General features: G+C 42.2%; 3 protein-coding genes across 5 annotated transcripts in view; 2 read left to right on the top strand and 1 right to left on the bottom strand.

Annotated features, from left to right (window-relative positions):
* The window catches only part of kremen1 (kringle containing transmembrane protein 1), a 93,837-nt gene extending 67,818 nt beyond the window's left edge, over positions 1–26,019 (top strand). Inside the window, exons 4-9 of one of the 2 annotated variants that reach the window (XM_050051866.1) lie at positions 2,989–3,113; positions 6,553–6,706; positions 9,666–9,998; positions 17,976–18,173; positions 18,811–18,895; positions 20,898–26,019. In XM_050051866.1, the coding sequence (XP_049907823.1) occupies positions 2,989–3,113; positions 6,553–6,706; positions 9,666–9,998; positions 17,976–18,173; positions 18,811–18,895; positions 20,898–21,057 (1,055 nt within the window). In that variant the 3' untranslated portion in view covers positions 21,058–26,019. Of the gene's footprint in view, positions 1–2,988; positions 3,114–6,552; positions 6,707–9,665; positions 9,999–17,975; positions 18,216–18,810; positions 18,896–20,897 lie in introns of both variants that reach the window. The other variant, XM_050051863.1, reaches the window with a different exon arrangement.
* A 7,897-nt stretch (positions 26,020–33,916) lies between these two features.
* On the top strand, positions 33,917–49,842 carry coq5 (coenzyme Q5, methyltransferase). Its single transcript, XM_050051878.1, has 7 exons — positions 33,917–34,142; positions 36,170–36,319; positions 36,405–36,629; positions 38,905–39,011; positions 40,169–40,257; positions 41,095–41,206; positions 49,380–49,842. The coding sequence occupies exons 1-7, from the start codon at positions 33,941–33,943 to the stop codon at positions 49,479–49,481; spliced, it is 987 nt and encodes a 328-aa protein (XP_049907835.1). The 5' UTR covers positions 33,917–33,940; the 3' UTR covers positions 49,482–49,842.
* Positions 49,843–50,021: 179 nt separating this feature from the next.
* On the bottom strand, positions 50,022–139,954 carry znrf3 (zinc and ring finger 3). 2 transcript variants are annotated; one of them, XM_050051819.1, is made up of 8 exons: positions 139,515–139,954; positions 94,809–94,931; positions 66,077–66,151; positions 62,133–62,264; positions 59,975–60,085; positions 55,747–55,914; positions 53,716–53,818; positions 50,022–53,587 (listed from the first exon to the last, which is right to left on the bottom strand). In XM_050051819.1, the coding sequence occupies exons 1-8, from the start codon at positions 139,743–139,745 to the stop codon at positions 51,837–51,839; spliced, it is 2,694 nt and encodes an 897-aa protein (XP_049907776.1). In that variant the 5' UTR covers positions 139,746–139,954; the 3' UTR covers positions 50,022–51,836. The 2 variants fall into 2 exon arrangements, with proteins under 2 accessions (XP_049907776.1, XP_049907777.1); XM_050051820.1 differs by having other exon boundaries at positions 59,975–60,082.
* Between the last annotated feature and the right edge of the window lie 4,225 nt (positions 139,955–144,179).

The following is a 144,179-nucleotide window of genomic DNA, read 5'->3' as shown; positions in this document are numbered from 1 at the left end:
CCATTGGGTCCTGATTCAAGAAATGTTAGTAAATCTGTGAGTAGAATTGCACATAAAAACCTTGGCAGCTTGCTCCCACTCCTCAGCAATTAGCATGCATTCTCATCCATGAAAAGCCTGTGACCGCCATATATGGAGGTGACAATTACTATGGATTGGTGCATCCTGTAAACCTGCGAACATGGAGTAAGCAAAGAAAGTGAAAGAGAGACAGAAGAACTTTTCTGGCTCCAAGATTTAAGTTATTTTGGATGAAGTGGGGTTTAGAAAAACATTTTATTTTCTTCTGTTATTAGTGATGTGACAGGGACAGGTAAACCAAATGCCTGGAAGGAGGTAACGTGGCTGTTAACTGCATGTCATCTGTTGTAAAAACCATCCAAAAAGTTAAATGAAAATGGTTCGACATGAACCTTGAAATGCAAAAAATACACGAGCACACACAGTCACTTCTCTCCGCTGCAGACGAGCTTACTTGTTGTTAAGTTTAACAACTAGTGAGATAGTGTTGCATAAAACCACACCCTCTCCCTCCTACTCTCTGCCAGATTTGGGTTCAACAGCTGCCCAGTGTGAGCAGAGACAGATGCCGAATTGCTTTGCACGTCCACAAGTCTTATTAAACCAAAAGTAAATTTCAAATAATGTTTACATCTCCTACATCATGTCTCTGATAATTAAATTAAACAAAAACGACATGCAGTTTGGGGCTGCGGTGCATAAAGATTGCAGAGGAGGAGCGCGTTGGTTTGTCATTTTATTAATTCAGAGAACAGCATTTTCTGATTTTGGAATCACGTTTCTAATAACCCTCATCTGAAGCTTAAATCTGCCAAATGCCGACAAGCTAAATGTGTTATATTTTTAAGCTCTTGTCATGTTTAACTCACATGTTTCAAAAGCATCTGCATATTGTGAACATAACAGAGCACAATACGAAATAAAACTGTACCTTCTAATTGTGACAAGCAACATTAATGTGCAATATCTTATTTACTCAAGCACCATGAGCCGTCAGAAGCAGGTGTAGATTTTGATAGTACCTACGAAAAGATCGGAGCTACTAACATACTGATGAATACCGAAATGCATAGAAATTTTACACAAATTCGTCCTGCTTATGTTTTATGAATGAGACCCATTGTGTCACCTGCAGAAATTAAAACTCACCTGGAGAAAAACACGAATGCTTTTAGTCCTAGTGGTATGGTATCACAATAACAAACACAATTTATCCACACAACTTACAAATAAACCTGCCAAAACGTCATTCCACCTGTTGTCACGGATAAAAAGTGACTGATTATGAAAAAAAAAAACCCTGGCAATTCTTTCCTCATCTGTTTCACAGATGGAAGAAAAATAAAATAACAAACTTAACTTTTACCTGTTTTTAAACCCCAGACAGAAAACAGGGAAGAAAATAACGTAGATCAGATTTTAAAGAATAGATCACCACAGTTTGTTTCTCGCTTGCCCTGCAGGGCTTCCGTATTTTTGTGCTCTCGACGGGTTAAACTTGAAACAGTGTTTAATGTAGACCTAAGGTGTTGGACTTGGCCTCCTTCCAGACATTGCAGTTTGTCAAATACCTTCTGAAAAGGCGCAACATAAGAATTTCTTTTTCAGCTCTTGGCACATCAAACTCTCACCACACGCACACAGTCACACATGTAGAAAACGTTATACCCCTAATCTGATGCAACTTGTGCTCACATCTGACAAAGTACATTTTCTAGATTCCAGCTCTCTCTCTCTCTCTCTCTCTCTCTCTCTCTCTCTCGCAATGACTCAAACATCCAATTCCCCTTCACCCCTCTTCCCTCTCACCAACTCCTCCTCCTCCTTTCCTCTTTTCTTCAGAGGCCAAATTGTTGGCTTGGCTGTTGGCAGTTCACACCAAAACATTCAAACATTCTAGAGGCCTGAAGACTTTTTGAGTATTTCATCACAGATTGTTCTTTGGGGGCGGGTCTTTGAGGCTAAGTGTTAATCACAAACATGATTTTAAAGGAATAGTGCACCCAAAAATGAAAATTCAGCCATATCTACTCACCCATTGCCGATGGAGGCTCTGGTGAAGTTTTAGAGTCCTCACAACACTTATGGAGATCCGAGGGGATAGTGGGTAGCAGCACAACTGCACACCTAATGGCTGACAGCGACCCAGACTAAAACGTCCAGGAACACAGAATTGAAACCATAAAATATCTCCTTACTGCTCTCTGTAGTGATCCAAATGTCCTGAAGCCCCGACATAAAAAGTTTGTTTGGAAAGACTTTTTTAGCCTCATTGTAGCCTGTAGCTCTAACTGCCTCTCTGTGGACCGTGCTCACGTGTGCGCGCTTGCATGTGAGACCAGCGAAAGCACGTGAACACACATGAAGGTGGTGCCCATGTCTCACGGTCTCGCGCAAGCGCACACACATCAGCGCAGTGCACAGAGAGGCAGTTAGAGCTACAGGCGTTCAAATGACGTTTTTCCAAACAACTTTTTATGTCGGGGCTTCAGGACACTTGGATCACTACGGACGAGCAGTATGGAGATATTTTGTGGTTTCAATTCTGTGTTCTTGGACATTTTAATCTGGGGCGCTGTCAGCCATTAGGTGTGCAGTTGTGCTGCTACCCACTTCCCCCTCGGATCTCCATAAGTGTTGTGAGGACTCTAAAACTTCACCTGAGCCTCTCTCGGCATATGGGTGAGTAGATAATGGCTGAATTTTCATTTTTGGGTGCGCTTTCCCTTTAAGACTTTGACAAAGCTATAATAGCGGTTCAAGCAGCATATAATGTGTTTCATAAAATAGAAACTAGGAAGTGATCCCTGCAAAGGAACTAAGAGAAAACCTGGATGTGAAAATCTAAATGACAAAAAACACCTTTATATTTGCACAGGAAATGCTCATAATCAGCATATGATACCGATTCCAATCAAGTTGTGTGTAACTGATTGTTTTTTTCACCCTCATCTTGTCTCTCTACAGTGCCTGGGAACTTGGGCTGCTTCAAAGACAGCGGAGACCCGCCCACTCTGTCCGGCAGCAGCGAGACCTCCAACAAACTCACCATCCAGAACTGCATTAGCTTCTGTAGGAAGCAGAGATACAAGGTGAGTTTTGACAACCTGGTGTTATTCCCAACTTGTCAAATATCAGTGCTTGGTCAGTGGCCTGTGGGTGTCAGACACTGATGCACAGAGGCACCCTTTAGCAGCGGTTTGAGACGCCCTGGTTGGCAGCATTTGTTGACCCTTCAGGCATGTACCGTAGTATAAAAAGTGAGAAAGTCTGAGAGGTTAGGCGAGAGGTGAGGTGAATGGGTCTGACAAACTTTGGACTTTTATCAACCAGCCGGCTGTACGTGTCCCATGTGAAACCAAAAGTCGATGAGTTTTTAATAACAATGTAGTGTGCTAGAAAGTGTAAGCACACTATGTTAATCACGTAGGTCACATGACATTATATCATATCATTACAAACAGTTATTTTAAACCAAACCATGATGTTTTGACTGTATGAATTTAGTGAATGGAAACTGTATATTACCTGTGGAAACTGAAGGTTAGTTTGAAAAGAGACGATGCATATAATGAGCATAAGCTGACACGCCATTTAGTCCAAAACTGACGTAGGAAGGGTGCCTAAGGCGTCATGTTTTGACATGACAGGCCACTGATCAAATGTCCATATTTGAGGAGGTGTGAGTGAGAATGTGTTGGATTTGAAGCTAAAGTTGAAGTGTATAAAATGAAAAGAAAACCTGTACCTTAAGAGCACTGTACAGTGTTTTAACTCAGATTAAAGCTGGCAGCTTAGGTCGGAGAATTCATTCGAAACTAAAAGAGAAAAAAGACTGACTGCTTTATCTGAGCACTTGTACTGGAAAGTTAAAATGTGTTCCCCCATTAGTTTAAAAAAAAGTGTCTAGTCAGTTGCCCGTGTCAAGTCTAAAATGGACATGAGCTGGCTCTCGCAACAGTCAAGCTTTTATGCAAATCATCTGCATTTACGGGCAATTTCCTGACAGTCATCACCATGATGTCCAGTGCAGTCTATGCCCTCTTTATTCAGCCATCAAACGTCCTGTTTCAAACCAACCAGCGGATGACAAATCATCACGGCAATCAAGGCTGACAGCTGGAAATGAACGGTTATTAGCCCAGTGGGCACCTCCTCTTCAATGCCTTTTCCTCATCTCCGTGTCTGGCATGCCATTGTCCCAGCTATAAACAGTGCCAGGTGTTCATTTTCTGTCTCGGCAGATCCGGTTCAGCTCCGTCTGCACTGACAGATACTGACAGCTCCCCCCTCCCCTCTCAATTCAGCAGATGTTACAGGATGTGGCGGCAGATTGGCATCCTCTGCCTACCCTTGGTCTGTCACTGTCCTTAATGCGCGTGTGAATCGTCGGTGCTCGGAAATATGGATCCCGTGTGACTTTTTGACAAAGAGCATGCCTGATGAGTGAGACAGCGATCCATCGCTTGTTTGCGTCTGCCAGAAGTATTCACGTTGGTGTTACTTCATCAGATAGAATAATGCAACAAGGACGGAGCTTGATACGTCTTGGCGAGAGCACGGGCTCCATAAATTCCTATTCCATGAGAGAACACGCAGAGTGGGAAATGATGCAGTACCTTCAGTTGTGTGAATTCATTTAGGGCCCGAATATTGGACAATGGTGTCCTTTTGAATGAAGGACAATAACTCTTTTGAGAACAAGCAGCCAGCGGTGGCGAGGTCAAGATGTGTGAAGGTTTCTGACGTTTTGCATTCCTGCTCCGACGCCTTCAGGAACAGTTTACTAACAGTTTTGATTTGGAAGACAGATAGGTGCTATTTCTGTGAGGTTTACTCTCTACACCCTGTGTGCAGCTGTGTGTTTGAAAGGAGGCTTCTAATCAGCTGAGAGGTTGTGGTTATCCAGACTCAGGCTGCAGCATCTTGTAATCATGAGAGAGAGAGCAATTAGGGCGTTTTAGACTCAAGTCAATACAATTTCAAAGAGAGAAGGAGCTCCATGCAGTGAACTGTTTGCTAAATGTTAACACAATGTCACATAGTGCTGAGACAAACAACCTATAGAAGTAGCTTTATTTGAATGTGTTATGTATTTGCAAACTTATTTTATTAATGCAAACTTTATGTGCAACAAGCAGGTAATTACTGTGACATAAATCTGGACGGGGTGATTGCTTCAGTTGTTCTGTCACCCTGAAGCAAGGCTGGGCGATATGGAGATCCTGCTTATTACACAGCTTCTCACGACATTAATTAATAATTTGACACAATATTGGTTTAAAAATGATAAGCTTCCTTCCACTAATACCCTTTTTCCACGCGAGCCAAGCCATGCCTCGACGATTTGTGTTTCAATTGCCAGTTTAGACGCATCATGCAGCGCCAAGCCTCGCCTGAGATGGACCTTCTTAGGAGTAGATCCAAAAGCCTGCCCTCAAGCGGGTAGCACTGACATCTCGCCGACCGTAGCTAACCCCCAAAAACCTCCCTTCTCCCCCCAAAACAAGCATGTGTTATGAGACTCAGAGAGAAAGTTGCTTTAAAAGTCTCTGTGTTCAGCTCTCAGTAGTTTAGTAGCTTCCATCTCAATCTCAGTTTAGTTTCTCTCCTGCGTCCTGTTTTTACTTCAGATATCTGCTTTATTTTACTGTTTCATGTTCACTTTTCGCCGTATTAGTTGTGCAAAGTTGCTGCTCGAAAACTCAACAATTCCTTATTTTAGTGCGTCACAATAAAGGTTTATACATAACAAGTGGGGGACTTTTATTATGAAGAATCTATGAAATGTGTTATTACTGAATCAACAGAAATTTGTTAGCAGCCTCTCTTCAATAATGGCAGGTCTAGTAGTACGGTAGGAAGAATGAAAGCATAAACAGCCACAGTGAGATGTTGATGAAGAGCTGCAGACAACAGGCTCTTACCGCACCTCTGCAAACAGCTCACCTCCAACAGGTAAACTTCTTTTATTTAGATTCAGATTCAGATTCAGAATACTTTATTAATCCCGGGGGGGAAATTGTTTTTGCCCTGCTTTACTTTTAGCCATGGATCATCACTCTGATTTTAAATGTAATCACCCAAGACAAGCTGTCAACAGTTTAAGACGCACCTTCAAGTAGGTAGCCCTGTTGTGATGGAGATGCAAATCCCTGCTGTGCTGAGCTGACGGCCCAAACCAAGCCAAGCCAGCCCATGACTGTTAAAAAGTGGTATAAGCATCTATAATCAGAACTGCGTCCATAGCAACGCTTTTTATCCATCCAGCAATCTGCTGCTCAGAAATAACAGACCATAAAATGCCATAATTGACCAATTACAATCGAGTATTCAACAAAGCCGTGTAATAATCGTCTATAATTTATGGGGGAAATTGCCATTGTGAATTGAGAATTTCCCAAATCTTCATGTTTCCTCCACAGAGTTTGTTCTCTCAGTCGTTGGACTTTGGCATTAATGAATAGCATTATGGGAAGTGTTTTGAATTGCTGATGCGATGATTTGCATAACTCCTTTTGTGTTTTGCAGCTTGCCGGCATGGAGTCAGGATATGCCTGTTTCTGTGGCAACGAAGTTGACCAGCCTGACCACGGCGAGTCGCCTAGCATGGAGTGTAACCATGTTTGCTTCGGCGACCACACCCAGCCCTGCGGTGGAGACGGCTGGGTCATCATCTTCGACAGTGAGTGTTAACTAGTGGCGCTCTGGGTCCGACATCTGTGATCTTTGCACACCTGTGCTGGGATTTGGTTTGAACTTTAATGAATTCTGCGGGGAAAATACCGTGAACTTGAACTTTCAGATTTCCAAAGTAATATAAGGTAAATCACTTGAACAAATAGATCTGTATCTGTAGTGCTCTGTGGGTTAGTGCCTGCAGTTATAAACCTGAGGTGAGGGCAGGTCTGTCACTGGTGTTAACGGCCTTCATCAAAGATGTTTTGTTGAGTCAGGCTCGAGTTCATCTCCAGAAGGCACACAAATAAATTTGCCTGTCAGTAACATCCATGGCTGCCAACACCCGGACATCACCGGATCAGTTGTCTCGGGCCCTGGGGGCAAAGAACCTTTAAAGAAGCTGCTGGAATAATATGTCGAAAATACATATTTGTGATGGCCAGCTGTCAAAAGTCAGGTGCTTAGAAAAAAGAGAGAAACAAAAAGGAGAAAATGAAAGCAGAGGTGTGAGGGACTTTATAAGTTGTGTAGGATCGGGTACGCTTATTAGAAAATATCACGGATTCAGGCAGGCATGCCAGGGACTAAGCAGTGTTCCAACAGTTATTAATGACCTACATACATAAACATTGTGTGCAATAGTCCACCTTCTACCTCCCCTCTCACTTTCACTCAAAGAGACACACACACACATGGAGAGTGCTGCAGCTCTCAGTCCTTGTCTCTATCCTTTTCAGTCCTCCGTCCTGACAGCTCTAGCTACTATAATGCATAAAGTTGGCAGTTTGTTTCGGGTAGTTGATTAATGCCTATCTTTTGGATATCATCTTGTTCACACGAGCCAGATACAGGCGCGCCTGCCAACACCCCTCCTTTCCTCACCCACCACTGTGATCAGACCTCAAGCTTTCCACACTGCTGTTCATTAACACTAGTTTTGATACAGTATTTTACATATTTTAACATCTAATGTGTAGGATTGTGTGGCTTCTAGTGGTGATGCTGTAGATTGCAGCCAACTGAAACTTCTCCCATGTGCCAAGCATGTACATAAACTACACAGGCCGATGTAGATCTTGAACCAGTGATTAGTTTGTCCATTCTTGGCTACTGTAGAAACAATATGGCGAACTTCCTGGGCATGCTCCCTGTGTAGATATAAACAGTTCATTCAAAGGTAACGAAAACACAACAATTCTTAGTGTTAGGTGATTATAAACTAATGAAAACATTGTTCAGTCAGGAACATGTCAGCCAAAGAAAACTTTATTTCCATTTGCAGTATTATATTTGGTGGTATGGCTCTGTTCTGGGGCCCCTTCTGCCCTTCCTCGGGCCTACACAGAAAGCCTCTTCCACGAGCCTACATGGAAAGCCTGAGGCACAGAGAGCACACCTCCCTGCCCTTCCACATGCAAATGAGGAAAGCCTGAGGCACAGAGAGCACACCTCTCTGCCCTTCCATGTGCAAAAGAGGAAAGCCTGAGGCACAGAGAGCAAACCTCCCTACCCTTCCATGCGCCTACATTGAAAGCCTAAGGCAGGGAGAGCAGCAGCAAAGACCCCCGGGAACAGAATGACAGAAATGAGTCAGACACAGCATGAAAAGGAGGAGCTGGGGTTGAGGCGGGTTGCAATTGGGCTTGCAGAGGAAGCAGCAACAGTAGGCAGGCCTGAATGAGATTTGCCAATCGGCTGCATAGAAAGGAATCGTCTGATCTATCAGCTGACTCCCTTCCATCAATCAGCTGCTCCATCAGTTGATTTGACTGTTTGAGATCAGCTGATGTAGCTGGGATGTGAGCTGAGCTTGACATCGTGTCCTGACTGAACTAACGCTATGCTCAATTTTTGAATATTATATTACATTTCTGCCAACATATCCCCCTAAATCCCACACACTGGACTTTTAATATATGTACGCCTTAGAACCGTACTAAACAGCTTTTTAGTCTAAAGAGCATCTTCACAAGCTGTCCAGCCTTTTCTCTTTTGATACCAACTCTGATTCCTTAAAGGGAAATTTTTTCTCTTTTGATACCAACTCTGATTCCTTAAAGGGAAATTTCGGTTTATTTCAACCTGTCTCCTATCGTCCTAAATTTATTTCAAGTGACTAGTGACATAAAAATAATAGTTAGCATGTTAGCCGTTAGCCTAGATACAGCTGGGGCACATAGTAGCGTCAGACCTGTTAAAACGTAAGTGAACGGGCAACCTTCAAGTGCAAAGTTAGTCCACTAAACAAGCTTTTTTTCCACAAAGACCGCCTCATATCGTTAGGATAAATGTCAGCGAACCGGACAGTAGCCTGAAAAGTTCATTCATTTATTTTATGAAAGATTTATAGAATAATGGCTGACTTTTTGCCAGACTTCGACTTTGTGGAGGAGGAATTTGATTTTGCTGTATCTAGGCTAACGGCTAATATGCTAACTATTATTTTTATGTCACTAGTCACTTGAAACAAATTTAGGACGATAGGAGACAGGTTGAAATAAACCAAAATTTCCCTTTAACTCAAGGTATTTGCAGATACTGAAGAACTGATCTCATACTTCTCTTCTTCCCAAATTATGATCTGTGTACCTCACTGGATGGAACGCATCACAGTCATTTTTAACTCGAGCTCAGCCACTACTGTGGTGCTAAAATGAGAGTCAGCGGGTCGCTGTGACCTGAGGGAAAGTAACTGATAGCAAAAACACTGAATTTTTATGACAACATTGACAAAGAAACTGTACTCAGTGTGGATCAGTCACGTCATGGCTCATACCACATCCACTTAATAAAGTCAACCGATACCAATCTGGTGTATCGGATTGATGCATCCCCATTCAATACCATGAAATCTTGGGACAAAAATAACCCAGTAATCAGTTGTACACTGAACAATCGTAAAAAGCTTTTATAGTAAATATTACTGACTATCTTTTTCTCTTTTTTTGTGCTCTGTCTTCCAGCCCGAGTCGGAGCCTGCGGAGGAAACTACTCCGCTCCATCAGGAGTAATCTACTCACCTGACTTTCCTGACAAGTACGGAGCTGGCCGTGTTTGCTACTGGACTGTTCAGGTTCCTGGAGCCTACGCCATCCTCTTCAACTTCACCTTCTTTGAGATCTCCGACCAGACCGACATGGTGGAGCTACTGGACGGCTACAGCAACCAGGTGGTGGCACGCTTCGACTGGCGCAGCCCTCCGAGGGAGCTGGTGAATGTCACCGGGGACTTTGTCATACTGTACTTCTACTCAGACCGCACCAACCAGGCCCAGGGATTTGCTCTGCTTTACCAAGGTAGGATTTCACTGTATTTTTATGCCTTTGTGCCAGAGATAGTAGAGGCCAAAGGCTTTTTATGTGTTCAGGTTTCTTCAAATTTGGCACAAACTTCCACTTGGACTCAAGAGTGAACTGATTCAAATTGATTAAATGATTAAAATTGGTGATTTGATTAATAATGTTGGTGGTCAGAAGTCAAAGGTCAAGTTAGCTGTGACCTCATTTGTCTCATTCTCATGGACATGATACCTCAAGAACACCTTGAAAATTCTTTAAGTTGGCACAAACGTCCATTTGGACTCAACTAAAAACTGATTAGAATATGGTGGTCAAAGGTCACCGTGACCTTGCATCCATCCCACTCTCTTGAACACAATATCACATGAAGGCCATATTTGGCAAAAACGTCCACTTGGACTCAACGATGAATTGAGTAGTATTCGTCATCAAAGGTCAAGGTCAAAGCGCCCTTGTATCTGTCTCATTGTCATGAACACAATATTTCAATAACGCCTCGATGGAATTTCTTCAAATTTGGCACGAACATCCACTTGACTCAACAATGAACTGATTAGATTTTGGTGGTCAAAGCTCAAAGGTTAAGTCAGCTGTGAGCTCATCTGTCTCATTCTCGCGAACATGATATCTCAAGAATGCGTCTATGGAATTTCTTCATTTCAGTTTAATTCAGTTTTATTTATAAATCCCAATATCACAAATCACAGTTTGCCTCAGAGGGCTTTACAGCATACGACATCACTCTGTCCCTTGAACCCTCACAGCGGATAAGGAAAAACTCCCCCAAAAACCTCTTTAACAGGGTTAGAAACCTCAGGAAAAGCAACTGAGGAGGGACATACATGCAATAGATGTCAGGTATACAGAATTTTAGTAATATAATAATAATAGTATTTTGGTAGTATATATGTTATTAGTATTTACTAATATTTAATAGTATACGTATGTGACAGTTATAATCATAGCCGCAATTGGTGGGAACCTGCGAGACAGTGAAGCACAAAGGCTCCGATAAGGAAGCTGAGTTACTGACATGCAGTCACAGGACATGAATGTTAGCAGAAGAAGAACCGGCTTCTCAGAATCTGAGAGCGTGAGAACAATTAATTGATTAGAATTTGGTGGTCTAAAGTCAAAGGTCAAGGTCACTGTGACCTCACAAAACATGTTTTCGGCCATAACTCAAGAATTTATATACTAATTATGTAAAAAAAGAATTCCACAACTGCCTATTGGAATAAAGTGATGAACTGATGTCATTTCATGTCCAAAAGATCAGAGGTCAGCTTCACTGTGACATCATAATATTCTGCAAAAACACATTTTTGGCCATTATTCAGCATCATAACTGGGAACAGATGGCGAGGCATTTGGTTGAATACTAAATTGTTGACACTAATCTTGGGTGCCCATCTTGAATCTGTGATGACTGTACAGATCTTCTGTGCTGCGAGGGGGAGAGAGGATGTGTGTGAAGCATCCATGTTTTTAATTTTGTAGCTTCTTTGCAGCAGCATCTGTATTTGCAGCATCATTAACTGTCATGGTTACATATGGTTTTGGACAAACATGATTGTAAACTGTGACTGAAACTTGACTGTTTCAAGAAGGCATTCGACTGTTATGCGATAATTGTAGTTGGTGTTTATGGTGAGGAAGGTTGTGTCGAATGAAGATTGGTTTTGTGAATTTGCTTTAAAGCCTATGACAGAGTATCACGTCTAGCAGACATCCTGAACCAAACCCAACAAGAGCCATGTTTGCATGATCATGTGCGTGCTGGCTCGCTGGCATTTTGCATGGCAGCCCTTGTTTCGTAGACTAACGCCTGTTAGCTGTGGTGAGGCTGTTGTCACGCCACTGGCAGGCCCTTTTCTCTTTTCATTTGCTAGTCAATGTCTCACAGCCCCGGGTGATTCTGCATATTTAAATAATGTGTTGTTTTTTCTAGGAACTCACTCTCTTATCAAGCTGCGGCAGGCTGCTTTGCTTCTCCAGAGCGTTCCTTGGTGAATTCCACAGCGAGTTTTTATGCCACCTACATTAAAAATACTACGATGCATCGCACACTCTGATAGCATGATTTGACTGGAGCAGACATACTGCTCACAGAAAGTTGAAGACCTCACGGCAAATTATTTTTTATCTCTTCAGACTAATGTGGAAAATGTAGAAAGACTAATGTGGAAAAAGAAAAGCTGTCCTCTGTTGTTTGGCTGTGCGTTATCTCAGGAGTCTCTGCATGAATGCACCAAAAATGATTTAATAGATTAATTTGTGGATGCATGAGAGAAGCACACCCGTATATAATTCAGTGTAGGTGACATTCAAGCTCACAGCTCGATACACTGGGAGGCAATATGTCCCCGCTCCTCCCTCTCTGCCTCCATTTGTAATCCTCCGTCACTTTTTTTTTCTCGCCAGTGGCATTACAGTAAAAACAATATATTGGAAGGTCAGAATCCTCTGACCTCTGGACAGGCACACTCCTCTCTGTTCATGCCTTGTTTTGTGTAAGGCATCATGTAGCCAAGAAATGAAATCTGAGATATTATATGAGAAAAGGTCACCTCCTGAAGTAATAGCTTTTTTTTTTCATAGAAAAGTGGTGAGAAAAATACATAGTGACGGAGATACAGAGACAAACAACAGAAACAGAAAAGACAACCGCGTATCAGCACTAAATACATCTAATATGTGCTCTGTGGCACACTGAGCGGTCGAAGCGGTGATTTCAGAATAAACGCTCTCAGATGACGATGGCGGAGCGTCTCAGCTGAGCCCGGGTTTGAAGCGTGGTATTTTGTTTGCAAATGGGGAACATGTGGGAAGTTTCTGGGAACATCACAGTCAGATTGAACTGTTATGTGAAAAGAGAAAAAAAAATCCCACGCTGCTTTAACATCTAACCACCATTCATGGAAGAGTGGAACAAGCCTGGATCAAACAGTACTTAGAATTCGTTCTGGGTGTTTGATTTAAACTACGTGGGATACAAGATGGGTGGGGTTAAGCATTTAGTTTGGGGTGCAGCTTGTCGGTCATTCTTAGTATCTTGCATTACTACGAGGCCTCCTACATGGGGCTAAAGTTTAAAGCTATGAGTTCCCTCATAGGATCTTTTCAGAAAGCCCATTCTTTCAACAAGTGTGTTTATTGGATTCAAAAACTACAACAAAAAACAAGTACAAAATAGAACATTCACTTAAGGTATCATCTTCATAAAAACTGCTACGATAGGGCAATACAATGAGTACTTTTCCAAGGTTCAAAATAAATAATCAATGTTGACAGTCTAAAGGAAAGAAAGAGGAAAAAAAGTACATTAATATGTTGCATTCAAGAGACGAGTAAACTTCTGAAGCCTTTCCCCCTCTGAAAATGTCATAAAACATCCCCGTATCCTATCAAAAGTAGAATAATTACTCTTAATCATAAAAGTAGGGCAACAGAGTGTGACAGTCCGGTAAGCCAGGCTTGTAAACTTGATCTAATAGTGGATTTCCAGAATCTGGTTATGGTGTGTTTTGCTTGTAACAAGCAGTAGAGTTTCATTTTCTTACATTTTCATTTTCTTTTGATTACACATGCTGTGTCTCAAATCGCATGCTTCTGTACTTACACTTAATATTTTGAGTGCATAAATGTAGAAGTATCATAAAAGTATGGAAAAATGCAGTGCACTATGAGTACCCGGATGGTGCACTCGAAACGGTCAAGAAGTTGAGTGTGGAACTATGGACACTTCTCGCCCTTAATGGTCGCCATCTTGGCTTCATAGCGGAAGGGGAGGGACCACTTCTCAAACTGGAAATAGCGGCCGAGGACTGTGCGACCGTGAACATCGCTGCATTGTACAAATATACATATGTTTTTGCACTAAGCACCACTATACTGTTTTCAGATATAAGCCAGCAGTATGTTTATTGGGTTAATTTAGCAGTCTGTAATGATTTGGTACCGGGAACAATAACGTGAATGCTAATGCTAGTTTGCTAACTAGCTAATTTGCGGTCGTCATTTCCGGTGAGTTCAAAACGGCTGTGTTTGGTTTGAGACAACATGTCCAAATTTGCGCACTACGCCAATGAGTATGTAGTGCACACAGTATACTACATAGAAGTGTACTAACGGAAGTATGTGATTTGAGACACACCAACAGTATCTTGCGACATCAGCTGATGTCATATGAGCACACCTGAAGGTTTGCAGTGGAGCATCCTGGCTTCTTTCTTCCCTTAGTACTTTTATGACCATTTGTAATTTGATTCAACTGTTATTGTAGAAATATGTGCCTGTTTGTGGTGCAAAGGTGGTTACATCACCTGTTAATGTATGCTATTTAAGGGTTAATGTAGTAATGTACTTTTAGACTTAATGGCTAGTTTTAGCTCTCAAAGGCTTTCAGACAAAATTTAAAGTTAGGACTGACATGTCTCTCCTAACTCGGCTGATTAGGAGCTACTTTTAGCCTCAGGATGTTTTGTGAACACAGTCCCAAGCTCACACTTATAATTAAATTCATTTGAAATTACTAATATCTTAATTATTTCTGCTTCCTACCAACTCGGCAGCAATTGAAAGAGACGCAAACATCTCAGCTCTTTGTGAGATGTGTTTGAGGCAAATTAGAAAACCACATCTTACTGCTAATAGACTTCCGAGATGCTTCTCTTCACCAAACCTCACTTGCAAATTCACATGTCAGAAAAGTAAGAGATTAAGAAGTTGAGTGAGACAAGAATTTCAGTGTGCGACATGCCACAGTTTGTTTCTCAGAAGCAAGACGGTAAATTCTCCAAATCAAACAGTGATTTTAAATAAATCATGTCAGTGTTTACGAGAAGTAAATGAAAGGCAGAGGAGATCTTATTTAGGATATTGTTTTCCTCTGGGAACACATAAATGAGACAAATCCGTCCGGGCTCTTTGGCTCTGTTGTTTTATGAAGCAAACTCCGCCACATCTGGTGCTGTGAGCAGGTTAAAACAAACAATTTATCGCAAACACTTTCTGAATGATGTCTGGAGTGGACAGAAATGCTACGACGCCACATGTTTACAGCACGCATGAGTATTTCTGCAAAGTCAATCTGTTTCTTAACAAACACAGTTAGTATTAAATATTCACTCATGACCGTATATACAGCACTTTCAACAACATGATCAACGGGATGTATCCTGTTACTGCGTTCTTGCTGCAACAGCCCTGTTTACCCACGGGAATAATTAAAGGGGCGTTAAGTGATATGTGTCCTCAACTTGTAGAAATTACAACAACATGGCAGAGCTTTTTCCTCCTCTGTGTCTCTGGCACGACACACAGCGCTCACCACTCCTCTCCCTGGGAGCTGTGAACATCTATAATACACAGAAATAGTCCAACTTTTAAGAGGTGATATGTCACACTGCAGAGAACTCTAACAGTAGTCCAATTAGGGCTGGGCAATATGTCTGAAATAAAGTATATCAACAAAATTAATAAGAAGATAGAAAGACGAACTTTGCTACTGAGAGATGATTCATACATTTCAAGATGTACAAAATGAATAATAGATTTGTTTGAATAATGAAGCTGGCAGTTGGTTTGCCTCTTCCATCTTCTCTGAACTTATTTCCACCCTTTTTCTTTTTGTTGTGTGTTTTGCCGTTCATGGATAATTATATGCAAATTACATAGAGCTAAATAAAGACTTGCTGTTCACTATTGTCAGTGATTGTAGTATAAGTAAATGTGATGGTGTTTAGCAACAGTGTTGTGGTTTGTTTTGTTGTTATTGACAAATATAAAAGTATATTAGTGGATTTTAAAGCAGCCATAGGCAATATGTGTAAATTAACAATAGATAGCTTGACTACTTGTATGTTAAAGAGGTCGCTTGTAGTGATGAACCATAGACTGTTAAATAATGGATGTAGCCACCCGTCGGTTTGTGGACTCCTGTTTTGAAGCCTTGACCTTGGCATTTTGGCCGTCGCCATGTTGGATTTTTGGAGCCAGATGTGGTGACCATCTGTGCGTTCCAATACCCATACTACCATACTATATAGTGTGCCAGAAAAAGATTAAGTATGTCCCAATACATGCTATGTCAAAGTAGTATGCCAAAAATACCAGGATGTTCTTCTACATGTGGCCGGATTTTGCAGTCACAAGCCAGCATGCATTCCTGGCTATTCTGACCCACAATCCTCTGCAGCAAAAGATAGGGCACATCAACTGTGAGAAGTCACAGTGATAGATGACAGCGCATTCAGGTGACTGTTGACCAGTTGATTGGTAATAATAGGAATATTGATGGTATTAATGGAGCTTGATGAAGGACATTTTGTTTTCTCTCCATGGTAACGGATATATGAGTAAGAGGGTCAAAGTTTACGGCCTATTGTTATGAGGAAGCAGTATGTCCCGATTGTGTGCATACTACATGTAACAGTACATTCTTTTTAAGGGCAGCTGCAGTATCTACTAAAAGTAAAAAGAAAAAGTATGGCATTCAGAATGCACCCCATATTTGGTCACCACATCTGCCTGTAGCCAACCCCAACACTAGCTGCTAGCATGGTTAGCACAGTGCATGTACAGCTATGGTTAACTGTGATCATGCTAATTCTATTTTTTGCTATCAAAAACAGGCTTAAAATCAGTAAAACAAAATGTACCTGCTGGAAAAACTGAACACCTGACACCCCAGAGGATCTTTTAGTTCATCCAAACGCTGAACTTTTTAGGCATCCGGAATAATACAGTTAACTTTCATAAACTGAAAACACAGAAGAAGCGACGGCTACACTTACACTCTGAGAATCTGGGATTATACTATGGTTACATTATTCTAACCAATACTGCTGTTGTGATAGTGACTTGTCAACAGACAGAGCCCACCTTTCACTTAAAGTGTCCACGCCCCTAATCATGCATTACATTAAGCCTTAATGACACCTAAATGGGTGAGTTATATAAAAATTCACGCTCCGTACAGTAATGGACGGGGAAATTAGCTACAGAGACCAAAATTATTTTGTTTTTTTGTGTGTGTACCAGACTGTAAACATGTTTATTTCTGCTGTAAAGTCGGCATTTTAGCATGGGGTCTACTATATGGGGACTGACTCGCCCTTGGAGCCAGCCTCGAGTGGCCATTTGAGGAACTGCAGTTTGTGGTAGCTTCATTTGTGATGAAGCCACAAAGAAAAAGTCACTCAACTCTGAGTTTCCGCTCAGCTTTATAAAGCATTTTAGCATCTTGTAGCTCATTGTTTTGGTTTTTCGACCCACTTCTTTACTGTTTTGATTTATTGCTCTGCATTGTTTTTGGCCACAGTATGCAGCTGTTCTAGGCAAAAATGTGACTGTATGCCACCTGCCTTGCACCAAGCGGTAGACAGACAAAGTTAGCAACTAGCTGGTAAACGTAGTGGACAGCACGGTCTCACTCCAAAGTCGTCATAATCCGGCGCTTGGGCAGTGACTTGCAGCATCGGATACTGACGAATAAAGCTGTCCTTTAACATCGGCAGAAATAAAATGTCAATTTGCGTTGATGTGCTGTACGTAAACGGTAAATTGCCTGTGAAAAAGGAAATGTATGTAACAGGCAGAACTTGAAATGGTGTCCCAGAACGTCAACAACCAACATACCCAAGGTACCTTTCAGATCGTATCTGAAAGTAGAAGGTCCATGACCAAACGTCAATATGTGATGAGGTCAGAGTGAGAATGTGTTGTAGTAGAACAATTAGCTACTAAAGATTCAGATATTTCCCGCAGCGGCAGGTGGAGACCAAAAGCAAACAAGCAATGAGTGAATATTGGACTTGCATTTGCTAGGTGGCCAGAAACACAACACCAAATATGTGATAATGTTGCTCCATATGTCCTTGCTGTATCAAAAAGTAGCCTTGACAGTGTAAGGAACAACATCCAACTGTTCATAAACAATTTCTAAATCAGGTCTTATTCTTGCTTCCTCAGCACTGAGAAGCCAAGACACCAGAACAATGGAGGCTGAAGGAGATGAGGAGGATGAAGGAGAGGGCGTCTCCAGCACGGCGGGGCCCCAGGTAGCTGGTGGCGTCACCGAGAGATCCAACAGCACTTCTAACGGACGCTCCACCCAAATCCTCTACGTGATCACGTCCAGCCCCGGTAAACCGGAGCACAACATGCCAGGTCAGTGGGCTGGACGCGGCGAGACCACCGGCCACAGCGCTAGTATGTTAACACCCATGATACACTGCACCTACTGCACCTTTCTCTACCTCTGCAGGGATGTTGTGGGAGCTTTCTGGGAGCTCGAGCTCCCATTTTTGCATGACCTGGTTTCTCTGAAAGTATTAAAATCATCTTAGTTTGATGAGAGGCTTCTGGAAGCTTCGTCCCAGAGTGACTTCCTGTGATCACATTTAGAAGTAATGCTGCTTGACGCTTGTTTTTTCCTGTCAGTGACTCACAACTGAAGTTACTTTGGGTCTCCCTGCTGATCACAATCAGGCCTCTTGTCAAAGCTACGCAGGGTGGACTGATGTGTTCTGTGCTTTTCTACTTCTTTCAAATATTACTCCTTCCAAACTCTGAGCACTCCGTCTCAAAGGGCTATCTGATGTGTTTCTCAACCAGAAGAGAACAGATGTGCATTGAGAATGCATCACCATTTCTTGACAATTTGCTGGCTGAACACTGCTAACAGGTGTGCCAGCAGTGCTTGAATAATCTTTCACTTGCTAATCCTTTCAGTCTGCTTCAGTTCGTTTTCATTACCGTGATTCGATATCTGATGTCTTGTTACCGCGCTGCTCCCTTTCTACAGTGTGGACCATTTACGCTCTGGCTGCTCTCCTCATCCTGACAGTCATAGCCATGGTGGCGAAGCTGCTGCTGCATATCACGGTCAAGTAAGTATGAGGATGTTTGAGGTGTGCGTGATCGACCAAGCATCAAATGTCGAAGCATTCATCTGTGGTATTATGTTTCATTCATGTCATACTGGAAAAAGATAGAAGAACAGGATGACATTCACACATTTAAAGTCGCAGTGTGTTGGGTTTTTATGTATCATAGTGTCTTACAAATGTACAAAATGAGATTTAGTGCTTTCTCCCAGTTGCGTTCAGCCAAGCTTCAGCCCAGAGTGACTTCTTATGATCACACATAGAAGTAATGCTACATGACGCTTGTTTTTTTCCCTGTCAGTGACTCATAACTTAAGTTACAGCTACACAGGGGAATTTCAGAGATTCCCCTCGTTGTAGTAACACAGGAAATACAAAAGAATAAAATTAGGAGAGAAAACTTCTCTATCGACAAAAGACATAATATGTAACTTTTATGCACATTAAAATGTCTAAAAAGGTTAAAATGGGAAATAATTTGTTGTTTTGTGTCATTAAAAATAATCCCAAATGTTTCCATCAATTTTTAAACCCAGAGGAATCTTCAAATTTAATCAAGGACACGTGTCATTTGATCGCCACCGCCTGTAAGTGGCGTCATATCCCCTTTGCTTATGCGTCAGGATTGTGGTTGTCTGCCAGACGCTGCCATAAATTGTTGTATTATACAGTTTTAAGCCACATTTTAAGAGTACACTTTGTACATCTTGGTTGTTTTTAACTCTATGTGTTAACCGGAAGAAAGATTTTTAGTCATTAGTTGTCTGAATCTTAAGTCATATGAGAAACAAGCAGAGCAAACGTAAGCTGCAGCTCAGCTCCAACCCCTGCTGTCCGAACAGTGTTGGAGAAACACTGATTTTTAACATGGAACTACTTTATTTAGTATTTTAACTAGTTTTAATTACCAGGTCCGTTTGTTTTTGAGAGGAGGAGACCTCTGCGGATAATTCTGCTCCTGGTAAAAACCTCCTGAATGATAAACACTGAAGGAATTCTAACTAAGAGAAGCAGACTGCAATGACAGCGTTGCTCAATGTTTTGTTAGTGTCATGATTACGAGACCCCAAGCAGCAGAAAATTACAGTCTGTTTTGAATTCTTGGTAATTCTTTAATCCTTTTCTTCAAGTAGAAAATCTCCTTTTTTGTAAATAAAAATAAATAAAATAAATGTAATAAAAAGATTTAACAAATGAATAAAATAAAAAATAAATAATTGAATAAATAATAATAAATAAAAATGGATTTTTGTCTCTCAATTTCTTATTCCCCCTCAAAATGACTCAATAAATACAATACAATGCTTTATTTTTGATTCCTAAAATACACTAGGGACTTAAACCTTTTCACCAAAAGACACAATATTCAGTCCTTATTCATAATTAAACTGAAATCATCTAAAAACAAAGCACAATCTATGTTGCCAGCTGAGGTGTAGCTGCTGTTTTTTGGTGAATAAAACTAAGTATTTTACATTTTGACCATCAATAGTCTTAGATGCAGTGCGATAGACATGTTATCAGGGCAGCACGGTGATGCAGAGGTTAGCGCTGTCGGCCTCAGCCAGTTCTCCAGCTTCCTCCCACAGTCCAAACACATGCAGGTTAACTGGTGACTCTAAATTGTCCGTAGGTGTGAATGTGAGTGTGAATGGTTGTCTGTCTCTATGTGTCAGCCCTGTGATAGTCTGGCGACCTGTCCAGGGTGTACCCTGCCTCTCGCCCAATGTCAGCTGGGATAGGCTCCAGCCTCCTGCGACCCTAATGAGGATAAGCAGTTATGGAAATTGAATGAATGAATGGAAGTAAATGAAGCCTATAAAACATCCACCACTGTAATTGCCATTACTTTGTGTTTATAATAAACAGGCATGAAGTGAATGCATCATTAGGATTTAGAAGGTAGTTTGACACCCTTTGTAAATCTTTCTATTACTCTCTTTCCTGATTCATGTTTCCCTCCCTCATGTTCCTCTCATCTCTGTCTCTTTTCCTCTTTTCTCAGGTCCCCAAACATCCCAACAGTCAGTGGTTCAGACAGCTGCAGCCAGAGCACGGCATCCTCTGAGCCTTGGATCATCCTCTACCGACCCTCCACCATCTCCCTCTTCAAGAAGAAGCTAAAGAACCACCACGGCGACCTCAGCCCCCTGGTGGGCAACTAGCGCCACTGTCGCGCTCCACCGTTAACCAAATGCTACCACCACCCACCACCACTCTGTACAAGGGCCGTCAGATGCCAGGCCCTCAGACAATGAAACTATACGAGGCGCTACGCCAACAAGCCAACAACTGAGTGGCTAATGACAACTGACTGAGTGACTGCTACTAAACGGCCCGTGGGCCAAAGTGGCCGGGCCCTCCCATCCTGCCCAGCACCAAAGAAGAGGTGGACAGGCAGGGCTGTCAGTGACCTCAATGTGGGAAAGGAGGGCAAAGGAGTACAGTAGATGGAGGACAATCTGCAGCTCTGACAAAGATACAAGGACGCTTTTAACATGCGGGAAGCTTCTCTGCTTCAGCGAGGCTCTTTTTCCATCACCCACGGTCGTCCCTAACAATCAACATACCTCCAAAAACCCTCCAGACTGCAGGCTCACCAGTGAAAACACAACCTAGCCCGGTGCAGATTAATGGCTAACTTCACTGTCTGTGTTCAGTTTAGGAAACAGGGAGGCTTACCTCTTCCTGGTGCTTCAGAATCACAGCGGCAGCCAAATCTTCATCAGTACCAAGGAGAGGATGAGGAAATGGATACACACACACATATGGTGTAACACTTAACAGCTTAACAGTTTTGTAGAACTCTTCTAACTGCCTCACGTGGACGACAAACACTTGCAGCCAAAAACCAGAATCCTCCCATCCAAAGAGTTATATATTTATTTGTCTTTTTGATTCCATATGCAAAGTGCTAATGTTTCTTTTGATGTGTTTTACGTGATAACGAGCTTTCTGAGGAGCGGGAACCGGGACGCGGAGCCGTCACACACAAGGTAGATATCAGAGCACTTTGGGGATGAATCACTCTCCGTAACACGAAAAGATCAGAGAGACAGAGAGACAGAGAGAGCGTGCGCTCGCCCACGCGTTCACTTGGTGTTCATGTGGATTTGGGTGGAGAGATAAGTAGCGTCATTCACTTGGGAGGTTGGGTGGTGCAGTTTGCAGACAAACTGCCATTTAGGGAGGCTTGGGAAGATCTGAGGGCTTTTTCTGCTCGGGTGTGGGTGGGAGTCTTTCCGGTTTGATGGTGTTCAAGTGCCTTAAGGATCTCCTCTTCGTTTGTCTCAGATGCATCACATCTGTTTCTTTCACGGGGTCCCTCACAAGAGTCTGCATTTCTTTAAAATTAGCGTGGATGTGAGTTTCATTCCAAAATAGGATTTCCACCACTTAGATGTAATGTAAAAAAATGATGCCACATCTTGTACAGTGATTGAAAGCATTTCATATTCGTCTTTTTAGTACACGCAACTGAACACCTCTCCAGACTGGATCTTTTACATTTTTATTACATGATGGACATTAGATGATTTTTTTGTTTTGTTCTCCAAAATGAACACATAGCCTTTTGGGACAGAGTAACGGACAAGGCTTTAAAAGACATTTTTGTTTCTAATTTCTGTGTGTGCTCTTATGTGTCGTCTTGGACATTTACTGAACATATTGTTCACATTAAGTTGTCTTTTGATTACAGGGGGGATGAATATTGTTGTATATTATGTAATTCAGTGTGGGAATGATGATATTTATGTCCACTCTTTCATTTTGTGTTTCAGCAAAGCATTTGAGAAACCTGTTAAAGCACTTCCTTGTCAACTTAAAGGGTAATTTTGGTAACTTTCAACCTGGACCTTATTTTCCCATGTTTCTGAGTCTACGTGACTAATGGAGATGAGTAATTTTAGAACAGGTCCAGTATGGAAAGGGAGTGCTGTCGATGGCAGAAGCAAAACAGGCTGCAATGTAAGCATTCAGGGCAACTGTGCACCAATCAATTATGTCCACTAAAAGAGTTTGTTTTTTGCTGCAGGCTCAGATTGTAATTATACGTGTGATAACAGAGAAACATTTTCGCTTGAACCATTCTGTTTGTTATTGTGTTTAACCAAGTCTCCCTGGAGGAGAAGTCTCGTTCTGTAATCTCCTGAGAGATGACTCGTTACAGGAAAAACAATGGTTAAAACTTTAAAGTCTGTGTCCGTCCAGGCAGCGCTCGAACTTACCAAATTAGTCGGCAACAAGTTTTAGAGAGACTTAAGTAAGAGATATAAAAAAAGAGAAGTAACGACCGTAACATTTTCACTGGCCTCCCTGTTGCTTTCTACTGTTTGCTAACCTGTTTTCCAGCCCGTCTGTGTAGTCTGTCACACATTAGAAGGAAATAAAAAGCAAAAACACACAGAAAGACACTGGCATGGGAAAAGAGTCTATTGCCCATATTTAGCAGGTTTTCCCGTGTTTAAAAAACTCGCATACACACGCTATATTTGGTTGATGAAAGGGTATTAGTGTTATCTCAATGATTTTCTAAATATTCATGGCTGAGTTTTTAGCTTATTTCGACAATCTGAAAATGTCAGCGAGATTTCAGGAAGTGGCTTCTCCTTGAGCGAGACTCTTAGGATGCATTCACACTGGCTCTATTTAGTCCGCTTTAAACAAACCCTGGTCCACTTCCAAGGATAGTTCGGTTCGTTTGGAGTGGTGTGAACGCTCATTCAAACTCTGGTGAAATGCAAACAGACTATCCAGCGAACCAAAGAGAGAGCGTAGAGTGCAGTGCATTTAAAAAACAAAGCCAACAGCGCAAACCAGGAGAAGCAGAGGTAAAAAAAACACATTCATTCATTCATCTTCTAACGGCTTCATCCTCTTGAGGGTCGAGGGGGGGCTGGAGCCTATCCCAGCTGACATTGGGCGAGAGGCAGGGTACACCCTGGACAGGTCACCAGACTATCACAGGGCTGACACATAGAGACAGACAACCATTCACACTCACATTCACACCTACGGACAATTTAGAGTCACCAGTTAACCTGCATGTCTCTGGACTGTGGGAGGAAGCTGGAGTGCCTGGAGAGAACCCACGTTGACACAGGGAGAACATGCAAACTCTGCACAGAGGGGCTGCCACACCCGGGATCGAACCGGCAACCCTCTTGCTGTGAGGCGACAGTGCTAACCACCAAAAACAATTAAGTAAAAAAAACCAGAAACCCCAAGACTGCATAAAATTGGTGTTGCTCCATTGTTTCTGTGGCGACCAAGCCGGCTGAAGGGATGGATTTCCGTTTTTAGTCCTGACTAATCGATAAGCCGGGTTTTCTTCTTCCTCATGTTTTTTTTCTTCCTGGTCAGTGGTCGTTTCGGGTAATACCACCCCAAACGAGCGTTGTCCAGGAGGTTTGGTCCGCTTTAAAAAGTGCAGTGTGAAAGTGAACCCAACCAAATGAAGGTGTCAAATGTTTCAGCATTCCCCGCCCAATCGAATCGAGTCCCCCGAGTATCCTGGTGTGAATGCGCCCTTACACACAATAACAAACAGACTGGATCATGCAAAAGGAAAACAAGTAAAGAAAAATGTTGAATTCCTCTGAAAGATCATCCAATAATGTTGTCGGACACTTTGAATAACAATCTGAGCCTGTCAGTGGCAAAAAAGCTCTTTGATGGATGTAAATTGACGATGCTAAATGCCCTGAGTGGCTGTTTTGCCGCTGTCAGCTGCAGCGCTCTCTCTTATTTAAAAAATAGTTGAACACTCAGACACCAAAACATTGTAAAACAGGGTCCAGGTTGGCAATACCAGACTTTCCCTTTAAGGTGGAATGCATTTTTTCCTTGGACAGCAGTAAATTGCCTAAATTCTATAAGACGCTGCAGACCTGGGAGCTTTTACTTGTCACTTTGATTTCGGGCCAAAAGGTCGAGCGCAAACAATATACCCAGACAGAAATATAACCAGAAGCACTCAATGGCACTATGCACAACCTGACAGCAGGTTTGCAGCTGTGACGGTTTTCTGTGCATTGCTGTGACATTTAAACTACTTGTAAAAGGTCAAAATCTACTCGTTCGCCATTGGCATAGTAATTGGGCTTTCCTGTCTTGGGACGAGATGTTTCTTCAGATGGTCAACCCCAAAAAATTCGTCTAATCGCTGTCAGGATTAATAAAGGAGAGGTTCAAAACGTCAGTGCACTTGATGAAATAGTACTTATTCACTTTTGCATTCAGTTTCAGTGAAAAAAAAAAAAACATACTTTGTGCAGCAACCTGAGCACTTGAGACAAAAGGTTATATTTTACACATGACGCAGCATCATAGTGACATTCAAGTTAAAGGGTTTAGAGTTTTCCAAGAATCAGACTGAATTTAAGGCTTTTAAAAAAAGATAGAGAGCCTTTCTTTCCCACTCAGAAGTTTGTAAAAAAAAAAGTGACTCTTTGCTATATTCTGCCTGTCTGCTCAACTGTAACTCATGTTAATTATTGCAAGACAAGAGCACATGCCCCTGGGTCTGTGATGTTCAGAGGAGACCATGCGTAGAGGGAGGGAGGGAGGGGAATAAAGAGCAGAGATGTGAGAGCGATGGGAAATTAATGTGCGTTCAAATCAAACACAAGCTAACAAAATCTGACAGTTAAAATCTAACAAGGGCATATTTGTTTGGATAGCCTGGTGAATTATGCAAACTCCCATTTTCTGTCCCGTCCTCCAGTCAATCGGAAAATTCCACGCTATCTTCTGAGCGGTGGAAACTGTCTTTCCCCAAACTGTCGTTGATGTGAATGTCCTGTAGTGCTCCATGACGTGAAAACACCAGGAGCCCTGTGGGAAATGATCTGGAGGGGCCCAAACACATTGTTTTCACGAAATTGTAAATAGCAAAAAAAAGAAAAAAAAATAGTGAAATGTTTAATTTATACAGTAAATTATTGTTATTTTGTATGTGAATGGGATATAATCTATCTTTTGTATAAGTGAAGTATCTTTGTAGTTTTATTTAATGTGTCCTGGTTGCAAAATAAACACTGTATGCATGTTTCTTAAGCTCGTGTTGTGCTTGTTCTTTTGTTTTGTTCCATCCTCTTAATAAAACGCCATTAATTCCATAATCGCACACAATATTACGTACCCAAGTGGCTGAGAAACATATGAGCCACAAAAACCGGATCAAGCTAATCCCATTCACTTTTCCATTTGAAACCATTCCATTACAAAAAAAAAGAAAGATTCAGGCTGCAGTGTTTGCATGGTGGGACATCTGCAATCCCCTCTCCCCTTTTTTTTTTTCTCTGTGCAGCTAAATACTTATCAGATATGCGAAATGACTCCCAGACTGTTTGGAGATGCACACACACGGAGGGAGGATTTGGAGTGCCATGTGTAACCCATTGGTTCCCCTCTGGGATGAGGTCAAGCATGCAACCTGCACATTTTAGAGGGTAACAGCAGGAGTTCAGCTTTACAACTGGAACACTGTGAAAAAAGCAAACATGGAAGGACGTGTAATAAGCTGGAACACTCGGTATGTTTGCAGCGATGATTCCTTAATTCATGAAAGGTGTTTCTGTGTTTCTTTCATCAAGCGCACACTCTGAAACCGTTTAAGGGCTGCTTTTGTGTCTAAAGAACTGGGCAGAGCAGCAGTGCTCGCTGTTTGTTGGCTTCATGACTGCAACTCCACGGAGAAGCAAAATGATGTTTGCAAGTGCCTCCGAACAGGCTCCTATGGAAGTGCATGTGCAATAACAAGGGCTCACAACTTGTCAAAAGACGCCAAGGTGAAGCTGTCAAGGTGTCCTGAGAAATGTCTTTGCTGTTCCAAAAATCCCAAATTGCGTTACCTGTGAACCTCAGACGCTTCTGACTGAGCCTCATGTTACAGCAAAAACCCTGTGCAGAACTTGTTTGATGATATAATAATGCCACAGACGCTCTCAAACATTCAAAAGTCATTTAGAAGTCAGCACAAACACAGAGCTTCAGGCAGAGAGGGACAGGCTTATTCTTCCTCAGTCACTGAATAATATAATCATTAATATTATTCAAAAACATTGCAGAAAGTATGCCAGCTGAATCGCATTAGAATCGTAGCACTTGCTAACACTTCACAAGTGCAGAATATTCATAAAACACCACACCCAGCCCGGTGTCACTGTCACTGGCCTTTACTACCACTCCACCAACTATCCCTGTGGAGAACATTCTGCTGGAGCTAATTCAAAAGCGGACGCAGTCAAATGTATTCTGCAAATCATATTACTAACTTCATTATTTCAAACTAAATGAATTATACAATGGTAAATATATTACACAGTCCATCAAGACAGTGACGTAAAACAAAGGTCAGGGGGTCTCTTTAAGGGGGACCTGACGGACAACACTGTGGGAGCATGACGATGCAACTAGACTTGTGAGGTGAAGGAAAACAGCAGACGCGTTGCTTAATGTATGATATGAAATATGATTTAAAAATATATTTTCTGCCTCACAGAATACACTACTGTTTTAAAATAGTAAAAAATAATTTGGAAAGTAGGGTGAGCTTTTATGGGCTCCTTAATTGAGCCCCTCGGTGAGTGTGGGCCCTGGGTCGACTGCAGGAAACTGGGGAAAGCAAATTGTAAATGCTCCTCTTACTCCCTCTACTGGTGATGCTTGAGCACGTCTGCAAAAATAACCCAGTGATGACACTGGGTGCCAATAGTATCCATTTTTCACTTGCTATGGCAATAAAGTAAGTTTTATTAGCCTCAAACAGACAGAAATGTTTCCAAAAAAGCTGAGTGAAGGGTTCAATTCAAAATAAAGCTGAGGTTACAAATGTTCTATCACCCATACAACCAAAGATATCAAATCTTCATGACCTTCTACGCACCCTCCCATTGACCTCAAAATGTTTTTCTCAATAGCAATTGTGAAGCTGTGACATTAATCCTTTGCAAGACTCGGAGCTTTATCTCCACTCCTCTGGGTCCCTGTGAAAAAGGCTTGGCCTGCAGACCCCCCCTTCGGTCAGCCTTCCCATAGCCGGGGAACAGAGAGCGATGTAAGCTGAGTCTGCTGAACCCAAGTCGACCAGTAATTAAGGCAACAATGGGACAATGCGTGGCAGTGTCTGGTTACTGTCAGAATGAGAAAGTGAGAAGAATGGAAGACAATACCTGCCACTTTCTGCACTCAGGGTACTGAAGTCAGGTAGACGAGGAGGGAGAGACTGTGAGGGGAGGAAAAAAGAGCAAGTCTCTTTTGATGGATGTGAAAAAGACTGTGTGAGAGAGGTTTACTGGCTGTGCAGGAACTTGTCTGTTTTGATCCGCCTGACTCTGCAATATCGTCTATGACCCTGCTGCAATTAAGGCGCTCTCATGCCCTTCAGTGGTTTACAGTACATGCATTGGCCTGTTTAATGCTTGAGATTTCCCTTCTATTATTGTAGCTTTATGCCGCTGAAAGCTGTTTATGTACACTACCTTTTCACCTCTGCCTTCAGGACAGTTGATTATAACTGGAAAAACAATCAGGAGCCATTAAGATACTGCGGCTCCAGCTTCTTAAATGTGAAGATTTGCAGCTTCTTCCTGTTTTGTGTCACGGTTAAGTAGATAAGCTGCAGCTCAGATGGTAGAGCTGGTCGGCCAGTAACTGTACAGTTGGTGATTTGATCCCGTGCTCCTCCTGTTCACGTGCCAAAGTACCCTTGACTAAGACATTGAACCCCAAACTGCTCCCCATGTGTAACTATCTGAATAGAAAGTGTCTGCAAATGAGAATATTTGGCATTTTACACACATAGTGTATCATTTAATATAAAAAGATGATAGATGAGGTGATAATGAAAATAATCACAGTTGCATAGTGATCCTACCTCCATGAAGATTTAATGTTTAATCTGGTGGACAAATCACCTCTTAGGATAATGCAATAACATTCAGCAGCATCTCAAACTTTAACCTCCAAAGTGACCATAAAGTTAATTTTATGTCTCTTAAACAGTATCAATAAAAACTGATTAACCTCTAGGAAGAAAGGACTCACCAAAGTACTCCTGTGTCAGACAACATTAGCTCACTGAAGTTGCTCTTATAAGCTGCCAGTTTACAGTAGTGTGTGTATAACCTCTGTGACCAATGAGCCTTGAATAGAGCAAAGACAAGCACATGAAAGTCCCATAGGAATATAACAAAATAATAAGTTGTGGGGAAGAATCTACAGGTCTTTAATATTAGCAATACCACAGTGTCGGATACTCTGCCCTGCATTTAAAGTGTGATCATCAAAATATGCTTGAAGTAACAAAAATAAAAGTACTCATTATACAGATTGGCCCATTTCAGAATGATATGTGTTGTTGTATTTTAATTACTCATGCAGTCATGTGTTCATCACTTTAATGTTGGAACTATGGGTGAAGCTAATTTAGATCAATAAAGTCTTAAGCTATCATATCTTTACCTAAAGTAACACATCATAATATACTTGTTAATTATGTTACATATGAATAATCTCAATTCTTAAATAACTAAAGTTATCAAATAAATGTAGTGGAGTAAAAACGAACAAAATTTGTCTCTGACTTTTAGTAGAGTAGGAGGAGAAAATTAAGAATAACAAATGCCTTGAAATTGTAAGTAAATACAGTAAAAACTCAAATATCCTACAAGTTTTTTTTTATATAAAGATTTTTTTTATTAACATATTCATTATTACAGCATGTTTGTGCTACATAACATCAAGCACTTGTGCAATGGAGAACAAAATAAAATAAATGTTTTTTGAATCTGTCCGTTTCCAAGGAAAATAAAAGGAGCACCTATCCACAAAAATACACGCCGACAAACCTTCAATCAAAGAATGATAGTAATACAAAAGAGCGAACAGACAATGAGAAGGACGGCTATAGTTCCAAACATCAAGGGTACATCACCACATGTACATGTAAACAGAATAATGACATAAGTGACATAATTCAGGTACTCCAAAGGGTACACGCCCAGTTGTGCAAGCCCACAAAAACACCAGGCATAAACAGGATTGTAACAAAAACAACAATAACAAAACATCAACAACAGCAACAAAAAAATACAGTAATTTTCCCCATCCTACCCCCTCCCTTGTATGGTTCTCAATTTCCTTCCGTTTGCATACCTACACAGTCTATGTACACGCACCCATCTGTACACGCTTATAGATCTACACTCAACTAAGTCCAGAGAAGGCAGAATGTCGATGAAGGGGCCCCAGATTTTCTGAAAGGTTGCAGGCTTCTTTCTCACATTATACAACATCTTTTCACCGTGCAGTGAGACACAAGCTCATTAATCCAGTGTCTTAGTGATGGTGAATCTTCACATTTCCAGTTAATTAGCGTGACACTATTGTAATCCTAGGTATTCTTCTTCTTTCTTCTTCTTCTTCCGAGGAAATCATATTTCCCAAGAGTGAAAACTCACCAAACTTTGCACAAAGGTCCAGTCTCATGCCAGATATCCTCAGCTGTAAACTCAAGCCAATAGTCCTGATGGTGGCGCTACAGCAAGCGTCTAAAGTTCAAAACTTTGAAAATTCATAACAAATCAACCATACGTGCTACAACTTCACAACTTTCATCAAACTGTAGCCCCAATACTGAAGAAACTTTTGTACATTTAAACCTATTAAAAATTATGAAGTTCATCACTCTGTTTTTTTCAAAAACTGTAAAACTTCTTAAACCTATCTCCTCCCACAATTTTTGCTCAATTGACACCAAACTTGCTACAGAGCATCTTCAGACTGTCCTACAAAAACTATGTTTCTCAGATTTTTGATTTATCAAAAATTGAGCCTACAGTGCATCAAAATGTTTGACTGTAAACGGTACTGTAAACATATACATGCAAATTCTTGCTAAATAAATCTTCAATGTTCATGAAAAAAATGACAAAATTCTAGAGTCATGGTAGATGATGTGTGGCAAATTTCAGAATTTTATCTCAAAAACTGAATTTTTGACAGCATTTTGAATTTTGCTCTAATGTGAACAATTGGAGTCAATGTAAAAATGGCAATTTTAAACATCAGTTTTTCACTTATGGAGCAAATCAATCATTGTTACAAACAAATTACCAACATCTCCATGCTGTCTAGATGCAATATGTGTATTTTCAGATTTTTGTTTCGATAACTGAATTTTTTACAGTGGTTTGAAATCTGCTTTTCCATGCATGGACGGCTGCTAAACCTGCACGTCTGGCTTAGTCAATTTGTGAAGCTACACATGAATTGTCACTGACTAATTAGCTCAGTGAGATAGAAATTGATTCTTAGTCTCAGAGATTGTGAGTTCAAGCCTCAGCTGATGCAAAAGGAAAGATTGTGTTGCTAAATTCCTAAATGTCTTCCAATTCTTCTGCTTGTTGCTCAGAATTGCCTAAAAATGCCCGGACCCGACCCATCGCTGCGCAGCAGCTATAATTAAAATGCATTTTTTCACTGCAGTGCTGACCAATAAGATAAAGTACTTCTTATAGTAACCAAGCTTGTGTCTCCCACAACCCATAATTTTGGTTCCTGCTCAATTTGACTTCCTATTACCTTTGAAGTTAAAGCAATAACGCGTTTCCAAAATTCTTCTATCACTGGGCAATTCCAAAGCATATGTAAGAGATCACCACCTGTCATTTTACATCTCTGACACCTGGAAGAAATGTTGTTGTCCATCTTATGTAACCTGTAAGGGGTGTAGTATGTTCTATGAAATATATTGAATTGAATTTGTCTGTGTTTTGTTGAGATTAACGTAGTCTGTGCCTGCTCCAATAGATGATGCCATTCTGCTTCATCATAAACACAGCCTAGGTCTGTTTCCCATTTTCCTTTTGTGGACGTTTTATCATAAACAGGTAGATCATCACTGATGATACCATATGTAGAAGATGTTAGTCCTTTAGTTGTTCTGCATATGTTACATAAGTGGGTTTCAAGAAGGGGTTTCTTCTGGAATGTTTGGGAATATTTCTTTAACCCAGTCTCTAATTTGTAGGAATTTAAAGAAGCTATGTTCAGGAAGATTGAACTTCTTTTTTAGTTGTTGGAAGTTGGCATATCCTACAAGTTTTAATGATTCAAAACATTCTGAGGTTTTTATTGACCTGTTACGACAGTGTGTAATATTTCTGTGATAGTCCATGTCTTTGGTATGAAATTACCTTTATATACGTTTACTTCCTGCTTTACTACTTGTTTCCATCACACATATCTGGTGAGGTCAGGTCATTTGGAACACTGGGTGAAATGGTGCAAATTATTTTTATTTATTATTATTTTTTCTGTATCTGTATGTAGATTTATACTGGGGTTTACATTCTTTTCCCAGTTGGTAGTCCTTTAGATATATATTGGAGGTATCTGTCTATCACTGAAGGAAGGATGTTCACTTGTATGCCTCTACACAAACGTTAGGAAATAACTTTTTTCCTTGACATTACATGTCACTATGACAGTGTTTACCTGTTTGGACATGTCCTATCTTTGGTGTATAATGTGATTGCTATATTGTCTTTTAAATGAACTTTTCTTCTTGATATTACATGTCATGATGTTTTTTTACCTGACGTTTAGACATGTCATATTCCTGACACATGATGCAACTATTTTAGGTCTTGCTACCTACTTTATGTCTTGTAGATGTTTATGTTGTGTATCTCACAATGTTATCACATGACTTGTCAGGTGACCCCTTTGACATGTGTATATATAGAGGTGTGTCCCCTACCAGTCTTTGTCTGATGAAGGGCGTGTAGCTGGAAACGTCACATTACTTTATATTCAACAATCATTTTGATTGGTCTGAGATAACAAGGCAGAGGGTTGATTTGCTGGTTTGGGTGATCAGAGCACTGCAGCTAAAACAAAATGGGATGACAACAAAATGGTTGTAAACTGCACTACTTTTGTCTTTGATACTCATTTTCACTTGTGTGTATTTTATTTATTTCATAAGCTACATATTTGTTTGAGCATTGTTACAGGAAGCCTGGGATCTCAGACCTCCACTGCCAATGACTGCTTCTCTGTATTTGTTGTGTATAAGAAAATAAATAATCTGAAACTTGAAACAACCCAAAGGACTCCTGTAATTTTTTCAAACTTTGTATTAACAGTTTCAACACGATGCATCCAGTGATCATTACATTCATTTTGCACAAAGTGGAGGGCAATGACCAAAATCCACAAATGCAAATAATGTGTCAAGTAGAGACAAACTTCAGTAATAGATGTCTTCCAAAACCAGATAAGATATATAAATAAATAAATAAATAAATAAGTAAATGAAATAAAAATAAAATAATATTACATTTTAAATCAAAATTAAACTTAAATAAGAATTTAATAGAATAGATAGAATAATAAATACAAAATATAATAAAATAATAATTATTAGAATAAAATAGAATAAAAATAAAAACAAAAATAAAATAAAGAATAAAATTAATAATAATTAAAATAAATATAAATAAAAGATAAATAAATAACATTAAAATTAAAATAGACTAAAATAAAAACAAAAACAAAAATAAGACAAAAATGAAAATTGATAATAATAAAAATAAAAAATAAAAAATTAAATTAAAATTAAAATACACTAAAATAAAATAAAATAAAAATAAAAACAAAAATAAGATAAAAAATGAAAATTAATAATAATTAAAATAAAATAAATAAAAAAGACATGAGCATGAACACACACGGGTTTGCCTAATTTGTTGTAAAGTTGTAAGATCTGCATAAATCAATAGTTTTGGTTATTTTTTTATGACACATTTTTAAATTTGATATTATTTTAAGATATGTATCTAGATCTGAATACTTGTGAGCAGGATACAAGGGCAATTTCTTTAAGTATTCTGTTTTATGAATATAAAAGTTAGCTAAACTAATGAGCAAATTAATCATATATTAGGACTCGTGCACAGAGTCAAGTGTGCTGCGGTCTTATTATAGCGTCGCTTCTGAATGACATCAGGCTGACGCACAGTTGCATAATCAGGCAACATGGCCGCATCCATGAGACTGCTGGTGCGGAGGGTGATCCGTCTGTCCCACAGAAACGTCCCCGTCCCCGCTGCTGGAGCCTCGGCCCGGTCAGGATGCTGCTTGGGCCCGTCGACCTGTCGCTGTTTCAGTGAAGCAGCTGAAGACAGAAACACACACTTTGGGTTTGAAACGGTGCCAGAGACGGAGAAGGCGAAGAGAGGTGAGCTGGAGCACAGATGCGCCCTACACTGTAACAAACTTCATTTAAAAAACTCGCTATTTAAAAGTTATTTGCTTCTCTGTGAATGTTCACACCTCGAGGGGCGGGGTTTAAATGTTTTTCGGTTTGTGAGAGTTTGCTGTGTAGTTCGGCACAGCTGAACCTTAGTGATACTAAGTGCAATAAATCCTGTCATCACTTTGAAGGTGATTGCTTCCGCTCTGCAGTGTGTGCAAGTGTGACTGTACTAACATGAGTGGTTGTTGGTGTATTCTTTATGAGCCGAACTTAAAGGCTGCAGGCATTAATCAGTATGACTTTTTAATTCACGTTAAACCTGCAGTGCTGTTGGCATAGGTCAAGAGTCAGATTTGATCGCAGGTGGGCGGGGCCAGTAAACTAAATAAAAAACAAACACATCCAAATGTTTTTTCACATTTCACACATACATTTTTCTATACATTCCCACTCCTCCCACACCAAACTAAAGTGTAAGCTGTTGAGGAAGCAGGTTAAGTCTTCCCCCGCCTTACAAATCAGTTACAAATCTAATGTTTTGGCAGTGTCTCAGCAGCAGGGTTCCACCAATATTGTTTTAAGATAGAAATCGAAAGCAGATTATTTTGTACTGAAGCTGGTGGTCGACAGTATTTTGCACAATATTTAATATATGACCACAGTAAGTGCAAATTACTATATTCTGGTCAGGGTGGAAAAACCTCTGAAGCAGCATTTTAGATAAAGAAAGCTACTCACTGTTTAATTTACTTCTAAAATCTGACACCTCTCAGCCTTCACAGGTGCATCAGTATTAGGGGCCTGTCCCAATACCCACACTTCCCCTAGAACTACCCACTTGCACTTGGTTGTGCGTGTTCACGTTTAGGCTAGTGGTGTCCCAAAACAGAACTGAGGTAGTGGAAGTGGTTTCCAACACTTAAAACCTGCCCTAGATTCCAAGGGAGCCCCGATGCACACTTTCAACGAAGTGGAAGATGAAATTTCCCAGAACACCTTGCGAAGTCAACAACTTCGTCAAGTTTTGGAAAACAATTTGTTACTGTATGATCGGAATGAGCCGACTCGGTCGAACACTGTGTCAGAATATTTAAACAAATCGACTTACCCGAACAAAATCGGTCAAAACTAGATGACGTCATAGTTTTCAGCATTTCTTCTCCATTCATTCATCAGACGGAGAAGAATAAACATAGCACACACCACAACAGAAGCACTGGAGTCGGCATTTTCAAACCTGAATGACTACCGGTATCTTGCGTCGCTACTACGCGTGACGGCAGATCTCTACCCTAATATTTCTCACTTCCCTCATCAAGGGTTATGTCTCAAACGAGGGCACTCAATACCAAGTGGAAGATTTAAGGGGTAGAAATGGGATAGGCCCTAAGTGTGCAAAGTCATCCAGTGGGCCAGATTGGACCCTTTGGCGTGCCGGTTCTGGCCCCCGGGCCGTATGTTTGACACCCCTGGCATAGGTGAAGAAAATAAGAAAAGTTTTGCACACAGCAAATAATCTGTATTATTGTCAGACGAATGTTTTGCGTCATTTTAAATAATATCTGTAGTTTATTGTGTGCATTGATTTATATTTATTGAACGACATCAAATTGGCGTATTTTAACGATGGGAAAATGAAATAATGTCCTGTAGCTATACATTCACATAATGAAGGCAATACCTCTTAGAACCATATACAAATTAAGATATTATTTTGTTGACCATCTAGATGTTCTGACTGTTAATTTCACACACCCTTCTGTCCAATTATTAAGAATAAACTCCTCAAAAAATAAATTATTTGTTAAAAGTTTGAGATGCAAAGTGAAATACAAACCCTGTGTGGTCTGCAAATGATGCCTGACCCCAATTTTAGAGTGCTGCGAGTGATGCATCAAACTGAACACATCACACTATTTTTAGAATAACAGTGTTTCTGAAACCCATGAAACCCTGATGTAAACAGCTTCCAGTGATGAATCTGCTCTGTCTCTCTCTCTGCTCTTCAGTGTATAAGGTGTTTGAGAATGTGGCGCAGAAGTACGACACTATGAACGATGCCATGAGTCTGGGGATCCATCGACTGTGGAAGGACACGCTGCTGCACGTCATGCACCCACAGCCCGGGGCGCAACTTCTGGATGTGGCTGGTGGAACAGGTAAAGCAGTGTGTGTGCAACTCTGCAGAAGATCAAAGCTCAACCCCAGACTGGTGTCACACTTCTGTGTTTTTTTGTCTGTCAGGTGACATTGCCTTCCGTTTCCTGGAGTACGTTCGCTCTCAGCAAGAGCGGCAGAAGCGACGGGCGACGCGGTCCATGCAGACGCCATCATGGCAGGACATTTCCAACAACTACTCCACCGAGGACGAGGAGGGGCCCCAGGAGTCCAGGGCTGTGGTGTGTGACATCAACAAGGAGATGCTGAAAGTGGGCAAGGAGAAAGCGGAAAGCACGGGCGTCAGTGCTGGTAAGGAGACATCTGATCAACTGTGAGACTGTGAGGTTTTTGTGAGCATGTTGACATGTACACAGATCAGGTTATTGGGATATCTCTGTCACGTTACTGTGCATGTAAATATCCCACAGTTACAGGAGCCTGGATTAAACCTCATTTTAGCTTTGAGAGAGCTGGATATTGAGTATTGATTGAGCTGTAGCATGTAAAGATCGTATCCAGGTTTCTCGTCACTGTCTGGGGATTAAACCTCAACCTTTTGTCTGAACAGATAATCATGTGTTCTTAATAACACAGAGTATTAAGTGCTGTCCAGTGTTGTAAACTGGCACTGATATTTTGGTGTTGTTTAGTTACTCTTTGATCAGATACTCACACTCATTTTAGACTGTATATTATTCGGCAAAAGTTGTTGCTTATGTTTTTATCATAAGATAAAATAATGCTGATGCTAATATCATGAGCATCAGTGTTGGGGGGGGGGGGGGGGGGGGTTAGGTAGGGTCCTCATCAGCATCCAATCATAGGACCGACTGACCCATGTTCAACTGCTCTTCACCCCTCTCCACTTCAACCTTCAAAGTTCTCCTTCGAATATTTGCCACTACCGCCAAGATCTGCACCCGTTGCGGCTCCACCCGGGCCCATCGCCAAAAACAAAACCTAGTCAGTCAGTAAAGGTTAGGATATTAATAAGTTAAAGACACCTCTGCATGGACAACAGACAGTGATGAGAAAGTTGGATAACTTCTTGATCAGAGGTATGTGGCTCAGAGGTAGAGCTAAAGATCGGCGGTTCCATCCCTGGCTCCACCAGTCCGCATGTCGACATATCCTTGGGCAAGATACTGGATTCATCCCAATACCCGACCTCGTATTCTTGTTTCCCTAACTTGCAAATCATGTCTTAGCAATTAGACAAAATGCGACGTCCTTCCCTCTGAAGCGTCATGCGAAGCGTCATGCGAAGCGACGTCCGTTTCCAATGACGCGGCAGCTGATCACAGCTGGATCAGCTGCATTCTCAGAACCCATCGGCTGTATTCGGCGTCTGACTTCCGGCAGATGGCGATACAGCCTCTGGGGGCAGACCCCCGATTTTTTGGCATTCCGGTTTGATTTGGGCGGAGGAGGCGAATTTCCGTTTCCGACTTCCGTTTATATATAAGTAAATATGCTGAACCATTGCGATGGATTCAGAGTTTGCAGTGACGCCAATTATGTTCCGCCTCGTTAGTTCACCGCACGGACCGTTTAACCTGGCAACAACTGCAGCCGGCTCAAACGTGATTGGTCAATATCACGCGAACTACAAACAGCCTACAACCGGAAACCAGGGTTCTTCCGCTCTTCTTCCGGAGGCAAGATCTCCGGAATTCTCTCACGAAAATTAAAATGACCGGTAAAAATAGATTATGACCGGATTTTTTTGACCCTGTCGGTCAAAATGACCGGCGACGAAAAAGTCTAGCGCAACGTCTGGTCTGTATATAGAGACTAGATCAGCTGTCAGGAGGCTTTATTAACAGCTATAGAAACTTTTAATGTAGTTTGAGTTGATGGAGGATAGAGGAGTTGAGGAGGGATATTGGGTTGAACCCCCTGAACCTCAAATTGCTCCCGGCTGTGTGCGAGTGCATGTGAGTGGTTACCGATTAGCAGCTAGCACCATGCATTGTAGCCTCGGCCACCATGTGTGACTGTGTGTGTGAATGGGTGAATGTGACATGTGGCATAAAAGCGCTTCGAGTGGTCCGAAGACTAGACCATTTGCCATATACCATATGTTCCATGTGAGCATTTCTATCAAATGTGATCAAAGGCAGCATAAGGTTCCATAGTATAAGTGCATGTAAATGTATTCAGTGTAATAAGCTGAGTTCACTGAGCTCTGAGTGGAGTTGTCTCTGAAAAGTCGACAGCTGTGACTGGCTGTCAACACTCTCAGATAATTTTATGCATGAAATATAAAGTAAATATGTGCAGACATTCACTTCCAAACATTCACATCAGACTCCTGAGTGCAGCGCTCAGACCACTTTAATCATAAGCGTGTGAGAGTTCTGTGCAGCCACCTGAACAGATTAATTGTTACAGAATTATGAAACCGATCTATTGGTGTAAAACTGTCACAAGTTTATAAACTGCAGCTACAGGTGCATCAGTACTGCAATCAAAACACAGCACTTGGAATCTGAGTAGAGAGCAAAGTTAAAGTGAAGACGGTGAGACAGTTATTGACCTGAGCGTCTGTGCCAATGTGTCTTTGTGTGTTGATGTGCATCAGGTCTGTCGTGGGTGGTGGGGGACGCAGAGGAGCTGCCCTTTGAAGATGACCAGTTTGACATTTATACCATCGCCTTTGGCATTCGAAACGTCACCCATATAGATCAGGTAACTGACTGGAACATTACTACAGCCTTTCTCTAATGCACAGATGGATTTATAAAGAGTGCTGGTGCTGGGTTGCACTTAAAGGGACAGTTCACCCCTAAATCAAAAATACATATTATTCCTCTTAGCTGTAGTGCTGTTTATCAGTCTAGAGTGTTTTGGTGCAAGTTGCTGAGTGTTGGGGATATCGGCTCTAGAGATGTCTGCCTTCTCTTGGTTATAATGGAACTAGATGGCACTCGGCTTGTGGTTCTCAAAGTGCATAAAGATACATTTTGAAAACTCAACAGCAATGTCTCTTTCCAGAAATCATGACCAGGTTACTCAAGATAATCCACAGACCTTTTTGAGGGCAGTTTCATGTAGGAACTATTTTCTTTCTACTGAACTACATCCACCAAAATTGTGTTACTGCGCAGAGGCATGAGTGCATCTATTAACTAATGAGAGGCTCATGCTCGTGACCGCTTGGGATGTAAACATTAATGGCGTCCACCTCGGCTGAGCTGTAACATTTGCTAGCTCAGAGGTGCTAGGTGAGCTAGCAGGGGATGCACGCTTCTGTGCCTGGTGATACGGTTGGTGGGTGTAGTTTGGTAGAAAGAAAATAGTTCCTACTTGAAACTGCTCACAACAAGGTCTGTGGATTATCTTGAGTAACCAAGTCATGATTTCCAGAAAGAGACATTGCTGTTGAGTTTTTCGGATGTATGTTTTTGGCACTTTGAGCACCACAAGCCGAGTGCCATCTAGTTCCATTATATTCAAGAGAAGGCAGACATCTCTACGGCCGAAATCTCCAACACTCTGCAACTCACACCAAAACAATGTAGACTGATAATTAGCACTACAGGTAAGAAAACAAATATGTCTTTTTGATTTTGGGGTGAACTGTCCCTTTAAGGTTTCATTTCCATCACTCACATGCTTAAAGAGGACTCACAGTTAAAATCCAATTCCAAAATCCAATGATACTCAATTTACAGTGGCGTTAAATGTGAAAAAGCAGCAAATCCTCACATTTAAGAAGCTGAAACCAACAAATCTTTTGCTCTATAATTAACTAAAGTAATGAATTGATAATTGAAATTGTTGTGAACATATTTTTCATTGTTTGATGAATCATGTCAACGTAAATTCCTTTTTCTTTTTGTCAGGCACTGCAGGAGGCTCTGCGGGTCCTGAAGCCTGGTGGCAGGTTCATGTGTTTAGAGTTCAGCAAAGTGACCAATCCTCTATTGGCAAGGTGAGGAGGAGTGTTGGCTCATGATGGATGGCTCGGTGTGAATATGAATCAACCTTGTGAATCTAAGAAGGCCTCTGTGGATTTATTACCGCCATCACAAATCTGACAGCACATTTTTACTGCTGCAGCTTGTTTTGGCTCCTGGAGGCTGCTGTGTGCTCATGGACAACCTGCACAGAGCTGCTGTAGAAATTCAGAAAAAAAAAAACAGGCTCATTGTAATCTAGAAAAAGTGATTTGTTATTTTGAAATGGAGATATTTCCCACAAATGCTCAGGTTAAAGACAAATGTTAAACAAATGTATTCATATATATTTTTGTTATCTGAATGGCTGCTGTGTCCTTCCATAATATGAAAATATAAGACGAACAACTTTTTGCTTTGTAAGGTTTAGACAAACACTGCCCCCTGCTGGGTTTGTACCTCAAAGCACTTCAGCAGATTGCCCGTTAAAATTACTACAGAGCATGGTGGGCCAACCTTGTGATGGAGGGCCAGTAGTTTGTGGAGGATGTTCCTCCAGCCAAAGACTCCACCCTCTGATGTGTACAGCTACAAGTGGAGAGAAAGGATTAATTAGTGAAGTCACCTTTTACGAGCGCCAGTCAGTCTTTCCAACTCTTTTAAGTGCAGATGTTTGACTCAATTAAAAAAAGCATTTCCTTAAGAAGAAAAAAAAAGTGCTTGTGTGAGAGCACATTATCAACATAGATTTGGTTATAAATCAATGTATGAAAGATTTTGGGAAAATGAGTGGATTGGTCGCAGGTTTAAGCTCTGTCTGAGAAAGCAGTTTTTGGCTTCTTTGGTAATTTGCATCCTGTTCGATTTTTCAGGCTTTATGATGCATACAGTTTCCAGATGATCCCAGTTTTGGGAGAGGTGATTGCTGGAGACTGGAAGTCGTACCAGTATCTAGTAGAAAGCATTCGCAAGTTCCCAGACCAGGTGAGGAAATATGATTCTTTAATTTTTGTCTCCCTATTTCTAGTATTGCTCCTCTCAATTCTGATGTGATTAACCTCAAATTAGAGCTATTTTAAAAAACATTCCCCATTTAGATTGTACAGATCTTTCTCAGGGAATATGCATTGAGCAACACATGAACATTGATTGCAAGACAGCACAACTAAACAGTCCTAGTTTGTGATAGCTCCCTGGACCACTGTATTATATTAATTATAGTTATGTCATAAAAAAGTCAAACTACAGTATGCCGTTAAACTGTCATAAAAAGGTTAAGAATAATATGCCATTGAAAATATTATAAAAAATCATGTATGTTACGCACTATTAAAATTTAAAAAAAAAAGTCATAGTAAAGTATGTCATGAAAATGTTTTCGAAAATGTCATAATGTACTATGCCATAAATATGTAATATAAATTACCATAGTATATAGTATGTCATAAAAAATGCATAAAAGAAGTCATGGTATGCCATAAAATTTCTTAATAAATGTTGCACAGAAAGCATCGAAAAATGAGATGAAAATGTCGTATTATAGTATGTCGTAAAAATGTGATAAGGAAAATATCATATTATAGAATGCCATAAAAAAATAATAAAAAATGTCATAGTAAAGTATGTCATTAAAATATGATTAAGAATCTCAAAGTAAAATATGTCATGAAAATGTGATAAAAAAAGTCATAGTATAGTATGTCGTTCTTTCATGATTTTTGCCATCATAGTAGACTTTGATGTTTCATGATTTTCAACTACATACTATATTATGATGTTTTTTTCATGATTTTTAACGACATAATATACTATGACGTTTTTTTTATCCTTCATAATTTTTAACAACATACGATACTATGACGTTTTTTCATGATTTTCAATGACATACTATACTATGACGTTTTTTTCATAATTTTTAACAACATACTATACTATGACGTTTTTTTTCATAATTTTTAACAACATACTATACTATGATGTTTTTACATGATTTTTAATGACATACTATACTATGATGTTTTCATGATTTTTAACAACATACTATACTATGATGTTTTTACATGATTTTTAATGACGTACTATACTATGATGTTTTCATCATTTTTAACAACATACAATACTGTGACATTCTTTCATGCTTTTTGACAGCATACTATACTATGATGTTTTTTTATGATTTCTGACAACATACTATACTATGACATTTTCTCATGACTTTTAACAACATACGATACTATGACGTTTTTACATGGTTTTGGACGACATACTTAACTATGACGTTTTTTCAAGATGTTCGACTGCATACTGTACTGTGACGTTTTTCATGATTTTTGACGAGATACTATACTATGACGTTTTATCATGATTTTGGACGACATGCTATACTATGACGTTTTTTCATGATTTCTGACGACATACTATACTATGACATTTTTCATGATCTTTAAGGACATACTATACTATGAGGTTTTTTCAAGATGTTTGATGAAATACTATGCTATGACATTTTTTTTCCATAACTTTTAACAACATACGATACTATGACGTTTTTACATGGTTTTGGACGACATACTTAACTATGACGTTTTTTCAAGATGTTTGACTACATACTACACTGTGACGTTTTTCATGATTTTTGACGAGATACTATACTATGACGTTTTATAATGATTTTGGACGACATACTATACTATGACGATTTTCATGATTTCTGACGACATACTATACTATGAAATTTTTCATGATTTTTAAGGACATACTATACTATGAGGTTTTTTCATGATTTTGGACGAAATACTATACTATGACATTTTTCATGATTTCTGACGACATACTATACTATGACATTTTCTCATGACTTTTAACAACATACAATACTATGACGTTTTTTCAAGATGTTTGATGACATACTATGCTATGACATTTTTTTTCCATAACTTTTAACAACATACGATACTATGACGTTTTTCATGATTTTTGACGACATACTATATTATGACTTTTTTTCATCATTTTTATCAACATACAATACTGTGACATTCTTTCATGCTTTTTGACAGCATACTATGACATTTTATCATGATTTTGGACGACATACTATACTATGACGTTTTTCATGATTTTTGATGACATACTATACTATGACATTTTTCATGATTTTTGATGACATCCTATACTATGACGTTTTATCATGATTTTTGACGACATACTATACTATGATGTTTTTACATTATTTCGGACAAAATACTATACTATGATGTTTTTACATTGTTTCGGACGAAATACTATACTATACTGTTTTTTCATTTTTTTTCAACGACATACTATACTATGATGTTTTTTCATGATTTTCAACGACATACTATACTATGATGTTTTTTCATGATTTTCAACGACATACTATTCTATGACATTTTTTCATGATTTTGGAAGACATACTTTACTATGACGTTTTTCAGGTTTTGTCACAGCATACTATGTACTATGATGTTTTTTCATGATTTTGGACAACATACTTTACTATGACTTTTTTTTATGATTTTTGATGATATGCTATACTATGATGTTTTTTCATGGTTTTCAACGACATACTATACTATGAGCTTTTTTCATGATTTTTGACAACATGCTATATTATGACATTTTTACATGGTTTTGGTCGACATGCTATACTATGACGTTTTTTTTCCCCATGACTTTTAACAACATATTATACTATGATGTTTTGTTGTTATTTTCAACAACACTATGATGTTTTTTCATGTTTTTTGACAACTAGTGTAGTATGTTGTTCAAATTCATGAAAAAACATCATAATGTATAGCATGTCGTCAAAAAGCACGTAAAAACGTCAAAATAAGATATATGGTCAAAAATCATGAAAAATCGTAATAGTAGAATGTCGTCAAAAATCATGAAAAAAATGTCATAGTATGTTGTCCAAAAATATGTAGAAACGTCATAGTATAATATGTTGTAAAAAATAATGAAAAAAATATCATGCTAAAGTATGGCGTCCAAAACCATTTAAAACGTCATAGTATAATATGTCGTCAGAAATCATGAAAAAACGTCATAGTATAGTATGTCGTCAGAAATCATGAAAAAACGTCATAGTATAGTATTTCGTCAGAAATCATGAAAAAACGTCATAGTATAGTATGTCGTCAGAAATCATGAAAAAACGTCGTAGTATAGTATGTCCTCCAAAATCATGCAAAAACGTCATAGTGTAGCATGTCATCAGAAATCATGAAAACACGTCATAGTATAGTATGTCCTCCAAAATCATGCAAAAACGTCATAGTATAGCATGTCATCAGAAATCATGAAAAACGTCATAGTAAAGTATGTCGTCCAAAATCATGCAAAAACATCATAGTATAGTATGTCGTCCAAAATCATGAAAAAATGTCATAGTATAGTATGTCGTCAGAAATCATGAAAAACGTCATAGTATGGTATGTCGTCAGAAATCATGAAAAAACATCATAGTATGGTATGTCGTCGAAANGTATGTCATCAGAAATCATCCAAAAACGTCATAGTATGGTATGTCGTCGAAAATCGTGAAAAAATGTCATAGTATGGTATGTCGTCAGAAATCATGAAAAAACGTCATAGTATAGTATGTCGTCAGAAATCATCCAAAAACGTCATAGTATGGTATGTCGTCAGAAATCATGCAAAAACGTCATAGTATAGTATGTCATCCAAAATCATGCAAAAACGTCATAGTATAGTATGTTGTCCAAAATCATGAAAAAACGTCATAGTATAGTATGTCGTCAGAAATCATGAAAAAACGTCATAGTATAGTATGTCGTCCAAAATCATGAAAACACGTCATAGTATAGTATGTCGTCAGAAATCATCCAAAAACGTCATAGTATAGTATGTCGTCAGAAATCATGCAACAACGTCATAGTATAGCATGTTGTCCAAAATCATGAAAAAAACGTCATAGTATAGTGTGTTGTCCAAAATCATGAAAAAAAACGTCATAGTATAGTGTGTCGTCCAAAATCATGCAAAAACGTAATAATAAGGTATACGGTCCAAAATCATGAAAAAAGGTCATAGTATACTATGTCGTCCAAAATCATGAAACAAAATCACATTAAAGTATGTTGTCCAAAACCATGGTAAAATGTCATAGTATAGTATGTCGTATAAAATCATTAAAAAATATAGTATAGTACATTTTTTATTCCTTTAATATATGTTTATTGCATTTTTTACATAAAACACAGGACAGAACAGCTCACACATCACATGGCAAATAGAAGGAGTAGTTGAAAATAACAGAATAAGGTAACAATGAAAAACAGATTTAGTGGAAATAAATAAAAATAAATAAGAGAGAGTGGGCATTACATCCATCCCCAACGTCCCTCACCTCCCACAGCCACACAGAGGCAGCAATAACCAAACAGACTGGGCTATACAGACAAATAACAAGGTTACAAGAGGGCTAATTTACAAGAAGTGTCCAGAGACTGGCTAGGCCAATTTAGGAAACCCCTGTAATATAGAAGATGACAGTGTAGGTCCGTTGTACTTTAAGTTAGGATCCCAAACTTTATGAAATGCCTCTACTGAAGAGTGATGCATACAGGTTATATATTCGTTGGGAATACACTGCATTACACGATTGTGCCATGACTTTTTTATTGGAGCAGCATCCTTGATCCAGAAGAGCAGAATATTTTTCCTGGCAGCAAAAGTCAAAAGATTGAAAAGTCTTTTGTGTTTGATGTTTGTAGTATGACCATCTGAGAGTCCAAGGAGCCACATAGGGTCCAAATCTATTTGCACAACAAATATAACAGACAGTTCACTCACAATACTGGACCAATAGCTTTGTAGCTTCACACAAAGCCAAAAACAGTGAATATAGTTTCCAGACTTAGAGTTACACTTACAACAGAGATAGGAAACATTAGCATCCATTTTATTTTTGAGAGTAGGTGTTATATACAGTATGTGCGGTGTACAATTCTGAACTGAGTAGATTTGGTTCGATTGCAGATAGATATTTCTATAGCATGGATCCACACTGCTTGCTACACCAGGTCGCCAATAGTGATGCCAAAGTCCATAGTATGTTGTTAAAAACCATGAAAAAAGCTCATAGTATAGTATGTCGTCCAAAACCATGTAAAAACGTCATAGTATAGTAAGTAGTTGAAAATCATGAAAAAGGTCATAGTATAGCATGTCGTCAAAGATCATCAAAAAACGTCATCGTGTAGTATGTCGTCCAAAATCATGTAAAAAGGTCGTAGTAGGATAGCATGTCGTCAAAAATCATGAAAAAACGTCATTGTATAGTATGTCGTCAAAAAACATGAAGAAACGTCTTAGAATAGTATGTCATCAAAAATCATGAAAAAACGTCATAGTATAGCATGTTGTCAGAAATCATGAAAAAAAACGTGTAGTATGTCGTCAAAAATCATGTAAAAACGTCATAGTATAGTATGTCGTCAAAAATCATGTAAAAACGTCATAGTATAGTATGTCGTCCAGAACCATGTAAAAACATCATAATATAGCATGTCATCAAAAATCATGAAAAAAGATCATAGTATAGTGTGTCGTCCAAAATCATGTAAAAACGTCATAGTATAGTATGTCGTCAAAAATCATGTAAAAACGTCATAGTATAGTATGTCGTCCAGAACCATGTAAAAACATCATAGTATAGCATGTCATCAAAAATCATGAAAAAAGGTCATAGTATAGTATGTCGTCCAAAATCATGAAAAAACGTCATAGTATAGTATGTCGTCCAAAATCATGAAAACATTTTATAGTATACTATGTCGTCAAAAATCATGAAGAAATGTCATAGAATAGTATGTCATCAAACTCATGAAAACTCATGAAAAAAGGTCATAGTATAGTATGTTGTCAAAAATCATGAAAAATGTTATAGTATAGTATGTCGTCCAAAATCATGAAAAAACATCATAGCATAGTATGTCATCAAAAATCATGAAAAAAGGTCATAGTATAGTATGTTGTCAAAAATCATGAAAAAAACTTAATAGTATAGCATGTTGTCAAAAATCATGAAAACATTTTATAGTATACTATGTCGTCAAAAATCATGAAGAAATGTCATAGAATAGTATGTCATCAAACTCATGAAAACTCATGAAAAAAGGTCATAGTATAGTATGTTGTCAAAAATCATGAAAAATGTTATAGTATACTATGTCATCAAAAATCATGAAAAAAGGTCATAGTATAGTATGTCATCCAAAATCATGAAAAAAGGTCATAGTATAGTATGTTGTCAAAAATCATGAGAAAACGTCATAGTATAGTATGTCGTCCAAAATCATGGAAAAAGGTCATAGAATAGTATGTCATCCAAACTCATGAAAAAAGGTCATAGTATAGTATGTTGTCAAAAATCATGAAAAAAGGTCATAGTATAGTATGTCGTCCAAAATCATGAAAAAAACTTCATAATATAGCATGTTGTCAAAAATCATGAAAAAATGTTAAAGTATACTATGTCGTCAAAAATCATGAAGAAACGTCATAGTATAGCATGTCGTCAGAAATCATGAAAAAATGTCATCGTGTAGTATGTCGTCCAGAACCATGTAAAAACGTCATAATATAGCATGTCATCAAAAATGAAAAAACGTCATAATATAGCATGTCATCAAATATCATGAAAAAACGTCATAGTAGAGCATGTCGTCAGAAATCATGAAAAAATGTCATCGTGTAGTATGTCGTCCAGAACCATGTAAAACATCATAATATAGCATGTCATCAAAAATCATGAAAAAAGGTCATAGTATAGCATTTCGTCAAAAATCATGAAGAAACGTCATAGAATAGTATGTCATCAAAAATCATGAAAAAAACGTCATAGTATAGCATGTCATCAAAAATCATGTAAAAACGTCATCGTGTATAGTATGTCGTCAAAAATCATGAAAAAAAAGTCATAGTATAGCATGTCGTCAGAAATCATGAAAAAACGTCATAGTATAGCATGTCGTCAGAAATCATTAAGAAACGTCAAAGAATAGCATGTCATCAAAAATCATGAAAAAACGCCATAGTATAGTATGTCATCCAGAACCACGTAAAAACGTCATAATATAGCTTGTCATCAAAAATCATGAAAAAGGTCATCATGTATAGTATGTTGTTCAAAATCATGTAAAAACGTCATAGTATAGTATGACATCAGAAATCATGAAAAAAGGTAATAATATAGCATGTCATCAAAAATCATGAAAAAAAGGTCATCATGTAGTATGTCGTCAAAAATCATGTAAAAATGTCATAGTATAGCATGTCGTCAAAAATGATGAAAAAAGGTCATGGTATAGCATGTCGTCAGAAATCATGAAAAAACGTCATGGTATAGCATGTCGTCAGAAATCATGAAAAAACTTTGTGTAGTATGTCGTCAAAAATCATGTAAAAATGTCATAGTATAGCATGTGATTAAAAACCATGAAAAAAGTTCATAGTATAGTATGTCATCAAAAATCATGAAAAAAACGTCATAGTATAGCATGTCGTCAGAAATCATGAAAAACTTTGTGTAGTATGTCGTCAAAAATCATGAAAAAAGTTTATAGTATAGTATGTCGTCCAAAATCATGAAAGGTAGTCATAGTATGTCATAGTATTTTGAGGACAAAAGTCATAGTTTTGTATGTTGCCAAAATCATGAAAAAATGTCATAGTATAATACAGTATAACACCTAAACCTAGTATGTCAGAAAAGGTAACAACAAAAAAAGTCACGATATATTGTCCAAAAATATAGAAACACAGGTCATAGTATGGTATGTCTCACTAAAAGTCATGGTATACTAAATGTTATAGGTACATGTAATGAATTAAGTCATACGAGACCAGTGAAACTGCACTTTGCTGTTATTAGAAATGAGAAGAAATGCTGATTCATTTTTTTTATCAATTGAATATTTAACTGTCTCAACACTACTTGTCATTGTAGGTTCTGAAATTTTGTTTCCATTACTTAAAGCTTGTTAGATTTTCACCTGTATTAATTATTTGTTGCCAAACACCTACCTGACTATGTGCAGCAGTGTAACTTTGTGGATTAAATGTTAGTAAATCATTTCCTGTGCTCTTTTGTTTTTTTCTACAGGAGGAGTTTAAATGTATGATTGAGGATGCAGGTTTCTACTGTGTGAAGTACCACAACCTCACCGGCGGAATTGTGGCTCTTCACTCTGGTTTCAAACTGTGAGATGCACTTCTGACACCTATGGAAAAAAGCAAAAGGACTTGATCTGTGTTTCAGGCTTTTTTGCCTGTATAACAAACTGTCTGCAGTTATCAGACATGAATTTCAGAGCATGAATCCCCAGAGCTTCTCTCTGCACAGTGACAGGAAATCAGGTCAGTGGATATATTTATTGATTTACTTACCTGCTGTTGGTCTTCATTAAAAACAGTACCAATGTTGGTGTATAGAGTGCATGTCACTGAATCTGTGGTGGTAATGTTAAGACTGGCAAGTGAGTTAAACCATGTAAGTGTTGTTAGTTTTGAATATTTTTTATAATGTCAACATTTTGGCAACAAGTAATAAATTTTTTTGGAAAACATTGACACCAAACTACTTATTACTACTAACAACAATACAACTACTAACTTTTAGAAAGCAAAATGTAAAAATGTCAACGTGGAATTCAAACAATGGAAAGAAGGACACCACAACATGAGTTACTTGAATAAAACTGTATATTTTACAGATCTTTGTACACTTTAATTACAAAACTGTATGGTACTAAAGTTTTAAAATCAGTTTTTTGGTCAGAGAAGATTTAATCGTCTTGTGTGCAATTACCATGTATATACAAAGTCTCATGTTAGTGATTTTTCTCAAAATAAAAAGCAACCAAATAACTCAAACGTTCATACACTCTGAACATAAGACATGGCTTAAAGATAAATATATTAGTAAATAAATATTCAGAGAACATATTTCCATTTATGAAATGTGTTTGCTATACAGGTACAGAAATATACACAGATTGATTTCTAGCCTTTTTTTTTTTAAACATTTGTAATGGTAATGACAGAAAATAATTATATTCTTAAAAAATTAAAAAATATTAATTTTTGTACACATTTTAATCTTCTTAAGTGCTAGAAACAATAACAAAAAAAATTAAATAGTGACTCAAGTACCCCAAAATGTTATATTTGCAGTAGGTACATATCTCTATGCAAAAGGCAAGATTAGATTCTCACTTGATTACAGCACTGGGTTAACTTATAAATAGGGTTATTTCAGAAAGTTTTCCTCTGTGTAGAGAATGTGTATATTTCATAGAAACAGTATAAAAACAGTCTGCAGGACAAACAGAAAGGCATGAATGACAAGCATTGATATCGCGAGTATGTATTATGCATGGCACGATATGATTCAAACGGATACACTGTGGTATGTATAACTGCATCGATTAAAAAAAAAAAGTCACAGTACAATAAGGAACCCTTATGAAATATGAGTCTTTTCCAGCTACTTTCCTTTGGCCTTTTGATACATGCTAGAATCTTTTTATAGATATTTATTAGAGCATGCCTCATTGAGGAAAATTGAGTAAGTGACAGCAAAAATACACTTTTAAGGGCTTCCAAACAGGAGGTAGAGTGCTACACTCTACTTCTGGAGAAATCTACTGACCCCGAGACACTGTCACTTCAGACTGGAGTTCGACTAAAAGCGGCGCAGTGTCTTTTAGATATTGCTACAAACAGCTTACCAGCATAAGGCTTTCATGTTGCTCTGGCACATCTCATACAGGTAGGCCACTACTGGACAGAAATGCAATGCATAAAACAAATTCTGTATTATATTGAATAGAGACCAGTGTCAGCCTTGCATTCACATTTCTATGCATTTTTTTCCTGTAATATATAGCTTCTTCTCCTCAGAGAAATGTGTGGGTCGCAAACACTAAGAATGACCCATTTCCCTGCTTTTGAAAAAAGTAAAAGAAAAAAAAAAACAATCATGTCTTTCTGTTTTGGTATAGCTATGTCCGTACAACCTATTTGAGTTGGTGGTTGAAGCTTTATAGGCAGTCAGTGTTCATGTGCGCACATATACATGTAGATGCAGATGTTTGTGAATTAAGAGTGTACATTTTTGTAGAGAAAAAAAATCTCAGATTCCTAGATCTTGCACCAAAGATATCTTGTTCTTGAAAAAGTCTCACAAGAAATGGGCCCGGATTACTTAATGCCGAAGGGGCCGAACCCTTGATGGCAGCAGACAGTCTGCAAATAGATGCCAATACCAACCTACTTCTAGTTTCAGTTAACAACCTCCATCCATATTTGTAGTTTCACTTTGTCTCAGTACTATGGTAACATCGTCGGCTCTGAGACGTTTGTGGCCACAGGAATGAACTTGATACACTGTCTAGAAATGACAGGCCATTTCAGTAGAAATCCACACAATCGAAGATGATAACATTCAGAGCTCAGAGAGCAAGGTTAGAACAAGGCAGCTGAGGGTTTCAATGATTGACTGACTGGTTCGGTACCAAATACATACTTTAGACTGAGTCCCTTGTCTCTGGGCTGGAGTTCATATACCCAGTCCACCCTCATTTGTCGAAGTACTGCTGCTTCCCAATGCAGTGGGGCTTGCAGAGAGCTGAGGGTGGAACAAAGCCCTGGTCTCCTCCTCCTGAGGGTATGGCTGACCTCTAAACTGTCCTGAGGTGAAATACCCCTCCCGGGGCTCGTGTCGCTCCCCTGTCCGCACCTCTGCCTCCACTGTGACGCTGATGGGCAATAAACTGCTCTGGGTCTCTGCCCCTGTGCCCAATTCACAATCTGTGTCCTCAGGAATTATGGGTATTCTCTGGTTGAGTTCGCAGCAGCCCTGTCCAGAGCAGGCCTCTGAGTCTGCATGCGCATACTGCACATTAACAGCATAGTCCTCGGTGTAGCGCCCCGTTGAGGCCCTGTGCACCTTCATTTCTTTGTAGAAGCAGCAAGGCAGCCCTTCGTAGCTCACCTGCTCTGAGGAAGGGCACATGTGCTCAGGAGCAAAATAGTTCTTGGAGGCTGAGCTCTGAAAGTCCACCCCCCTGTGAAAGCGTCCTGTGGCCAAAGCCCCAGCTTGGTCCAAGTCCTGCCCTTTGCACTCCACATTGGGAGGCAGCACCTCAAAGCAGCAGCTACAGGCTGCAGCCCCAAGCTCTCCCGACTCCTCCTGCGCCCCCTTCCCCCTGTCTGCTCCAGTAGCCTCTGGAGCCCCGGCTGAGGTAGTGCTAATGTTGCTGTTCTCCCTGGGTTCCAGTGATGAGCGACTGCTGTAGTTGGGCTCCAAACTGCAGTTGGAGAGGTGGTCCCCCGAGTTATATCCCGAAGCTCCAGGAGGGAGCTGGAGGCAGTCATGTCCCAAGGGAACAGGGGATGATGAGTCCTCTGCAGGAACTGAGGCGCAGGCCGCAGCCCCTGCTTCCCCCACGGAGCCCCTACATGGACTCTTACTCCTGTAGACATAAGGATCGTAGTCACTGCTCAGTGAGCTGCGGAAGGTAGAGCAGCTACCGTACACCCCCTGGTTGCTGACCTCAGTACAGTCTAACATGGAGTCGCTGGAGGAACAGTGGCACTGGCCTGAGCTGCTGCTGCTGCTGTCACTACCAGGGCAGTCAGCAAGGTAACCGCTGCACACTGAGCGGTGGCCATGGTAACAGCTCAGGCCAGAAGTGCTGCCAGTATCACCTATCCTCGAAGAAGAGGCAGGTGCCATGTGTACCACTGTGGGGTATAACAGCCCCTGCTGAAAGGCCCTGCTGTGGTGGCCCTTGTGGGCCCCTCCTCCTCCACCAAGCTGCCCTGCCATAGTAGGCCCTTGGCCTCCCTCAGGCTGAGGGAAAGTCAACCCCTGAAAATAGTAGTGCTGGTACATAGTCTCGTACTGCGAGAAGCAGGCTGCTCGGGAAAAGTTGCGACCATGGAACTTGGGTCGTTTAAAAGCAGTGTGATGCGGCTGTGCTGGGTAGGCGGGTGGTCCGCGGTGCTCTAATCCACAGTGGTGGGGGTTGAGTGAGTGGTCCAGATGAAGGGTTGGGTGGTAGCTCCGGAGAAAGGCAGATGTTGACTGGGGAGGGTAAAGACCTTGAGGATCTGGGTGCTGGTCCACAGTGAGTACGGTGATGGGGTTGCCGTGGGGGTCCATGCTGGTTCTGGTTGGGTAGGCTGTCACCTGGCCAGCACGGTGCACCCTGCCAGGATAATGGACTGGCAGCACCACACGCTGCCGGCCATGGACTGGGTTACCAGGGTCCATGCATGCTGGTCCTGGATTTCCCTTCTTTTGCTCTGTGAAAACAAATAACGAAATGTCGCAAATGAAAAGAACCAGGAAACGTTTTCCCTAATATTTCTGTTTCTAACAAAGATTATTTTATTGAAATGTCGAACCAGTCAGAGGTTGTGTACAAACTTACCGATGATGTTGTGTCTACAGTGGGGACAGGTGTGATGCTGGAGTAGCCAGGGGTCGACACATTTCTTATGAAATCTGTGAGCACAGGGGATGACTCGCAGCTCCTGAAAGAGAAAATACAACAGCATTTAGTAGTTAGATTTGACCTGTACTGTCATTAACAAAATGCAGGCAGCAACAAATACAGTAACAATAAATGCAATAAGATGATTGGACTACATATCAAATAAATGAGACATACTATACTGTGACATTTTCTGACATTCCTTTATGACATACACCCATTCAAATTATATGCTACCAAAAAACAACCAACTTAAAATTATATGTATCAACTTAATTCAAATTTTGGGTGAAAGTGTTTTTAAAGGGTGTTTACCTATACGAAGTAAATATGTTTGATTATATGTTTTGATCTGCTTTCACTTTTCTTTTGCTTCCAAAATTGCCCAGTGCCAGAAAACACCTTGTCCAAGACAGATTTCACCACTTGAAAAAAAAAATGTTTATGTTTAAACCCTTCAATATTTTTAAACTAATATTATCTACTGATAAGATAGGTGTAAAATGAAATAGTATAATAAGCCTTTTTTTTTAAATTATAAATAAATTAAACAGTGAATAAAAATGTGATGGTGAGTGGCTGAATGTCCAGAAGGTGGCAGCAAAGTTGTACTGGACTGTCAGTAGGTTTGATGGTTTTCAGTCTTAATCAAATTTTTCCCTCTGAGGAGCCAACTATACATGATGCCACAAACAAAACTCTTAACTAGATGCCACACCACAGTACAAATACAACTTTGATGCTCAATGTCACCACTTTCAGGAACAAAACAAACAAGAGGCTTTCACTTGAGGATTGATATGAAAAGAATGCAACACTTTGTATTCAGATGGAGAATTGGCATGGAGGAATTCCAAGACACAACAGCAGGAGCAGTATGAATATGAATTATAATATTCTTCTCCAGTGAGAGCTCTTTCACTGCCATAAATACTTTACTCTGTGGCTTAATGTGACTCATCTTTGAGCTCTTTTCCACCCAAGCTTTTGTTGCTTGGTTCACTGCTCAAAAAGCGCTTTGATGCCATTCAGCCTTTTATATCGCCACTTCCTCTGTGCAATCCTGGCGCCATGCTTTGTTGTGTTTTCTTCTCCTCCTTACCGAAGAGACACATTACCACAAAAAAAAACACTCATGCATGCACCAACTATGTCCCCCTGGGCAAAGGGGTTTGTCCCTGCAGCATCCGTGTTGAGGATGAGCAATGCTGTTACAGTAAACCCTCAGAGTCCAAGATTAGGATACATATTTTGACAATGACTCCTTTTAAGGATTAAAGAAGGCCACACTGGGAAAACAGGAAGCAAAATCACAACCCAATGCACTCTGGGTACCGTTATCTCTCCAGGTGCTCTGAAAGACTGAGCTAAACATCTAAAAGGCGCCGGAAAGAACGTCACAGAAGATCGCGGGACTGCGGTCCCTGAGCACATCAGGGGAACTTCCATTCTATTGTCCACAGAACTGCATTATGTTTCAGGTCTACAGAATATGTAATGAAAAGAAAACAAGCTCAGTGGGTTGATGACCGCACAAACACTGCCAGAGTTAAAGGTTTGGCTCACAGATGGTCCACTTAATGCACGTAGAGTCTGGGTATTCCTGTATTTTTGTTGAACTGCTACGTGTCAGGAAAACTGTTACTCTAAAGCAATGACACTTGATTGGTTTTGAGGTATAACTTTGTCACCAAGTTGAGGTTTTAAAAGACTTTTAAGTGTATTGTCACTTATATGCGTTAGGTACCAATTAATATGGACTGACTTACAGGTGAATATTGAGATGGTATACATGCATATAAACATCAAAGCAAGAAATGTCTAACTTTGTATTCACTGTAAGAGCCTATTTAGTATAGCAAGCCACAGTTTATGGCAATTAATACCATCGTTTGCCTTTAGACGTGACATTCCCCAAAACAGATTAAGTTATTAATTCGAATCAAAGGACATAGTGTCTTCTCTTACCTCCCCATCAATGTACTTTTCCAGACAGATGGCGCAGTCAGAGGTGGAGCTGCTGCTCAGCGAATCCGAGGCTCCACAGCTGCTCTCGCGCTGGCCCTTTCCTTTGGCCTTGAACTTTCTCGTCTCCATCTTCTCCAAGGCTTGGATGGCCATTCTGTTCATTGAGCTCTGTGGTGGGGAGGAAGGTGGGACAGGGTCAGTGGAAATATCGACATGTTTGATAAGACACATTTAACTTTAAAACATGAAAGTCAACAAGCATGTAAGCCACAATAAGACATTAAAGGAATACTTCACGTGTTAACATTGAATTCATAAAGAAAACTTTGTATGCCTCTATTTAATGATGAATCAAATAAAGAAAATTCTTCATGAATTGAAGTCAGAAGCAACCGTGTCAAACAACTGCACAACTTAATCAAAACATCTGTTTATTAACAACTGTTTCCAATGAGGAACAGAACTAAAGTGAAACTTATTTATGCTCTCTTTGTAGCCAGATTCCATTGACAAAAGCTTTTGTGTTTTAAAGGATTAGTCCACAATAACATAAACAAACTACGATCATGGCAGTGGCAGACCGGCAGCTCCCATGTTCAGCGAGGTTAAATCACTGTTTTCGTCAATGAAGTCTGGCTTCAAAGAGAGCATAATTAAGGGTGCTTTCACTCCTGCCCTGTTTGGTTTGGTTCAATCAAACTCAAGTTCATTTGCCCCCTAAGTGCAGTTCGTTTGGGCAGGTGTGAACACAGCAATCACACTCGAGTGTGCACCAAAACAACTGGGCCGAGACCTTCTTGGAGAGGTCGTCTCGTTTTCAAACTGTATGGTTTGACTAAAATGAACAATGACAGCAATATAGTCCACGATGAGCAGCGCTAAAATCAACCTGCGTAGTTGTCCCTCCATTGTGACATTAGAAAGTGTCACATTTATCTTGCAAGTGTACTCTTCTTCAACGTTTGCTTTACTTCCTGGATTTTTCCCACATGGAAATTCTGACCAATCAAGAGCAGCTTTCTCGCACAAGGCATTTGATCTGGTCCACTTGTAAATGCTGCCGTGAGAGCACGAACCAACTCTAGACAATTACACAACTTTGTAACAAAATAAGTCCCTGATTCAGACCAAAGCAAGACGACTCTGGGTCTGAAAGCACCCTAAGTTTCAATTTTAGTTCAGTTCCCTGTCAGAAAGCACTGTCTGTTTTGGTATTAATCATATGACTTGATAAAGGAGACCTGGATTATACTGCACGAGTTGTGGGAAAGTTTGTAAATGGATGTTTTATAAAGTTTTGCTGCTGTTAAATGAGGTCGCCTATGACTTCAGCTCATCAAGAACTATTTTTGTATTCTTGGTTTACTGCAGTCATATGTGAAAAACAAAGTTTTCTTTACAAATTCAATGTAACACCGGGTGACATAAAACAGTCTTGGGTGGGTGAAGTGCTCCTTAAAATAACAAAACTATGATTTGGGTCAACTCAGAGATGATGTTTTGCAGTAAACATCCCGTTAAATGTCTTTACGTCAGTGTTGGCAACTTTTGAACTGTGCTCTTCTGAGCTGTTAATGAGAGAGGGTTGATGTTGCCATGATTTGAGACTTTCCCCCTTGACACAGTACATCATTTTGCAATGTTTAACTGATGCATTAGCAACTCTCTCTGGCTCTGAATCTCTGGTCTCTTTTTATCTCTAATTTGTTTCGTGTTGCCTAAAAAATGTTTCTTCTTTTTAAAAAAAATGGTGAATGATAAGTTGACACATACAGAACCACTTATTAGGATTAAACTTAATGTTTCACATGTGTAGCAGACATTGTAAATATAGCAGCCGCTGTCTGAACCGCCAGTGCATCACTCGTTTAAAAGAGTTATTTATGCTCAGGCTTAACTTTAAAAAAAGGCTCTCCAGAGACCGTGTCTTCCTTTATGTTGCCTCACGACTAGATAATTGTAGACTTTTTAAGGACGTGGATATCCTGGTCGGCAAGAGAGCACTGAACTTTGGCATGAAAGCCATTCTCATCACAGGGTTGACAAAACATGAAACATGTGAAGTTAAAAATCTCTATTTTTTAGTTTGTAATTAGCTGCAGTCTTGTGGGGGCAAACCCTTGAGGATTCCTTCACTAAACCCAAAAGTATTCTGAATGTTTCCCCAATGTTTACAGTTAAATTGGAAAGGAAATGTTAACACTGTATTAACAATATTTACTCCACAAGAAGTTCATTAATTTTTCACATTTCAGGAAGGAAAGGTTGATACATGTGACAAATGTGCCCCTGGTGTGAGCTGTTCTCTTAATTAACCACCAAAGGAAGTCACGACCAAGTCATCTGCTGCTGTGATACACACATACACACCCATTATACACCCACACACAGAAAGAAAGTCACACACACAGACACAGACACAGACACACACACACACACACACACACACACACACACACAGACACAGACACAGACACACACACATTCCTGTCCTTGTATCTCAATGAGGACCCTCACTGACAGTATGCATTCCCCAGTCCCTTACCCTAACCTTTAAGTCCAGGTAAAGCAAAAACAAATATGTGTAATGAGTCTGTCACACCATAGAAAAATATAAGTAGTATAAGTATATAAAAACTAGGTTTCAAAATCGTGAAAAAATTAGTATTAGCAGTATTCTCTACTCGTGAGATGGTAGGGGCATGTCTGCTGAAGGACCTGAAACAAACATTGAGCCTTTGCACAGCTACAAACTCTAACACCTCCCCTAAGCCAGAGATCCAACCGCCATGCAGCGACAGACTCTTATGAGCAGCTAACCAGTAGCACAACAACATTCAGAAACCCTGAGCCAAAAACCAAGCCACCATGCAGCGACAGACTCTTATTAGCAGCTAACCCAGTAGCACAATAACATTCAGAAACCTGGAGCCGAAACACGAGCCGCACTGCAGCTACACACCCGCTTTAGCAGCTAACCCAGTAGTACAATGCACACACATACCCTGAGCCAGAGAACTAGCTACTGTGAAGCTACAGACTCTTGTTAGCAGCGAACCTAGTAGCACATGTAGTCTACGGTAGCACAGCATGCACCCTCCTAACCAAAGAACGAGACAGCTGCAGCACGGCAACAGCCTCTTGTTCAGCAGCTTATGTTAGCACAGACCCACAGCAGTGAGCAGTAGCTGCTAGCAGGCAGGGCACGGTAGCTGATTCTAACTACCCAAAAATGTGTTAGTGACGGCTATTTTTGCTTGAGTTCATATGATTGTGGCATTTGATAAATATTTTTATTCATGTATTTAGTAGACTAACAGCGTTAGGGGAGCTTGTGGAAAGTAGCTTCCCAGTGGGCTAACCAAATAAGAACAATGCTATGCTTTGTGACATTAATGGTATCGTAGGTTTATATAGTAGGGGACGGGTTATGTTAAGGATGGCTCCAGTGCATCATCAAGCCATAATTTCAGTCCCCCCCCCAAAACCCTGGTCACAGAAGAACAGTCACAGACCGTTTCACTAAATCCACAGTTTAGTACAAGACAGTTCACAGTCTTTTCATGTTTTCAACAACTATTTTCCAACATGTAATGTGATCAGAAATAAATCACTGATTTTGCTTTACCCAGACTTTAACCATCACAACTAAATGCCTAATCCCAACCCCACCCTACCCCCTAATCCTAACCTAAACCTTGAAACCAAGTCTTAAGTGATAACCTACCAAAATGTCCTCACTTTCCAAAAATGTCCTCACTCTGTAAGTTACTGTTTCGGTCCTTACAATGTAGCAAGTACAAGTCTGACACACACACACACAGACACACATGTGCTGGCAGGATTACACCTGTCTTAACGGATGCCGCTACAGGTTTTCTGTTCTGTCATGACATCTTTCTGTGTTTGGCTCCAACCTCTCATCTGCGTTAATTAAATGCTAATCCTGATTCATGCGCCCGACATAAGCCTCCACTGAGAGCTTTTTGTCAACACACGAGAGGAATCAATCAACAGCAGCGCTACTGTCGCCTGACTCAATGCCTGCAACTCCAAGTGAAGTCGAGTCGACTGGAAAAACAAGGCACGGCGTCATGGATTTGGGTGTGTTTTTGTGTAAGAGACACACATCACTTTTAGTCCTGTGTGACTCAAACTGCGGTTAATAAATAAAGTTGCTCAAGTTGTTTCTGTTCTAATAGCGATGAGTGTGTGTTGAGATACTAACCTGGCTTCTCCTTTGCTTGAGTTTGATCTTGATAAGCAGAATGAGGCACACCAGCGACACCACCACGAAGAAAGCCAGGAAGATGCCCATGTCAAAATATTCTGTGGGCTGCTGTGGGAAAAGGAGAGCAAGAGAAACACAGATTTTGTCAAATAATCTTCACATCCAGCTGTTTACAGGGGTTATTAACAGGGTTATTCTGCCTGAAAACAGTTGCATTTTCTATTCAGGATATTTGATTATAGCCTTGTCAGCTCCTCAGCAGATCAGAGCACTCACTGATGTGACTCATTCGACTCATCGTTATGCAATTAAATCAAAAATGGGATTTTCACACATAACTTGATGGTGCTTGGTGGAATAAATAGTACACGGTTCATTATTCATGCACTTCATTTCCATCTCAGAATCATTTTCCCCTTCAGGACTACTTTAGTAATTTACTCAGGTAAGTGCTGCATCTCTCTCAAATGAGACCATCCTGCAGACTGGAGCTAAAAATGATTGGTTGATTTAAGGAATACTTCACCCCTGAAAATGACCATTTGTGTATCAGTCACTCAGTCTGAGTAATGATATACTAATGGTCATTTGGGGGGCAGAAGTGTTCCTTTAAATACCCTGACACACCAAGCTGGCAGTCAGCCACTGATCAATGTTGGGCTGTCCCCTGTCAGTGAGCGTCTGTCGCCCTAGTCAGTATGTGTTTCCCGCACCGTTGCCCCTCGTTGGCCCCTGTTGGCTTTTTCGGCAGGTTTAGCACATTGAATCAGTAACGGCAGAGCCCAATACGTAAAAGAAATCAGTCTTATTGGCAGTTCAGCTTGGCGCACAAGAAGAGAAGTGAGGAACGTAAACAAAGAGCTAAAGTCAAGAGGCAATGAGACCAAAACAAACTTGTTACATAAATTCAGATTATTTTTCTTTAGCCACTGGGCTCTTTAGCAGCAACGTTTTGTAATTGTCAGTGTTTTTGTTCAGTGGCGCACAGCAAAGCTGCTCTGTTCTTTCAACACTGGATTGTGTTGTTAAAGTGCTAACTGGCTAACTAGCATCAAGACAGTGTTCTGGTTTCCCTTTTGAATTACGATTACACACTAGTGTCGCTGCTAGTGTGGACAGTTATTTCCTCTCATGCAGGCACAGAATGTATGTGTTGGTTGGCCGTCAGCTGTAGGCCTTGCGATGTGTTCATGTGCAACTTTTTCGATGAGACATGGTGACGTTAGGCAACGTGGCAGGGGGCCTTCGTCATTGCTAGCTCTCAGCTTGGTGTGTTAGGGTCTTAACATATAAGCTGATCTACAGAAAATGTTTTGTTGTTTTTCAAGCATGAAAAATGGTAAGTGGTTCCAGTTTCTCAAATGGGAGGGTTTGCAGTTTGTCTCTGTTTTATATCATTATTGAATAACTTTGGGTTTTTGACTGTTGGTCAGTTGAAAAAAGCAATTTGAATATGTCACCTTCGGTTCTAGAAAACCATGTTGAGCATTTTCTGTCACTGCTTTTTGCCATTAAACAAACTAAACCATTAATTATTAAATGACACAAAAGGCTTGGACTAATTGATAATGAGAATCATTAGTTGCGACCCTGCTGCAGAGTTCAAGAACAGAAAAAGAGCAGATTTGATTTCTTTGCTTTTTCTATGGAGGAGTTGGCTGACTTAAGAGGGTGATCATTTCCAATAAATTCAGCACCCAAAGAGCTGCTCAGAACTCCCACAGAATGGCCAGATTGTTTTATTCTCCATCAGAAAAATGTCTCTTATCGGACAGTCCTTTCTCTCAGGCTTTCATTATGTCAAGTTATTTGACCTCAAAGTGTGCTGGTCCTCTTATCAAATATTCCAAGCAAACAAACAGCTCTTTGAATGGCTGATATTAATCTCCCACAGCGCTGCGGAAAAAAAGTCCTCGGCCTCGGGGCAGCAGAGAGCAGAGAAGAAAGGAAAAGGGTCAGATTTCACAGCTGGAATTTTCGTTTGTCTTCACATCTAAAAAACTTCTCAGCACTGTTTGGTGCGTGGGCCTCACAAACATGTTCACCTCTTCCTCATGTTCCTCACATGTGCCTTAGATTAGTCTCACACTCACTCACACACATATGAACGTCATCTCCACTGAGTGTGGTTTTGGGTTTTGGCATGTGCGCTTACCCTCGGTGGTCTGTGTTGTATCCGAGCACGAGCCACTTTCTGCTTGTTGACGATGTTCATCAACTTAACGGCGTCATTGCCCTTCACGTAAACCACCGGCCGCTTCAGTGGATCCTCTGCGACCTGGTTGAGCTGAGAAGAGGAGAGAAAAAAAATACATCAAACACAAATGTTCTCAAACATAACAAAATTATACGTATTGAGCTGGTCAATAATGACCCTTTGGTTACACTGATTTCACAGATAAAGTTCAGTTTACTTGTCATGTGATGTCATTCTGTGAAAACTAGCACAATGTCTTCTGTGGCATTATGGGAAATGAAGGATTCAGTGTTTTTTTTAAGTTTCTGCTGCTTCCATTTTGACCAGTCTGTTTAAAAAACAAGGGGAAGTGCAATAGCCTAATAAGCAGTGGAGTACTCCTTTAAAATTCAGATGTATGCAACTAAATTTTTTGTTTTTTTATTATATTTTTCAAAATGTTCCCATTTTCAAGTCTGCAGAAAATAATTAGCATGTATGTTTTTGTTTTTTGGGCTTTAAAGTTCTATTTAAACACAATGAATGCCTATATTTCTGTTAGGAGTTACACCTAAAGAAATATCGCATGGATCAGAGGTATACACTGAGGATACTCTTACTGACTGCCAAGAAATTGATGACGGTGAACTGGAAAGATGTGATCCCAAAAACTATGATCTAGTGGATGCAGAGACTCAGAATGGTAGAACATGATAGAACGAATGACAGCAAGTCTGCAACTGAAAATGGACAGTGTTACACTAAGGTGGACTCGAGTTACACTATATCTGGGGATCTAATGGAATAGAATGGGTTGTTGTAATAGATTGTATGATAATGGAATATCACTCAAAATGCCATTGTTGTGTTCCTCTGTAACTAAACCTGCTCGGTTGTAAATGCAACCCCCCTTTGTAATTATTAGTTTCTTGTTCATTTATTTATGTTTTTTTCATGATTATATACATAGGTATATAGTTTACCTCTTATTGTTTTGCTTTTTAATATATAAACTTTAACATTCCCTATGTCAGGGGATGTTTTATCTGAAAAAATTGAACATTAAATAACAATTAAAAAAAAAAATTAAACAGCTTTCAAAAACTGATACTGATTCACTCCTGATATGCTTAGGTCAAAGTCACACCGTGATGTACTGGTATCTACAAAACAAGAAAAGGATGGTTCTTAAACACAAAAGTAAAAAGAAAAATCTGACTCTCTTGTAACCTGTTGAATAGTTTTATCTCTTACAACTGCTTAAACATTCACATGTAACACAAAAAAAGGAAGAAAAAAAAACATGGTTGAGCATAAATGAATCAAAATGAAATTAAAAAAAAAAAAAAGGGTCACACTCAATGAACAAAGTTGGAGTCAAGGTCCAAACCAATTGCAAACAAAAAGGCACTTAGAGAATAATAAAAAAAATAATCCTGCATGTTGAGGGAAAAGAGTTCACTTTTAAAAGCTGAACACTTTTATTTAAAATGTGATGGTGATAGCCATGCGATGTTAAAGGGACAGTTCACCCGAAAACAAAATACATATATTTTCTCCGACCTGTAGTGCTATTTATCTGTGTAGATTGTTTTGGTGAGCCATGGAGATGTCTGCCTTCTCTCCAATATAATGGAACTAGATGGCACTTGACTCCTGGTGCACTTATCACCAAACTATACATTCAAACTCAACAGTAATGTCTCTTTCCAGAAATCATGACCCGCTTACTCAAGATAATCCACAGACCTTGCTGTGAGGAGTTTCCTGCAGACACTATTTTCTTTCCACTGAAATACACTTGCGAACCGAATCACTGTGCAGAAGAAAGAGTGCATCTACTGCTAGCTCAGCTAGCACCACTGAGCTAACTATGTTACAGCTCAGGCCTTTACGACGCCGTTAAGGTTTACATCCCGCACTGTCACGAGCACAAGCCTCTAGTGTACAAGTAGATGCACGCTCTCTTCTGCACTTTGATAGGGGAAAGAAAATAGTTCCTACATAAAACTGCTCACAACAAGGTCTGTGGATTATCTCGAGTAACTGGGTCATGATTTCTGAAAAGAGACGTTGCTGCTGAGGTTTTCAGAATGTATTTTTTGGCACTCTGAGCACCACAAGCCGAGTGCCATCTAGTTCCTTTATATTGGAGAGAAGGCAGACATCCCTAAGGCTGATATCTTCAACACTCTGCAACTCACACCAAAACCATCTAGACTGATAAACAGCACTACAGGTAAAGGGAAAATATGTCTTTTTGATTCTGGGGTGAGCTTTTACTTCACAGCCGATTTATTACTAACATGACTTGGATTTTTCTCATTTCTCACAATAATCTAAACATCACTTTGTGGTTAAAGTGCTCACAACTGATCAACAAAAGCAACGCCTGATGAGAGGTCACAAGTAGACATAGTTTAAATTTTAGAGGACTTTCAGAGAAAAGTTTGGGAGCCACTGCCCTAATGCGTGTGAACTGTCTGAGTGTACAAGGCATGAACTTCTCTTCTACCAACTAAGGAAAATGACCTCTAGGCTCAAGACATGGAAACTGCGGTCGCAGCATTGCCAGAAGGAGCCGGGGGAAACAGTCAATGAAGAGTATGTTCTGGCTTTTGAGTCAGTTTACATACTCCTTTACTCCTCCTCTCCCTCTCCGTTCTCCCCTCTCGTCTGCTGGTTGGAATCTGTAATTTGAAAAGCCCAAGGGAAATACCGAGGATATTCGCATTTCTATTTCTTCTGCTGCCGTCATGTTCTCCAGTGAAATACTGTATGTTCTGGTTTCAAAGTATAGACTCTGAAACGTTTGATCTCTCGCTTCATTCTGCTGCGTTGCTCCCACTTTGAGAAATGACTCCACCAAGACTCAATCTCGCCTCAGACAAACAATACACCTTTAAAAAGTTTAAGTCCTGTAGTAAACTTTAAAGAAAAAAGTTTGGATTTCTGTTACGTTTTCCCCAAACAAAACCTCGATGTGTTTTGAGAGGAAAAGAAGGTCAAGTACATTAACTTCATAAAGCTTCTCTCCTAATTTCAGCCCAAGGACCTTAATTCTCCCTAAGCTCCTCCTCCCTGCCCCACGGCCTTGTGGGTCCTGTCTCTGCTGATCGGGCCGCTCTGACTGGAAAAGCCTCTCGGGGGAATTTAACACAGCCGCCCAGCGCTGCCTTTCATGTGGTCTGCGCGCAATCCCTTTTATCTCTCAGCTACGCGCTTTATGACCCAGCAGCAGAGAAGAGGAGGCGAGGAGGGAGGGAAAAAAAGAAAAACCTGCAAGTCCAGACCTGGTGTGGCGAGGATGAATACCACAGGAGAATTCTTGCGACAAAGGCACCCAGAGGAGCAACTCGTGTATTATACCTCTTAACAGCATGGGAGTAAGAAAGAGTGGAAGAAGAAGAAGAAGGAGGAATGTGAGTGTCTGGCTGTGTGTGACAAGAAATACACTTTGTTCTTACTGTAGCCCAATGTGCTCCCCCAAATGTGCACTCAGAGACAGACCCATAGTCTCAGGGGATGAGGTAATGTGTGCTACCTGTGCAATTATGAGCTCAACAGAGTTTGGTCATGGTCTAGTGAAAGCTGAACCTGGATATCCATTTTCAGTCCTCTCAGAGCACCGTGCACTCCTCCACACACAAGTTGGAGAGCTCAAAGGCCCAGAATGGTTGAATAAGCGCGGCTGATCCACATGCTTTAGAACAGAACTAAAGATAGAAAGATCATTGTTTGTACAAACAGCGCACACACACACACACACACCACCAGTCAGAGGGGCAGGGCATGCTGCTGAGCTTTCTTCAGAAGTGAAAAGCGAAGCGGCTTTCACAGAGAGAGCGATACAGATTAGACCGTTTCAGTGTTGTGGAAACGTGAGTGTGTGAATGCCTGGGTAATTTTAGGTGTGTGCGAACCTGGTCGATGGCATCCGGATTCTCCGACACATCAAAGATGACGGCCGTGGCTCCCCGCTGCACTGCTCTCTTTGCCTGTAAACACAGAACAAAAGCAATCATTAGATATATTCAACAACAGTGCAAAGAAAAAAGCCAAGGGAATGTGTGATCAGTGTGTCAACTGCATACACGTTCAGGTTCAGGCCACTAGAGGGAGTTCTCTGCCTGAGTGTTACATGCACATCATCTAGAATGAGCAAATGAGAAAGAAAAGAGACAGAAAACCAATACAAGCCATTGATAACATTTGCTAAGACGCTCATGTGGTCTCTGTCTCCACTTCTCTGAACTCATCATGACATCACTCAAAGTAAATCTGCACCGCATTACCCTGATAATACGACAGATACTAAGAGCGCTGCATCCCGTGTCAAGAACTAATGCATGCTTGGCTCCATGTGATGCAACTCTGCAGCTGAATTTGAGCCGAATCCTGCCGTGCACGCTCAGGAAAGTTGAATAAAGTTATCAAGGATTTCCAACTGCTAAAAATGTGAGCTCCTTTCATCTGAGAGCAAGGAAAGTCACAGCACAGAGGTCTTTTGAAGACTTCTGCTAAAGGCAAAAGATAAAGGAAACGCTTGGATCTGCAGAACCCCAAGTATCTCCTCGCAGAATCCAAATTGGCTTCCTCTCGTCTGGGAAAAAAAAAAGTTCCTTTATCTTAACTCCTGCCTCTGCCCCCCCCCCCCCCCCCCCCCCCCCCCCCCCTCTTGATTCACGGCGCCCTATTTAGACAACGTTTTCATGTCTGCACTACATGATCTAAAATAGCGCGGCTGGGATCATATCCTGGTATTATCAAGTGCCCTTGGGTTCTTGCCAGCGCTCTTCATAACTGGAGGGGAGAAGGAGGGGGGGATGAAGATCAAAGTGACAATGTACAGTGCTGTGACTCTGCTGCCGAGTGGCTGGAGAGTGTCATCGCTGCAGTCAGCAGGCACTTACAGAGGACACAGAGAGAGGGAGATGGGGAGAAGTGGTATGTGCGGGGGAGGCGCAATAACTCTTTTCACAACACATCACGATGATTTCTGAGGTAACAACATTCAGCGATGGGATGTTGAGCAAGTTTATGCATCTTTTGCTCAAACAGGAAGAAAGGAAGGGATTTTAAAACTGACCAAATCACCACTGCAAACACTTGTTAACCTGTGATATACCAAAGAGTATACAGAAAAACTCCCCCATTAGCCACCAGGACAGCTTCCCTGCCCCTTGGCATCGATCCTCCAAGTGTGAGGAACTCTACTGCAGGGATGAGCAGCATCCAAATGTTACTCCGTCATTTGGTGTTTTGATTATGGTGGTGCAGAGCGCTGTCTAAAGCCTGGTCCAAACGGACGTGGGTATTTTAGAAAACAGGGTTTTTCCCTCCTTTGTTCTCCAAAAAAACTGCCATCCACACAAACAGTTATATAAAAAAATCTGCCCAATGAAAACGCAAAACACAACTGAAGCTCTGTTAACATGCCAAACCAACAAGCGAAGATGTAACCCTAACCCTAAAGCCATGCGAAGAAGAGTAAGAGGAAGATGTTGGCCAATCAGAGGTCTGAAATAAGCCATTACACTAGAGCAGAGACCTCTGTGGCACATTCTGACACCTCTGTTCCTTAACATAGTGGAAGAGTAACTGTACTTTTATGTGTAAACGTGTAAGAAGTCCTGTTAGAAATGTTAGAGCCAGCACTATTTTGTCCATGTCAGCCATTGCACAAAATGTCGCCTCATCTGTGACGCCTCACAAAAGAGATAACAGCGCACACTCTGATGTTCCAAGCCAAGTTTTCCCTGTCTACACATCAGGAGTGTATATTCCATTCCAACAATTTGGGGGAGCACATATGAAATTGGGGGTTTTGGGTGCTCTGCCAGAAAATCTTCATCATCAAACACCTAATTTCCTTCATTCTGGTCATTTTTATGCATAAATCTACCCTTTCTACATCAATTTTTGGTGCAAATCTGTTAAATTTTGCCTGCTAATTTCATGTGTTTATTGGGGAAGCAGATGCACATGTTCTAAATATGTCCCCTGCGTCCCCCATGAAATCTACACCTATGCTACACAGCAACACTGAAAACAGAGTTTCTGAAATCCTGGACCGAGTTCTACAAAAGGTCAGTTTTCAGTGACCTAAAACGCAGTTTGCACGTGGACAAAAGACCAAAACACAAAGAAAAAGCTATGTTTTCAAATGTCCCCGTGTATGTGTGAACAAGAGCTAACATATCAGTCCAAAATGTGCTAGCTGAAAAACTTTCAATGGGCTCTTGTGGCTGTGAAGGTCACAGCATATGACTGACATCCTTTTCATACTTGCATACATTCAGTGGCCGTTTGTCCTTGGTATGAAAGCATCTGTTTCTCTTTATATTAACTACTACCTTCCTTTGATTTGTCAGTCATCCGTGTGTCTGTAATGACCTTGCTTCTTAGTTGTAATTTGTGATGAGTGCTGCAACTTTATTATCTATTAATCTGTTGATTGTTTGGGTGCGTAAACTGAAATCAAATAGCCACCCTAAGTCCTGTGAGCTCAAAGTGAGGTCTTGGTTTGACTGACCAACGGCCCAAAACCCAAAGATTCTCAATTCTTAATTATATAAAACACCAAATGTCGAATTTACTTTAAAAATAAAAGACCTCATCTAAATTATTATCAATTACTTTTGTGTCAATTGACAAATAATTTCAGCACCACTTGTAACTACTATTCCTCTTTGTCAAAACAGTTTGTTTAGCAAGACCTGATGTATCAAATTATTTACCTGCAGTTCAAGCAAAGATGATTGGGCAACTTTGCAGCTATAGTTAGTTGTTTCCTGCTGCTTTAAAGGGACAGTTCACCCTAAAATCATAGTTTTGGTGTGAGTGTTGGAGATATCAGCTGCAGATATGTCCGCCTTATCTTGAATATAATGGAATTAGACCACACTGGGCTTGCTGCAGACCTTGTTGTAGAAAGACTCATGTAGGAACTATTTTCTTTCTACAGAACTACATCCGCCAATCATATCACCCCACAGAAGGAAGCCTGCATGTACTGCTAACTCACCTAGCACCACTGAGTTAGCTAACATTACAACTCAGCCAAGGAGGACGCCATTATTGTTTACATCGCACAGTGCCACAAACACAAGCTTCTCATCCATGAGTAGATGCACTGTTCCTTCTGTGTGGTGATACGGTTCGCAGGTGTAGTTTGGTAGAGAGAAAATAGTTCCTCCATGAAACGGAAAGGTCTGTGGATTATCTTAAGGGTTAGGGTTAGGGTTTTGGCGTTTTGAGTACCACAAGTCAAGTGCCATCTAGTTTCATTATATCCAAGTGAAGGCAGACATCTCCACAGCCAACATCTCCATCACTCGGCAACTCACACCAAAACAATTAGACTGATAAATAGCACTACAGGTAAGAGGATAATATGTATTTTGTTTTGGGGTGAACTATCCCTTTAAACCTCATGTCAAAGGGCTTATTTCCTATACTCCTGTAGCTGATCAAGTGGCATCAAGTAGAATATGATTCAGTTTTGCGACCGTTTTCCTTTCCCATAGTATTGTTATATTATTTTCCCCGCTCCCTGCATGCACCACGAGTCTTTAGAAGGAGGTTAATGATTAAATATAGCTGTCCAAGAAGTAGCATGTGTAGCTAAAGTAATTCTTTACCAATGCGTCCACTCAATATACATGGCAGCCTGCTATTGTTTAAAGCAGCTGGCTTCTTTTTCCGCCAAAGCAAGAAGAGAACCAGAGGTATTTGCATTCTCCAGAATCAATAACCGAGTCAATAAGGACACTAAATATGGACAGTGTTTGATTTTTTTTTTCTAGTAACACACGTGTGGGTCTTCTTCACTGCAGGTACCTTTGGTGGGATTGCTGCAGCACAGACAAGTCACAGCAGGAGGAAAAAAAGAAGTTAGCTCACAAAAGGCCTTTGATATAAAAGGTGGCATTTGTACCACACTCTGGGAATTCAACTTTAAATCAGCTTGAGGAAAACATAAACACATCATGACTCTGAAGTGTGTGAGGCACGTCTCAATTACATTTCCCCTCGGTTTAATCCACAGACAAGATGTTTATGAATCTGACTTTCATCGCTCATTAAGGACTAATTAACCCCGCAAACTGATTCGATCTTTCCCAGCAGTGTATGAAAGCCTTGTCAAACAGCGAAACATTAAAACAGCGACGCGCCATAAATACAAGCTCTTCCAACTTTCTCTTTCGTCCTCCCTCCTTTACATAAACTAACATCGCTCTTTTCTTTCTTCTTTCACTTTTTTTTTTTTTTTTGTACTTGGAAAGTTCAAAAGCGAAGCGGAGCGAAATCTCGCTCGGCTTTTCCCTCTCACCCAGTTTTTCTCTCAGCTCCACACTGCCAGGCTCCAGCCCCCATTTAATTCAGCACAAGTCTGCTCCTTTGATGTTAGCTCTCCCAGTTAATAATTAATAGCTCTTGGTAAGACGCTTTGAGAAGAAAGAGATCTCCCTCCTAAAGAATCTCCACTCGGGCAGGCCTGCGCTGCAGTGCAGGGACTTGCCTGACGACAACAAAAATGCACCCACAGGCAAACTGGCTCTCTTAAAAAACATGACACATCTCCTTCCCGACCCCATAAAAAAACTACAACCTCGGACACCAAAGGAAGGATCTCGCTTTGAGACTGTAGCAATATAAAATAATCCCTCTCAGGACTTTGTTCATGTTGCTAAAAACTTAATACTTTAGTGAGGAAACACTGTTTACTTCACTGACTTACACCGGCTATAGAATGTCAAGTGGCAGAGCTCCTGTGTAAGGAGATACGGTGAAAGGAATTTGAGACAGCATTCAGTCCTCTTCTGAAAACTTAAAAAAAAAGATGAGTAACAGGCTGGAAGCTTTCATTCATCAGTTTCATTGAGATCTAACAGCAATTTCAAGAGCGTCTCTTCATTAAGCTTAGCGGGGGTGAAGTCGATGCGAGATGACATTCTCATCGTCTCATTCATGATTAAAGATGAGATCAAGACGTGCAGATGTTATCGTTTTAGGAATCCAATATTTCAAGGGCAAATACAACATAAAGACCCAACTCGGAGAGAAAATCAAGTGTTGCTTTTTCAGCCATCAGAGCGCACAGAAGAGTTTGGGCCGTAGAAGTTAATAAGATTTGAGCTGTATACAGTACGCCTGCAACTCTTATAAAGGGTAAGCTTTGATGGAGGGCAACTAAATACATTTATTCAAGTTCAATACTGGTTAGTGCTACTTTGTCTTTGAGTACTGCCATTTTATGCCACTTTAATTTTCACAATATTTACCTGACAGCTGTGGTTACTGGTTACTTTACAGATAAGGAGAAAAATATATGATATGCTTGTAACATTCAACACATTGTTAACATTTTAAACCAGTGATTCACAGCCTCCTCAGCTTGGGACAAAAAGCAGCATCTAGTTTGGGTCCTTTGTTAGCAGTTACATCATTGACACAGTTCCCCTCTTTACTTCTCAGGTGGTTTGTAACTTTTAGAGGCCCAAAATATATGACAAAAACGTATTAACTATCCAAAAAATAAATACATGACTTTGTGGAGCAGGACTTTGACCCAACGGTAAAATGCTAGATGCAAATTAATGCATCAGTATCAATCTAATAATATCATGTATCAATCTAATAATATCATGTATAATACATGACATATTATTCGCTGCAGCCATTTAACCACAGACCTTGTTGTGAGCAGTTTCATGTAGGAACTATTTTCTGTCTACTAAACCACACCACCAACTGTAACACCACACAGAAGAAACTCGTAACTCATGCCGTTACGAGCACGAGCCTCTCGTCCGTGAGTAGATGCACAGTTCCTTCTGTGTGTTGATACGGTTCGCGGGTGTAGTTGGGTAGAGAGAAAATAGCTCCTACATGAAACTGCTCACAACAAGTGGAAGTCTGTGGATTATCAGTAACCAGGTCATGATTTCTGTAAAGAGACATTGCTGTTGAGTTTTTCAAATGTAATTTTTGTCGCTTTGAGCACCACAAGCCGAGTTCCATCTAGTTGCATTATATTCAAAAAAGGGAAGACATCTTAACAGCCGAAATCTCCAACAGTCGTCAACTCAAACCAAAACAATCTAGACTGATAAACAGCACAACAGGTAAGAGGAAAAATACGCATTTTTGATTTTAGTGTGAACTGTCCCTTTAAATACAATTTGCTTTCTTACTTCAGTGGGATTCTGAATGCACGACTTTAAGTTTGTGTATGTCTTTCTCGTATTGGCACTTTTACTTGAGAAACCGGTCTAAGTGCTTTACCAACTGGAGACGAACAGGTAATCAAGAACTAGAAAATCTATAAAAAGTGCTCCAATAATAAACACTAATAACTGAAACATCCCCATCTGTTGTCCTTGATTAGTCAGTCATGTTCTAAGAATCAGAAACCTTGTCACTGTTCAGCTATTAGTGTGCAAAGACAGATTTGGCAAGTGGGAGTTTAGAAGACCTGAAATTTATATAACATCCCTCCGACAATAAATCAAGGTAGATAGAAATAGGAGAAGCCGACATATAGTAGTCTAAACTTGGGCTCCTACAATAAATGCACTGCTAATATTTTTCTCCAAGCTGAAACGTGATCTCTAGTTGCCGACGTGAGTGCTTGATCACTCATCCATGCTCAAACTCTCAACCTGAACTGCGCTCTGGGGGCAGTTTCACAGGTACTTCACAATACTGCTGGCTAAACAAACTTCCCGCTGGCTCGGAGGCATGAGAATTAGGGTACAATCTTCCCTGAGTGAACAGAAACCGCAGCAGAAAGTACTGAGAACCCAGTCTAGACACGGAGGAAAATGAAAGCTATGTTTAGCATCCCAAAGTAAGCCTGCCAGCTTGTAAGATCTGAGGGAGAGAAATTCTCACTCGTCTGGAAAGAGACTTTTTCTCAGCGTAGCGCTCACTTCATCATTCGCATGGACCGAGGCTTCTCATATTAACACGCCAACACATGCAGGCAGAAAACAATGCATGTGTAAATATGAGCAAACACTCGTTAAATATGCACAAGGAACACAAGGTTATGTGCTCACATGCAGACACACCTGGATTACACCTGCAACATCTGGCTCACGCACTAGCTCCTCTATCACATCACTCCTGCTTTCTTCTCCTCTGCTTCCCTCCTTTCTCTCCTCCTCCTCCTCTTCATGCTTTCCTTTCCTCTCTCTCTCTCTTTCTCTCCGCACTGCTATAATTAAGGCAATTAAGTCTTCAGAAGACTCTCCACTGCTATTATGCTGTAATTTCATGTTGCCTCCTGGCTTTACGGTTTATTAAAAGATAAAGGCATACTTTTCTCCCATGGATTTTCTTATATGTGGTCGCCCCTTTTTTTTCCTTCTCTCCTTCCTCGCTGCCTCTCAGAGCCGGCGTGTGTGCCAAGACATTATTTACATTCAACTAAAATAAAATCAAAGTTTTCAACGTGGCTATGCGTCATCTGATTGGAAGCTTGTGCAGCCCGGAGAACGAAATGAAAGCTACGTTTGAAGCGCCTCTCCCTCGTTTATTCTCCTGTACGTACTGTACTTTCGCACATGAAGTCATCATCTGTGTTATCTTGACATTTTCATTACAACAGGATTTAGTCATTCTTCCCCTCGTTCATGAAGCACATTACTCACCGTCTTCATGATCGCCTACTGATTGATGTTAACACCTCACTGACAGACTGTTAAATCTGTCATAACGTTTTATTCTGTTTACAGATTCCTGGCATCATCGAATTGGCTGTGTGACATGTCATCAACTGGTTTGACACCTTCGCCGTGCCGGATCTGCTACCTGCTGCTGCGTCACGACAACAGCTTAATAAGGACTTTCCTGTTCCCACATAAACACCATCCTGAAACCGTTTACAACGTGAACTCGACTAACCCCGTTGAGGCTAATCCTGCCAATAACTTGCTGTCATGAATTCACTTCCACTCATTAAGGTTTTGACCCGCATCCAAGGAATTTTATGCCAAAACTGCAGCTTAAAAAGAGGTAAAAGTTAGTCTGTTTTCCTTGGAGTTTGAAACAAGTCATCTTTCAATTTCTCCCTCCACCTTCCCAAACTTATGAACTCTCCCATACTCCTGTTTAATATTAATCTGAATGCTGCGGAGCTGCCAGCTGGAGCATTTTACATGAGTCCCGAGACATCTGAGGCACTGTTTCTCGAGCTGCATAAAACATGTTTACGAAGCACATAAAAATCCACTTGTGTGTCACACCGGCGGAGGACAGGGGCCGGCAAGCCTCCTTGAGCTCCTCTCTGTTTCGGCCGCCTTCATATAAACGGACAGTTTACCGAATGTAAACACGCAGGGGAAAGACTCACTTGAAGCTCTCAGTGAGCTCAGTGGCTGCCATTAATATCAAACTGCAGATGAGAGGTTAGGTCAGGAAGTGAACGCAGACCTGTTTATCAAGCATCAAGTCCAGTTTAGAGGAACACTTCACCCCCCTGGATGGCCATCTGTATATTATTAAGTGGGACTTAAACTTGTGTGTCAGCTCCATGCAGAGCCTACGCATGTGGCCTACGTCATTGTGAGCATTTATACTTGTGAGGTGGTGTGTCTGTGTCACTCTGCAATTACACCTCGAAAACACTAGTCCGTGTCAGGGCTTCTCTGAAGTGAAGTGAAGTGAAGTGAAGTGAAGTGAAGTGAAGTGCTGTAAAGTTAAGTTGATTGAAAACACACATTAAACAAACATTAAACATGGCTTAATAGAGACAATTTCAAACACAAATACACAAATCAGCTTCACTATAACTCGCAGCATTCACAGACAAACACTTGTCTTTATCTGGACACATTTTCCCCACGAATACAACATGCTAGTGTTTTTAGCACAAGCCTATGGCATTTTACATTGTCTAAATTAGCCTAGCAGCTAGCAAACTTTTCCACTACTCATATAAAGCCAGGGACAACAGCAGCATTTAACAAAGGTAACGCTACATAATTCAGCTCTAATACAACTCACAAGGTTCACTGACAAAAAGACTGTCTTATACTAAACTATACTATTTGTTTTCCAAACAAATACAACATGCTAATGTTATTAGCACAAGCCTATGGCATTTTACATTGTAGGAATTAGCCTAGCAAATAGCGGAGATTTCCTCTGCTCATATGAAGCCAGGATAAATCACACACAAGTCATATGAAGCCAGGATAAATCACACACAAGACTTAAAATGATATTTTTGTGGAGGCTTTATTGTCCTCACAATTTATTGGTTTCTTATCTGTGAAATAAAAGTTAATAAAAGATTTGTTTGGGAAATGGTTTTCAGCTTACAAAAATAGGAGGTCTACATCACCGTAACACGTAGTTACATTTTTGGGGAGGTGCATGTCAGGCTACGGTGTAGGTACGGCGTCAATTTGACGCAGAAGTAATAAATCCTTTTTAACTCATGCCGTGTAACATTTAATTCATAAAGAAAACTTTTTTTTCTCACATGCTTCTTGTGGACAAAGAATCCAAAATCTTAGAAAATCTTTGCTGAATTGCAGTAAAAGGGGGCCACGTATAACAACAGAAATCTATATCAAAACATCTGTTAACGAAACAAAAACTTTAATTTTACCTCACTGATCAGGGGAGCTGATGATCCAACACTACTTCAATTGGTAGTTTGGTTGGGTTTTTGGGCAACACTGGTGTTTTAAAGGGCTAGTTAAGATTTAGCAAAGTCACAAAAACAAACTAACGATCAAGGCAGTGACAGATCAGGAGCTCCCGTGCTCAGCGAGGTAACTGGTGAACATGGTGAGTAGCCTTATTCATACACAAATAGTCATTTGGTGGGGTGAAGTATTCCTTAAAGAGATAAAAATTGTTCAGTAAGCTAACCGACACACAGCCACCACAGTTCACAGGCTTATGAAGTCGTTAAGGTCATTGACAGATCCAGCAGACACAGAGCAACATAAGCATTCATTTGGAGGCGTGTTTCCGCCACCTGATTAATATCAGTCCAACATTCACTCTCCTTTTAACTCTACCAACCCCTGAGAAAACACCTAGCTCTTTAGCTGCCAGAAAAATGTCTCTTTTCTCCATTTCATATTGCTCCTGTCTTTCTACGTGAATATTCCACCACTGTATTATTACTGTGGCAATGCCATCTAAATTTATTTTCCCTTTTTTTCCTGAATGAATATCAAAGTCCTTGTACCTCCACTAAAAAGCAAGACACCTTTGTCAACTGTCCTTGTAACATGTTGTGAATGAAAGCGGTGCCGAGAGTGTGAGCCTCTGATGGATGCTGCAAACAGGGACGGGTATCAAATCTCATTATTTTTCCCTTTAATAACAAACTGGCATCAAAAGTCTGGTCAGATTTTATAATCTTGTTTATGTAGTCTTTAGTCGGTCTTTAGTTTGGTGTTGGTGGTGTGTTCACAGACAGGCCTATAGCTTTGGTTCTGGCACCGTCTCTCAATATGGAGAAACAGAGGGGTTTGTGGGTAAACTGTACGCTAGCCCAGGAGGAAAGGGAGAGGGAGACAGAGAGTGAGAGATTTGGGGCGGATGTAATGACCTCACTATCAGACAAAGACAAGGCCCGCCCCAGGTACACTGATCCCCGACCCTGCCTCTGTGCTGTACATCATGTACATGATCAGCCAGCGTGCACAAACACACACACACAGATAGTGTGTAATAACTGTCTGCCTCACTGTGTCACCATCCCCGAGGGAAAATCGGTTCCCATGGGTGCAGTATCTTCTTACCGCCAGTTAAAGTCCCCAAAGGGGAGACAGTTGTGGAACAAACAGACAACACGCCAGTAGTCCTGTTCCCCTTTGACTCTGAGACTCTAAGGGAGATGTTTTTCACCAAAAGGACAGTTTCTGGATTGGTTTGAAAAGCCTCTGTTAAGGTGGTATCATCATCTTTGGAGGAAAAACCAGAGCTCTCTAGAGGACAAAAACAACACATCCCCAACGATATATACCATCATCCAGCTCCAAGACAATGTCTCTCTAAAGCTAAATATCTGTTGGTGTATTTCTGACAAATCTGCCCCCTCTTCCTCCTCTTCACCTCAACTTTCCCAACCAGTAACCACCACCAACCCCCCCACCTCCAATTCTGTCTCTGCCTCAGCGCACAATGTGGGGTGGCCATTCACCCACCATTGCATAACCAGAATTATACAAGAGAATTGTGCTATCTAAATGTGTGTGTGTGTGTGTGTGTGTGTGTGTGTGTGTGTGTGTGTTTGGGGGCACCTCTGAGGGGGCCTGCCAGTGGACCTTGGCAGAGAGCCGGCCCCATTAAAGAGTCGCGAGAAAGAGAGGTGTACCGGGGAGCAATCCCTCAGAATAAGGCCAATATATAGTGTCGGTCTTCTATTCTCATTTCTATCCTCTTCCTGATATTTCCTGCAAACCTCAAAATATAAAAAGCATTTCAACTGCAAATGTGTCCTTAGCACCGGTTATTGAAACCAGTCAAGTACCAAAAGTTGCCACTGAATGCCTGGTGAAGGTCATACTCCTCTTAACCTATTCTTCAACGGTATTGTTCCTGACTTAATTCAGATTTTTGCCAATATCAGTCTGTATATCCTTCACGAGAAAGAAGCTCGTGAGAACTTCTTTTGTTAAGTGGCGTTGAGAAAGAAAAATCACCGCATATTGATTTGATGCAATGAAAAGAGGTTTAATAGTGTAGGATAATGTTTTATTGCCAATAATGTTGATATTTCTTGAAGATATTGCAGCTTTGGTATCAGTACTAAAACGGCGCTATCGGTATCGACTGTGGCATCAAAACATTTTCAAACAATACCCACAGTATTCACATGCTGTTTCAGATGAAAAATAGGCCCTTTTTACACAGAGATCACCCTAAAGAGCTGCAACTAAGTCTCATCTTTTTTACATTTTTACACAGAACCAAGCAACTGCAGCATCGCGGAACCAAGAAAGGCGCGACGGGTCTGACACAAAAGCATAGGCCTCTAGTGTGACATATACTTTATGCATCACAGTATTTTATAAACAATAACAATGGCATTAACATGGCAATAACAATCCTTTACCATCCCTGTTATATGGCGACTGATCTCCTTTGCTCTGAGGGTAAGGAGCTCTTGAATCTCATTGGTTTCCCAATTTGCAGACATTTCTGGCGACTGTTCTTTATCTTTGAGTTAGCCGCTAACTGCAATCAGCTGCTTTTTAAATCTCCCGTGGCATCGTCAAAACTTCACGCTCGCCCTGCAGGTTGTCCTGTTTACAGACATCGTTTCGGCACGGTTATTACCTCCAATGCCTGTCCCCCTGTTCAGCGATCTTATCTTATAAACAGAACGACTAGGCCGTATAACAGCGCAATATTCCCGTCTTGAACAGGCAGTGTAAAGAGACTACTGACGTGGTAGTAATAGATTAGAGAGGTTGACAACTGCAGGTCAAATGTTGTTTTGCTATGTACTGTAAATTAGATTAACTGTGATTTGTAAACAACACATATTTTCATTGTCAATTACTCTTTCAGTTATTTTTTTATCAATTAATTGATTAGTTATTTGGTCTTAAATGTCACAAAATGGTGAAAAGCATTAATCAGTGTTTCCAAAAGCCCAAGATGACATCCTTAAAATGTCTTGTTTTGTCCACATCTCAAATATATTCAGGTTTTGCTGTCATAGAGAAGTAAGAAAACCAGAAAATATTCAAAGTTAAGGAGCTGGAATCAAAGAATTTTCACTTTTTTTTCTCACTCAAACAGATTTATTGATTATTAAATTTGTTGGCAATTAATAAAATAGGTGACAAATAATCAATTCTTGTGTGTTTTTTATAACTTTATATCTTTAAATGGTAAAATAAATAATGTGTTTCTTGAGCCTATTTTCAAAGGGTTTTAGGGAGTGACAGACCAACGCTTCATCCTGACAGTGTATCTTATACTTGCAGATATGCGAGGCAAAATCACCTTCTCTTGGAGGATATCAAACACTCTAACCCTCCAAACTTTCTGTGGTGCCATTTTGGCAGAAAGCCTTCATCGGGGTTACATAACAAAGAAACAATTCTGAAACATTTAAACGCTTGTCATCATGTGGCCATGAAGAACGATATCCCAGCAAACACTGTGGTTTTTATGAACTAACAGACTGTTTTTAACTTTCATCAAGCTCTGAGCTGAATTTGTCCGTCCTCTCCTTTACGAGCACATGTATTTTGATGATGAAATGAAACGCCGGGACATTAGTTTTTCTTGTGTGTGCTGTGGAGATACCATAAATAATAAATGACGGATGAGACTCAAGAGTGTGAAATTTTTTACTTTTTTTTTTCGAAATATACATGTTTGTCTTGCTTGTTGTGCACCACATGCAGCATTTCCTGTCTCTCCCTGGTTTGATGTCTTGTGGCGTCGGGCGTGCAGGCTTACACAAACACGCAGCACAGATGCAAACGTATTGACTCAGACCGCCGCTAATCAAGAAGCCTTTTAGTTTTCTCTCCTCCTGCTGCCCACTGCTCTGCCCTGCTGAGACCAAACGCTGAGCCGGAGGAATGGACAACCGCTAATTAAATTTCCTCCACTTTTCCTCTCTGTCCCTCCCATGTTGTTTTCTTACCGGTTTTGGGCTCGGGCCCTTTGTGATTCTCAAGAAAATAAACAAGCTTTCCGGCTATGGACAAGAATACTATTTTTTAAGTGCTTCTTATCCACCTAGTGTTGGGATGATGGGAAGTCTTGGTTAGAAATGATCAGTGATTACCAGACCCTTTTTTAATCTGGTCAAAAACACTAAAAAATCTTAATTAGATTAGTCCTACTGTGAGTCAAAGACCCTGTCATGTTTTTCCTGTGAATCTGTTTCAAAGACGTGCACTGCGTTAAGAAATACTAAGGCATGCATGTCTAATTTTTGATATGCGAAGTAGGAGATAACTTGGACTAAAAAGAGAAATCAGAAATTTGGATATAAGATGTTTTTCCCCCTCTCAGCTCTCAAAGGAACACCCGAAGGTGGGAGAAACTTTTTGCTGGTATTGAAAATCCTGAATTACCATATTTTTCATGAGATGAGAGCTGTCAGACGAAGGGAAGGAAGGAGATAAAGTTGGGAGCAAGTAAAGACAAGCGAAACTAGATTTGTGCCTGCTGCAAGTCTCCTGGTACATAATAGATCAAGTGTTAAGGATTTTTCTTCAACTTTCGAGGATATAGAGAGTCTTGGATGTGAAAACAGCGGGTCAGACAGGGTTAAGAGATGTAGGGCAGTTTGAGAGAGCGTGAAACAAAGGCTGTCTCACTTTGAATCTTACAGTACGCTTTAGTTTTAATATTTTGCTGGGAGTATCTATTTTTCCGCTGTGGGTTTAATGTCATGTACTGCAGCAGCAGCTTCAATCATCCAACTGTGTCTACACATGATGCATTCAAGCACAGTATAGAGTGTGGATCACACGCATTTTGGCAGCACTCAGAACCAAACACACAGGCTATATACACACTAAATACGTTTAAATCTTTTAAAACTGAAATGATTTTTTGCACAGTTTCTCCGTCCATACTCACACACCTGAAAATGCATATCACATGACCACTCATGTACACTGGGCACATGCAGATGTAAACAGAAAGCAGACTGTCCACTATATGGTGTGTTGCTTCGTTACAGAAAACACCTCTTCATCAGTCTAAGCGATAGAGAGGTGGAAATGTGACTGTAACAGGAGTATACGGCTGTTCAAGTGGAGGAAAACGCATTTGGAGTCACTGCAAAGCAAATACGGCGGCGGGTTAGAGTGGTACCACGAGCATTATCAGCCATGGCAATGTGACAGAAGCACCCTCACAAGAGGAATGAGTTCACAAAGGTATGTAGACCGAGCTAAAATGTCTGGCTTCGCATGGGGATTGATTAGATCCAACTGAAAATCGAACGTGGGTGTCTACATCAGTGGTGCCCATTTTTTTCGGCCATGGGGTCCAGATTTCTCTTTCATTAGTCATTAGTTCAAGGTCCACACAGTTCAAAACATTCAGCGTTGTACTTGTGTTTCTGGCCATGCAATCAAACTAGTTTGCTGTCTCTGTCAAGTAGCTGCCTGTTAGTCACTCACTCTACAGCAGGAAATGGCACTTCAAATTAAAAGCTCTGTTCCGAAAATTCACTGTACTTTGAAATTTGGTGTCTTTTTTAGAAACTCGTCAGATCTGACTTTGCGGTTAGTCATGTATAGCCTGAATGAAACGACAACCTGCGTTGATAGCTACCTCTGACTACAAGACTCAAACACACAAAAACCTGCCATTAAAACCTGCCATTGACAGCCGACATTATTGACAGGCTGAATAAATTCTAAGCAACGCGCATTTTGACTGACATTTCTATACCTCTATAAACTTTAACAACAAAGTAACAGTTTGAAACGGCTTAATTAAGACTTCACTGAGATTTCTAAATCTGACATTACTACAAAATAAAACAGCAACCTTGCAGTTTTTGTGCTCCCCTGTTCCCAGGATGCTTCAGTGTGAACATGCACTATAATCCAAATGTAGTCGAGCTGAGGCGTCTCTCTAAACGGCCACTTCCATTAATTCGTCTGCACTCACACGGTTTTTCTCTAATCTCTCTTTGCCTCGAAGCTGCTTTAGGAGACCATGTCCCTGCTTGCATGAAAGAGAAGTTGCTGTTGTTGCCTCTCTCTTGTAATACTCTATCCTGCTGCTGGTGGAGGGGTGTTGCTGCTGCCTGCTGTCTCCTTTCCCTGGGCAAACAAGGCAGAGCAGGTCAGGACTCGGCCCTATAACCCCCTATTTTTGCCTTCTTTCTCACTGTACCTCTCACCTCCCGCTGTGCAGTCTTCCTACCGGCGAGCCGGCAGAGGAGACTGACGAAACCTTTGGTTGTTTATTTCATTCTAGCAGATAAACATGTAAAGAAAAAGCTGACTGGGTCCATGATTTGTTTGGAAGGAAGAGGAATGTTTCTCAGACTGTTGCTCCTTTGATGATATCCATCACGGTCAAAGTTGAAATACAGCCGTACATGTTTGCCTTTTGATGACAGTGTATGGATCAACTGGTAGTCAAAGAAGAAGATATGCACTGGGAGTACATGTTTGGCATCGCACAGTTTTAAAAAAGTATAAAAAATTGTTAAAGTAGAACCAAAGATATTGTGCACACATTTTCCTTCCTTGTCAAAACCTGGTGCCAACATTATCCGCAATGCAACCCAACTACTGAAAGTTCAGTTTGAGATTGAGGTGTGTGGTGCTGGTAGCTGCTAATGTAGCCTTGAGCCACTTGCCTTAGAGATGACAAGTGAGCTACAGAAGTCTGGCTAATCTCTACAAAATGATGACAAATGTACATATGTTTGCAGAATGTGTAGGCAACGAATCAAGAATTTGGTATTTGTATTTGTAGTCTGAGTAGTAGGGAAGCCCGGTAATATCTGCACGTCATCGGTATCAGCCGATATTGGCTTTAAAACTATCACATGCTTTTTCTTACTCTGCACAATGAATGAATATTACATACATTGACAAGCACTGTATTTCATGTCTTCATCTGCTGGTGGGCCATCATGACAAGAGTATGCAAGTATAATATGATGTTAATTCCACTACAGAAGAGACTCGATGATCACTAAAAGGTAGAGAAGATAGATAGAGGATATATCAATATCGGCATATTGGCTATGGGGAAAATCCAATGATATATCCTTACTGAGTAGTATTGACCAATCCTGTTTGAGCCGGCTTTGGTTGCCTGTTGGTAACGAGTCCATGTGGAGAGCAAAACAGGTGGAGCTCATTGGCCAAAGTTCAATCTCCGAACCAATCAGCTATCGTCTGGTAACAATGTAGCTTTTTCTGTAATTTATCTGCATTCACTGGCCGAAATGTTGTCTGGACGTGTCTCAAGTTGCGGCGCACAGAAGAGGAAGTCTTGGCCCAGGTATTCACTGACTACACCAGATCTCCCGAAATATCGGTCATTGGCCCCAGAAGCTTTATCGTCAGATGATAGCTGATGGTTTCTACGATTGAAGTCTCGTAAGCTTGCTTCTTTCTGACTCCACACCTCCAGATTTCTTTCATTTTCAAATCTGTAGTCCAACTCCAACTGACGCTGCCTCGAGTGACATCACTTCCCCTTTTAAGAAATCTAGGACAATGCTTCCAAACCTCAAAACAAAAGTCTACTGGGTCAAGAGATGGTTGACAGGGCAGGAAAGCAGATAAAATACCTTGTTTCTTCTTTATGAAATCAACCTTATTTGTTCAGACTTCTAATCTTTGCTTTTTGTCTCCTGACTAGATTTTACCTTTGCAGCCCTCTAAAAAATATTTAAATAAAGCCATTCTTTGTAGGTTGAACTGCTCACAAAAAAAGCACTGGCCTAAAAGGCAGGAAACCATTGATCTACAAAATGGTGAGCTGTTGACTGAGTCCATCTCTTCACCAAACATAGCGAGCAACCTTTTCCTTTGTTGTGTCCCAATAAAGATAACATCAGAACAGGAAATGTCTGTGGCTGTAAATAGGATTTAAACAAAGCATGGCAGCAAGATGGTGCAAGGTGTGTTTACTTCATTCATCTACGCCTCCAATATACCACCTCATTGTTGTCGTATCTCCGCTTTGGTCATCAGAAATGATACACCAACTACCAGATCACATCCAGGAGTCATGAGGTAGTGTCCTAAAGTACAGTTTTGGGGTACTGTACCTCTATTTAACAACATTTTATTCAAAAGTACAGTGATTTTTACTCTCCTACATTCATCTGACAGCCACTTGCAGTTTAAGATTTTTTCAAGCAAACATATTAAATCATTTTTCTAATACAAAGCATTTAAAAACTTCTATAACCCCGGACAACAGCCATCCAGATGTCTCATTAAATTTTATCGTTATATTGCCCTCCAATAAACGATGCTAATGTCTCTCCCAGTTTCTGCCAGGTGCATTCCCCATTCGTCCCCCCCCTCCCTATCTCCATGTTTCTCTTTCTCTTCTTCCATTACCTCACTGTCTCAGAGCACGGGCAGCTCCAATGTCGCCCTCATACACCCACCCCACACTACTTCTCCATCTCCTTGTGCTGGGCACAACCTCGGCTCCCTGGCAGAGCATAAAAGAAAAGTTCAAACCACAAGAGCAGGATGACATTTTCACCCCCGCTAACCCTCCAGTAGAGGAATCATCTGTAGTGGGAAGAGGCATCAGATTAGCCGTGTGGGGACCAGGGGGGCTTCAGTTTCCAGCTTCCGTGCCAGGCCGTGGGCCCGGGCCTTAAAGACAACACGGCCCTGACATACACAGCGGGGCGCGGAACGCGAGGATTCTCATGCACACAGGCGCATTCCCCTACAAAGCAACAGGCTTAGACGGAGATGAAGAGAGAAAAGACAGGGCTTTGGTTGACGTGGGTGGAAGTCTGGTCCTATCTTTTCTAAGATTTACTTTTTCCACGGCTCATCTTTTGATCCAGCGCCGCCCCGTCTTTTCTGGGCGCAGTTTGACAGACAGGGGAGCTTTAGCTGTGGCTGGCGTCTGACTCTCAAATAACAATTGTGATTAAGAATAAAAATCAATGTAAGGGTGGGGGAAAATAAAAAGAAACAAGTCCAACTTTCCTCTCACTTCCCCTCCTCTCTTCTTCTCCCTTCCCCTGTTTTCTTCCCTCGTCTTCCTTCCCTCTCTCCCTCCATCTCTCTCTCATCTTAAGTCCCCAGGGCTCCTTTCTTCTCTCTTTAAATGGGGGCCTGAGCTGTGAAGTCTAATAATGGTCATTTGGCCTCCCATTGAAAGCTGGGTAATTCGGCCCAGGGACGGCTCACTTTGAGCCACATGACACAAGGAGCTTCCCAGTGACCATGGAAACGAGCGCAGTGGGATCCCGGGCGCCTCCAAGCGCCGTGAAACGTGGTGAAGCGGTGATTTAGGAGAGGGACTTTTTTGGTGGGGGTGGGTGGGTGGGGTTGGATTGAAGTAGGAAGGTGGGTGAGGGTTCCAACACAGCCTGAGAGAGGGGGTTGAGAGAGATAGAAAGAAACAGAGAGGGAGAGGGAGAGGCCCCTGCCTGGTCACAGTGGAAACCTCTCCCGACACCCCGCCAGGAAGAGCGGCCAAGATAATATCAGCAAGTTGAGGCGTACACAAACATGAAAGGAGAGCCCAAGAGGCAGGCCCCTGAGTGCTCCGTGCTTCACAAGCTTTTTTCTCCCCCTTTTTTCTCCTCTCCCTGCTGCTCCTCCTCTCTTTTTCAATTTCTCTTTCTAGCCCTCCCTCCATGCTGCGGTGTTTGAAAGTGTTTGTTCAGGGTGTTTGGGGCAAGGGGCAGGTGGAGAGGAAGCTAAAGAGTTAGCTTGTACATTTTTCCCTTGAAACACTGCGAAGGCAGCCAGACATTGCTCAAGTTTGTTTACAGCCCTGTAACTTTTCTCAGTTTTCTTGATTTGACTCATGGAGGTAATGTGGCACCAAAAATGTTGTGAATGCAATTAAGATTTAGTACTTTATCGAGTGTGTAGATGCAGTTTAAAGCATGTGAAATCCCTGTGAGACCTGGTGTAGAGTTAGAAGTGCACTTGTATTTTGTAAATTTAATATGTCATTTAAACTTTTTGTTGAGTGTTTGTAAATTTTATCTCCATGTGTTGTTTTTAATGTTTCCTGTGGACATGAACTTGACACACATCGCCTCTTCTGTACCTCCTGGGTTTCCGTAGCTCCTTCTGTCTGCCTTTCACAGTGCTGTTTTGCATTGCTGGGGGTAAGTGGCATTGATGAGTAATTAATTAATATTTACTCTGTAAACTGAGCGGTGTATGTTGTAATCTTTGGCACATATTGTTCACTGCTTTTATTGTCACGTTAGCAGCTGTTTTGTTTTGTTGTAACCGCTAATGTGAGATTTGTAGACTTTTGTTCAATTAACTTTTTGTAGCCATTTGTGGTACAGGGAAGCGCCTTGTTTCATGTGATCACATAGCGTCGCAGTTTTAACATCCAATATCTAGTGTTTTCTGTGTTTAGGAGCAGAAGTAGGTGTCCAGAGGGCAATTAATGTGTCATATTGTCTTCTGCAGGAGTGAATACATTTCGGAAAACAATATCCTCAAGTCGTCATTTGTGCCCTGTCCACACACGTTACACTGGCTATGCATAAACCTTAAAAACGTTCCTTGAATTTGACAAAAACACATCTTTCAATGGTGGAGAAGCACAGTCTTCTAGAAAGAGAACCTGAGTAAAAGTGAAAAGAAAACTTCTACATCTGACAAGGCTGAGAAGCTACTACAACATTAGTCTCTGTTATAATTCATGCTACAGCTGCCAATGTTGGCCGGCTTGATTTAAACAACCCAAAATTGACTTTCAATTTGTCACACTCAACTGAAAGGAAGTAAACCCCGTCGTTTTTAGCACAAGCATAGGGGAAAATTGTCTTATCAATATGCTGCATCTTCATGGCTCTGCTATGAAAAGATTTCTTTTAAAAACTCAGAGGGGGGAAAAAAAAAGCCTTCATCTGTATCGAACAAAAGCCGCCGTTGTGAATCAATCACTATTGTGGCTTCACTGCAATTTAACAAAACACTCTGAAGACTGTAGAGTGTAAAACTACAGCAATTTTCTTTCTCTCTGTTATCAAGGCTCTCTGCTTCACGAAGGTCTTTGAGGAGAGCGAAGGGAAAAGCATGAAAAAGGGAAAGGAGTGAGAAGAGAGTGATGAGAGGGACACGGTGAGTCACTCAGCATCACAACACAAGCTGATCTGCCAGCCTTCTGCTTCTCCTTATCCAGACTGATCAACAGTGGATGAACCGATGCATTCACATATACGCATGTCAACAAATCCGCCCACTGATCAGACAGTATTCCTGCACATGATGACAGACATGCTGTATTAGGAGTGGTCTGTAAACAAGGCCAAAATGAAGCCAGTTCAATCCGGCATTGAAGCTTCTCTACAACAAGCCCTGCGGCTTGACACCCTACTGGTATTGCCGTGGCCTCGGGACGACCTCGAGCACACACCTGAGTGTGTAGGACAGCTAACCTGGCCGCAGGCTCGGAGCCAGTCGCCCGCAATATCACACTCATCTGTCTGTTGCCTTTTCTTTCTGTTAATGCAGGTTTCTTCAGACAAGCGTGCACACACGCACACACAGACACCATCCTTGTAGCCCTCATGTACTTTCTATATCCCTGTCATTCCTCTCTCACACACACACGCACACACACACACACTACACTCTCTCTGCAGCTCTGGCTGAGATGCCAGACACGGTTAGAGTCCAAAAGCCACTTAGCACTAAGACACAGCAGCTGTTTGCTCTGGCCTGCTGTCCCATGGTGCCAACTTGAGGGCCACGGTAGAAAAAGACGCACAGACACACTCCTCTGCCATCTCACATTGTTCCATGGCAACTGCGGTTTTGGGATTGTGTTTGTATGTGTGTCAAAGACAGAGCTTTCCACACAGGATACACTTTTTATGGTTGTGTGCCTCTGGCTAAAACTTTAAAGTAGCAGGCTTTATTTCTGGGAGGATATGTCAATAAAGATCTTGAAACTTTTCTTGTTGCTTTAGTTATTTTTAAGTGCTTTGTAGCGGCCGCTCTTGGGCCAGTTGCGCTCCGCTGCGATGAAATGTTGTCTTTGGCTGGTGTTTAAGGTGGAACTGATCGCGGTTCAGAGACGAGCGGGTCAAGGGCAGCGCCAGGCCACACACAACAAGCACATACCAGGGAGGTTTACATGCTATGCCAGCCAAGAGGCTTGCTTTACACAAGCTGCAGGGCTGTGTGGGAGGATGGGTCGCATTTTTCTGCTTATGTGCGTACAGAAAAAAAAAAAAAAAAAAGTTGTACCGAGCGAGACACAAATCCCAACCACCCACTTACCAAACCAGACACATTTGCTTTCGTCATCTCCTTGAGAAGCCAAACCCCCAACCTCTCTCTCCCATCCCTCTGTCCTCCAACTCCCACTCCTCTTTCTACCCGCCACCACTCCACAGTTGCCCGGGTTGGGGGCTGATGTCATGAGAGCCCGAGGAGGATGAAAGGGGAAAAGCCGGCATGCTAAGGCCCCGTGAGGCCACTGGACTGACACCGCGGCACTTGAAAGAAGAGATATCTCCCTGGCACAGTGACAAAGACCCTGACGAGCCTGGGCCACCAATGGAAGCCAGTGGCATGATTTCATGTTCCAGAGGAGCTGCCAAAAATCGTAGTGTATGTGTGTGAAAGACAGCGTAGAGAAGAAGGGAGGGAGGCCAGTTCTGAGAAAGTCAGGCAGCAGGGAGGAAATGACAACCAAAAATATGTTATTGACTGCAATAAATAGCTCAGCTTGAGAAAGGATACATGTGTGCAGAGGTGTAAGCATGATTTACAACATTTACAAGCACCTCAAAAGAAAGCAGAGACTTCATGAGCTGGAACTAAAAAGAAACAACCGCTGGTCCTCTGAGCACCAGGGCACCTTGCAGTGTCATCCTCATATGACACCATAACTCAGACGACTTCAAAGAGTGTCTCAGACACAGTTAGCTACAGTAGGAACCAGTTTGCTCATGGTTTTCCTGCAGCTGGGGGAGGGGCTGCTGCTGTGGCACACAGATGTCAGGGGGTTAACAGCCCGGCAGCTCTCACAGGAACCAGATAGGAAGTGCAGGAAAAAACTGTGTACATATATGTGACACACCAGCACTTTGGTGAGGTTTGCACGAGGACTTCAGAGGCCGGCATGACCGACCTCTTTTCCTCCTCTTCCTCCACTGCTAATATTTGCTTATTTCAGAGCATCTCTCTGGGACAGTTAAGCTGCGTTTCCGCCAGATACTTTCGGTTTAGTACCCTTAGAACCGTACATAACCAGTGAGGACAAGTACCTAAACTGTAGATCCGTTTTGCATTTGCTGCGCAGACAGTGTTCTTAAATGTACAGTAATAGTTGTGTCACAGCTTTTGCCAGTGGTGTAAGGTAGTTACAGTGGGCCCCAGTGCATGCTATTATGATGGGCCCGATGGTGTATGCTGTCGTGCACATATCATCTCGTCACATGATCAGACACTTCAACATACATTTTATCCACCAATCATCACTGCATATCTTTACATCACAAAAAATATCAAATAATTGAGAAATTATCAATTTAATTTCACAATTTTTCACAATCACTCATAAGGGCCCATTCTCCACCAAACCCATTGTTAGAGGGCCCACTTTCTCTATGGGCCCCCCAGTTTCAAGGGCCCCAGTGCAACTACACTGCCTGCACTGCCTATATTTAAACCCCTGGCTCTATTTCCTCTTCACAGACAATGCAGAGAGAGTAACGTCTGCACCTTGCTGATCCACAGAACATTGTTGTGTGACATCTTCAGCACAAAAAAAGAACAGACTGGAGTGTTTGGAGCAGAGCAGGGGTGTGGTGATGCTGGAGCACACAGGCAGAACGCTTTGACACTTTATTTTCTCCTAACGAGGAAATAAATCTTCGCAGGTCACATAATCAGACTGAAATCCATATGCATTTTTTAACTTGAAGATACAGTAATCACTAAAGCGTATGTCATGCAAGAGAGCCAATAAAAACAAATGAAAAGTGTCACCAAAACAACCCTTCTGATCTGCTTGGTGGAAAAACTGATTTAGAGCAGTCTGACAGGCTTGAGTCTCTTAATTAAATAGTTTTGCACAAGCTAAAATCACATTGATACAATATTGACAAAAACAGCATTAAAAGAAATTCAAATTTCAAAAGGGAAGAATCTGTACGCAGCAAACATTAAGGCCTGCATTAACAGCTGGATTCTCAGCATAGCTTGTCAATATATCAGCAGTTCTAAAGTTATGGAAAGAGCGGCAGGAAGTTGGACAGTGAATCTTCCTACTACGGAAAGTCTAATTCGTGAGACAGTGAGAGCTCATCCCTTCTTTTTTCCTGAAATGCTTCATGTTCAGCTATAAAAGCCATCTGGATGATCATATGCATCAGTCAATTAGGATTGGACAATAAAAGTCAAGCCCCATCCTTTGATTCAGTCTAAATTGAAGGGCCTGTCGCTACATGCTGACCAGCTCCTAAGCACAGCTGGGGGGCCTCGTGTTCCCAGACACTTTATATTTAGACACGGATTGGCGTAAACAGCATATTTCTATCCTACAATTCGGTTTTGTGCGTTCACTGTGATTCTGTAATTGAATGGAATCTAAATTGACCAGACAAGACCCCAACACTGTTGGTGGCAAAGTGGCAGCAAAGTGGAGTGGGCTCTTGGGTTCAGTCAGGGGCCAGTCGTGTAGGGCGGGAGGGGGGCGTGGGCTGCCGAGCATGAGGCCAGGCCAGGCGGGGTGAGTGTGTAAGAGTGGGCATAGTATCCGGACCGGGGCTGGGCACGGTGGCCCGGCTGGCTGGGCAGAGTAAGCAGACTGGCAGGGGGTAAACACTGCACTGTCTGGCCTGGCAAAAGTGGCGGTGCCAGCGCAAAGCACCCAGCTGTGTTCGGGCCCCCGGGCGAAGGTCTGTCAAGATGCAACAATGGGCTTTCCCTCCTCTAATTATAGTCCTGGCTGAATAAACACAGAGGAAACATAGTGGTCTAGAGGTTAGGGAGGGCTGGCTAGAGGCCAAAAGGTCAAGGTTCCTGCCATCATCACCACAGCGTCCCTTAGCAAAACATCAAACCCAGAATGTACGAAAATGGCCAGCTCATTAGTTCCGTGTTTTGGCTGGTTCCAATGAGCGGAAGGTGTGGGTTTCTGGTACCCAGTTGTCCTCGTGGCTCAGTTGGCTACGGCACATGTCAATAGCCTCAATCTCTGCTACATCCACAGTAACATGTTATAATTTTTAAAACACATAACTATTGCTAGCGCCCGCACTACTCTGACACATTCAAACCAATAAAACAGAGACTTTTGAAAATGCTGCTGACCCCTGTCTCGTTGCGTTATAGTCTGGAGAGGCGGAAAATAAGACTTTTATAAATGACGACTGCCAACCTTGTTTGCGTCCCGATGGGTCTTACCAGTCATGGAGTGTCAAGCCAAAACATTAACACAACACTGACATATTATGATTTCAAATTTCTTGTGTGAGTACTCATTTCCCACCGCCATAGCTTCCTCCAATGATGGATAATGCTCCGGGCCAGTATCACTCTAATATGTCACCAAATTAACCTTCAACAACTCCCAATTTATGTTTTTCGCTGCATCGATCACCATTTACTCATGTGTTACTTTCATTATAGTTCTGATGTTCTGATGGTTACTGATTGTTACCTAATGGTAAACGGTTACCATGTATGGTAGCCTCGGCCACCAGTGTATGAATGTGTGTGAATGGGTGAATGTGACTCGTTGAGTGGTCGAAAGACTAGACAGGCGCTATACTAGTGCAGTCTATTTACCATTCAACAGTCCAAGCGAAGAAATCTCGAGTCTTACTTTTTGTCATAGCTGTTATTGCTCTGTATTATTTTCTGTATCCAAGCAAACAACCTCAGAGTAGACAATCTGCTTCCTGTTTACATTGGCACATGCATGCCCAGTTAATGTAAATGGTCACGTGATATACATTTTCAGGCATGTTAGTATGGACGGAGATTATTTCTTAAATGGTGAATCTGAATCTAGTCCGAACTTGTGTACCCCGTCCACCCTTCTCTTCAATTTTTGTGACGGTCCCATTAAACAGTAATCAATTGCAGCCTTTCTGACTTCCCAACAAAGGCGTGTGCTCATGTTAAATGTCTGGAGCCAGACACTTGAGATTAGAAAATCCAGGAAGAGGGAGGTTATTTAAGTGTGGGAGAGGCCTATTTGAATCAATTTTGTTTGAGACCATGTTGTAAGATGAGTGTGTTTGCTGATCCTGTGAGTTTATCTTCTCCATCTCCTTTAACTTTAGCTTATATTAGAGTTATGCTATGTAACGTGTGAAATAGAGTATGGTGAATGTGCTAGGAAAGGTAGTATCAGCACTGCTTCTACCTGGAGCTCGCATGTACGGAGCCTGGGTTTTGTTGAAGGTGGCAGTGCTGTTTGGGATGAGAAAGCCATGTGTAAGTAAGGTAAAGGAGGTTGTTGGGTTGGTGCGGGGAGGGGAGCAGTGAGACCTGGCATTAGGGGAGTGTCTCTGGGACACCAGAGATCACTGTCTAGCCTCCTGGAGGTGTCGTGGGACCAACTAGACGAAACACTGGTGAAAGGAGGTTCCTACCCGATGACCCCAAAGACGTGTTAGTTATCACTGCTCACTGGTCTGTATAGTTAAGCCTTGCCATAATAGCTTATCATAGGGCTTAGGAGGTTATTCACTGAGTGCTGATCCTTTCTCTAGAGCACAAACTTCTTGTGTTTATTTGAATTGAATTAGAATCATGTACCTTTATTGGTATGGTTACTTTGAAGAGTGCTTCACCAACTGAGCAATGGATTCAAACATATGACAAAAATGGACTCAGTGTGCAAAAGCTTTCAATATGGAGAGTTATAAAGTAAAAACCTAATCAGCATCAGTGCAGCAGAATCTGTCTTGCCTTTGATATTCTATGCGTTCTTCTTCCTGATGCCTACATTGCCCACAATGCAACTCGACCTTTCACAAATATGCAACAGTCCTCTGCAAGACCTGTAAACAAACTTTGATGTGTAAAATCAGTGGAGTTCCCCTTTAAACTTCCACAACCTGCCATTAAAAGTCATGTCTTTCTTCTCTTACAGACTGACCCCATGTCAGTCCTACCATTCAAAAGTATACTGTTCCCATGGCAATTAAAGTAGTGGTAAGTGGTAAACGACAAGTTAAATCTGTTACAGTTCCCTTGGTTTTCTTCTGGAACTGTAAACAGCTCCTCAAACATGGACGCATCACCTCAATGAAGACCATTTCCTCATGAGTGAAGTCGACCGTGACACTGATATATTCTTAGCTACAGTCGCAGAGGAGTTTGAGTACCGAACATTAGGTCAGTTTTCAGGTCTCAGCATAAGTATGCATCAGCTAGGTAGCAGCAACCATCACCAAGGAAAGTGCACCATTAGCATGTCTATACGGCACAAGGGCTCCTTAAATTATGAATGGCTGCTCTCTTTCGGTCACCGGGCATGCACAGGATAAATGAGACTATAGCCGCCCCCCACCCCTCATCCTCCGGGGAATGTTGGTACATTCCATTAAGAGGAACACTTAATTAAAGCATGATAAAATACCACTCGGAGACTCCAGAGGGGTCTGGGAGCACTGGAGGAGGGAGGGGAGGGAGGACGAGGGGGGGGTTGGTGAAAGACAAGGGAGGGATTCAGTTCACGCTCATTCTCTCAGCGATGGGAAGTCAGAAACAAAATAAAACTAAATCATCCTTCCGTGAATTGTCTCTGCGACTACAAGAGATCAAAGATAGACTCTTCGAGGGGTTTAATTAAGTACAAGGGAAATCATTTTCCCTGACTTGACTGTAGCAAACGATGCTGTCTGCACGTTTCTGCTTGTCGCTCATGGAGCCAAAAACCTCACACACAAATATTCAATACACCTGATAGCGTTGTTTTGTATTTTGATCTGTACCCTTAAGACTTTCAGAGATTGTGTTTACAGGCTGCTATTTGTTTACAGGCAAATAGCAATCCAGTTATTATTCTTTCAGCGTATTCATGTGCAAATTGGTTGTAGATAGTTGTAAAAAAAGATAGATAAAACTCTGGGTCTTAAAAACTGATGAGTACTTTTACCCTGAATATGGCCAGACTTCCAATGTGCAATGAATAAAGCAGTACGTCTTAAATTAATATAGTGAGCAATGCATCACATTAAAGGTCCAGTGTGTAGGATTTAGGGGGATATATATAATCAGGGACTAACTTTGTTACAAAGTTGTATAATTGCCTAGAGTTGGTTCGTGTTCTCACAGCAGCATTTACAAGAGGACCAGATCAAATGCCTTGTGTGAGAAAGCTGCTCTTGATTGGTCAGAAACCATACAGTTTGAAAACGAGGCGCGGCTCCAACTAGAAAACAATGTGTTGATGCATTGGATGTGCTGAATGTGCATATTAAGGCAGTACAGGAGGAGGTGCACGTTAATAATCCTCCAGGAATGTAACATGCTCATGTTTAACCCAAACAATGTGTCATGTGACTGCAGTTGCTTCACATCCAGGTCGGAACACCTTCTCATCACAACGAACCGCACCAGAGTTTGTTTGTAACCAGACTGAGACCACCTCTTCAAGAAGGTCTTGGTTGTTTTGGTGCACACCGGAGTGTGATTGCTGTGTTCACACCTGCCCAAACGAACCGCACTTAGGAGGCAAACAAACTTGAGTTTGATTGAACTGAATCCAAACCTGGTCCATTTGTTTTGGAGAGGACACCTCTACTGATAATTCAGCTCCTGGTAAAACTTCCTGAACAATGAACACTGAAGGAATCCTAACCAGGAGTTCATGCTTGGCACATGGGAGAAGTTTCAGCTGGTTGCAATCTGCAATCCTCACTGCTAGATGCCACTAAATTTTACACACTGCTCCTTTCAGGTGTCAAAATGACTCAAGTCCTAACTGCAGTATGTTTACAACAAAGCTAAGATGGCTCTTTACCTTTCCCAGCACGGTGAGACAACTGGGGTCCAGCTCTGGTTGCTCCAGCTTCACCACTCCGACCCAGCCGTACTCATACAGGTCCTCCTCATCGTTATTATTACATAGTCCCAGAGGATGCATCTGGAAAGGAGACAGAAGTGAAAGATAAGTATTTATATCATCTTAGTCACACCTCTGATGCAACAAAACTGGCTGCAAGTGTCACATTTATACATAGCATTTTGTGTCTCAAGTTCCTGATGCAGAGAAACAAAAATGTAGCATGCACAGTGTTTGAAGTGAACATGAAAAGCTGCCCCACACGATGCATAAAGTTAGAGGGGTCCTGGCATCAGCCGGCTTATAGATTTGCTCCCCCTCTTTGAGGGACTGCAACAATTTATAATCCACTTGTCACCTATTTTCCATAATGAAACATAAGAGCTTAAGAGCATTAGACGTCTCTCAAGTATTCGCTGTGTGCGGCAAAATCATGCAGGATCTAAACATACAGCACAGCGTTCCACCGGACCTCTCAAAGAACAGCAGATAAGCAAAACACGGATTTCTGTGCTTTCACTGATCTGCTGACGTGGCAGATTTTCACAGAATTTCTACTTAAGGAGAGGTACGTTAAGCCTGCCTCCGCTCTTACTGCTGCAAATGATTAATTGTGCTGCCATTTCCATTGTGTTGTAACAAAGTGCGTACAAGCACAATGACTGCATCCATTTTATCCCCTCTTATTAAACTGCTGATGTTTCACACCAGTGCACACACAGTCTGATTAGTGTCTATCAGACTATCTGGAGTTGTCCTCTCGTTACACTTAAGGCCACTAAATTGGCCCAGTTCTCTGTGCCAAAAGGCTCTGCAGAGCAAGCAGCCTAGACCAAGTCTGTAGAGAAGATTAAAGCTCAGGGATGGCAGGCATCACAAACACTGACTCACTCACTGGGCCCAAAAAGGAAAGAGGTGGTAGCCTCTTTAATTGCAAAGTAACAGAAGCATTTATCTCAAAGCACTTCCATTAGGTTACTTGAGTTGTCCTGACTTTGGGAACATGGTGAAGAAGGCTGAGAGCAGCTTAGTGCCGAACAGGCTCACACAGAATGAGACTATAAAACAAATCTGTATTCCACTCTTTGACATCAAGAAGCTGCTAGAGAGCATTATCTAATCATCAATCTTGCATATGCCCTAGTATGAACTCCCGAGAGGCGTCTGTATCATGGGGGAAGTCAACAGATAACGCTGACAATCACAGCAGGCCATCGCCTGGACAGAACAGTGCAATAAAAGACAAACACAAACCAAAAACAAAATGAAAGCAGAAAGTAAAGAACAGCAACTCATTCACTGGAATGAACTAATGATCTGGTCAAACAAGGTTGGATTAAAACTGTAACCAAGTGGAGTCCCAAAATCCTGGAAGCATTCCCCAGCCTGGCAACAGTGCAAAGCTCCTGTATTAGCATTAGAACTGGGCCAAACTGACCTGCAGGCCACTTATCCTATTAACCCAATGACCACAGCACCCCAATCAGCCAGCACTGTGGCGCCGAGCCCTCGGACACTCTGGCCCCCTGGGCCACTGCTGATGACCTGAGATACCCTTCTCCCTCTGCTGACCCCTGACCTTTGAACCCCACTTCATCACATTGGGAGCAGGTTAGTCGTGCAGCAGGCCAATTGAAGAGATGTTCAGAGGGCGCCTCGTCATTTCAGTGCCACAAGGCAGAGGGGTCAAGCCCCTGACCTGAAGGGTTTTGGAGAAAGACTTAGCTCAGAGTGAGGGGGTCAAATGCAAATCAGGTGGACTATGGAGGAGTCATAGGGAAGGAATGTGGACAACGTGTGCCGCTATAGAGCTCCACGGTGGAGCATCTTTTCTTTGGCCTCAGGAAGGAAATCTGGTGAAGAGGTTGGCATCAGTTTTAACATCACAGTGACAGGCACAAACAGTAGACGCTCATGAGTAGTTCTTTTAACTATACTGTTCAGGGGGCCACATTTTAAGAAAGCTAAGGGCCTTGGGCGAGACATTCCCCTGAGCTATTATTCAGTAACGTTCAGTATTTACATTTTCCAATTATTTATTTCACTACATTGCAATTTACATTTTTACAGAGTGTACTTACAACCTCTCTTGTCCTCTCTTTGTAAACTGCCTGCAATTCAGTTGAAGTTTCAATTAATTTTTGTCACATGACTGTCGGTCTCAGCCAAGTCATTCATGACTTCTAAGTTGCGCTGAGGAACAGAGAATTTAATGTTTTTTAGAGCATCTGGTTAGAGCAAACGGTTTATTTTATTTTATTCTTTTGTGTAAAATAAAGTGATTTAATTTTGATATTTTTTCCTGTCGGAGGCATTTTCCACACATGATGCATTTACATATTTGAAAATCCAATGATATATTCTTTTTCTACAGTTTCTGTCTATAATAAGAAAGAAAACGTGCCTTTCAAACCTGCTGGCTGGTTGCGGGGCTCAAAGGAAATTAGGCCATGTGCACAGGAGTGCTCTGCTGATTTGAAGAAATGATTGTGGCAAAATGTCCATTATTTACATGCTTTTTTTCCTTCTTTAGATTCTAAATTTAGGCCAGAGTAAGCCCTCGGGCCACCAGTCAAGTAAACCTGTTTTAAGGTATCTAAGTTGGAAGAATAATTAAGAATATTTAAGACCAAAGTACACTGCTTCTTAGATTCTCAATTGCACTTTTAAAGAAAAGAATGCTCATCCTTGAATCCTCCTCCTCCTCCTCCTCCTCCTCCTCCTCCTCCTCCGGCCTCCCATTCGCACAAAAATGACAAACATGAAAGATTATGCTCCATTTTTCAATCACAGCCGTTGTCCTTCGAAACAAAATGGATCAACAGAGTGATGAAAACCAAGAAGAGGGCATCATGAAGCAAGGCTACTCTGACTCAGAACACCTTTCCACAAACCAACAGGATGCAGTCACTTTGTTTGCCTGCATTTCAGATTCACTGCGCAATTTCTCAAAGCTGCTTCTTGTCGAGCAGAGAGCCGCCGTGCTCTGGATGACTGTTTGGAAGACAGATATTAGCCTTGGGCTGGCAGGAGCAGCGAGGCAGCACAGGTATACATTACATACACATTTGGTATGATAATGTCAGAGCCTGCCCTCCCTCTCAGCCTTTGGCGGACGCCAAAATTGAAGAGAAAGACAAAGATCAAAGAGCATAACCTAATCAGGTTTCCAGTCAACCTGCATATCCTGTCCTGATCCTCCCACAAACTGAAACAATTCTCTGACGCATGCTGCACATCCCAGTCAGCTGAGGTAACATTTGGAATTTAATGTGAGATACCCTATGAGCATGCTGTTCAGGAGGAAGCAGTGTAGGAGGGGATCTAAAGAGAGGATCTGTGTCTGAGTCAACCCAGAGGAGGACCAGGAAGTGGAGCGCTGCTTGCTGTGTGATTATGACCTCTCTCTCCTGCTTGTCTAACAGCCTGGATGGCAGCAGGGAGCCCCGCCTGCGCCCCTGGGTCCCTGAACACTGGGCCATTGTGCGGGGGCTCCTGCACTCCAAATGGGGCAGTGTTGTTGTTGTGGACCATGTTGTTATTTTAGAGGCTGGACATTGCACCATTATCTCCACCACAGGGATTTTTCTTTTTTGTCAGATGTTGACGTAGGCGTTTGATGGATGTGGGGATGAGGAGCAAAAGCAAAAGGAGCTTCGGGGTTTGGATGAGAGACGGTGATGTGGTGAAGTGGGTCACAGCTACAAGCCGTGCGCACAAAAGAGTAACGAGCACATATGCAAACGTGCCTCCACACACACACACACATACACACACACACACGAAATGACAGACACTGTCCCCTCTTGTGTTCCAACTGCTAGCTTTCCCTGCTAGGCCCCAAATCACACAAGCTCAGCCCACTGGAAACACCCCGTTGCTCCACTTTGCTCCACTCCTCCATACCCAGGGTTCTGGGTGAAGGGCATCCGGCGCCCCTCAAGTGCCACAAGGGGGCGGCTCTTGTTCTGCCCTGCCTGTCCTGCCCCTGGGGGAGGCAGCCTTTCACATGAATATCCCGTTACAGAGGCCACACTCTCAATGAAATCCTGGCGGGGATTTGAACTCCACCTGTCACTTAAGATGGCCACACCCCCTGCCAACCCCCACCCCTTTCTGCAAAACCACCTGTAGAGAGTTCTTGCTCATATTGGATGCTTTTTAATGTGATACCATCTTCTTAGTACTGTGATATTCATTATAATGTGAAGATTGATGATCTTTTGTTATCAGTGACTTCTTCTGTTTCATTGTAAGTTGAGTTTGTAACTAACTTCTTGTGTTGAGTGTTGATTAGCAGGTTTACATTACAAATGTCCTGATGTTTTTCCCCTGTCCTGCGCTGATTCTGATACCTGAACTTGTGTATCGACTGATACAGTGTAGTGATCCATGAAAAAGCAAAATCCCTCATTTCGTGCCGGCCATCCAGAACAATGAATTTGACGTCTTATCCGTTATCATTTTTGCTTTTGGGCTGTCTTTGTGGAGTTTTTTCATTGTTGGAATGCCATTTCCAACATTTACTGCTACAGGTCATCCTGTTTTTTCTCATTTGCTTTGGTCAACTTGTTGCGCTCTATTATGTGATGCATCTCTAAATGCTTTATAAAGGCTCTAACAGACCAAGCTGACAGTAGGACACTGTCAGACTGTCAGTGAGCGACTGTTGCCCTCGTTTTTTCAATGCGTCCCGCACTGTTGGCACTTGTTGGTCCTTGTCGGCTGTTTTTTTGTTTTTGGCTGATTCAGCATGTTGAATCAGCGTCCAAGACGGTGGAGCTCATCGTTGAATGAAATTACTCTAACTGGCAGTATTTGATTTAGCCATCGAGCTCTTTGGCATAAATGGTTCAGAACTGTTTGCTGAAAAAACTGCCAAATTGCTGAAATTTTATTGCCAGCTAACCTTAAATTATTTACCAGAAATCAATTCTTCGTCTTCGCTGCCAGTGGCTGCACAGCACAACTTGCTGCGTAGCATACTGTTCTAGAGCAGCGAAGAACAATTGTTCCAGGAAAACTGTCATTATATGTGTGGTGAAACTACTTTAAAGTTAATAAATAAGTTAAGTGATATCGGATCAGTGCAAAGACTTGAACTCACCAATACCTGATCAAGCTTTTTCGGCAGTATCTGAGGCATTTCTGAATACTGGTATTGTAACAACTATAGTTTCCATTAGGGATGCACCCAATTATTGACTGCACAACAGTACTGGCCAATATTCACCTTGTCCACTGCCATCGGCCTATTGGCCCATAAAATGACATTCACTGATGGTAGTGTCCCATGTAATTCAAAGCAAGGCTTACGACTAACGGCGTCCTGACGTCCTGGAGACAACACACCTCCGAGACTAAAGGATGCAGTAAACTCACTATTGATGCGTCAGGGGATGCACTGTACTTTTCCCTGATAACGCTACATCGTGAACAACAACTCTGTGTTGACATCAGCAGGAGGAGAGCTAGTTAGCATTAGCTGTGGGCAGTTTTGTTAAATGAAGTTTTTGGTGAGAAACCTTAACCAGTACAGCTGGTTGAATGAGAAATTTGTTGGTGTGTGATACATTATATATAGTAAAAAGACTTTTAAGCAGTTAATAAATGGTTTTTCATAAATGTGTGCGAGTATGAACCCAGAATTTAACAATATGGTGCATCTCTAGTTTCTATTGCACTAATATTTTGTTATTTAGACACTTGACAGGAGGGGACTTTAAAGTTTTCTAAACCAAAAACTTTCCTTGCTAAATAAAACACTGAAATTAAGTTTGGGTTGAGCTGAGAGAAAAACCATATCACAAAACTTTCTTTCAACTCCGTCCCTCCCGTCCCTTTGTGCTTGTCTCCTCCATGAACAAGTGACCTGATAACAGTTGGTAATGGGATCAAAACAGGGCCCTACTTCTAAAAACTCCCACCACCCCCCGACTCCCCCACCCCCTCCCCTCCAGCTCTCAAAGAAAATCAAAATGCAAGTCACACTATCCAACGCCATTCTTCTCCGTCTGTCTGTGACACAATTCGCCGAGCCTTTGATCATACAACAACCACTTCTTCTACTCTCCCCTTGCCGCGCCCCCTTTTCCTCTCCCTGCCTCTAAATTATTGGTGGCCCTGGTTACAGACCCCCATTACCCCCCTCATCCCTCCCACACCTCCAAAACAGTCGCCCTCCCCTGCCCTCACCATGCTATATCGCCCTTGCATGAAAGAGCTCGTCTTTTTATTCGGCACAGCTGTGCATGTGCGCTTTACAAATTCTATCCTCACTTGCACTTCCACCTCTTCAACATGAAAAGTAATGGTCGACATAAAAAAGTAATCATCAGCAAGTTTGTTTTGGCGTTTTACTTAACTTTTTAAAAATTCGCCAGAACACCTTTGAAATCTCTACAACTTCTCCAAACGTCTGTATTTGCACATGAAACATCCCCAGGGCTAAAAAGAAAAAGCTTTCTTTGTGACAAAGCAGAAATTTCAAACAGATTCTGCTCCTCTCTTACTTTTAACACCACAGGGCAGGAAAGCCTTGTGAACTTGAGGAAAACTGATGCTCATAGGGTATAAAATCTTGCTGAAACATGGTGCTTAATGTGCTGTGCATTACAACAAGGCATCCTTGCTACAACACACCAGGAGCTCAGAACATCAAAGGCAAGTAGGCGGATTGGAGAGGAGAATGATCTCTGAGCCAAAGCGATCCATACAGGATGCAGAGACAGACCCCTGCACATATGTCCTTGAAACATCAACTCTATAAAGAAATCATAGGCGCAAATATTTAACGCAGAACCGAGTCCCGACACGTCTTCCGATGGCATTTAGGTCACACGGAGGATGAGTTTCTGTCGTAACAATCAAAGCTACCTTGTTGTCTGAAGTGTGTGCCAGCCAGAGACAATTTTTACAAGATGTTCTTTGTGAAGCTGGTTAAATGATTAACCGGACAGATCTGTTGTTCATAGGTTCTTTTTTTCTTGTATGAATTTTGGAAGAAGAGCTGGCACCAATTTCACATGCACACAAAATCTAGAAGAAGAAAAACCCGGGCACGCCGCCAGTCCTCGCACCCACCTGCTTCCCCAGCGTTGCGCATGTGTTTACGTATCTCACTGTTTGAGCACAGGCGTGTGTGGAGGTTAGTACGTAGCCTGAAACACATCATGGGTGACCGAGGGGTAACTCTCCCTTCACTACTGACCGTATGCTCACCGTGAACTCGTTCACCCCAGTGAAGAAGCATCCCGCCCACCTCCCAGGGCCTTTAATGCAGCCGACCCCTCCGACCTCCTCCATCTCCCCTCCCTGCCACTGCCGCTGCCGCCGCCGCCTCCACCTCCACCAACACTTTCCCCTCCCCAGCACTGGGCTCCCTCTCTATGGGGGGAGTATTGTCAACTTCCTGGAAAAGCACACCAGTCTTGCCAACGGAGGTGGCGGGCGGTTGTGTTGAGGGCTGTGGGGATGGGGATGGCTGGGTGGGTATGTCTGATCATAGGCCACAGACCACGTCTCCCCTGGGACCTGTGGTGTCTTTCAGAGCCTTGTAACACACACATCACTCAGAGCTGTTTTGGAAGAACAAGAAAGAGAGACCGCCTCTTCAGACCAGGACAAGACATAGGAGAGGTATCCAACAGGAAGTTCAGGGCTAGACATTAACAAACGCACCAGACACCCACAGCTTCACAGACTTCAACAAAACTGAGTCTCATGGAACATCTGCAGACATTCACACCATCTGGCAGGGTACATACACATGTCAAAAAGTTTCATCAGCATGTTGGTGTATACGAACACAAACAGTCATCAGCCTATTGTGAGTGTTTGCAACTTCATCCATTACCTTTCAATCAACACTAGCTCACTCCCAGAGATAATGTGGCTCAAAACACGACTGTAGCTGTCATAAGCATGGTCAAAGTAATAATCTGACATGATAATATAGGTGAAGGAACAATTTGCAACCGTTTGTCATTGCTTGAAATCACACAATAGTAGTTAAACTTGAACGTGCTGGTTGATTCTTGCACTTGTATCGGCTACAACCAATGGTTTAATTTAAGATTCATCTTTCAATCCCTTAAAGACGTTTTACACCAAGCAATTTGGTTTCTCAACACCCAATATTGTACGACAAACACCACGACAACTGCCTCAACAACCAAATAAAGGACGACATATGGCTTGAGATCACCCAGCAACTCAGATACGACAAAGATGATAATGTAGCTGATATGCACTTGCTAACATATGTTGGTCACACAACGGGGCTAGCCCAGGCCCCCAGGAAGTGTGTCGGGTTTCTAAACAAATTCTTGTAGTGGCCAAACAGTGGAATTACAACTTCCTAGTCCATCACATGAGGACATTGGGCCCAATAAGACTTTTTCCACATAGCCTTACATGGTGAAAATGACGTCTTTAGATCAGTGGATAAATTGTTTGAGCGCCACAGCCTCCACGAAAAGATTCGTTTCACTATCAGAATTTGATCCATTCGGTCTGATAACATTCAGAACATGTAGAAAAGCCACACAGTTAAATCATTTTATCCTAAATCAAGTTAGCAGAGCGCTAAACCGGAAGTAGCTCGCTCTACCAATTGAAGTCTCCATTGCGCCCACCTGTCAATAATCTGGGTAATTTCATACATGGCGCTTCATGCACCCCTGAGGAACTTTCATAGGAATGAACTGAGGCCTGCCTCCAACACTGTATCCAGGTCTCTTTATACATCTGTGGGCTCGCTACAACAGCATCAAATGTGAGGTCCAGATAGTTTATGCATTGTTGGCCCCTTAGACAGATTTTTATGCATGCAGACTTTCCATATCCTACGACCACATTTCTGCAGTTGCCCAAAATTTCAAAACCAGATACATAAATCTTTTCAGTATTCAATTTAAAGCAATAAAAACAAAATAAAAGACAGAAAAAACCTCTGTGCAAGAACAAAAGTTGGTGACATATTTGCTTATTAAGATATTGAAACAATCATAAATTGTTGATTTATTTCCTGTTGATCATTTACTTGTTTCAGTCATTCCAGAGCTACATTTCTTAGATGTGGCTGGTCGGTCTTTCCAGGACAACAATCTAGCAATGTCCAAAATCTCTTCAGCACATATCATTAGCATCAAAAATTTGACCTAAAAAAATAAAAACACTCGCCTAATGAGCCTAAACGACCACCTGCAATATCTACAAAGCATTTTTCACAAACTGGCACACAAGATGGATGCTCCATTATGTAACATCCAGCAAACAAGCACAAAGCTGTTGGCCAAAACACACAAACAAATGTCAACACCATGTTAGCACCAGATCCTCCACCAAGAGCCACCCTGCAGCAACCCACCCTGACAACAAACTGTCAGGACACAGTCAGCTTCACCCCCTCTGTGCTCTGCAGGCCAGACATGGGAGCATGCTTTAACCAATTACAAACCTGCAGGCACTTAACCGCCAACCCTCTTCTGTATTCTGGGTAATAAGGACACTAGTGACCTCTCACCACCAGCACACGCGCCACAGACCTCCAGTAAACATACGGAGGGTGGAACAGATGAGGTGATGGGTGCTTATATGAGTTGCAGATCTTGTGGGCGAAAGTGGCAACCTGATTTAAAGTATGTGAGAAAAGTACTTTCACACAGACGCAGCCACATCTCATCTACAAACACAGTAAACTGCTCCCAATAAAAATATGGCTGCACACAGAAACAGGTCAGATTTACAGACACACTACATGGGGTCGAATTTACATTCATAACTGCACATTTCTTATTATGATACAAGTGATACATGTGGTAACTGATTGACAGCCATAAGTCTAAGGTCAAATTTCTCCATCTGTTCATGTGGAATGCCTCCTCTAGCTTTCATCCCCTCCACATCTCCTCTGTTTCACTATCATACCTTCCCCACCAGCCAATGGACAAACAGTCTGAACCCTGAGGAGCTCAGACATCATGTTAGAAGGACAGAGGAAGGAAATCAACGCCTAACACCGAGCCTTAATCCAAAAGATGACCCCAAAAAACCCTCAATGAAGCAGGCGAGGACGGCAAGTCTCCGTCTCTCCTTCTAGCAAGTCATTTTAGTTCAGGTGCTGTGAGGTTAAGCCTCTGCGGCAGATAAGGATGTGCGTGTTTTACAGACACACAGACCTCGCCCGGAGGATTTACAGCCAGTGTCCTTGGCTGCAGACAGGTTAGGGTTACCGCCAGTCTTCAAAGATGTGACGAATCCGGTCTGGCTTTTCTTTTTTCTTTATGTACGTTTCCTGACAAAAATCATATCAAGTTAAAAGGGGCCTCAGGCAAAACTACTATCAAAATATTGATCTTGAACTTACATGAAACTTGAGATTTGTGAATCCTATTACACCGCTGTCTGCTCTGAATCACCGCCTGGTTATCTCTGTTTCATAGAAGCAGTTTTGTCATTACAGGTATGTCAGTTATTGTGTCAAAATAAGATCCTAGATGTTAAATAATCCACCTGATTTGCAGAGTTTAACTATTTTAGAGGAAATAAATGTGGAAAATGTGAAATATTTCTCATTTCTATAGAGAAATTTACACATCAAGACTCTTACTTTGAAAATGTATCCGCTCAGAGGACCTGCTTCACTGCTCTCTAAGTTGCTCTATTGATTTTTATGCACTGACAAACTGTCAATCAAGTTATCGGGTTGTTTGTTTTCTAGCCTATAAATAACACGTCTGCTGGGCTTCCAGAGAGGCTGATTTATTTACTTCATATCACAATATATCGAGCAATCTGTAAACACAACTCTGCATGTTGTGGCTGTTTTCTCATCCTCGTACAGAGGTTCAATGTCAGACTGCACAGGGGTGAAACAAGCACAAGAAAGGAGCAGGAGTTTTGAATTGCAGCCTTCTATGTATAGCATGCACGCAGACTCACACACTTAAATGCATGCACTAACACACTACACACACACACACACACACACCTCCCCTCTCACTCTCCCAGTCACTCTTTGCCCCTCTCGGTCGCTCTCTGCCCCTCTTTCCCAGCACTAGAAATAACTTCAAAGAGGGCTGGTAGCCTTGAGGAGAGAGGGAGCGGGATCCAGTTACAGCGGAGCAGCTGGGAGGGCCCTACAGGTGGGGCCGACACTCCACCTCCTGTAACATTATCGCCGTAAAGGGATCCCTCTGCTTCTCCTCTCAAATAATGAAGACTTCCTCCCTTTTGTCTTCTCCGCTGGGACTAGAGGAACAATTAGCCGAGCTAGCCCGGCGTCCATCTTTTCTTTTGGCAGTCAAAACCAAGGTAAAGGAAAAGTGTGATAAAAAAACAAAACATGGAACATCAGTGACATTTTTGCGATGTGAGGAATGTAACATCACTCTACACTTCTGGCGAATGAACTAATTAAGTGTGTTTGAAGACAGAAGCTTCTCCTCTGGGTAGGAAAACTTTTCCTAAAGTCAAGGGTGTGCCCTGAGCAAGCTTTGTGATGCGCGCCTCAGTGTGCAGTCATCATCTGTCTCTTTGCCCCCCCCCCAAACTACTCACTGTCCCCTCCTTAACCTTCCCTGAAAATCACCTCCACGCATCTTCATAGCAACGGGCAAAGCAAACAAGTGTCATGGTTTCAGTGTGAGCAGGGGACGCTGGCAGAGGACACCTAATATCATGTAAATGTCCTGATATGTAGCACAAGGCTCCGGGGTTGACAGCTTTAACACTGAGCAGGACGCCCAAGCTTGTGACTCTATTAACTCTCTGCGAGTGCATCCCGAAACCGTCAATGGCGTGTGTGTATGTGTGTGAACGCACACTCAAAAGTCTCCCTGGTGTCACTTTCAGCTCTTCAGTCTTTAAAACCCAGAGTGACACGAACAAAGGACGGGCCGACAAAGTTCAGGGGTCAACATTGGGCTGGATGCCACCATTTTGGAAAGAGAAGAAGGGGAGTGGAAACAACTGCCCCCCCTCCTCCTTCTCTGAAGAGATCACAGCATCTATGCGCAAAGATAAAGTAACAACAGCGAGCAAACATATTGTCTCCGTGTGCAAGAGGCTGCTGTCCTTATGAGGACAATTACAAAAGTAGGTGAACACGCGCATAAATTATTTGTCAGCATCAAGGTGCCACAGTGAATTCATTAGCATGACTAACAATGTAACAAGCAAAGGGAAATGGGGCTCATTAATACACAATTCTATACAGCAGCACACAACCACAGAGTTGCGAGTACACGTTTTCTTCTTCCCCAACACACAAGATTTCATTTACAAAAAGACAACTTCACTTTCTACGAAAAAACCCAGAATTACCATCTCACGGCTGTATGCCTCCGCACACCAGTCAAGCAAACATGGATGCTTCACACACATTTCCCCCCCGGCAGCACAGAAGGTCTCTCCAGTCAGCATAGTTTCAATGTGGCCACCCGGAATTAGAGTCACACTAGAGTAATGACCAAAAAATTGCTTTTGCAGAACATTGCATCACAGTGAAGTTGACCTTTGACCTTTTAGATATAAAATTTCATCACTTCATCATTATATCCTATTAGACATTTGTGTGACATAATTACACATGAATTATTGACTTACGGCCAAAAACATAGTGAGGTCACAGTGACCTTGATCTTTGAACTTCAACTACCAAATTTGTATCACTTTGTTCTTGAGTCCAAGTGGACGTTTGTGCCAAATTTAAGGTATCTCCCTCAAGGCGTTCTTGAGATATTGTGTTCATGAGAATGACACAGACGCAAGGTCTCAGTGACCTTGACCTTTGACCACCAAAATCTAATCGGCTTAATCCGAAATCTATTAATTCCAAGCGAATGTTGGAGCTAAATTTGAAGTAATTCCCTCAAGGTTTTTTTCGAAATATTGTGTTCAAGAGAATGAGATAGATGCAAAGTCACAGTGACCTTTGACCACCAAAATCTAATCAGGTCATTGTTAGGTCCATTAGTGCCAAACGTAAGGAAACTCCCTCAAGGCATTCTTGAGCAATTGCATTCATGAGAATGACACAGACGTAGGGTTACGGTGACCTTGACCTTTGACCACCAAAATCTAATAAGTTAATTATTGATTCCAAATGAAGATCTGAGCTAAATTTGAAGAAATTCCTTCAAGGTTTCTGTGAAATATCGCATTCATGAGAGTACGATGGATGCAAGTTCACAGTGACCTTTGACCATCAAAATCCAAATCATATCATCGTTGAGTCCAAGGGGACCTTTGTGCCAAATCTGAGGGAAAATCCCTCAAGGCATTCCTGAGATATCCAGTTCATAGAATAGGATGATCGGCCAACCCGAAAACATGCCTCCGGCCATGCCTATTGCCGGCGCAGAAGCATTAAAAAGAAAAACAACAATCATGAGGTATCGCAAACAACAAACACAGACACACACACACAAAAAAAGACAAACTAGAGACAAGACAGGTTACCAGAGCCCGAGGTAATGTCTTCAAAATGCTTGTCTAATCTTAAAAAAATGACTATTCAAACACATAAAACAGAGAAAAGAAACATCTTCACATCTGAAAATGAAAAATGTTTCTTATTTCTTGCTTGAGAAATGACTTGAAATGATGAATCACTCTGTTGTTCTTTCTAACCAATCAATTCAGTGACTCATTTCAGCACAACACAATTCATCACAACGATTTTCTACCATCGCTCAATACCACATTCAGTCTTTGTGCTGCTAGACTACGTCCACCTCCAGCACTGCTCCAAATATCAGTGGCATCCCCCTGTCCCAGCCCGCCCCGCTCCTCTTCAACCCTCACCATAAAACAAAAGTCACTACTTAATGAGCTATGATTAATGCCACTGCAGGATGGCCGGTGAGCCCGGGGAGGAAGGAGGGAGGCTGGAGGGTGCACATACCTGGCGCAGTCAGCCCCGCTCTGTATGTGTGCGTGTGTTAGAGGGCTGAGGGGTTGAGGTTGCTAAAAGTGGACTGAGGGGAGGATTGCAGTCATCAACACCTAGGCTCTGAGTGGCCTTTGATGTTGCGCGGCGTCTTTGATGGCCCTGGCCATGGAGGAATGCTGCTCGCCCTCCCCTCCCCGCCCGAAAAGCCCCCGGAGTTGTGGAATGCGGCGCAAGCTGCTGCTGCTCGGCCCGCTGGAATGGGATTAGAGCATAGGCCCATATTGCCCTCCTTCCCCTCCCTCGTCTCGCTCCCACCCTGCCCTCTGGAGTGGACAACATGGCGGCAACCTTGTCAAGACCCCAAAGTTTGGGGCGCTGGGAAGAAGAGGATTCCCAAGTGTTTTCGTGGTCTCAGCCATGAAGCAGAAAAGCTCAAACTGCTGCAGGTTTTCAGCTGGACACTACAGCAGCTTCATTCCCAAAAACATCATGTATCATACAAACACATGAAAGTTTTCTTTACTAAGAGCTTTAGGGCTACAAATAATGGTTATTTTCATTATCGATCAATCAGCAGATCATTTTTTTGATTAATCGGTAAACCATATTGTCTATAACGTCAGAAAATAGTGAAAAATGACAATCCCAATTTCCTGCAATGACTTCATTTGTCTCATTTGGTCCAACTAGCTGACTAAAGCCCAAAGATGCTCGGTTTACGGTCACATTAGACAAAAAAAGCTAAACGTTTTCACTAATGAGAAGCTAAAAAAAGGACAAATTGACAATTATTAAACAGACAAATCGGTGGATCAACTAATCAGTCATTTGTTTCAGCCAAGCAGCAACCCCCAGGGCTAAAAAATGAAGCCAACGCAGAAGTGCCAAAAAGTGCAGTACCTCTTATGTCCACTTGAGGCTGGCTCCAAAAGTGGGTCAGTCTCCAAAGACCCCCATGTTAAAATGCCCAACTTTACAGCAGAAATAAACATGTTTACAGCATCCTGTACATCCATGACAACTACACTGAGGGTGAATTTTTATTTAACTCACCCGTTAGTATTTTATTAACACTTAAGCTTGTGCATAATTCAAAGCGTGGTCACTGTGAGTGTCAGGCTATCTGCAAGGCGTTGCTACAGTCTGAGTCTGATCCACCCCTCGTTCCTCCACAACTTCACCCTCATTCAAATCACATATGGCTCCAAAATTCAAAGATGGCGATGGCCAAAATGGACATTTTTCCAATGCATATAAATCTTGATATAGCAAAATAAATGAAAAAAAAAATCATAATTATTATTCAAATTTGATGTTTCATGCGGTAAAAAGGTCCTTTGCTCAGTATGATAAATTTGGATAAAAGTGGTTACATCCTCACAATATGATTTCTCTAGAAGTCAGTCAGTGGATGATGTTACAGCTCTTTCTTCAACTCAGTGACTTTTCACCTGGAACAAGAAAAGGATTTTGCTGCAGCCAGTCTCCATGTGAAATTTTAGTATTTGGATTTACAGTATGTGGGAGCGGCGGCCGAGGTGGCCTGTGGAGATCAAACATGTTCAAGGCGAGCAGCTGGCCTGAAATCAAAAGCTGCACCACCTAAACCCTGATGGTTTGAGATATTAGATTAAGGGAATGGCAAACACTTCAGATGACCAAAGTCACTTGCCAAATTTGCACAGCGGCCCTGGCATATCAAAGTGGAGTGCCGCAGTACGGAATCAGAGTGACTGTGGACTCTCACACAGATATATATATATTCTGTACATGTGTGTTTGTGTGTGTGTGTGTGTGTGTGAGAGTTGCAGCGGGAGATGAGTGTTGTAATCCCAGCGCTCCTCAGTGGAGAGACAGACAGGGCTATCTGTAAAGGTCAGGTTCATATTGTCCTCACACACACTTAACTTAGTGAATGACCTTCCACACAACAACTGCACAAACAAGCCGTTTTGGCCGTGCGTGCCGGTGTCTGTCAGGGCGCGGCTAGACCAGGCAAGGCTGACCAGAACGCTGGCTTGCGCTGCACACAGTGTGTTTGCTGAGGATTGTAGGAGGAATGTGAACAGGACTTACAGTATATGCACATGTTCACACATTTAAATGAATGAGCGCACAGGCGGAGGGTTTCGTCCAGTCAGAGCAACTCCCCCTCCCTCCTTACCTCCACTTTCCCTTGGCCACAGGGTTTAGGGAGGGAGGGAGGGAGGCGAGGTGGAGAGGCAGCCAGCATTAGCGCTGGTTTCAGATTTCGGCCGCCTCTGACTTGTTTTCTTTAGGAAACACTTACTGCGGCTCCAAATACACCAGAGGAAGCGCTCACCTACATCACTTCCGGGTTGGATTGCTAAGGTCACGCTGCACTCCAGGGAAAAGACATAAAGAGTGAAGGCACCATTAGACCACATGAGGAATGCATTTAGTATCACCAGCAATTAACCTCATGATTCCGTTTCAAACGTACCGACCTTTAAAGAAAACATGGAAGAATAAGTGGCGAGGGGACGTTTGAGAGATTGATTTTCCTTCTGAAAACTGCCGCACGTAGAATCAGCCTCTGACACTTTCCCAAGTCTTTTCTTGGCTCGCTTGTGTCTCCTTTTTTATCCTCCCTGCCTCTCTCTGTCTCTCGCTTGCTCTCTTGGTTCTGTGAATGGCTGCACGATCACCTTTCATGACAACCTGGAGGGGGGAAACAGGAGTAAAGCTCGATCCAGGAGCTCAAGGCCCTCCGAGGAGCTAATGATATTCCAGAGGAAATGAGAATGTGAATAAACAAAGCCTGGGCCATTTCCAGGAATAATGTGATGGAGAAACATGTATTGGGTCGGAATCAGGGGCGGTTAGATGGAGAGAGGGGAGTCATCACTCGGCTTCCTGCTTATATTCCTTAAGGAAAGACCTTGGATGGCAAGAACAGGAGCACCGGAAGCTATTTGGATGTTCTCCAAACTGCTTTTGTCTTTGTTGTAGCTCTAAGGATAAGACACATGCAGGTTTTTCCATACTGCAGTGCGTACACAAAGGCTTATCAGAGCCCTCCTGATACACTGGCGTGGCCGATATCAGCCGATCTCTGCATGGTAGATTCGGCAGCCAATAAGAAACAAAGCGCATTAAAGAGATGTCAAAGCTATTGGTTGAGTGAACTTAGAAACAGTGTCACTGTTTGTCCACCAAAAATCACTAACAAACATATTTTTCATCTTTAAAATCTCCCTCTCAGCTCCACTCTTATTCTTCATTTACTAAATTTATAGGATCATTACAAAAAAATGTTTCATTATGTTACGTGTTTGTTAAAAATCGAGTATCCGGGAATACAATGTTTTATATATAATGTCAAATATCAGTATAAATTAGGCTCTACTATAGATAAGATTCAGATTCTGAATCAAAAATCAATTTCAATTCCAATTCAAAATCCAAAGCAGGATCAGTATCGACTGGCAGATCAGTAGAAAATTAATTCTGATTAGCAATTAGCCTTTAAGTTCCTTTAAGGCCAAACACGCAGTTCCAACGGCTTTTTCTGCTATTTATCGTCATTCAATTAAATTTGAGTTTTGGACTGCTAGTTGAACAATGTCGCCTTGAAGACAAGACAATGGGCTTCGAGAAACAGCTGAATGGTAAGATAGATTAATTGATAATGAAGGTCATTACTTGCTGTCCTAACACAGAGACAGTCAAGTCAGTCAAGTTAGCACACTTAGTAAACTTTTTAGGCATTATTTGGACTGCAAAGTCAATTAAACTTTAAAGTATCATCCAAACAAACTTCAAATAAAAACTTTAACATCATCAACAAAATGTCAGATGTTTCATTCAATCTGAAACTGCTCATTTTGGTAATTTAATTTTTAATGTAAAAGCACCTTTATATTAATTAGAGCTGAAAATGATGATGCCAGTGCCTATACCAGTACCCTTAAAGTGATATGGACAGTAATAGAGTACTTCATTTGATGCCCATGATGTGAATGGAATGGCGTGTAGTATAGCCATACAATTAAACATAGGAGCAATTGTGCGAGTACACCTGCACACAAAGCTAACTGTTAGCATCACACTGCTAATATTATAACCGTTATTAGCAAGAATCGAGCCATTTTCTGTCTGAGAGTGAGTTTGTTGGGACAGTTTAACAGCTTGGTGCTGATTGGTGGCCGCTGCTGCTGTGTTAGCTCATGCTAACCAGGCAGACATTGAGTGCTGAGTGTGTGTGGCAGCAACAGAAAGTTTGCTAGGACAGTCCTGGATCAGATGCAGTTATCGTTTGAGTCAGTACCCCCCTGTACCCTAAAGTTAAAGTATTTTTTGGTTATTCTGGAGGCCTGAGACACGAGCTATGGTTAAAGGCATCAGATGGACCAGTGGGCGAGTTTATTCCACCTGAACTTGAAAGCAGCAAACCATCTCTGCGTGTTTTCGGAGCCTCTCTCTGACCGGCGATCAGGTTAGACAAGTCCCTCTATTCAGAGCTACACAGTAATACCGATATCCCCAAAGAGAGGGAGGAGGTGGAGAAGGAGAAGAAGAAGAAGACGAAGAAGAAGGGGGAAAAAATCCTATCTGAGAGATTAACTCGCAGCACCCAACCGAGCCAGTCCTGGGTTCACTGGCTCACTCAGTCCTATCTTACCCACTAGCCTCTTGTTCTAAAGCAAAGCATGTCTTTGATACTCGACTAGAAGGAATCTGGAGGCGTTACAGGTTTCTTTTGTGCTTTGCGCTGCACAGAGAGTCTGTGTGTGTGTGCCAAGGCTGGGATTTCTTTTCTTTACCCCCCCCCCCCCTTCTTTCTTTTTCTCCCTCGTCCCTTTGCCTTCATCTCCTGCTCCCCTTCCCCCACCCTAAACACTAAATCAGTGAATCATAAACCTTTTCTCCCTTTTTTTTGGTCAGCATCACAAACTGTTAAAGCTCAAACTCTTCCTGAAAAAGTTTCAAACCCGCTGCACTTGGGGATCAAAGTGGCCATATTTGGGTGGTGACCAAAGGTGGTGACCGCGTCAGGAGGAGTTTGAAGGGTGGATAAGGGGTGGGATTTTGGACAGAGAAGGAGGGAGGAGGGGAGAGGGGTAGTTGGGGGTGTGTGGGTGAGGTTTGACTCCCCTTGGAGATTTTCTTAAACCCATTACATCAGCTTTTTTCTGCTTCATGGGCTCCAAGTCCGGGGCTTTTGTGAGGGTAGAAAATGACCTAAATTGACATTCAGAATGGTTGTGGTTGGTTAATTGTGGCCAGGCATTTTTGGCATAAATAAAACAAGATTCCAGAGGCCTTCTTCTTTAAGCCTTTTGGATATTCTGCTTCTTTGTAAGCATGGCCTCCAATGAATGTAAAGTGGTCATACCCCAAACCGTGTCAGCTTTCTCAAATATGCCTCGCAGATCAAAGGGGAGGGGAAGGGGTGCACTATCAGAACGATTCTAAGAAGTGATAAGAAAAGTACAATATCAAAGTGAGCAACTGCTCGACACCCACGCTGCAATTCGGCTTTTTAAAGAAACTTCCACAGTGCTGGAATTTCTGCTTTTTGAGTGGCCAGAATATCAGCCTGCCTCGGCTTTGATCCCCACAAAGAGGCTGTCAGAGCGGCACATCCGCCTGCTGTGGCTCTCCTTTACTTAAGTGCACGATTTTCTACGTATATGATCGCAGAAGTTGACATTTTGAAAAAAAGTGGTCAACACAAGCTTTTTTTCCCAACAGAAGGGAGAGCAGATCAAGAGAAAAGTGTGAAATAAGAAATGATGCAGCAGTCCTGCTAAGCTCTACCCACACATTCTAATCAAAAGGCTTCACAATGCCTGGCCTAAAAAACATAAAAGAAAAAGGAGAAATTCAAAAGAGGCCACTTGCTGGTGCCGGGCAAACTGATCAGCAGCACATAGACTGTCAAAAGCTAGTGGGAATGTCAAAAGCACCACTGATCTCTCTCTTTCTCCCCTAATGTGATCAAACAGGGGTTCGTTCCCTGGAGGAGGTCAAAGAAAGAGAGGGAGAGAAAGTGAATGGGAGCTTTGGTGCACCGTAGGAAGCCGGCCACCAGCAGCACAACCAAGCAGTGTGCACAAAACAGCACGCTGTCTCTCAAGCTTTCTTCCAGTCCCACGGCGAAAAAGAAGAAGAGTGGGCCGAGGAGGAAAGAGTGGTTGGGCAAACAGTGAGGGGTAAGGGCTCAAAGGGGCCTGGTTGCCCGGGTGAGGGGGACCCGCTGCTCCAAAAATGTCCACATCAAGCGTCCGGCTTTGGGCCAGGCCCCTCAGAGGTGTGCTCCCAGTGCGCTCGGAGGTCAGTGGCATGGACAAAAGGGAATGAAACGGGCCTACCCTGGCAGAGCAGCTGGGCTCAGGGTATAGAAGCTTAGGACTTGAGAAGAGGTGTGTGTACAAGTGTGTATGTGTGTTTTTGTTGGAGGATGAAGAGGTAAATGAGAGAAAGCAAGCACATGATGAAGTGCACGTTGAAATCTCTTGACACATCCAACATCCTGTTCCTTGAGTTACAAAATGGGAGATAGTGCTAGTTCCAGAAGTATTTTTCCCCAACTGTAAATTCTCAATTTAAAGTTTTCTTTTTATGAAATGTTCAAAGTTCCCAACCCAGTTGCCAGAAAAAAAATGTTGGCATTGTACATTTCTGCAAATCACTAACATGTTACATTTGTACATTTCATACGTATCATCTCAATGTTTCCAAAGGGATGTCGTCTATGAGCGGCTTTGTCATCGGGTGGTGGAGTGGCTTGGCAACTCCTGCCAAGCTTCACACCACTGATCGTGACCAACAAACAACAAAACCAGTTGTTTTTCAGCAAGTCGTTGATTAATTTCCAGCAGCTTTTCAGCCACCAAGCGTGTTTAGTGCCATATTTTAACCGGGCATAGCGCCATGAAGAGTGGTTGTTTATTACCAAGACACTGATGGCTTCTCCAGCCATGACTGTGCCCCCAAAACAGTTTCTTTAAGCCCAAACATGATCTTTCCCAAATCATAACCAAGTAGTTTTTGTGCCTAAACCTAACCACACATTAACCACAGGGTATCCACTACATAATAACCTACAAATGTAACATATCCGTGGTTTGCAGAGATGTTCAATGCCAACAATTTTTTCTGGTGATTGGTGATGTTGCACAACACAGACACACAGGGGCGTCTTGGATGAAGATACTATATTTTCATGTTTCATGTTATGAGTATCAGTTTTTGATCACTAAAAACAACTGAAAAATGTTGATTTTTCTGTCAGTTTGGCATGTCTAGCTCTAAATACTACACTACCCATGAGCCTCAGCCCCTGTTGCCATGAAGAGGACGCCTGTCACAGAAAATGGGAACAAAACAACACAGGACAGTTGCTGAATTCATCCACAATTGACCCACAATCCTAAACAGAACTGATTTAAATCGCCGAGTGTTCAATCACATTTCTACAAACCATAATCTTTAACTTCTGAAAGCTATTAAAAAGATACACAACAGAAGTTGAAGCTCAGTGACTGGATGTTTACCCCGCTGCACTTTCCTTATTTTTTGACAAACAAGGTGTGTGCCTTTGCATTTTTAATCAAAGAGCCAGATTTTTTCCAACACAGTTGCTCCTCATTTGTACTGATGATTCAATTGGGAGAGTTTATTTCCCATCAAAGGCCTGGAAACACTCCAGCTGCGAGTCATCTAACACTGTACGCAGATTTTTACCTCCAGAATCTTGGATGCTCGACATAACTCCCCCTAGATATCCAGCTCTGTACTTTTCTTTCCTTTTTTATGGCAATTTAAGTTACCATAACGATACAGCCACACCTCCTCCCTCTGGCTGCTTGAAAAACACAGTGCACACACACACACACAAACCAACACACTCACTCACTCACTCACTCACTCTCCCTCCACACACACACCAATAAAAGGGGGTGGGGTTGCAGTGGTGATCGGACAAACACTGCTCTTGGAACTCTGCCGAGCTAGGCTATTGTGCAGGCGCGCGGTAAAGAGACAGAGAGAAAGGTTGGGGAGGGGTGGGGATGGGGGGGTGGTGGCGTTGAGGTTGCTTCAATAGCTGGCTCCATCAGTGGAGATAAAAAGCAGAAAGGTGCTGGGCCAAGTTGAGGCCTGGCCGAGGTGCGGGAAAATGATTTGAGGGGAAGGACTCGCAGTGGCAGGTGTTAGCAGGTGAGGCCAGGTCAGAGAAAAGATGTGTTTGTGTAAGTTTGAGATGAGGCTACTCCAGTTTGGATCCGGTTCCAGTTGGTAAAACACTTTGTTCAAATCAGAGTCTACACAATCTAATCAAATCTTTCAGTATTTGAATGTCAATGTTTGAGTTATAGTCCTTAAATATACGGATGATTATTTTTTTGCTTCATGTTTAAAGCGAAACCTGAATAGATTTGATAAGGGATTTGAAAGGCTTTGGGTGTAAACAGATTCAACACTGAATCCAGATTTGGTAAAATGCTACTGAACCCGAAAGCCTCGGGTTGAGTCAGAACTACTTTCTACCAAAGAAATAGTCCCCTGTAAAAGCAGTTAACAGCTTGATATGTGGATTATCCAAAGAAACATTGTCATAGTCAAATTCATGTGGAGGTTTGCAGTTTGGGGGAGCAGACCCTTTTAACTGTGAATTCCCCTGTATCTGAAAAGGCCACATAATACCCAAAGTTATCTTGCGTGCACCTATCCTTTTACTAGTCACCTCAGGGCCACATGGGCCGAAGGTCTGGGTGTGGATCCATGTCACCCGGCCATTCAATCCCCCTCATCTCCAACCCCGTCAAGCCACACCACCGCCTGAGGACAGGGTCTGTGGATTTCATACATTCCACTGTGGGAGGGGATACGCTTTAGATTCTCCCACTTAAGTGGTTTTGATTTTCGGGATTTCGTAAGAAGTCGCCTCTGAGAAAATTGAATTTAAAAAAACATGTAAAATAACATGCCCCGACCGCCATTAAAACAAGTTATTTAGGACAACGGGCGTGTAAACCACCCTGTAAATATTACCACAACATCAGTGGCAATTACAGGCGGAGAAAGTGGCATAAACTAGATTGTCATGCCTTCGTCACTTCACCCCCTTGCAAAGCCTGCACCTCCCCAAAAATGCATGTCTGAGCCCTGGGCGACAGAACATTTCTCTTTCTGCTGCAGGAGCAAAATAAATAGTCCACATGACGGCAAGGGGAGAGAAAAGTAAACTTTAATTGGTGTGGAAATAATTCCATCACCATATAGCTCCCTATAAAGGGCGATTTGTTCTTTTGATCACCCCAGAGAGTGTTTATGAAGTCACTGTGGGATCAGCCTGGGCCCAGGGGCAAGGCCAGCCACCAGAATTCCTCCGAACATTTGTTTAGCAGCAGGCCGAGTGCAGAGCGCTGCACAAATGCAGTATTGTTCCTCCTGTTCTCGCTGGTCGCGCTGCCAGAGGTAGGAGCTGACGGGGCCGGAGAGTGAAGGGGAAGCAGAGTTGCGGGGTCGAGGGCTGGGAATGAGCAGACCCTGGGGATAACCGCCGCTGAGGAGTTAAACATCAAACCCGCTTTACACACATGCACTTCCTGCCATCGGCGTTACCGGGACCACTTTGAAAAGGTAATGGCCAACCTCGAAAGATCAGGTCATTTCACAGTCGAGAGGGCTGTTCCATCGCTGAGTGGTCAGAGCTCTCCCCACCCTCCCTTCCTCTACTCTCTTCAGCACGTTGTGGCTTATAAATTATACAATCAAAGCCAACAAGTTCCTCCCACATCCATGCCTTTGTATGGGGATATTTGGAAGAGATTTATCTGCCCAAGAGTTCATGACTCTAGTGTTATAAACCCCTAGGGATCCATGTTATTTGATTTGTTTTTTATTAGAAACAAGGAACCACTTAGCTGGCTGTAACCTCTGGGGCATTTGGCTCCACATCTAAGAGGATTGTAGGTTGCAAGCCCTTTTCTGAAAAGGGACAGCCATGGCAAATACTGCCTCTGGAGATGAAAAAGTTACCATAATTCAGACAGGATGTCACAAAAGTGCCAACTAGAGCTTTCTCTGGGAGCCAAATGTTGAGTGCACAGGAATTTGCAGATTTGACAATAAATACGAGCTGTGCAATGTGGCAGAATTCACTTTCCCATATTAAAAAAGTGCGGTTTTGAGCTGATTTATACCGCAGTGTGATCATGTGATTTATTTTTAAAGCCCAGTCTGCAGGGGCACTTACTTTGAGCCTGCACCTCCGTGTTTGTATAGAACAGCGAGGCATTTGTTGGGCTAGACTTTGTCTCTTTGACAGGCAATACAGACCCTTTTGAAACTCATAATCAGCGTGGTGAAAATATTAAAAGGACAGAGGAAGACGAAGGGTCAAGGAAGGTCTGCCTGTCGCTCCTTGAGCCAAAATTAACATATGCCTCACCATGACACCTTGAAGATGAATACCTAATACTGAGGATCCAAGGATGATGAAAGCTAAAAGAGGACGAATGCATATTCAAACAGCCTGGCAAGTCTGGCCTATTTTTGCATATGAAATTCCATTGCAACTAAGGGTCGGGACCTCTGGGTCCTTAAGGAAAGAATGTGTGACTTGAAATGGGAGACCAAAAGGGCTGCTCGCATCCCCTGGCCCCCCAGCTGGGAGGACAGCATATGGATCAAAGAGGCTCTGTGAATCTTCAAGAGGAGCGATTGGGATAAACTGGAAGGGCATGTGAAGGGTCTGGGAGAGCTCTCACTCTTCATGCATTGCGTGTGGAAGCCCCATCTTCTCCTTGGACCGTTTACAGCTTCTCCTTGTTTCGTTAATAATTTAAAAAAAAACATGAAAAGACCACAGCTAGCTTCAGCCATTAGAGTCCCCAGGGCGCGCTGCTAGCATGTTGGAGGGTGAGTCACACAGTCCAGTGAGCAGTGTGTTTACCTCACGTTTGTCTTGGCCGGCTGTGCGGTGCTGTGTTAGCGCAGAGCGAGGAATGATGAAACCTCTTGTGACAGCCATGGCGGCTCCTTCCCTTCTGAAACACCCTCCTGTACTTCACTAGGTGAGCATGACACATGAAGGCAGCATCTGCACGCTACATCTCAGCTAGGAACAAGCTAACAGTTGCCCATAGTCAAAGCTTTGCCACTGTTTATAATCTCTTTTCTTGTCAATTCTGAACATCTGTGCTGAATAAAAGCTTAAAATCCTTTGATGAATGGAACATGAAACCTCAGTGAAACACGCTCATACCAAACCCATCTAATGTGCATCCATAAAGGCACTGAACACTTAGCATCCCATAGGGCTGCCCTCAGGATGTGACTGATATAGATTTGTGAATGGCTATGTCAATATTCCATGGTATGGTAAATAGGGGTGGGAAAGAAAATTGATTCACTTAAGTATCTCAATTTTTTAACGATTTTTTAAATCTTTTTTAAATGCCTGAACTGATGATACAAATGTTCGGTCCCTCTGGACCTTCCTGATGAATATTTACTACTCTTAACGAAGGTCTAGAGGGACTCGAACATCACTATAATCAATAAATTGCAATGCTGAACAAGAGCAGTGTGCGGGACCCTATTTTCTCAAGACTCAAGAGATACTTTCCAACACACCTGAGTAGATATAGATCAATGTGGAGGTGGAAATAAGTTGCACCTTTTATTATGATAGTCTGTAAGTAACATGATGTCATATCTGATTCAAGAACTATGCAAGAAAGCAGAAAATGGCGGACAGTCCAAGGCCATGGACCTTCAGCTGCCTGAAGGGCAACCTGAATTCAGCGAGCCCAGCACAAACTCCCCACTGGATCAGCAAACTTTCTGTTGCTGCCATTACACAGATTAGACCCAGTCCACAGTGAACCCTGACGTTTAGGTTTGTACAGCCTGAATTCAGGGTGCTACAGCCACCACTAAAGGTCCATATCCAGAGGTTTCGCCCCCTCTCCACCTGGCAAATAGTGTCCTAGCAGCGGAGAGTGAGGAGGGGGGGACCACTGGGTTAGCTAGCTACTTCTGATCTCATTTGTGGGCTAATAGATAGAGAGAAGTAGAGAAGGAGAGCAGGGTGAGAGGCTGAGCTAATCAATGCACCGAGTGCAGCATTACAATGTGCTCAATGTTGACATTGTGGCAGCCGCTACAAATAAATCAAAGTATAGGAAACACCACACCGTTTAAGTTAACTTCAAAAAGTGTTTTTTTTTATTCTAACATTCATGTATATTTGAGTAAGTAATTAAGTAAAGTATATTTAATATAGCACCTTTCACAGAGCAAGGTCACTAAGTGCCTCACTGGAATAAACTGTTAAAAACAGGAACATAAACCATATGATGTTGCTGAAAGAAAGACTGACTGACATGTGGTGTATGTTTCTGGAAATATGTCTTATGATACAGACTCTCTACAAGTGTAAAATGTAACTTTTTCTTATGGTTTTAGTACATAAAAATCGCAATACAAATCAAATCAGCACCCAAGAGTTGTGATAGCATAGAATCAGGAGGAAAGCATATCATCCCAGCTCTTATGGTAAATATCTGCAAAAATAAGAGTTTAAATATTTATCTTTTTATTTAATGTGGTGTCCTTGAAACACTCACAGCTCATCTAAAACAGTGGGAAAAACTATCCAGATCATGTTGTTTTAGTAAGTTAGCACAGATGCAAGGCAGAAAATCCACCATCTCCAAACCAATTATCCAGCTAACCCCATAACCATGTCAAAACATCCAAACACAGGCAGGAGATATAGTCGGTGCTGCGGGGCCCTTGGCTCCCAGCTACACTTGTGTGTATAAGCGTACCTGGCATGTCACAATAACAAGAGCTGGTCAAAGGCAGAGAACAGAGCATCTTTTGTAGGCAGAACCAGGACGACCAGCATCCCCTGTCGGGCTTCTGCCCCTATGAGAGAGCTGAAGTCTCCCGACCTCCAGCACCTAGTCTGCCAGCCAGCCAGGGCCCAGCCCGGAGAAGCCTGTCATCACTACCACAGAGGCCTCTATTCATCCCCGCAAAGACAAAGCCAAAAGTGTACAGCAGACATCCAAGGCATCCCAAGCATCCAGATATCAACCAGCGATATCATTTTAGGCTTTTGTGAGGCCGTGCTTTGGTTTACCCGCCGCTCTGTCCCCATCATCCCCGCTCTGCGGCCCCTCCACGTCAAGGATTTGGGGTGCAAGGACCTCACATGTGCTGCACATCCTCGGGGCAAGGTACCACACATAGAACTGGTTGCTAATTAGAGACATAATTAAAGATTTGAGCAAAGTCATGACCGATTTTAAATTTGCTTTCCACCTGGTGTCAGTTATAGGTTGTTATTGGGTGCACATGTCCTGCAGTGGTAACAGCAGTTTCTCTGAAATAACCAGATGCACAACTGGGGTGCGTTCAACATGAAAGCATGCACTAGCTTTGCATTTCTCAACAAGCTCCCACTGGTGGCGTGTGATACATCCATAGTAAAAAGAGAGCACTAACGTATATACAACAAGTGTTTCAGCCATCAACACGTCATGGAACTCTTTTTGCACCATTAAGCACAAATTTAAACCTCAATAAATTATTCAGACAGGTCAGAGAGAGCTGCACGGTCAACTCTGCCACACACTGAGCATAATGTTTTCCTGTTGAACATGGCTCAAGGTGAATGGCTTGAGCAGTGCCAACAGGTAGGCAAAGAGCACCAGGTAACAAAGCTTGAACTTGATCATCAAACCCAGAAAAAGAAAAAGATTTCTTCTTGCACTTGTGTCACTTTTGTGTCATGACGTAAGAACAGGAACAAAACAGGTATGCAGGTGTTTAAATGACAGCGAGGCGCACATTGTTCAGTGGTCACACTGCCATGTTCCCATGTCAGACCCTTCCGGTCTGGCCCTCCTCTGGCCACACTGGGCCCCTGAACTCGGTGGTGAAATCTCCACCTGCTGATAGCATCAGCTGCCCCGCCGCTCCCCCCTACCCTCTACCCCCTTCTCTCGGGCATGTGTGGCGGCCACTGATAAAAGAACTGTAGATAAGAGGAAACACAAGCTGTGATGAGGAACACATTGCCGCCAGGAGAACAGAACAGAACATCAGCCCGGTGGAAAGGAACAAGAAGGAGAGAGATAGAGGGAGCGAAGGAGGACGAGGCGGAGAGAGAATCTGAAAATGATTAAAAAGGAGAACATTGGGTAGAAGAGAAAAATCTGTTGTGTGTCCCCAGGCTAAAAAAAAAAAGCAGTGAGGAGGAGGTTCTGTCAAACAAAAGTGAACAACAATAAATACGGGATGGTTGAATAGTTAAAGGTTATTCTTTACGGTGTATTTCTGAACCCAACCAGCTCCTTGTGAGATTCAGGATGCATGCGGTTTGTCGAAAAAACAAACAAGACGTGACTGCAATCAAGATCGCAGACAAGTACCCATAAATACGACATGAGACGTAGCATAAATACATAGTACTGCGTCCAAACAAGAATATTACGGTACAGAACATTGTTTTTCTTTCGCAAGCACTACTCCAGTGTTTCTTGTGCAAGAGCTTGAGGGAGGTTGTGAGACCTTCTCGCCGTTGCTGGGTTAAAAACACTCCTCCTATAAAGACAAAAATGCACATTGAAAGGTAGTGTATTAACACTGTTTCTGAGAAATAGGAGACACTAATAATATTGCTTGCAATAGTCGTGCAGCTCAGACTACCAGCAATCACAACCTCCATCAGCTGATAAACAAACCAATCCTCCGCTGTTTCCAGTTCACTTCTCTGGAAAACAAGAGTGAATGTAAATAAATCTGAGCTGTCGACACAGGCTGAGAGTGGAGGGGACAGGTGCCACAATGACACCAGCGACCTCCAGGGGGATGTATGCATCCCATAGCGGTGTCCCCTTTCAAGATGGACACCGAAGGGGACAAACCAGTTGGTCCACACCCAGGGGTGTGAGCGCAGCAGCAGGTCACAGGGCTACAGCCAGAGAAACGCACGCTGCTCAGGCTACATTTAGCATGCATTGTTTTGGGATATTTAGGCATATCAATGCATTTCAGTCCCTCCCATGCTGAACAGACAATATCTCAGCGTGTTGAAGAATAAAAATCACTTCTGGTTCTCTCTTAGTTCTTAATTTCCCTCCTCTCTTCCTTTTTGGGGAGAAGTGCTCCCTTTTGGAAAAAAAATTAGCTTTCTGCTCCTCTGTGCTCACCGTAAGCAGCGCTGGACACAAGCAGCATTGGCATGCTTAAAATGTAAACTAATATATATAGCTCAAAAGAATCTATTAGCCTGCGTTTGACCAAGTACGCCCCGCTCCTGGCTAGGCTCCCTCCTATTGGCTTGGAGTCAACGTAAAGTGTCTTGCTAATCCAACAGTTGTCTGGCTGCGCTGAAAGTCACCTCTGAGTCCAGCTCTAGCATTCGTGTCAGGAATCCACAGGCTCTTTGCATACCGAGCGGCCGGATATCCTCTAGTTAAAGAGGGCCCTCTAAGCCAGGGCCATGTGTTGGTTGACTGGGAAGGGTGACAAGGGGTAGGGGTGTTTTCTCGGGGTGGTGGCTGGGATGTACAGGCAGTGCTTAAAAGGCCTTTGGAGTGACATCAGCATCACTTTGAGCCGACACAAAACGGCAGAGCGAGAGCGGGCTGCTCAGGTTCCATAGAAACCAATCCATTTTGCAGCAGCTCCTCGGAGCCGTGCACCGCGCCAGCTAAAAGTGCAGTTGCTCCTGCACTGAGCCTGTGGATCTGTGCATCTGTGAATGGCTTTTGTGTTGCTGCCGGGGCAGAACAAAGTGAGTTCAGGTTACTGCACTCCTCCCGTTATTGGCCCACATTGTCTCTAATTATTCTAGCAAACATTGACACAGCATGTGTGGTCTCACATTTATACCCCCTCCCCCCTCCCCTCCCATGCTTAACAGAGTGAGAGAAGACAGAGAGAGAGAAAGAGAGCAGAAAACAAGACAGAAAGAACTTATGAAAGGGAGGCAAGGAATGACGGGACAAAGAAATGTACTTGCATTCACTGTTTTGCGCTTCATTATGATGCAATTATAAGTGAAATTGCTTTAAGCTGCACTGAAAGGCTGCGTTTGTTTTCTTGTTTTCGAGCCTGTGAAGACAACGCAGTGTATACTCAGGGGTTTCTCCTCACCTTGCTCCCATGCCGCCTCAACTGGTGAGAGAACAAATGCACCATGCCAACTCAAGCTTTTAATACACAAGCAACCGAGACCAACCAGCAGGGGGTAGAGTGCAAAACGATCAAGTTTTTCTAGGATGCAATAACCAAAAACAGAAAACAGCCACAACTTTAAAGCTCAATCCCACACTCTAATTTGAATTCTGAAGCTTTCCCGTTGCCGGGGCGCTTCTAACTCCGGCTTTTGCAAAACAATAATTATGACGAATGTATGCATCAGTAGCTTACCAAATCCTCTGTCCATGAGCTTAGCTTGAGGCAATGCTGCAGAGAAGCTGACCCAAATATGCTACATGTGGTTTGCCAATAGGAAATGGCTTAAAGTTAGGCACAAGGATGGTCTGGTGTAAAATCAAATCAGGAAAATATAGAAATGGTCTGAGCAGGCCAGCTTAGTTACTGTACAATCAACGCTGACCTCTTGTTAGCGTCTGGTAGCAGTGCTATAGAAAACCTGAGTGGAGTGTGAAGCCATTACTGTAAAATTCCCATAAAAGCCTTCCTGTGAAGATCTACTGCAGATTTTCACTGGAAGCCATTAGAGCAAATGGACTGACTCATCTGTTAGGAAGTACACAACATTTGCAGTTTCCTCAGATGGGTTTTGATCAGTAACAGTGGATTCAGATTGTTTTAATTTTACACCTCTCCTCTGAGATTTGATAAGATCATCATGTTCTGTCAGCTCAGATTTGAATTAATTATATATTTAAACTGCCATCAGGATCAGCAGCCTGCTGTACCTTAACGAGAGAACATGAGAAGTGTGGTGCTTGCAGGCATCTGAGCTTCATTCACCCAACTGTGTGTCAAGACTACAGAACTGCACAATGCCACTCGACTATACAACCCAGTGGAAAAATGTTTTTCATTTCTGCAAATCACAGATATGTTACATTTGTACATTATTCTGCAGCATTATTTTGTTTCTCAGCAACGCTCTTGTGAAGATGGGGTCAGCTTTAGGTACAAAAACCACTTGGTTATGGTTGGGAAAAGATCATGTTTTGGCTTAAAACACCCGCTATTGGTGGGACAAAAGCTGCTGGAAAAACAGGCATGAGTTGGTAAAAAAACACCTAAGTTTGGTGTGTCAAACAGCGCTGGGAAACGTCGCAATGTGTCCCTCAAAACACCCAAGTTCGGTGCCACAAATACAAATGGGAATGCCGCACAGAGTGGCCAAAAAACAACCAGTGTTGTTGATTATTTGTCTCAAACAGTGGTGTGATAAGCGCCAGATACGATACATGTTGTTATGGAGCAGATGCGTTGAAACCACTTGGTTATAGTTAGACAAAGACAAAGTTTAAGCTTGAAGTACACGTTTTTGGGGGCACAATCCCCGCTGGAAACGCAGTGATGACTCATTAAAAAACAGCTGGTTTTGTTGTTCGTTGGTCTCGAAGTGCTGTCTGCAGCTTGGCAGCCATCTTGCCATGGTGTCTCGCATCCACCATCCCTCCACCTCCCAATAACAAAGTCAGTTCACTTTAGAATTGTTGATATGCTACGTATGAAACGTTATACCTATAACACATACCTATATTATGTCCAGGTGGTGCCCTACAGTCCTTTCTATCCCACAGATAAGGTTTCTGTCTGAATGCTTCTGCTAACACCCACAGTCAAATTCCAGACTAGCTGTTTTCATATTTACGAGACAGATATGAAAATGTTATCAATCTTCTCATCCAACTCAAGAAAGCAAATAAGGGTATTTACCAAAATGCTGAACTATCCCTTTATTGATACTTGGGTAAAGTAAATATTTGAGCTGTATTTATTGCATAAATAATTCTACAATATACAAATTTCAGATCCTCCTGCAGCTGTTATATGACAGAGAACTTCCATCCGCCTGGTGAGGCCACTATCCAAGTCTCAGAGCCACATCCCTGGGATGTGTTTACTTCGAAATGCCTGCGGGATGCATGTCACCCCCGGGGTGACAATTTGACTTTGTCACATGCCTGTGGGATGCAGACGGAATAGCAAAGGGCTGTATTGGCCCGTCTTTTTCTGTCATTCCCATCTTCTCCCACTCGATCTCTCCTTTCTCTCAAAACAGCATTCTGAGAAACTAGATTCCTTGACATGTCCAAGGACAAGTTATCATTAGCGAGCCAAGTGTGTTTGGACAAACTGCCCAAACGCTGCCAAGCAAAGAATAGCCAACATCTCCTCGGTGCCTTTTTTCTTTCTTTTTTACAGTTGCTAAAAATGCAATGCTCAGCTTTTACGGTGACATATGACAGAAGCATGAATCTGGATAAACAGAGAAGGGGTGAGACTGAGAGAGCGCAGTGACACTAGCAACAATGTGCTGCATCTCGACACACACAAAACAATTTGATTGTTCCTTCCTATTGTTCCTCATATTAGTGAACTTTAATCAGAGTTTGAGAAAAAAGTATGCTGAAAAAAAAAAAAGAAATACCTTGACATTTGTTCCTGTCAGCAACATGCAGGGGTAATGAGGGGCGCACAGATGGATTGTAAAGGGACAGAAATGGGCACAGCTGGCCAGGAGTAATTGTCCTGACCTTTTCATATACACTGATGTTCACACTGAGCCAGGGGAGGATTGGAAGGTGGAGGGGTGGGTGGGGTAGCAGGACTACAGGAGTGCGGAAACAATCTGCATGACAGAAAATGTCATATCCATTAACCGAACTGACTGCAGCGCTCAAGATATTGTCCAGACACATCTAATTCATTTGCAGTGAACAAGAGCCGCCCTGCAGTAGAGAAGTATGTAAATATGCCCGTCTGTGATTTTACTTGTCTATAACGTTCTGTGAAGTTTAGTTCATTCAAAACACACCCAAAACACACATTAAACACACATTAAACACACATTAAACATGGCTTAATAGAGACAATTTCAAACTCAAGTACACAAATCAGCTTCACTATAACTCGCAGCATCCACAGACAAACACCCCACAAATACAACATGCTAACGTTATTAGCACAAGCCTATGGCATTTTACATTATATAAATTAGCCTAGCAGCTAGCAGACTTTTCCTCTTCTCATATGAACCCAGGGACAACAGCAACATTTAACAAAGGTAACTTTACAGAATTCAGCTCCATTACAACTCACAAGGTTCACTAACAAAACAACTGTCTTATACTAAACACGTTTTCCAAACAAATATAACACGCTAATGTTATTAGCACAAGCCTATGGCATTTTACATTGTACAAATTAGTCTAGTGACGAGCTGAGATTTCCTCTGCTGATATGAAGCCAGGATACATCACACACAAGAACTGAAATACTGTTTTGTGGGGGCTTTATTGTCTTCACAATGCCGTACCTACGGCGTAGGCATGGCGTTCATTTGACGCAGAAGTATAAATCCGCATTACCCTGACATTCTTACCCTAACCCTAACCAGTCTTACTCCGCTTGCCTAAACCTAAACAGGGAGGGATGGTAGGACGGGCTATGCCTTTGCCATCGCAGGGGGAAAAAATGGCAATCAGGTGTCCTGTTTCCATCACAGGCAATCAGAGCTGGAGCCAATAAATACCTGCGAGTTATTTGTCCCAGCAAACGAATGCTGATTGCAGCCTTTCCCAATTAAGACAAACGCCAGACGTTGGTGGCTGTTAGTGGGTTTTTGTCCAATGGGAAAAGGGCATTAGAGATCCACTGTATATGCTATATTGTATAAATTAAGATGCCTCTGTGGGTTACCTCTAAAGACATTATTTGTACAATACGGTATTGTCCCCATAGTGAAATTTGTCTTAGACTCAGGAGCTAATCCCATTCACCTAATCCAATATTTTCATCATCCTATAGTGCAGCCAGTGCAAACTCAGGGTAAGGAAAGTCTACATTCAAAGTCGTATAGAAGATCCAGTCTAGACACTCTAAACTGTTCTGCTTTGAGAAATGACATCCTGAATCACAGCTTTCCTTGAGTGGTTTTCTAGGCTGCTTTGTACGATGTCCCATGGTGCTTTGTAGAATATCTGTGGCTGGAAGGTTTAGATAGCCGTTGTTCACCCACACCATGAAGTTCAATTGCAGTTCTCACCCAACAGCAGCACTTTAGACGTGCTGTGCACCTGCAAACTGACACTGAAATAAACGCAATGTGATCGTTAACTCACAGCAGGCCTGCCTGCTTCTTTCACTGCTACACAATATCAGTGTGGATACAGTTATGTGAAACTGTTGGCCAAGACTGATCTTGTTCATGATGCTCCGCAGCTCATTCGCTGATGATGCTCTGCATCAGGAACAGGCTCCAGTGTTTAACCGAGTGTAATTGAGCATTTTAACAGCTGGCATATTCGCAGCACATCAAGCTGGAGTAAATATCAGAACTGCAAATTAAACTGGCTTCATGAACTCGTTTCAATCAATTACCTAAATTAGTTATGAATTAAAGCAATTAAAATGAACAGCACAATCTGTGAAGTGCTGCTTGTTCAGTCACACACATTAAAGGGACAGTTCACCCCAAAATCAAAAACACATATTCTTCCTCTGAACTGTGGTGCTATTTATTAATCGAGATTGTTTTAGTGTGACGGAGATATCGGCCGTAGAGATGTCTGCCTTCTCTCCAATTAATAGAGCTAGATGGAACTCAGCTTGTGGTGCTCAAAGTGCTAAAAACAATACATCTGAAAAACTCAACAGCAATGACCTTGTTGTGAGCAGTTTCATGGAGGAACTACTTTCTTTCTATTGAACTACACCCACCAAGCATAGCACCGTGCACAAGGAAGCATGCATCAACTGCTAGCTCACCACAAACCAATGAGCTAGCCAACATTATAGCCCAGCCTAGGAGGACGCCATTAATGTTTACATGTTTCACTATCACAAGCATGAGCTCTTTCCATAAGTAGATGCACGCTTCCTTCTGCATGGTGATACAGTTGCTGAGTGTAGTATGGCTGGTCTACAGCTGAAAACTCTAACACTCAGCAGCTCACACCAAAATAATCTAAACTGATAATTAGCACTATAGGTAAGAGGAAAAATATGTATTTTTGATTTGGGGGCAAACTGTCCCTTTAACCTAACCCATTAGATTTAATCTCCCCAGGGTGTCAGCGTGGGTTTCCTCCAGGTGCTCCAGCTTCCTCCCACAGTCCAAAGACATGCAGGTTAATTGGTGACTCTAAATTGTCCGTAGGTGTGAATGTGAGTGTTGTCTGTCTCTATGTGTCAGCCCTGTGATAGTCTGGTGACCTGTCCAGGGTGTACCCTGCCTCTCTGGGATAGGCTCCAGCCCTTCACAGGATACTGTAAGTGGTTACAGAAAAATGAATTGTTTCGGGCATTTTACAGACCGAACCATTAATCAAAAAACAGACGATCAACTGATAAAGAAAGTAATTGTTACTTGCAGCCCAGCATAAAAACCTTTGGTATGAATTGTGTTTTGTCTCCATCCAGTCAAAGCACAGAGACTAGCTGGATGGTCCTGTGATAGTCATGAACTGCTGCAATCTACATGCTGGAAACAAGGAGGTCTCCTCTTTACAACCAGCAACAAAGCCTTTGTGCTGCAATCCTGACTTCCGACTCCGACCCAGGATGCACGAGTTAAAAGGCCGACCTCTGCGTGAACTCGGAATAAATAAAAAGTGCAGCTGTTTACTGCTAATTTAACATCAAAGGGACATACAATCACAACAACAAGGGCGCGGAGAAGAGGACTTCAATCGCAGGCATGCAAATAACCTTTGGCAAACCAAATCAACAACGGTGAATTATTGCCGTGCGCTTTCAACAAGGGAGATACTTCCCCGCAGTGTGTGCCTCTCAGCTGTCATGGGAGCTGTCAATGAGTTATCAGGCTGATGATCATGGGGGCATTTTGAAAGAATCTGGTGGTCATGCTTGGTTTAACACACATTACAAGCGAAGTGCATGTACACACTCTTCACCGCACGCACGCACACACACACAGGCCCTGTATAAACTTTACAAAGAACAGAGTCAACTCTGTTCCACCTGTTGTGTACTTTAGAAACGCCCAGTGGATTAAGCTATCTGCTGAAATCAGATAAAAACTGTTTCCCGTTCCAAGTCCTCCATCAAAAACATAAATAAAACTCCTTTCAGCAGGATCCTTACATTAGCACAGCGCCATGAGGTGACCCAACACCTTCGCCTGTGGGCCGTTCTAAACTCCTCGACACAACACTCAAAAGTATTTTTCTCACCGTGCTTGTGCAAGGGAACACACACCTCCACCTTTATTTGTATGGGAGCGGATTTAGCTCGAAGGCCTGCAATTACATCATCATTCAGTTTTGCAGCGCCGCATATCAGGACCGGCATTACTCAGAGAGGCCTTTGAAGAGTTTGGCCCAGCCCTCGCGCTCTCTCTCTTCTTCCCTCCTCCCCTCCTCCGCCCCCCCTTCGGCACTGCCTTTGATGTTAGCGCGTGGAGCTGCGCCGAGCGTCGCGGCCTCCCAGGCCTCCCCGCCTCGCCTGATCCTATCTGCTCAGGCGGCACATTCATGTGGTTTACACCCGCAGCACGACTCCCGGCAGCTATTCACCCAACCCCGCAGGCCCCTCCCTGATCAGGGTCCAGAGGCTGCAGAGGGACGCAGCATGGCCTGAGCTGCCGACGGGGGTCGAGGGGAAGGACAGGAGGAATTGTGGAGGCTTTATCAAAGCCTGAGGCTGCACCACAGAGCTTTTATTGGCATGGCGTGTTAGTGAAGGTACTATATTTGTAGATTCATGAAAGGAGTAGTCACACCTGACCCTTTGGGGCTCGTGGAGTTCTCTGAAGCGTTGGATTCGTTGGCGAAGGTCTCATTCTTACAACTACAGAAACCAGTGATTTATCTCAGCTTTGGGTGCAGCTGCACTGCACAAGAGGAGCTATCCTTCAAAAATAAATATTTGAAGGTGCAAAAAAAAAAGAAGAGAGACAGCAAAGAGCAAAATAGAAAACCCTGTGCCCCAAATATATCTTCAGTATACCCATGATACAGGGACGACACAAAAAAGAAAGCCATTTTTCATTTCAAAAAATCTAGGGCGCATCTTTAGCAACAGGAAGAGGAGGAGGTGGGAAGATGCAGTGATATATCTCACTGTGGAGCCAGAGGACATGCAGCACTACTCCACCAGAGCAAAAAAAAGCAGAGATAACCCAACTTGTTCTCGTCTGACCGAGCAAGTCCAATCCATCATACCTCTGGCCCCATTGTGTTACAGCCTGGATCTTCCTCATTACTGCAACAACTACCTGCACACACACACACGTAGGGCTCGAGACACAAGATGAGAGGCCGATGGCAGAGATGAACATGATGGGGTCGGAGCTTCCACCTGAAACTGATTTGTCCCCATCTGGCACCCCTGTAAATGACCTTTGCCACGGTTGTGTTGGAATCCATTAACGGAAACAAAAAAGGGGGAAGTGAAAAATAGCAGGGTTTCTGACAGAGGGCCCGTCAGGAGGAGACGCCTCACAACATTAATATGATGCATTAGATCGAGGGTGATCATGTGCACAAAACCCTTAATGGCTTCCCAGAACAATAACCAGAGAAACTGCAACTGGGGTGAAAACACGCGAGTATGAATCAAAATGACAAGAGGGCAGGATCTCGTTACATTAAAGCAACATGATGTTTTGCAGGCATATGAGGCTGATAATTATGTAATGATGTACACAACTTTGAACCCTGTCTTCTTGAACTTGAGTGAGTGGGACGGATCTGCGATAAGACCTCTCCTTTCATGAAAACAAACGCGAGTAGTGAGAGGGCTGAGGATCTGAGAGGTAGGAGGGGAAGGAGGCAGATGGAGTGCGGTGCGAAGAGAGAAATGGACTCCCAGCGCAGCTACCTTGCTAGTCTATTGGCGAAAAAAGTACAACAAAAGAGGGAGGCTGGCGTTGTGGCCTTCCACGGTTAGTCAGCACATTCCTGGCCGACAACAAAGCATGCCTCTGCCTGGATGAGCCACTGTGAGCATTGTCATTTCATAACCCTCGACCCCTTAGCCTTTGTTTTGCAGACCCTCTGTGTCAGTGGATAAAAATATGGGCTGAGGGGATGGACTGGGCCTTTCAGCTCTGTTTCATCAAACGCAGGCAGTAAGCAAAAAAAAGAAAAAGCACTCCGGGCTCTTCTTCGTCTTGTTAAAAGTACGTTTCAAAAATAAACTGCGTGAAGACAGGCGGCATGAAAAATCACTTTTTCACCTGTCAAAGTGTGACATCCTCTGCATTTCCCAGCACTCATCACAGAAAAATCACAGCCCCGGGGCAAAGCTGAATTAACATTTCCTCATCACTGGAGTGTAAAGCAGAAGACAAACACAAGGCGTTCATACAAATGAGCTCGGACTCGTAATCAATAGCAGATCAGGAGGAGAGCGACACGGGGGAGTGAGGTTCCCCTGGGAAAAGGCTGGGATAGTGGAGAGAGAGCAGCAGCAGCGGCAGAGAGCACCAGCGCTGACTGCTAATCTCTCCTGGAGTGGAACATCAAAGATCGGCTCAGCCACTCAGCCCAGTGGAAACTAACATAGCTACTGGGGCCACCAGTACCAACATGCACTTGTTCCAGGTGGAGCCGCGCAGTGAGAAAGAGCCAGGCGCTGGAGAGAAAAACAGAGGCTGCTGGTTTGAGACACAGTGTAGCCAATTAAGAAGTCTCAACAAGTACTAAGAGATCCAACAGGAAGTTAGGTGTACCTGAATGTTACGAGGGCAACGGGTGCCTTCAGTTTAATGCTAAAAATAGACTGTTTACATTTTCATTATTCTACAAATCAAAAATTAGTCGCAGAATTAGCCGATTTACAAAAACCTGACAACAATTTTACAAATTGAATGATCATTTCAAGTTATTTAGCAAGTAAAAATGCCAGATATTGCCTGGTGTCTGCCTCTCCAAAGTAAATATTTGAAGATTTGTCTTGGTTTAAATCACTGTGAATTCAATATCTTTGGCTTTTTAAATTGTTTTTGGACAAATTAAGCAAATTGAAGCTGTTAGCTTAGTCTCTAGACATATTTTGACTCTTCATAGGCTTAAAAAGTGACAGCAGTCTACTATTTCCAAGGATTTGGGGGTGTTTCTTGCCTTTTTTTTTAGCAAACTGACAGTAAGATTACAGGAAACGAGGGCAGAGAAAGGTGGGGAAGTGTATCCAAGAAAGGTCCGGGATCAGGACGTTCTGGTTCATAGTCGCCCTAAAACCCTCCAACACCAGGTAGGGATGAAGTCACCAGTTCCACAATAACCTGCAGTGAAATTCCCATCAGTTAGTGCACTGTTTCAAATCTAATCATCATTAAAACCGTTAGCAACAGTCCCCAGGTGCACGAGCAGCATGCAGCATGGGGTTGTTTTGCTATTCCCTTGTTTACAGAGTTGCCGTGCAGCAGGTGAACCTCGTGATGCTGCTGGTCCCCGTGTCCTCATCTGCATTGACACAAACACTCCAGCAAGCGTTGATGTCGATGCACAGGTATGGTTTCATATGTTTAAATAAAGTCCTGGCTAATAGCTGTGGTATTGTAAGAATAAATGCAAACAAATAGTGCCGAGTGTGGCTAATTTCAATTGTGGTTTTTCGATATGAAATTAAAAGCACCAGTACAACGGGAGTTTTGACGATTCATTAGCACACGCTGGTTAAGAGATATCTGTAGCCATCTCTTGAAGTCACACACAGGCATTAAAGGATGCATGACAAATTTTGGCTGCACCGAAAAGAGCAGACTGGCGGTGGGGGGTGAGAGTGTGTGTGTGGGAGGGGGGTGTTAAGCAAGAGAAAGAGAAAAACAGTTTAGTCTGTTCTATTCCGAAAAGGGGAGAAACGCAGCCTCAAATTACTTTGGCTGGGACATGAAAGTGAAACAGGGTGGCGGTTAAGAGACGATAGCACTTAAAATACAGCTGCGACCGCCAAGCCAATAAATGGAAAAAAGTAGGGAGCAGCACTTTTAACCTTTTAAACCAGCGTTTGTGTACTGCTACTGTTGCTTTGGCGCTGGGAGTGGCCCGGTCCCTGGCACCTCCCGTCTGGGCCCGGCCCATTATGGCCTCTTGGGGTTTCCAGGCTGTGGTGAGAAAGCGCGCTGGATGCCTTAAACCACTAAAGCTCTCATTATAGTCTAAATGCAGCGCGACACAACTCTTGCCAGCTCCAAGGTAGGAGCTCCAGTATTTAAGCTCATCGTTGTCTTAGCTCAAAACCACCACTTTCCCCCTGCACATCCAGTCAGAAAAAAAAACAGCCACTTTCAAAGAACCACATCATGAAGTCTCCCAGCTATAGTTACTGGCGCTCCATGCGCATGGGGATGGAGTTCAAAGGTGAAACAGCTCATGGGTGTTGGGAAACTATAGCCTCTTCTTCCTGACAGTGGATTCAGGGGATGTCCCCGTCTCTGCGTCCCTTCTGAGAGGAAGCAGGCAAAAGCCACATTATTCCCTCTGGTTCTGGCCGACGACACTATGAGTTCCATCTGGTCCTCCCGGTGCCCCTGCCACGTCCCTGCCTCAGCTCCTCACTCACATGCTGACAGCACGGGCCCGCTGGAAATCGGAGGCAGATGTGCGCTCGTGCAGTGCATCGCAGCTCATCTCGCTACAGGAAAGACGATTTGGCGTCCGGGAGACAATGGAGAGTGATGAGCAGCAGATGGTGTTTCCCTTCGCATTAAACGTGTACTAATCAGGAGTGCTGTGTGTGTGTGTGTGTGTATGTATGTGTGTGTGTGTGTGTGTGTGTATGTGCCGTCAACAATGATGGGAATGTGAAAAACATGGGGGCCAGCAGTTGAGTGTCCTGCATTGCAAGGCCATTCCAGAAGTTAGATAAGAAGAAGGCATCTAGAGGCAGAGCGTTTTCATCTGAGTTTGGCAACACCTGCCAGTCTAGGTGTCCATCTTTACACCTGCCATCACCTGCCCTACTAAACAGGCTTAAGATCCACTGTAACGGTCAATGCCGGGCCATTGATGAGCGTCTGACGCCCTATTTTTTGTGGCGTGTCCCGCACCGTTGGCACTAGTTGGCCCTTGACGGCTGCTTTTCATCCAATCCAGCATGTTAAATCGGACTGACAGTTTAGCTCAGTGCATGAGAGGAGAAACGGAAGTCAGGACAGAAAACAAGCAAGTCAAGAGGCCGTGAGATCAAACCTAGTGTACCGTAAATATAATTTGTTCTTTCGCCATCGGGTTGTATTGTTAACATGCAAACTAGCATCTTGAATCCTTCCTGTTGATCTTCTGGTTTCCCTTTTTGAATGACGAATACAGATTGCCACATACATGCTAGTTGGCTGTTGGCTGTAGTCTTTGCGGTGTGCTCAAGTGCAACTTTTTAGCCAAGACTCAGGCAACGTAAGATGACGAAACAGTTGCCGTTTGTCGCCACTAGCTCTTTGATTTTGGTTTGGTTTGCTTGGGACGCAATTCACAACTGCTGCTAGTATCTTAAAAGGTACAGCAAGACTACTACAACTTCTAAACTGTGTAAAATACAACGGTAAGTCCAAGTCCTATAAATCAGTGTGTCTTTGTTTAATCCCTTTCTCTGGGCCCAAAGCGCTGCTGTTTTGCCTTTTCATTCTTGCACTCTAATCAGGAAGTATTTAAATCTAGGACAAGAGGCGGATACAATTAACTACCTGGCAGGATGGCCAACCTGCACTACTCTGGTTGCCAAGAATCAGAGTTAATAACCAATGATGTAAATACACTCTTAAGGTCGTCTTAGGGAAATGCCTGTTGATACACACACAGTCTCAGGTCTTGATGGAGTGATTTAAGGAGACACTGATTACTTTGCTATTACCGAGTTGAACTTGAGCAATCAGGGAACTGGCTTGGGAGGCCTGGGGTTTGGCACTGCGGCCCGATCTGCGTCGTCATGCTTCCCCCCTTAAGAGCCAGAGCGAGAGGCAAATTAACTTAATTTATTATTTTTGGCCCCTGGCAGCGTTTGCCACTTTTCGCACTCTTCAGGCAGAGCTGAGCGGGTGTTAGCTTTAGGGAATCAGCAAAAGTGAGGTGGAAGAGCGGCAATCGTGGTTGGGTCTTTGCTCAGGAACGCTGCCAAGCCCCCCCTTTGCCCCTGAATTTGAACCCGTACCTGCTGAGGTCTGGCCACTACTGTACACACAAGGCAACGCAAACCCCTCAGGGCTCTGTTCAAACAGCAGAAGAGAGGACTGGAAGGCCCCATAAACCTCAGCCAGACCAAATCAAGCGCCCCATTCACTGAACACAAGACGGCTCAGAACTTAAGCAAAAAAAAGTTGACAAGTGCGATGGTTGCAGAGGTCACTGCGGACAACTGAATTCACAGGAACCTAAATATTTGTGTTTAACCCGATTCCAGTGTAAAACTATATCCGTTACAACACCGCAGCAATTTCCCAACACGTTCCTGCAATGTTATTTCACAAGTATAGAATTTGCATGTGGGGAATTTGATACCAGTTTAAAATTATACTCCTCAGGTTGTATGGCTGTCATTCATTGTCAGATTCAACTTGCATAAATCCTCGCTAGAATATATGTTGTAAGAAACTCAAGACAGCGCGCCGTGCTGGACAGACTGCCCCTCATTATAGCCTGACAAAATATAAGCTGCCTCTAAGTGGTCAGAAGCTATGTTAGCAAAGAAAGCAAACCTAAATAGATGTGGTTTTCGATGTAAAGCTGAGGTCCGACATTTCTGTGTGGTTAGCGAGTGGCGCCAAATGGCCATCACTGTGTATAAACAGGGGCCATTTTTGTGCTGAGTATCCTCCGCTTTGATCCGCACATATCATCTTTCTTTCAGAGTAAGAGCGTTCTGAGGAAAACAAACACGGATGCATGCTCTGAGAAGATGCTGCTGTGGACTTGATGCGAGGGATGGAGAGAGAGGGGGGTGCCACTAGATGAGTAAACTCAGCACAGGCGGATGAATCGCCGTCTTCTGACTCATGGTGATGTGCTGCACAAATCCTACGACAGTTTCCTGTGATGCAGCCCACCAGGACACACTTGATGCAACGTGGTGATTAAATGTGTATTTGCAGCATTTAAACACCCCCTCACCCCTCAACTCTCACTCTCTATCTCTCTACAGGCTGAATTGTAACCTGGCCTCCCACCACACACCAATGAGCTCAATAGTTTCTTCAGTGTGAGGTCACACTTCAGCAGCTACTGGCTTCTTTTTATACGACAAATGAAAACAAGAGCCAGCATCTCTGCTGTGGCCTGTGAGGCGACACTCACGCGGCGACACCTTCATCTCAAGATGATCCAAAACTTCACATAAAGCAAGCAGCGATTTTAATTTAAGTGCAGATCTCCTGTGTGACTCTTGCCTTAGATGTGCGTACCCTCCACCCTGCTTGCTCCAAAACTTGACACATCAAAGTGAAGAGGCATCCAGCTATCAGTCATCCACTGGAAGCAGTTTGCATTTTACAGATACCTCCAAAAACTTCAAAGCCCGCATACAAAAGCTGCTTCACATTCAAGTGCCTTCCAGTCATTCACAAAGAGCCACTGCTCCCTCCATCACCAAAAAACACAGGGTTAAAGGTCAGGAAATAAAACTTTTAAATCTTTGGCACATGACTAAACCCCCAAAACTCTTTGCTGCCTTACAAGCAGCGGCCAAGTAGATTAAGCAAGAATTATAAAACTTCAAATAAACACTTGGCTTTGGAAGAAAAGCTTCATATTTTAGTGACTTTTACTCGATCAAAGCTGGATCCATTAGCACAAGCAGCTCTGCAGCCAAGTGCACTTGTCATGTTTAGGGAGGGAGGTGGGGGGGGGGGGATAAAAGATGCAAAACATGGAGGCTTCTTCCATGATGACTACTCGCTCTGTTATTCTTTATATATGTTTATAAAATACTTACAAGTAAGCCTAAACCAGAAGCATGCAGCTTCAAAGGCAGTGTTGATGAGTGCTGCATAGTAACAGGCTGCAGGCGGCGGGACGTGCGGGTTAGTTTACATGTTGGTACGGTCCATAAAAACAAACTTATTCCACTATTAAAACCAACTTTTCCTGTTTGAAAGCGCCTTTTTGGGTCAGAGTCGCCACTGAGGCGGATGATCTGTCAGATCCGAGCACCAACAGCAGCCTCGCAGCCCCGCTGGTGTCGTGAAACGCGTAAAACCTGCTCGGTTAAAAAGTTTGCAAACTTTTTAGGAAGCGGTGGAGGATTTGTTACTTTTTAGGAAAGCACCCCCCCAAAACGCGTGGGTTCCTGGGTGAGGGCGATCCGCAGCGAGGAGCGCACAAGAGATCTCCAGACATCAACAAAATAACCTGCAAGAGCATGTTTTCTCTGTGAATGAATTCCACAAGATAGGAGCCATCTTGTGACCGCATATGCTTGCAAGCTTAGTACCATCCTCACACCGCCTGCACACACACACACATACACAGCATACACAACTCTTGTCAACCCCCAGCCCCTGCGGAGAAACTTTTAAGAAGGGCAGCTTGGTGAAATTACACCCCGCGTCCCGATGGTGTTGCTGGGGACTTGGTGCTCTTCATAAAGAGGGGAAGCAGACTTACTTGAACGATCTCCCCCTCCGCGCTGATAGTGGCTCCTGCTTTGGAGAACCGTCCCTGCAAGCCAGTCGTGTAAGTAGTATAATCTCCATTGGGACTGGACTCGAACAGAACCACTTCCACAAAGGCAGTATCCTTGGCGAAAACGGTACCAAGAGAAGCGGCAACCACGAAGATCACCAGGACCACCGAGTCGGGTACACGATCTGAGCCTCTCCGTGGTAAAATCATCATCTTGCCGGCTGGATCTGCGCCGATCGGGACATAATTTCACACGGATTAATTAATCGGGTGAAGGTAATTGAAATCAGGTCTGCGCGCGCTGCGGCCGATGCGTCCAAAGAGGCAGAATTGTGCAGTAAAAGCTGCGCCTGGGCTGAAGCGTGTTTATTTCACCACTGCGAGCCTTGTCAATTACATTGCCTGCAAACGCTCCCTCTCTGTCTCTCTTTCTCCCTCCCTCCCTCTCTCCCTCTTTCTTTCTCACCCTCCTCCTCCTCCTCCTCCCCCTCTACAAAGCGGATCTCCTTTGATCTCCAAACACGTGATTTTTTTTTTTTTTTTTTAGTTTTTTTTCTCCCTCTCCCAAAAGGGTTATATCCCCACCCACCAATCTTTCTGACCCTCTCCTTTGCACTCCCCACTCTGAAGTGCCAGCACTCAGTTAAGGAGGCACCGCGGACTGTGCAGCTCAGGGAGGAAGAGGGGGAGCGCTTTGTTTGGAAGATATTCAAGTTACGCGTTAAAGTTTGACTTGATTCAGATTTGTTGGGCTGACTATCAAACAGAGGACATGTTTGTTCAGCCGCCGTAACACTCCCGGGCTGCCCAGCGGCGTTTCCCCCGAGTTAGACACGTTTTTGCTGCCGTGCCACCTTAAAATAAACACTACCCTCTTCAGGACGCTTCATGATTTAACCGGGCTAATTTTTCAATCTGATTCAGATTGGCTCACCTACAGGTCACTATGCAGGGAGCACACTGATGGAGCTCATTTTGACTGAGATAGATAAAGTTATTTATTTATTTATTGCTCTGACAGAGATTTGTAACTTTAATAAAAGTTCTCCAATGGGAAATTAACTTATATAACATTCATAAATATATGATATAAATACACACATATATGATATATATATGATATATATATATATATGTACTACTTACGTGTGCATTATAGATTCATGGTATATTCAGATATTTTCAACACCCAACACATTTGGTCCTACAAATATAGGCTATATATTTTTAATCTTTTTTAAATTTTATATACTTTATTAATCCCCGAGGGGAAATTCAATTTTTCACTCTGTTTGTCAATTACACACAGGTCCGAACACACACATGCACAAACAGGACCTATACATGCACTAAGTGGAGAGATGTCAGAGTGAGGCTGACCATGACAGGCGCTCCGAGCGGTTGGGGGGTTTGGTGCCTTGCTCAACTGAAGACGGGGACTTGAACAGGCGACCCACCGCTTCCCAACCCAAGTCTCTATGGACTGAGCTATAGGTCTAAAACATATGTGTGCATGGTATATAAAGATATTTTCAACACCCAACAGATTTCATACACAAGGGCAATTCAAAGTTGAGTTTTTAATGTCCATTTGAAATTATTTTGTGGTTCGTTTGCATCTCTTTGTGGTCATTTTGTCTCTTTGAGATAGTTTTGTGTCTTTTTTGGACATTTTATGTCTATTTGTAGTTATGTAGTGTCTTTTGTGTTTCCTTTGCATCTCTTTGTAGTCTTAATGTGTCTCTTTGTGGTCATTTTGTGTCGTCTTTGGTCTTTAATGTCTATTTGTTGACATTTTGTGTCTCTTTGAAGTAGTTTTGTGTCTTTTTTGGTCGTCTTATGTCTATTTGTAGTTATTGTGTGCCTTTTGTGTTTCCTTTGCATGCATTTGTGGTCTTTTTGTCTCTCTTCCTGGATGGCTCATGCTAATTTAAGTGACATTTTGCAGGTGAGGGCCAGTGGGGGCCCCTGACACTATGGGCTCATAGACCTGTGCCCAGTGGTGCGCTTATGGTTTATGACATGGGTGCATTACTAAGTAGATGGGTAGGTTACAGAGAAAAGGTGGGTAAACTCTCTATTCCTATGCTGATAGGTGGGTGTATTGTAAACAGACAGAAAAAAGGTGGGTATATCCTGTAAGCCTGTGTATACCCTCCACTGAACCACTGCCTGTGCATGAGCCATGCAGGAGGAGAGAAAAAAACCACAAAGAGATGCAAAGGAAACGCAAAAGACACAAAATAACTAAAATTAGACATAAAAAGACCAAAAAAGACACAAAACTAACTCAAAGAGTTACAAAAACACCACAAAGAGATGCAAAGGAAACGCAAAAGACACTGAATAACTACAAATAGACATAAAAAGTCCAAAAAAGACACAAAATGACCCCAAGGAGACACATGAAGACCACAAAGAGATGCAAAAGAACCATAAAAGACACAAAAAAAATGAAAATAGATATAAAAAGATTTAAAAAAAGACACAAAACTGCTCCAAAGGGAAACAAAAGGACCACAAAGACATGCAAAGGAAACACAAAACACACACAATCTAAACATGAATAGACATAAAAAATACCAAAGACGACACATAACGATCACAAACACACACAAAATGACCACAAAGAGACACAAAATAACTACAAACTGACATAGAAGACCACAAAAAAAACAAAGAAAACCACAAAGAGATGCAAAACAACCACCAAAAAAAACCCAACACAAAATGACGGTAAGGGACACAATACAACAAAAAAGTGACAAAACCACCTGTGTGTGTCTTGCACTATCTATCTATCTATCTATCTATCTATCTATCTATCTATCTATCTATCTATCTATCTATCTATCTCTAAAGATTGAGAGGAAACTCTGAACTTTTCCTGATCTCTTCCAATATGCTCTTTAGTCGTGAGCTGTTGTATTGCACATGATTTAAAGGCAATCCACTTGCACATATAATTGTGCACCAGTCTTTAGACGGATGGATCTCCAATTAACTGTCTCCTTTGATCTTCAAAGCAGTTGTCGTCATCAAGACCGGCCTGACAAGCTAATCACAGATCATTTTACAAACCTCTAAATGTTTAAATGTAATTTGGCATAATTTCCATCTGCAGAAAGTCTAATTAGTGGCTGAATGGCAAAGTTATAATAGCGAGCGCGTCCTTATGATTCATCATGCGTTTATTGATAAACATCGGTTACATTATCTGCTCTTTAAAAAGTGCAGGCACATCCTACATTTCTCTTTTAAACAAACCGTTGCTGTTATTTACTGCAGGAGGAGACAATTATTTCTCAGTCTGTCTCTGTGCAGCATAAAGAGGCTATTGTGAAACTTCAATGCTGACCAGTTCCTGAGGAACATCTTCTGTCTGGTGCCTTTTCTTTCAGCGTGTCAGACTGTTCATTATGTGTCATTATGTCTGTTCATTATGTGCAAAAAGCACACTGTGTCTTGAAAGGACATTGAAAGAATAGATACACACACGCTATTGTTTCATTCCTACGATAAAGGATGATTTGAATCTTTGTGCGAGGAAACAATTCATGAAAAGAGCTCATAGTACCATGCAAGTGGTGTTGATACTGTCCATGCATTGTTCTGTCTTTAATGTGGCTTACAAGACTTCGAGGTGACAGCGTTCAAGAGATTATAATGCATTAAATTGAATAAAACCACTTTGCAAAAGGCCTGTTTCCAGCAAATCTACCAGTCTGGTCTCTTGCAAAGAAAACAGTCAAATGATGGGTGAGATCTGTGCAGTGATTGATGTCCAAAAAAAGCCCAGAAAACAAGGTCTCATCTTGCTGTCAGCTGTGTGGCAGTGTGATTATGAAAACCAACTGTGAGGACTTTTTAGGTCAAGAATGCAGCCGCCTCTGGAAGAAAGCGTGATGGTCAACATGTGTTCGGACTCAAAAAAAGAAGAAGAAGAAAAAAGAGCGGGGTGGAAAACAATTCAAAGGCGAAGCTTAAGAAGTTCTCCAACGCCTCCAGCGTGACAATAATTTACAGATCACACTGGACGTCACTCTGTTTCATGAATCCTGATCCACACCACATGTCCCGTATCTGTCTTGTGACAATTAACACACTGTTTCTGTTCCCCTCACACGCACATGAAATACAGACACATTATGACTCAATGAATAAAAAAAGAAATGTTGGAACTTTGAAGGCACAATGCCTGCAAGCTTACTGATGGCATTAAATTATCAGCTTGCTAATGGACCACAATGTGCATTAAGGCAACAAGTTGCAGTGATACTCACAGAGAGTCTTGCTCTTCTTTTGTTACAAGTCTGCCCTCTGCTGGCCGCTTCTCAATCCTGGGTGATTTTAAAACTGCAACTCCACTTCTGTAGTTTCCTTTAAAGTATTCACATGGTTTGCTTTCTAGATTATTTAAAGACAGACCATTTAGTGGCCCTTTGAAGTAACTAAAAAAAGACATTATGATTTCAAGGATATGCCTTATTTTCTCACTTCCTTCCTGACAATTTGTTCGCCTAGTCCGTATGTCATTCTTGCTCGACAGCAGCTGTGGATCCTCTCCTGACGCTCCAGTCTCTCTCTACCCCAGTGTCTAAACTCCAGGCCACCCTGAGAAGAGTCAGCTGTCCACTTGTTTGGGCT

This window comes from Epinephelus moara, chromosome 8, assembly GCF_006386435.1.
Source record: "Epinephelus moara isolate mb chromosome 8, YSFRI_EMoa_1.0, whole genome shotgun sequence".
Classification (NCBI taxonomy): domain Eukaryota; kingdom Metazoa; phylum Chordata; class Actinopteri; order Perciformes; family Serranidae; genus Epinephelus; species Epinephelus moara.
The sequence above is the reverse complement of the archived record's forward strand: the minus strand, read 5'-3'. Positions and strand labels throughout refer to the sequence as shown.

Excerpts from the sequence above, each read along its gene's own strand:
- coq5 (XM_050051878.1), top strand. The coding sequence starts at position 33,941 with ATGGCCGCATCCATGAGACTGCTGGTGCGGAGGGTGATCCGTCTGTCC. Across the intron at positions 34,143-36,169 it reads GACGGAGAAGGCGAAGAGAG|TGTATAAGGTGTTTGAGAAT; the intron begins GTGAGCTGGAGC and ends TCTGCTCTTCAG. Across the intron at positions 36,320-36,404 it reads GGATGTGGCTGGTGGAACAG|GTGACATTGCCTTCCGTTTC; the intron begins GTAAAGCAGTGT and ends TTTGTCTGTCAG.
- znrf3 (XM_050051819.1), bottom strand. The coding sequence starts at position 139,745 with ATGATGATTTTACCACGGAGAGGCTCAGATCGTGTACCCGACTCGGTG. Across the intron at positions 94,932-139,514 it reads CGGAGGGGGAGATCGTTCAA|ATGCATCCTCTGGGACTATG; the intron begins GTAAGTCTGCTT and ends TCTCCTTTCCAG. Across the intron at positions 53,588-53,715 it reads CTGTAGACACAACATCATCG|AGCAAAAGAAGGGAAATCCA; the intron begins GTAAGTTTGTAC and ends TTGTTTTCACAG.